The 131,139-nt window shown below is 40.7% G+C and overlaps 1 protein-coding gene and 2 long non-coding RNA genes across 12 annotated transcripts; 2 read left to right on the forward strand and 1 right to left on the reverse strand.

Moving 5' to 3' along the window:
- The first annotated feature begins 2,528 nt into the window (after positions 1-2,528).
- LOC122820399 (nuclear factor 1 B-type-like) lies at positions 2,529-90,732 on the forward strand. Of its 10 annotated transcripts, XM_044097779.1 has the most exons (13): positions 2,571-2,701; positions 2,781-2,891; positions 8,287-8,818; positions 58,096-58,152; positions 60,587-60,655; positions 65,715-65,835; positions 66,953-67,071; positions 71,253-71,387; positions 72,400-72,584; positions 77,371-77,509; positions 78,652-78,734; positions 84,009-84,097; positions 90,074-90,732. In XM_044097779.1, exons 2-13 carry the CDS (start codon positions 2,874-2,876, stop codon positions 90,204-90,206), a joined length of 1,680 nt encoding a protein of 559 aa, XP_043953714.1. In that variant the 5' UTR covers positions 2,571-2,701; positions 2,781-2,873; the 3' UTR covers positions 90,207-90,732. The 10 variants fall into 10 exon arrangements, with proteins under 10 accessions (XP_043953715.1, XP_043953720.1, XP_043953713.1 ...); XM_044097780.1 differs by having other exon boundaries at positions 2,529-2,891; positions 71,256-71,387; XM_044097778.1 differs by having other exon boundaries at positions 2,560-2,891.
- Positions 36,935-46,885, reverse strand: LOC122820401. Its single transcript, XR_006368787.1, has 2 exons — positions 37,914-46,885; positions 36,935-37,811 (listed from the first exon to the last, which is right to left on the reverse strand). It is a non-coding gene; the product is annotated as an uncharacterized LOC122820401 (long non-coding RNA).
- A 15,308-nt stretch (positions 90,733-106,040) lies between the features above and the next one.
- LOC122820404 lies at positions 106,041-125,264 on the forward strand. The gene is made up of 3 exons (XR_006368791.1): positions 106,041-106,178; positions 122,245-122,360; positions 124,658-125,264. It is a non-coding gene; the product is annotated as an uncharacterized LOC122820404 (long non-coding RNA).
- Positions 125,265-131,139: the final 5,875 nt, after the last annotated feature.

Consider the following 131,139-nt stretch of genomic DNA (forward strand, 5'->3'; position numbering starts at 1 on the left):
TGTCTTGTGATCAGTCTTTTATTACTATTACTTACTTTGGATGTCCTTGTATGCTGTAAGTTTTTCTGTGTCCCTTTGTTTGTTATTGTTTTGATTTGTGATCATCAATCTCTACGCTTCGGTCAGGTTCAAACCTCAAATAAATATCCATATAGTAAGATCTGATATTTTGGTGCTTGTGTTAATAATATAAGAAAGAAAGAAAAAAGGAAAATGCAGTAGCTACAGTTATATCTACCTTTTATCACTGTGTATATATTTCTAATATTAATTTATTCAGTAGAAAACAGTAAGCCTGGATAGCTGGTTTGATTTTTGCATGATCTTATCAGTATATTAAAATATTTCCTTTTGTTTTTCAACAAAGATAAAGCATTTTTATTATTACATGTTGTTCTCATATTCCCACTGAATTAAGCCTCTGGACCAAAAACATATATTTTTTAAATAAAGGGTACAATTTGCAAAGCAAAACATTTTTACATGTATATACCAGAGAAGACATCGTTAAACTTAAGGTATAAAATGTTTAGGAAAACAAATAAAACCATTTTCTGTTTAAAACCAGTTGACACAGCATCTTGCTGTTAATACTAAAGGAAAATGTCACCAAAAAAGCCTCACCACACTAATACCAGACCAAGTTATTTAATAGATTTTACTCTCTTTGGAAAATAAAGAAATCCGAAGCAACTTGGAATTTTGTTTACTACCACATGGTGGCGATAAATCCTCGCTAACCAAACTAACCCTTTGAGATCAATATTGAAGCATATATATTCAGCGGAGTGAAATGAAATTAAATCTGCCTTCTTCGCATTAATTAACACAATTATAAATTTATTTAAAGTTAAAACTATTGTAAAAACCTTTTCATGTGAAACAACGAACCACGCTGTAACATTTTAAAGATAAATAGGATCTGATTGGCAAGAATAAAGATCAGATAACGTCAGGGAAAACTAGACTGAGCTCTTATCTGTCAACACCTTAAACAGGTAGACTTACCTGTTTAAGGACATGTTCAGCTACTGTAAACAGTGTGTTGGTGTTATAACAAATGCGCTCTGGCGCCTCCATGTAGGTCATGTGATCCCAGTTTTTCGTCTTCTGTGATGCATAGAATGTCTAACAGGGGCAGCAACAGGAAAGTTGAGTCTGTTTATAACATTACAGGACATCTGCTACAATATTACTCACCACTGCTGCTTGTTGTTTTTCTTATTTCAATGCAACCTTCTACCGAATCATAAAATAAATATATTATAAAGAGTCAAGTCATGCAAAAGTTTGTCTTTATAGCAGTAGGTCATAATAACAATAATAGTGCATGTCATTATTATTATTATTATTATTAGTAGTAGTAGTATAGTAGAAGTATTTTATTTTTTTATCCATTAGTGCGGTGTAATGTCCGCCACCATCCGTCATTGACCTGGCTGTCCAGCAGCGGCTCTGTGAAACAGCACACAACCCGTCAGACGAGCGGAAGTGAGGGGCCCAGGGTACACAGGGTCCCGGGGCCACCGCTGCTGGCCAATGAGCAGCGAGAATGTAAACGCTATTACAAAACGGAGGCTCTGTGAAGCTGCTGAGAAACAGATAGATGACCACCAGGAAATAAAACTTTCAAAATAAGAGCTTGAGACAATCTGTTTCACCCACAGAATTCGATGTTCATATTTTAGGAGTGCAAAATTTGTATATAAGTGCAAAATCAATCATTCTACCTTTATATTACTTGCTTAATCTGAACATATAGAGTAATGTTCATTTTAATATTCCGCATTTCACACAGCTACTTTATATAACAAACATCTCCATGAAACGAGCAGTACATGTGTTTAATATGTGCACCTTGCACACAGGAACGCCTAAATTAATGCTATTGCCAATGAAGACACCACACATAAAATAGATTATTCATTTAATTAGTTCTATTAGAAGGCTGATTGCATGTAAACAAATAAACTGTGAGATTTCTATACTTAGAAACTGTATTGTTAATTTGAAACTGTATAGAGACATAACTGACAAAACTTTTTCTCACCAGCTAGCTCTGTTTTAGAGCTTACTTTTAAAAAAGATACTTAAAAAGTCATGAACAGTGAAATTCAGTTTGGATCATCTTATGCATAAGCAACAATTTTACGTTTTGCCCTTTTATCTTCAGCTGTATTGAGGCAGGATTGCAGTTTTCATCTGCAACCTTTGGCTTACTCTTAATTATTAACCCTCGTTTTATCCCCCAAAACATAAAATGCAAAAAGAAAGAAAATACTGGCTGCCCTTTGGGTAAATTTGGTCCAGAACCACCACTGGATGCATAGAAAATATTTGGGATTCACTACTTTCCCAATAGCTGCCTTCTATAGTCCAAAAAATATTATTAAAACAAACATTCATAAACAATTTACTATAGAGTTTTCTATAAATCAGTTATCTTTTAATGGGGCTTTTATTTAGAAAAGCCGCCTTATACTTCTTCCGGTAGGGCTTCTGTTTAGCCTGATGGCTATTCGCTGAGAGCCGGAGGGGCGGCAGTCAGTCAGTCAGACAGTGAAAGTGAAGGCGGAGACCAGCCCAGTGCCGAAAACTCAGCCTCTTCTGGATCGCGTTCAACTCCCCCCCCTCCCCGAAAAAAAAAACCGATCCAAAAACTGAGACCTGAAGAGAAAGGAAAACAAGAAAAAAAGACGAGGTGCTACTAACTTCTTTTCACCTCTGTCTGCCAAGAATTGTCTTCCGGTGTTGACTTTTTGTTGTTGTTGCACCGCAAGAGAAAAGGGGCTCCAAACAAAGTTGAGCGTGAGAAATGTGAAGCTACCGGCTTGAGTGTTTCCAACCAGGCTCCGGGACTCCCCCATTAATCCATGCAGTACAGTGCAATGGTACGTGAACATGGGTTATATTTCTGCTTTCAAATGTTGTGATAACGCTCTGTGTTATGTATAATTTAAATTTTATTTTCATGTGGTATCTTTATATGTTGTCCTTTCTGACGCTGCGTGGTGGAGAAAGCAGCAGAAAGTTCCCTGAATTTGGCGCAGATAACCTCCTCATTCCCTCTGGTGTGTGTGAACTTTGTGCGGACTGTTGACAGCTCTGTAGGACCCACAGAAACACGTGTGCGGCTGCAAAGCACCAATGTTTAACTTTAGGTGCCTTTTTGTGCAAAATACAACCGTATGCATACAAAAACATGCCCACTATGTGCACGTTTCACTTGATTTTATTAAAAGCAGGGGCGCAAAACAGGGAGGGAGGGTTAAAGGGGGCTGTTTTCATACCCCAAAATTAGTAGAACAGGCTGCCTTAAGTGTGTAAACCATTTAAAATATGAAATTACGTAATAAAAATAAAGGTTTAATTAGTTTTTTTTTCTAGTGGCAGCCTCAGCATAGAGTGTCTATTAGAAATGGATAAAACATAAATTTCTTGTTTTTGATCCAGTCACATTTTCTAATTGGAAACCAATAATAAAGAAGTATTTGATTTTGTTTTAAAATACAAAATAATTAGATTTGTACTAAAACAGCTGAGCAAAAAATTTGAATTTACTTATCTCCAGTTTAAAATAATAAAAACCTGTGACTGTTATATATTTTTGACCAGAGGAGGCGCAATTTCTCTTCTGCACTGTGTTTTCATTTCAACAAAACAAATATCAACAATCAAAAACGTGGGAAATTATTATTTTAAACAAATTTTTCTTGTATTTTTAAGTCGTGCTAAGTCTGATGCCGAATATGGCTCCGCACTGTGGGCAGTGACGTCACGAGGTGACGAGTGTACATTGAGCTGAGGTGGTCCAGGTGTAAGAATATGAGCCATTTTATTTTTTGAAAACCCCCCAAAAAAGAAGAAAAGAATACATTTTTGCTTTGAGAAATGAAAATGTGCTTTTACTAATTTATTTTGTATTTCCATAAGCAGTTTATTTAAAAAAAAAATGCATATTTTGGTTGTTTGTTACCGAATTGTACTTCTTTGCTGTGAAAAATAATATTAGTAAATTATACACCACCCATATAGGGGCTTTATTAAACGTATCCTACTACTTAAGAATAATAATGACAAAAAAACAAACAAACAAACAAACAAAAAACAAAAAAAAGAGAGTTAATGTCAAAAACCCAGACGTGAACATGAGAAGTTTGATTCAACTTGGGAGCGATCTAAGCTGGGAAAGGAGGTTGGAAATGTGCTTTTTTTATCCTCTGTGAGGCCGAAGCTTTGGTCCAAAGTCCCCGAAGCTCATAAAATAATTCAGCCAAAGTGAGGGGAGTAAATGAATTGTGTGCTGAAGGAGAGGAGGGAAGGTGCCGAGGGGGAGGTGGATGTGACTGAAGGAGAAGGAGAGGGAAGAAGAGGAGGAGGAGGAGGAGGAGGAGGGGTGTGACTGTGTAATTACTACAGAGAGAGAGAGAGACAGAGGGAGAGAGAGAGAGAGGACGGGGGTTAGAAAAAAAGAGGGGAGAGGAAAAAAGTTGGATCTGATTTGCTGGAATCGCGCAGGACCGACTGAAGGTGGAAGCGCTCGGTTTCATATCAGCTCTGGCTGGAAGCTTTTAGCAGGGGGCGAACCGTCCCGGCACTCTGCGCCCTGCGAAGCGCTGCGAAGCTCCGCGCAGAGAGAGAGAGAGAGAGAGGGAACACGTCGTAGCGGCGGAGCACGCACAGCTCCAAGTTGCTTCTTCTTCTACTTTTACATGCCAGCTCCTGCGTATTAAAAACACAAATCCTATTTTTTTTCCCCTCCGCGGTGGCGACAATCTTTGGATCGAGACTCTTCATGGATATTCTTGGATAATTTCCCTTCGGATTGCTGCTCCACACGCATACACACACGCACACACACACAACACACACACAACACACACACACACACACACACACACACACACACACGCACACACTCACACACACACGCACACACACCGTCTCTCTTCTTGCATGGTGCGCACCGATCGGTCCAGGACGATGGAGTGATCGGAGGAATTAGTCCACCTACAATCACTTTTTCTTTCTCTGTGTGCTCAGCGCCGTCTCGACATGTATTCTCCGATTTGTCTAACTCAGGTACTCGTGTCTGTTTCTTCAAATTTCTTTAAAAATTTTTGCTTGTTTTGTAAAGTATGTAGTTGGGGCGAGTTTGCCACATGTAGGTTGGATACAACGTCCTGTATGCGCGCTCTGAATCTGCAATGTTGGAAACTCTTTTTATTAATTTCCAAAAATACCTGAACAAGAAGAAATTATTATTGGTAAAATATTAACTCATTACTTTGGGGCTTTTATTGTGATTTATATGTCAAAATCAAGGCCAGCACGTCAAAAACAATAACGGCGTTTGTCTGTAAAAGCAAACACTAATTGATTTACTTACCTTGAATAAAATGCAGGATAAACTGTAATTTATGTCACCTCTCAGTTGTGGCGCATGTTTCTAAAATCCTACCAAGTTTGCTTATTTAGTTCAGCTTTAATTAAACTACACTTGCTTGGAGTTTTTTTCTTCCTTTCATCAGAACGCGTACTTAAATCTGCAGCAGGATCATTAAAACCAATTATCCAGTGCAGAATGCAGCAGCTTTACTGTAAAAGAATCACAAACGGTGGAGTGGCATGCCGTTGCTTCAGCAGTGCAGAACCGTCCTGAGTCCAGTCATTTAACTGTTTAAATGACAAACAAGTGGCTTTACAGTGACTGATTAGGTTGTAGTTGAAATGTGACTAGTGCCTGGTGTTTTAAATCCAGCTGTAAAATGAATGTGCTACAAGGCATGTGTGGCAGCTGAACTGGAAAAATCAAACAGTAATTTCCAGGCTTAAATAAACTGCTTTGAATGATTGCTATAGATTCTGTTGTGGCTCTATTTTGCAACTATTTATTTATTTTTTTTACGTTCTTGTTCAAATTAAATTGTAATATTTTAGTGAGTAGTAGAACAGGGTTGTTTCAGAGTTAGTGTCGTTGTAGTCTACAGCTTTTTCCGAGTGCGTTTAACAGAAGTGTGAATAATTTGCTAGTTTTACTGTAAAAATAAAACTGGAAAAAAAACAAATAGTCTCCACAGTAAAATGCCGAATATTACCACAACAATGAATGAAGCTTTGGCAGTGAATTGATTTTAATACTCAAGCAACAAATAATTTCAATCCTTCTGAAAATGATCACTCTAGTTGTGTATGTTTTTAAAAATCACATCTATTAGTGCTTCAGTTGTCATTTCTGGATTTCTTAAATATATATATATATATATATATATATATATATATATATATATATATATATATATATATATATATATATATATATATATATATATATATATATATATATATAAAATTTTTTTGCCTTATGTGTGAACATGCTCTCACTTACCTCAACCTGCTGCTGTGACGCCTGAATTTCCCCTCTGTGTGACAATGCAGAACATTTCTATTTGATTCCATCCCTATCTGTGTATTAAGTTCGTTTTTGATAAGCTCCCTTACTTCCAATGCGCACGTGTTCTTAATTTCTCTAACTTTTCACCCACTTCCCAGGCTATAACCTGCTCTGCCTTTACGTGAAAGGAAAGTATGTATTTTTATTCCAGTGAAAACCCTCTTCAGTGGCGCTGGGAGAAGATAAAGCTACTTTCTCTTTAGGAAGATCACATGCACCGATAAGGTTGATTCAGCGCTTGGACAGGGGTTGCTGCAGACTGTTTTGGCTGACTCAGTGTGACTGTTTATATTTTACTTGGCATAAGTTAGTGATTGACTGAGATGCGGTTTAGTTTGTGCTTAAGAGGATTGTGCTTTTATGGCTCTAACTGAAGAGCACCGCTCAGGCCCTGGCCAAGTCATTTATCTTCACAGCTTTAGGCTTTGTTAGCCCGCTTAAAGAAAAATAATAATGACTGTTATTGAAATGTCGCTTCATGAACAAAAAGGTATTTTTTTTCTCTCTCTCTTTTTTTTTTTTTTCTTTAGAAAGGTCTTCTTTTGAGTAGAATTTCAAAGTTTACCTTCGTCGTTTTTAATTGGAGGTGACATTAAAAAAATAAAGCTCTGATGATCATTTTTGCAAATGGAAAGCTGCACAGTTTCCCCTCAGCGTGACACCTCGCTTTTAAAAATAATCTGCGGGGTTTGAAAAGCCGCTCTCTGCTTCGGCTGACGAATGATTACATTGTGCGATTTGGACGCTGAAGCAAAGTTTGACTGTGCAGAGACGATATGTGGCTTTCCAGCGGCATGCAGGCACACACACACACACACACACACACGCGCGTACACACACTCGTACACAGAGAGTGGATTTCTGTGGTTTCCCATCGCCCGCTTTGCCTGACTGCCTTCAAAAAGAACAATGTGCGGTTTGACTCCTCAGAAGCCAGCTTAAACAAGAGGAGGAGGGCGGTGGGGGAGCGGTTGCTGCTTACGCTTATTAAATTTGACATTTTAATGACCTGAAAGCTAAGATAATTCCACGTTTCCGTTTCTCACCTGGAGGAGCTGCAGTTTGTGACCGGATTGTTTGCACAATCATGACGACAAAGAGCAGGAGTTAATGAAAACTGTGTGAGGATTACTGAACTCTTAACCTTATTTAAAAATAAATAAATAAAAAATAAAGGTGAAAGGGTTAGTAAATCATGAAATGTGTCCTTTTTGTCTTAAAATAGAATCTAAAGAGGCTCGTCAAATGCAAAAAAATTGCCCAAAAGTTGTTTTTTTTCAAAGTAATACATAGATATATTTTTTTAATCAGAGTTTTCAAAGTATGCCTATCCAGTAGGAAAAGTCACGTTAAAAATTTAGTTTAAAATTTAGTCTTAGAATAACTTATTAGAATAAAATAGCTTTGTAAATATTTAGAAATTGTTGCATAATTTTGTAAAAAAAGAATAATAATAATAATAATTTGAGTTTTTGTGTGAAAATGCATAAAAACAGCTGAAATGTCGTTTCCCATCTATCCATGAAGAAGAACCGTCTTAACATCAGACTCCGCGACGCCATCCTGTCCAGCAGCTTATCCTCTGCTCTTAGTGAGCGTGGGACAAGTTCACTGTGGAAGAGGCAGACTTTGATGAGCGGCCCGCAGCATGACCAGAAAATACCAATTCTGACATAATAGATTTTTTTTTCAGACTTACAGAAAAATAGCTCAACATAAAATAATTTTCTTCATGATCTGATGTCCCTCCTGTTAATTAAAAAAAAATAAAAAATTTTTTTTACTGAGATAATTCAATTTCTTCCCTCTCTTTTCCCCTCCGACTCCTCCAGGATGAATTTCATCCCTTCATCGAGGCGCTTCTCCCTCATGTCCGTGCCATCGCCTACACGTGGTTCAACCTGCAGGCCCGAAAGCGCAAGTACTTCAAGAAGCACGAGAAGCGGATGTCCAAGGACGAGGAGCGCGCCGTGAAGGATGAGCTCCTGGGCGAGAAGCCTGAGGTCAAGCAGAAGTGGGCCTCCAGGCTGCTGGCCAAGCTGCGGAAGGACATTCGGCAGGAGTACCGGGAGGACTTCGTCCTCAGCGTGACGGGCAAGAAGCCGCCGTGCTGCGTTCTGTCCAACCCGGACCAGAAGGGCAAGATCCGCCGGATCGACTGCTTGCGGCAGGCCGACAAAGTCTGGCGCCTGGACCTGGTGATGGTCATCCTCTTCAAGGGCATCCCTCTGGAAAGTACGGACGGCGAGCGGCTCGTCAAGTCTCCACATTGCACCAACCCAGCACTTTGTGTCCAGCCTCACCACATAACAGTATCGGTCAAGGAGCTGGACTTGTTTCTAGCATACTATGTCCAGGACCAAGGTACGTTCAACCTCAGACTGGGTGTGTGTGTGCGTGTGTGTGTGTGTGTGTGTGTGTGTGTGTATAAAGATGTGTTTGTGTGATGGTTTGGTGAGGTCAGGGGTCACATGGGTTAGTTTCTGACTCAGTCTGGGCTGCGGTCATCGCTGTTTGTGCCAGACAAGTAAACACCAGAAATGTGAGCAGCAGAACTGCTGAAACACGTTCAGGATTTTATTTTTTATTTTTTTCATGCGCGACTCATTATTGAGCAAAAAAAAACTAAATGTGTTTCCAATATGAAACATTTCTAACTTTGTCTTAGCTGTGCTGCTGCAGCAGCTCCTGCCCGTGTGAAGCCATTGTTGCAGAGTGTGTGTTTGTCTGCACACGGAGCCACGCTGGCTTGCACAAACCAACACACGCCCTGCAGTTCTGCCTGTTGGGCCGGATAAACACTGACGTTGACAGAGAAGCTGTTGCACAAACGCAGGAACACACAAGTGGACTATTTTCTGATTACAATGGGTCAAAATTACCTTTTTTTTAAATCTTTAAAAACTAGTTGGTTTTAATAGAAAGCAAGAGAACAGCATAAGTTAGGATTCTTTTTTAAATTGATTATTTCTTCATCTATATATTTGCTGTTGAGGAAACGGCATGAATTATTTTTACATTTTCAGCCATAAGAATTGACCAGTTTTCCCCTTAAGATGCTCTGACTGGATTTTGGCAGGTCAAACTAACTCACTTCAGTTAAAATTTTTAAACTAGCCTCAGTTCGTAACAAATATTGCCTTATGCCATTTGTTTTGAATCCAATCACACAGAGATTTAAAATTAGTAACATTAATTCTTATTAGTTCTTATTATCAAAGAATTCAGGCAACTTCTGTGGCAATAAAGAGTCAGATAATTTTAAGGTAAAGCTGGTTGATTCTGATGATTGAAAACACTAAAATAATGCTGAAAAATGTAGATATTTCACTCCATTCATTACATTTCTTAAAATTAAGATTCCACATTATTCTTACTCTCAAAATCATCTACACTGTCATGTGCTTTAATGTTTTGATTAGATTAATGGGAGAGACGTTAACGGGAGTAATCTTGTAATTTCTTCATCTTCTGTCAGATTTAAACTGCAAACCTTCATCAAAGACCCTGCAGAACAAATTTTAGTCGCTGGGAGGAAAAATACAAGTTGATTAATATTGAATTCAGCAGATCTAACCTCCAAAAAAAGACTAGAGATCAGAATCAGACAGGATTTTTAAGATATATATTTTTCCATCTCAATTCTTTCTTAATTTATATCAAATCACGTCCATGTAGGAACGTTCATGCTGACATAGAAACCTTTAACATTTTAAATTACTACAAGCTCTGCTTGTTTTGAACAGAAATAATTAGGAAAATAATGATATTTTTTCAATTTTGATTTAGTTTTAGAGATCTGAAACAGATTATTTGTAATTGATCTGCTCAGGCTGGTAAGAGCAGGTAAAATATATATATATAAAAAAACATGTTTTATTCCTTTTCATTAATTGCATGAAAACTATTTCCCAGTAATTTTAGTCTGTGAATGCGTCAATCAAAAGGTTTATTTTTACGCATTTACATAAAATAATATATGAAATAATAAATGAAATAACATTTTTTTTTGTTGGATTCAAAATTAAAATCCTCCATTGACGAAACTGCAGGACATTTTATTTTAGCTTTCATGACATCAATCTTCAGTATCAGGCAGAAAATGTCTGATCATCTCAGATTTTTTTGTTCTTATTTCTAAACACACCTTCTTTAGATTTGTGCGGAATTGTAAATTTGTCACATTTTGTTAATTTCTTAAAACCTAATTTAAGAGTTGAGTATTTTTGCTGTGCTGGAATAAATTTAAATAAGTTAAACTGAAAAAAAAAATTAATTTAACTTATTAGAAATTACATTTATGGTGAGAGATTTTATTTTTCTCTTCAGTTTTTCACACTTTGTCATATGAAAACTAGCAGCAAAGAAAAAAAAAGCAAACTTTTTTTTGCTAAAATTCTCTGTGATTTTGCAACTTTGCATGTGACGAGCTGTAATTTCAGCAGCCATCTAAACAAATGTGACTCCTTCATTTCCTCATACCTCATCGCTCTGACTCTTCTAAAGTTCCTTTTCTCTGCTGACGGCACAGGAATGCCTCCCCTCCTGGGTTTGCTCCATGATGAAATCCCCTCTCATTGAATCTGTAGCTGCAGCATCGAAACGCTCTGCCACTGAGAGGAGGAACGGTGGTTTAGCTAGCTCATTACCATCAAATCCTGAGCGCCATTTTGTGTTTGATAAGTGCCAGGGAAAGCAGAAGGCACAGCACGGAGACAATAATGGTTGCCACTGGCACCGGGGTTGGCATCAGACCCTCCTTTTGTGTCCTTTGTAGGATGCCACCGCTCCCCTTGTTCTGCATCTGCTGCGTTTTAACCGCTCCGTGCCCACATTTAAAACAACACCGCTTTTTAGTGAGTTTTCTTTTTTTCTCTCTCTCTCTTTTAGCTGTTAATATCAAAGATTTCCCCTAAGAAAGATGTTTGGTTTTTTGCGTGAAGTTTGAAATTTGGATGATCATTTTTAGTGTTTTCACTACAAGAATTGAAAAACATGTACACTTATTTGTTCCACTTGTAAGATTTTTTTTTTCAAAAATAAAGTCTTTTCCCTCTTCCTTTAAGTCGCCAAGCGCTGCCCAAACCCAGACGGCGCAGCCATGTTGTGGACGGCGAAGCGCTGCGCCGCCATTTTGTTCCACATGGTGCCAGGGAGGCAGGGCGGATCGCAGCCCGACGGTTGTTAGAGGTTCGGAGGTTGGCATCAAACCCTCTTTTGTCTGCGTGCAGCGTGCCTTTGATTCGTCGGTTGGCATCCGCAATGCAGTGGGCACACTGGAAAGTTGGGTTTTTTCCCCCCCCCCGATGGTGGCAGAATGGAAGCCGCCGTCGCCTTTTGTTCAGCTGCAACTGCACGAAGCAAACAAATATACAATCAAACACAAAGAAACTGGCAAATCGGGCTCCGGCTGAAAGAGTATCCACTGTGCTTTTAATATATTGTTTTTTTTGTGTCCTGCTCTGCTGAGCTGCGTAATCGAGTAACAGAAAAGATTTCGCCGCCTTTATTTTCTCGTCGGCATTTAAAAAAAAAAAAAAAATATATATATATATATATATATATATAAAAATGTAATAAAATCATGTACGTTTTGAGCGGGTTTGCTGTTAATCCCCGCTGGTTCGTGCCTGAGAAAGGTCGGCAGGTTGGCAGCGAGAGTCCCTGGTGAATTTTGAGAGGGCACTCACAAAAATTCACCCCCTTGTTCTGGGGCACAGACGCGTTTAGCCAGGCTCGGCTGCAGCGCCCATGTGCATGCCCAGATGAATGCCCGCTGGGAAGTAGGCTGAGGGCCTGGAATGAGGGAAGGCGGGGGTCGGGATTCATGGCATCCATTGTGCCAACTGGCTGTTCAAACTGACTCCTAGCTTCTCACACACACACATGTTCTGCACAGTCACTCCGTTGCAGTGTTTTATCTGATTAAACCAGAAGTGCAGTTCTTTTCCCTTCTCTTCTTTCAATCATCTCCTCTCCACACCTGCGCTCGTGTTTTGCATATCCATTTTGACAGCTTGATGGAGTAGTTGCAACAAGGCATGCAAATACTCATCGTGTCAGGACGTGTCACGGGTTCTGTAAGCTTCGCTTTGTGTTTTTCTTCTTTTTTTTTTTGTGTTTTTGTTCAGCAACTGTACGTCTGCAGGACGGGAACAATCTTCTCTTTCGTCTAATCCCGAACCCTTCAGGAGGTACAGGGCCATTCTTTTCTGACATCACAGGCAGCACACAAACAAAACGTACATTTTTGGCTCCGTTACATGTGTGATGAGTAGTCTCTCAGATTAGGGAGCTCCAGTCTGGGCACTTTCAATCTGGTGTGTCTTATTGGCTTGACAAGCTCATAGATTACAACAGAATTTGCATTTCGATGACAGACGAGAATAAACATTTTCAAACGGATCAGTCCAGAGATGCTGGATCGCTAAATTGAAAACAGGGATCCCTAATGGCTTGAGTGAAGCTTAGCAGACTTGGCGTATGTCTTCACTCAGACTGGAGTATAGTAGAAAATTTGCATGAAGGACACAGTCAAACGAATATTTTTACTGGTTGTTTGTGAGAAAGCAGACTCTGTGTCGGTGAAAAAAAAAAAAAACAATTTTCCTCAACCAGACCCTAAAAATAAAGCTCTACAGTTGGGATTTTTGGTTCGTTTTCAGGTGCGAATAAATAGTAATCACTGTAGCTATAAATTTTAACGCTGAGTTGGGAAGCCTATAGAGGTCGGGGTCACGCAGCGTTCCCATTACTCCACTGCTGAAAGTTAACACGGCCATAAAACATCATTACCTTGACTTTGTAACTTCTCTTTTTTTCACACCGTCACGATAGTTTTAGAAAATGGATAGATTACCTCTGAATGCAAGCTGACATGTGAATGGAGACCCCGTTTTACGATCTCCAGACTTAACCTTTGGCCCCCACGACCACCAGCAGACCCGTCACTCCCCCCAGTCTCATGGGGTCAGGACTTCTGCGGAGGGATGTGGCAGCGCGTCCTCTGAAGTTTAATTGAGCAAAACAGATCGGTGAGAACACGAGTTTCAGGGCACGTGGAGGAGGAAGTCTTTTTTTTTGTTTTGTTTTGTTGTCTGGCGATCCCCTCATTGACCTCCTCAATCAGGGTCAAACCGCAGCGGTCGAAGGATCACTCATGGTCTTTTGGCAACTGTTTGTCTCCGCTCCCACCCCTCCCACCGCCCTCTTCTGGTCTGGCTGGTGGTCCCTTGGTTCACTGGCCTAAGTGAGGGGGAGTAATAGGCAGCACTGGCCTCCTCCCACATCCCTCAACCCCTCGGCCAGGTTGCGATCTTTGTGACCGGCCATTGCGCGCTTGCCTCCCCGTGAGAGCTAGCCGTTTGCATGTTGTTTTCCACCCGGCTGCCTCAGAAGCTGTTGGTCAGACGCTTGGTGGTGAGGTCCGACCTTCTGGGTCACAGTGGAGGTCTGTGACTAAGCACAACATCCAACCCTCCCCTTCCTCCACGCTTCCTCTTATCCTCCTCAGCCATCAGAAATCACCCCTGCGGCACGCTGCCCAGCCGAATGACTCTCTCTTTCTCTCTCTCTGCTTCTTTTTCCAAGTTTTTTTTTTCTTTTTTTGCTCTCTGGCTTCCCCTCAAGTCTGAGTCTGCGACCCATGACAGCTGTCCTAGACCCAGGCGCTTGGCCAGAGAAACAGTGGCTGAGATCACGCCAGGAGCGTGTTCTAAAGACACCGGGGCCAACCTCAAGTTAATTTTTAAATTTGTTTGGAGAGGTTAGGTTTCTATTTTACAAGCCGAACAGGCTTTGATACTTAGAGATGAATTTTAATTTAGGGCAAAAAAAAAGAGTTTAAGCTACAATTCCAGGAGAAAGGCGTATGGAAGAGATCTCCGCAGTGAACTGCGCAACCCTTCCCTTTAGCTTTCCTTCGGTCTTCCTTATTAGTATGCAATAGAGCCTGTGGTGTCTCGCTACGTCTCTCAGAGCCATAACCTATCGAACACTTTCTCTCAATCTAATCCACTTAGAACTCCCTCCCAGCTTCACCGCTTGCCTTATTGATTTCCGCTTCCCACTAAATGTCTTCCCGATCCTTTTTCCCGGGAGCTATTTATGTTTTGCAATGCACTCTTTCTTTGCTCGGTTTTCTAATGCCTCCCTACCTTCATCTCCTCTCTGGGATCTTTGGTTGGTTTCTGACTTCCCCCGGCCTCCTCCTCTCCTCTCCCCTCATGCTCCCTCTCCAACACCGACCTGGGTGCAGAGCAGCCAGGTTGCCTGGCTCAGTATGAGGCTTGTGTTATTAGCAGCGGGGCTTTGCTCGAGCAAATACCTCAAGGCTTAAACAGGCCGTGTTACCTCCTTAGCCCTCTTTTGTGTTCCCTGTGTACATAAATTTCCATGGAAACAAGGCAGCCCGGAGCAGAGGCCACGGAGAAATGTGGATGCTTTGCTTCTTTTTTTTTTCTCCTGGCTAAATTTACAACTCCCTCTCCTGCTTCGCTGCGCTGTGTTTAATGTGCTTGGGTCACAGTTTGCCCTGTTGCATCCAAAAATGGGACAAGGACTTTTTTTTTGTTTGTTTTTGGCAATGCAAGCTAAAAGTATTTTGCTAGAGAGTCTTTTTCCATGTAATTCAGGAGGAGTTGGAGTTTTTGCATTTTTCGGACGCTCTTGTTGAAGGACTGCAGTTCGTGTCATTAGTCCACGGTTAAGATCTCAGCCTCCCAACACTTTCCCAGGCTTTTCCCAAGGACCCCAAATGCATTTCAAATCCCCCTGAGGCCACTTGACTGGAGGACCAGCAACTCCCACACCCCCCACACCGGATAAATTTCCCACCCCCACCCCCTGTCTGCCAGTCCTCCCCAAATGAAGACAAATGGGTACATTCACCCCCCTATCCCAGCCACCACACCGTACCTCACTGTCCTTCCTCACAAAGCAGACCCTCTCCCCTCTGCCTGAGCTTCTCCATCCAGAGACTGCCTTCTCTTCTTTTTCAACGGAGAAGCGTAACTGCTTGGAAAAACTTAGTGTTGTCCCATCTGCCTGCAAGACTGATCAAGTAAGACAGCAGGATCTGGGCTGAAAAGAGGGATAAGAAGGTTCAGACGGGAGACACAAAAGTGTCAGAGAACTTGTAAGAGGATGGCTTTTTTTTTTTTGTTTTTTCAAGTTGGTCAGGAGAAAAGGACCCACAAGTATCAGAATGAGACTTTCATGCAAAAGCCAGTTCCTTTTACCCCGGACGGAGGCTGCTGAACGACTAATGAAGGGGAGAAAGAATGGGAAGGGGTGGTAGGTGAGGTGTTAGGGGGGAACTTTGAGCAGGAACAGACAATCACTTTGGTTTCCCAGGAGACACTGACTTCTCACTGCATCGCCCCCCCACATGCACACCCTTCTTTGCGCCGTCAAAGCCTCTTTTCAGTCCAGACAGGGTCGATCCGAGGCTCAGAGTGATGGGTGTCTCTTCTTTTGTCTCTCAGTACAGTACGCCCCATTGCTGCGACGGCTCGATGAGATCTGGGCGAGACAGAAGAAGAAAGGCCCGTCGTTGCACTGCTGTGCGAAGTGTACTTTAGCCCGAGCGTTTTGTTGTTGTTGTTGTTGTTTGGCCCTTAGGTTGGGTGGGGGTTGCCGGGTTGAATCCTCCAGAGGATTTCTTTTCAAAGTCGATGCAGCAGGTCGTTGCGGGGTCCTGGGGTTTAAAGTTTGGGAATGGCCTGCTTGGGACTGATTCATCAGGAACCCCATTGAGTTGTCAGAAGACATGCGCTCCTCCCTCGCATATGCCAGGTTGACGTCTAGAAATAGTGCCAAGTTTGGAAAACAACTGTTATCTTTGGGTTCTTCAAGCTTTGCGTTCATGATAACACCCTTACCTACTCAAACTTGGAGGACTCTGAGCATCTTAAGTTGTTGCCCTAACCTGTGGGTCATCCCTTTTAAGAAAATGATAGCTTAACAACAGAGAGACACATGCAACATGTTCTTGGACTTTGGGAATTGGGAGTATAATGAGAAAACCACCTTATGCAGAGGGAGAATATGCAAACTCCACATTCAAAGACGCAGGCCAAATAACTTTAAAGCATTTCTATGGTCCTAAAGTGACCAAGGTTTTCTGTAACAGAGATGTAGATAGAGTGACATCGAGGTCCCTCACACGCAGCTGTAACATATTACAGTTCCTCCAGGATTTTGCGATTGTTTTTGTGATTTCTTTGCATTCAAAATCACAGAAAATCACAAATTTTGTTGTTACTTTTGAAATGTTTGCAAGGACTTTTGCAATATCTTTTCTTCATTAAACCCCTTCCAAAAGTACTTGTTGCATAGTTTCCTGCCACTCATCAAGAGTAGAGGGATCCTGCTTCACTGTCCTTTGTGCTTATGTATGATGGTAAATGTGTCTTTTTGATCCTCGCCATGAACTATAACTTGACATCAGCTAAAGTGGAGGCAGCAGTGTAGTCAAAGTAAGACATACTGTTAGTCACTTTTGCGGGAAATATAGATATTAAAAAGTCAAGACATCTATTAATGTCTGAATGTGATTAAAAAGTTGTTTGTGTTGACCTAACAGTCAAATCAAGCCCCATTTTTAATGTGGTTGAAGAGAAAATCCTACTTTATTTCATCAATTATTGCAGGAAAGGTTATGTACCTGCAACAAAATCCAATAAACGCTCCGACGTAATTAGGAAACACTGAAACTACAAAGAAACTACATAAAAACCCTTCACTTCAGGAACAGCAAAACAGCAGATGTTACAGATTTTCTACAGAACAAATAATATTCACCCTTTCCTAATGAATCCTTTGTTCTTGCACAAACATAATGGGGGTTTAATATCGGTGTCAGAGATAAAAACATTCACAGCCAACAACGGTAAAACGGTAAAATCTCTATTCCATTCAGACCGACAATCAAAACCTTTAGTCAAAGTTTGGATTGTTTTTTATTGTTTAAAAATGTCAGTTCAGTTCTGAGTTAGCTTTTAGGCAGAGCCCTGTAACCAGGCCCTGATTTTCAATCGAGGAAGAGAAGAGTTTGTTACCAACCCTGTGCAACTTTGCCTCCAATTTATTGAAATCCCCTCCAGTTTTTCCCTTCTCTCACCAACGACTCAGAGCTCCGACTAGTTACAACTCTGAGGAAACCTCTCCTTAATTTAAATGCAAAAATGCACGTTAAGACACGCTATTGCTTATATATGCCTTTAATCTTCTGCGTGCAGAAACAAATCGACTTCAAACATTAGATTATTACACACTAGCAGTTTAAAACGTGGCGTTTAGAGTCTGTTAGCGGCTGCTCTTTAGTGCTCTGACATCTGTGAGGGAAAACACGGAAAGTGAGAGTCTTTTAAAAGCTTGTTCCAGATTTACCATGTGTAGATTGTAATTAGGCCTTCAACATGTGTGCGTACCTACAACCGACAATTATGCTGCGGATTTGTACCAAAAAAACAACTCTACCCTTTTATAATGAGTTATCAGGCTAAAACAGTCTGGTACGTGCAAATAAAACACAGATCCTGGCTAATTTCAGGTTTGCTGTGATGTAACAACAGATTTTCACTGTTAACTAGCTTAGCTGTTCTTGAGAAGTTGTTAGAGAAACCCTTTCTGACCTTCAGATGAAAAATGCACAACCTCATCATTTCCCTCCATGGGATTCCAGCCGGGTTTGCTCGGTGTTTCCTAGGAACATCTTCATCTGCTTAAACACGCCTGTTCTGCAAATGTTTTAGACATTTTTCCTCCTCTCTTCTTATTGCAAAACCTCTGGCTTTAACTTGGGGTTGCCATATGTGTCTTGTTAAAGGCAGTTATGACAAATGGCAGCAGCTGTACAAACTAATCTCTCTGTAGCTTTCACACATGGCGCCCAATTAACAATGGGCCACTGTGGCCCTAATCCATGGTGCAGCTATCCTCTGGTCCGTCTTGCAGAGCCTAACCGCCCCTGGAGACTCTTTCCCTCCGCTCTCCAACCAGCCAGCCTACCCTTTTACTACGCTCGGAGGGGAGCTGGTGGCGGCGGCGGCGGCGGTGGCGGCGAGCTGCCCTGGGCCTTTTGAGATGCAGTAGCCATGTTGTTTGTTTCCGTCCTGGGAATCCTGGTTCCTGACGCTCTAGAGTCTGGGTTTTAAATGTCACTTTGGAGCTCTGGAGGATTAGATTGCCTCCCTGTGAAAACACGCCGCTCTTCTAGACTTTAACTATGACACATTTGGGCGCTTTGACTCCTACATGTGAAGTGATTTGGGGTGTAAGGAGTACAGTGCATGCTGGTAGAGATCGATTTATGAAAGTGTGGGACGTGGAGATTTGCTTAAGCCATGCGAAAGTCTTCATGTCCCTTGAATTTTATTTCTGTTTTTGTCAGATTTGAACCACAAACTTCAGTGTATTTTATTGGGATGGAAAAGGAGGGTTTTTATTTCATTTTTTCACATCTGAAAAAGTAGGAAACATTAAATAAAATTGTGTTTTTAGTTCAGTAATTACCTCACTAGTTCGTTCTAGCATCAATGTAATTACATTTTTCAGCAAAGTCAGATATGGTGATGGCAGCAGCATGCTTTTTCCCCCCAGCCTGTAGAAAGGAGAAGGTCAGAGTATTGTTCACAAACACTCTTTGGCCAATTTCACAGAGATTAATGTACTTTATAAAACCTAATTGCAGAAAAATCTGGTTGTAGTGTGACAAATATTTAAAAATTCAAGGGTTAGGAATACTTAGTCACTGTACTTCATTCTCTTGTCTAATGGAAATAACGCATTGACTTCCTTTACTTATGAAGACTAAGTAATGTTAGCTGATTGCTGCTAACAGGACTTTTTAACTTATTAATTGACCAAGCAACTTTTCATAAATAACTTCATAAATCTGCTTCGCATGAACGCCTTTAATTTTGTGAAATCTTCATCTCTATCTGAGGGCATGCCAGCCGAGCATTACGTGACTCTGCTTAAGTATCTTCTGTTCAGAGTTAGATTACAGTTAATAATTCAAGATATGTTGGGGTTCAACACAAGTGGCAACTGTTGTTTCCGAATTTTCTTCACCCTGCTTCAAAACAAAGCCGCAGAAGTGGGAGTCTGCGGCTCGAAAGGCGGGCGCTGAAAGGTTGACGGCCATCAGGAAAACATTGCTGGACGCTGCCAAAATCCATGACATGAATGAAACAAATGGATGATGGAAAATGAAAATGGTTGGGGTGTGAGCTCTGGCAGGCAGAACAAAACCAGTGCCAATTGTTATGAATGAGAAAACTGCAAAAAAAAACAAACAAAAAAAACTTTTTTCTTTTTTTTTTCAGCCACAATATAGGAATAATTAGGCGAAGGCTGGCCTACAGGGTGGTGGTTAGAAAAACCCACATTGTTGCAAAGGCAGACAGTGACACACAGAAGACAAACAAGGGAAGTTTAATGGCCAAATTATCTGATTGTTATTTATGTTTATGTGTAAAAACACGACACATCAATCCTAAAAGAGCTGAAAGTGGCATTTCTTTACACCTATTTAATTTATTTAATGAATGTACGTTCATTAACCAGCACCGGAGTAAAAAAAAAAAAAAAAGCCTTAAAATAAAATTGGTTGCAGCTGCATATCACACTGAAGAAATTAATGAAAAATCCAACCTTAAGTGAGATAGAGAGAGAGAAAGAGAGAAAGAGAGAGAGAGAGAAATCTTTGTCATTGTTCCAACATAAAATGTGAAGTAGTGCAACAAAATTTGTCTACTGAACCACATAAGGTGCACAGAAAAATGCTTTTCCTACCCAAAACCTACGCACAAAATAAAAAGCACCGTTTAGAGCACAGAAATAGTGCAGCCATAAATAAAATTTATAAAAAATAAAAGTACATGTATGTGAGGTGGAAGCACAATTTGAAAAAAACAAAAAACAAACATTCTTTGCTCCTTCCTCTAAAAGTTTAACAGAAATATAGTTATTATTCAGTCTTATTTTTTAAATTAATTTGGATATTTAGAAACTTTTAAGTTGTTACCCAGAGCATTTTGTTTTCCTGAAGTAAACAGAATACAAATGTTTACTATTCAATATAGGAAGCACAAGTAAACATATCATTGAATTAAGTCAGGGAGTTGCTACAAAGTCTAGCTAATCATTTAAACTTAACGAGATTGAAATCTCACTTGCCAACAGTCATGGTATGGAGGCAAACAAAAGTATCGCAAACTTGAATCTAGAGAGCTGCAGAATATTTGTTCTGTCAGTCTATGCTACAGCAAAAAGTTACTAATTTCAAAATGTCTTATGCATTTTTACCAGGGGTATGCAAATCTGTCTTAACAAGCTTGTCTTATTTCTTATTTTCTATCCTGTTCATGCTAACATTGTTGTTTTGCTAAGCTAACTTGCACGGCTTCGTTTCAACCTTTAATCCGTAGATCCAAATAGTTTCTGAAAAACAAACATGAATTTTTCTAATTTAAAACTCATTCATCTATGAATTAACAGAGGTAAATGTTTGGAGAAGAAGAGATTGAAGCCCTCTTTGGTGTTGTTGCTCTGTGTATTAGCATCTCTATGCTAATACACAGCTGGAAAGAAACTGCGTCATTATTGACTATTAAAATTAAATTCCCACATAGTCAGCTGATCCTTTCCAGGGTTTCCCACAGTGAGTCACCAGGCTTTACTTGTACCCTCACCAGGCTTAGCATTGTTTATTTATTTTAATTTTCTTTTTAATTATGGCCTTTTTAAAAGACTTTATATTTGGTGTTTCAGTATTAATCTTCCTGTCTTCCAAAGACACATAACTATCAAGTGATATTTTCAAATTTCCTGTCAACTTTAAATGTTTTTTTAAATAATAAACAAAAGAGACTGAAACATCGCAGAAAGCAACAAGCCAGGTCATGACGAAGCAGAACTCTGTGAATTGCACACCTTTAATCACAGCACACAAACACTTCTCAGAACAGCACCGACATCAGAGTGCATGAATGTGTAAATAATTGATTATAATGTAAAGCACTTTGGAGTCCTAAGACTTGATAAACTGCCATTCAAATACAGGCCATTTACTCTTCAATATACTGACAGTTTGAACCTGACTGAATTTTTCTAAACCAAAAACAGATTCTTTCACGTCCAGTGATTTATGCAACCTTCACTTTGTGAAGAAACTCCTAGTTTCCCCCAAAGAAAATAGATGAAATCTGGTCCCAGCTCCAGTATGGACTCATAAGCTAATTTATTGCTTTATACGTTCTGCCAGGTCAGGTTATTTAGTAATGGAGCTTTTAGGGCTTGTGTTTTTTTCTTCTTTTCTTATACAGACATAAAGACATATTTTTAAAACTAACAAGAGTTGTGCAGGCAGACCCTTAAAGTAAAACAGACCTGGATTTTCCCAGCTTTCATGTCCTGTTTTGTTTGCTAGCACTAATGTGTGCTCCTAAAAGTAGCAGTTTAGACATATTTAGAAAGAATAAATTTGAGTTCAAGCCGGCCGGGCAGTCCATATCTTCTGTCTCTTTAGATTTTCTTTTTAAAGAAAACAGCTCCACCTAAAAAATAATAATCCGTTTCAGCCGTCCTTCTCCCAAATGTTCTGTTCTGTACGCGTTTCCTCGAGGCCTCCCTGGTGTGGGCTATATGACATGATGGAAAGTACAGAATGGGGCCCAGATGTAGATTTATATATAGGACCAGACAAGAGTACAGCAGGGCATGACACCAGGCAGCAGGGTTACATATCGCCTGCACGTTATCACGTACGCTGCAGCCTATAGCGATAAGGACTACAGTGCATGTACTGTATGCAGAGCAAAGAAAAGAACAGCTGCTAATGGAGCATGATGGGCCAGTCCGTTCCTTCATCATGCTGCAGGGATTAAAGCTGGAGGAAGGTGCAGAGGCTAATTACAGCAGCCAGAAAGTGTGATTAAACAGAAACGAACTGTAAAAAAAAAAGGAAATAAATTTGAGTTTTCAGTTGTAGTTTTTGGGCTTTGTTTTAGTATTCTCTCACCAAAAATGCCTTCAGGGATCAGCTTTTATTTTAATCCCTTTCACTCCAGCAGCAAAGTTCAGAGATATTCTATTTGTTTTACCGTTTAAGCTTGTTTGATTTGGCCTCTTCTGATGCCACAGACTGACAAAGCGCACACTGTTTGGGGGCAAATGTGCGAAACAAAAAGCATTTCCCCCCACTGTCTCTTTTTTATTTATTTTTTTTTGGGTGGGGGGGCAATCAAAGCAATCTTATCAGCGATCAACATATTCACACCAGCAGACAGTGAGGAGAAGAATGCCCCATTGACTGATGCTGCCCGCACTGATCTCCTGAAGAAAAGACCTCTGTGGCTGGCGGACCCCACACTCCTCCCAAATGCCTCCCCTCTCTTTGCCGTCTTCCCTCCATATATGTCTCAATACTCCTTAAGAAAGAGGCGTATGGGGAGGCAGAAGAAAATGCAAGTTGTATTGTCAAGCTGCCGTGGGGTGGGGGGGCTCCATCCCATGCTGGCGGTGTAGCTCGGGTGTGACGGGAGGGGGCTGCCGTCACCTGCCAGACTGCAGGAATGTTAATGCCACGGCTCTGATAATTGGATTTTGTACACACCGTCTGTGAGGAACATCCAGCAACTTTCCGCCCCCCTTCCTCCCCCCCCCAGCTCTTATTGTTTGACGCGGGCCCCGGGCCCTTCAGTAGGGCTCGTCTGTGTTTATACAAGAACTCATGTCTCAATAAAGACTGTTTACAATGTGTGTGTGCCTGTGTGAGCGAGTGCGCTGATGGATTTCAGAATCAAAGTGCAATTGTGCGTGACTGAAAGTGAAAAGACGGGACTGTGATTGTGAGAAGTTTAGGAGATATGTTTGGACTTAAAGTGGTATTTCTGGACATTTATGCTATAGAGCAGGAATGTTTTCTAGGAAGTATGAACTCACCCTGAACTTTCCCACATATTGTCGTTAAGGCTGAACGATATGGCTGAAAAGTGTATCACAACATAAGTGTTTCACATTAGTCAGCATTGATAATTATTGGTTAGTTTTTTGTTTTAAATATTTGAAACACTGCCAAACTGGTGATGTGACTTCCTGGTTTATCCAGTTTCCTCTACTTATTTTCTCCTTTCACTCCACGCAGTAGTTTTTTTTTTATTTTCAAGCGGTTGTGAGGCACAACGGAGAAACATAAAACTGCTGCCGCACAAGCTACTCAGCAGGTTGTTGCTAGGCAACCATAGAGCGAGTGAGTTGCTAGGTAACCGAAGAGTACGTGAGTTAGTTGATTCCACCAACCTTGCTTAGTGATTGAGCGGCCAAAGCCTTTCCTCTGCCTACATCTCCCAGAATGCTGTGCGGTTCTGGATCGGAGTTCCGTGAAATTATTGAAAATTCCATTGGACGTATTATCTATTGATATTGATCACAATTCTATCGCAATTTTTAATGCTATTAATTTATTGCCCAGCTCTAATTGTCGTCATTCTTACAGTTTGGATTTTTATGTGACAGACAAAGTTGACCAGAATTATGAAGGGGAATAAAAATTAGACACATTTCCACAAATAAAACTGCATAATGGATAGCATGCATTTATATTCACTCCCCTTTACTCTCACACCCTAAATGAAATTTATATAGATTTCACCTGTGTGGCATTTATAATTCCAGCTGTTCAGTGAACGCCTCAGAGGTTTGTTAGAGAACATTACATAATATGCAAAATGTGTGCAGGAAAACACTGCGCATGATCCTGAACACACCATGAAGCATGGTGGTGGCAGCATGCTGCTGAGGGATTCCAGTTTTGTATTCTGAACTTTCACATAAAGAGCATTAACCATTGAATCTTATGATAATTTCTGAACTGCTTTAATGTAGTGGTTGACCTGTAATGCTTTGTTTTGTGTCAATGTAAACAAAAATGCAGCATCTGGTGGCGTTCATTTGACCTGAAGTTTTAATTTAGTTCAGTCCAGTTCCGTTTATTCGACAACTCATAAGAAATGTATTGAGGTACTTCACAGAAAGTGATTTCAATTTAAACACACATATTTTCCAGTTAGTCCTAGTTATGAAACAGTGCATTAAGCTCACTTTATGATTCAAAGTAGTTTTAAAAGTTTCCTATCGGAGGAAACCCAGCGTTGTGTTGTTGACTTTACAATTTGAAGGGTCATTAAAAACATTTAGCAGAGTCAAGGTTATTATGTTGAGAAAGATGCTTTATTTGGACTGAACCAAGAAAGTTGTAAATACAAAACTGTTTTGTGTCACCATGTTGTGGGTTTCTCCTGTAGAAGGATAAAATCTGAAGTGAACCTGCAGCAGAGCAATGATCCTGAACATAGAGGCAAAGCTACAAGTTTAGTTTAGATCAAACATATTCAAGTTCTTGAATGGCCTAGTCAAAGTTTTAAGTCTGCTTGAGAACTCCAGGTTGCTGATGAACATATACATACATACCACAAAAAGGGGAAATAATTTTCCTGCTTTTTCACGTTTATGCACCACTTTGTGTTGGTCTGTCACATGAAGCGGTGTAAAATGCACAGATTTTTACAGCTGCAAAACGCGAAAAAGCTCCAGGAGTGTCAATACTTTTACAAGACGCTGCATCTTGTTCAGAAAATGGATGTTTCAACCGCGTTTGAGCCTCACACGGAGTCAGAAAGTGGGCACACCCACACAGAGGTCAAAGATGAAGAGGAAGCGTTCCTTATTGGTGGACCATGTGCGAGGCGTACACTGTACATGATCCCAGATCATTAGGGAAGTTATGGCTCTTGTTTGCGTTGGAGTGGGAGGAGGTGAGAGGGAACGGGTGGGGGTGTGCGTGGGGGATTTCTGGAATCGGGCCGGGTGGCTGTGACGCGCTCGTTTCCCTCTCCCCCGGCCTCCCGTGCTATTTCCACCCGGGCCGATCAGGTTGAACGTCTCGGCTGCTGTGACCTGAATTCCTCGCCGTCACCTCAGAAGACCCTGGCCTTAGCCAGCCGACCGTTCGCCCCGGTCCCCGCTGTCCCTACATGCAACGGGCATATATGCTTTGTTTCTGTTGAAGGCCTCCTTCCTGTGTTTAAGGAAGCCGCGTTTGAAAAAACATGATCCTATTTCCAGCTGTAATCCCTCTGAGAAGAGCTGCGAGGGACAATGACAGAGGGTTTTTCCTTTGGCGGAATGACTCGCTGCGATTGGATAAACAGCCTCTAATTATGTTTAATCTGTGTTAAAATAAGGCAGTTCGAACAATTACTTTGGTATGTGTAACAGACAGCTGCTATGTGGATAATTTTTTCAGGGATATTATGACTTCAGGTGGGGAAATAAAGAAAAGTTCTGCATTAATCTGTATTGAAGCTCCAGAAATAAGAGCCTAAACTTTACACAGATACTAGAGCTAGTGTCTGTATTTACTCATTACTTCTAGGAAACAGGTGCACATTATTAAAATCAAATCATAAATCCTAGTGTTACTGTAATTTTCCAGGATATTTTAAATCTTGTTTTTGGCTTGGGCCCATTTTAAGTTGAAAGAAACTTCATTGTAATGACTTTGACACCAGTAAATGTGTATTTTTCAAGTTTATGACTTGAAGTCAGAAACTTGGAGTTAAGCACTACAGCTGTTGGAAAAATACTTAAGATTTCCTCTAAAAACACTTACAACAGCCTATTTTAAAAGTTCAACATACCTTAATTGTCATTAATACGCAGAGTGGGAACCGTCTTAGCACTTCTGCAGAGGTTAATATTTATAGTTATCTTCACTATAATCTGCATAAAGCAGCATTGTGCTGAGATATTTCATCTTCCTAAGATGTGTTTTTGTTCCAACATTTTAGATATGCTCCACAAAAAAAAAATCTGCAAATAGTCGAATTTACCCACAAATAATGTGGAGTTAGTTTCCACTCATCGAGTCACCGGATTCCTGTTATAATGAAGCTAATTCCCTTTCATTGGTTGCTCATTTAATTTTGATACACGGATGTGAGTTAAAGATATAAAGTTAGTAGTTTTCACAGATCCGATGCCGTCGGCTTTTGGACGTTAGTTTAAAAACAGTGCTACCTTAACAGGAGCGATGCTTTAGGCAGATTTAGTTTCCTCATCATGACTCTCTGTGCTTTTTGTGGCCAGATACATTTCTCTTAAGTTGGAGAGGGAAAAAAGTATTAATGGGTGTGGGAGGGGCAGCAGCAGACTTAGACATGCTGGGGGACTGAACATTTTAAGATGTTTGTACACTTTCATACTGATAATCAGCCCACTCTTAGCATGTAGTGAAATATTTTTGAATAAAACCGACGGTGGGTTACAGAGTGTTCCTTTTCTGTCTGTGAAACCCGGAGCTACTCCGCAGAGATAATCAATAAAATCCCACTTTTATGGGATTATATAAACCACTCTGTACCTGGTTGACCTGTTATTCTTTTAATTGACCAATACGTCAACATATAAAAATGCAAGTCATAACAAGATGTTAACATAATTCGCAACAGAGTCGGACATAATTTTGAAACGAAAGACAAACGTCGACCAATAGAGTGATTTGCTAAAATGGGGAACATTAAAATGTAGGGATTTCACGGCACTTAGTTTACTTTTTTGGAGTTTTAGACTTTTTGTGAAAAGCTGAATAAGTTCGCAGTGTGATAATTTTCTGATTTTTGCCTCTATCAAACATCCTGCAGCACATTTTGTGAGTTCATCTCTACATGCAGAAATGCTAAATTATTAAATTCTCTCGTCTTTAAGTTTTATTACAGCTGCCTGAATTTACTTGTACCAACTTGGCTGCCAAAGTGTTCATGCGTGGGTTTCAAATTGCTAATCAAAAGGGAAAAAAAGAAAAAAGAAAGAAAGTTTCAAACAGCAGCATGTTGGAGCCATTTATCTTCCCCTCTTGTCTTGCTCTTTTCCCTTTTAACCTGGCAGTAGCGTACTGTTGCATAAACAATGGTCTGGACAACCACCTTCAGGCTATTGTGGCCCTCCGCTGGGCTGAACTCTGGCCAAGTGGATGTTGTGGCAGGAGACCGCCTCGCAGGCGAGCGCGCAGGCCAACCAGAGGCGTCCGTTCCTGTAGGCGAGCCCCCAGTGGACGGCGGCGGAGGATATTACACTGTGACGGCCCCTGGATCGTGTGTGTGTGTGTGTGTGTGTGTGTGTGAGGGGAACGTGACTTTGAAATTTAAACAGCCTGGGAGGGGGACGGCTTGGCCCCGACAAGCAAAATAATCCCATCCCTGCAAATGTCAAACTAAAATTGAAACCCAAGCCACCTTTTTCTCCTTTTTTTTTTTTTTGGACTTGTACGTGTGTGTGCAGCTTGTGTGATTTCACATGCTGCTTGTGTTTAGTATTTATAATGAGGTGTTGCAAAATGCACGCTCTCCGCATATCTTTCTCGGCTCTCGTACCACCTGTATAAACAACAGAGCTGTTGCGAAACGGTTCCAAGAAAAGGCTCTTCCCGGGCTTGTTGTCAGAATGAGGTCAGCGAACACACTACTCTTTTCTCCCTCGGTCTCTCCTTTCCCTCCTTCTCTCTGTCCTCTCAGAGCACCGGAGGAAGAAGCTCACTGGAGCGTCCCGGAGACACTTCTGCATCTTTTTATTTGCTCCAATTTGCCGAAATCTACAGACATTTCGCGTCCCAGCAGGCACAGGCCGATTGTGCAATAATGCAAATGCTGTAGCAGTCCGTACAAAAACAATGGGGGAGATTCGACACGGGAACACCTTGTGTGTTTTTTGCAACGAGCCGCAGCGTGAAATCATTTGACACCCCGCCGATCAGCCGAGGCCGTCCCGGGACACAAAAGCGAGCTTCTGAGACGTAAAGGAGTTCCCGTGTATCGTATGTTTTAGAGTCGAGGAAGCGGCCCATCTCCCTCCCAGCAGCGCTGGTGGTGGACCGCGTCGTGTCTGGAACACTGAAACAGGATCTCCAGAGAGGAGCACAAAATGGGGGCTTTGTGTCCAAGATTTGTCCAGACAAAGCCAGATAAGGAAATCTAACAAGGGGTTGAGCAGGGAGCTGTCTCTTTGTGACTCTGTGAGAAAAAAAAAAAAAAATGTAGCCTTTAATGTAAGCTATGCATAACCATCAGTAATTATAATAATGCAGATAGCAGTAATAAAGACAAGATTAATTTGGTTGGACAGTGTTGTTTTTACAGTAGACTCAGATTTTTGGGGGGCCTTCAGAATCACATAATTCTCCGTTGACATCTGCAAATGTTAACCTTTCAGATGGGAACTCTGAGCAGAGTCAGCGATGGCCACTTTTGCATTCTTAAAACTGGGAATGTTTTAGTACAAGCCTGCACTCCTGATGAGACTTGTCCACACAACCTGCAAAACTATCTGGAGAAACAGCTTATCGCGTTTTACAAGTGCCCCCGTTCGCGGCAGGATGGCCTCTGCTCTTCCTCGTTGAAAGAAATCCAAAATGACCAAAAATGATCTCAGTGCCTGAAATGAGCTTCCTCCTTACAGTGGCTGGACTCTACGGCGAGGAACTCCGTCATCTGGGCGGAGTTTGGAGTCGTCTGAGATGTTTTGAGTGTCTCAGTAGGGGGAGACTCAAGGGAGAGATAGGAAGACCTTTAGATCCTGTAGAATGAGCTGGAACGAGAAGGATCTTTGATAATCATGTTTAAAAACGTCTTTTTAAACCTTTAAGTCCTAAATTGAGCACAGGCGATGCAGGCAAATTTGCAGTACCGTAATTCTGCCACACTGCGCTATCTGAAATATTCCAGCCATTTCTGAAAGTGGAGACGTTGCGCTTTCCAAGCAATATCGGGTTATTATGGTAATTTCACCCCCACCGTAGCAGGAAGTGAAGTTAACATGAGGAGCGCTCTTTTAGTAGACGGTAAATTGTGAAAATAACTTGCTAGATATTGAAAGTTCCAGTTATTATGGATAAATGGACAAATATATGTTTAGTCACAGGACATTTAAAGAACTGTGTAGAATTAAAATAAGCAAAAATATCCATTATATCCGTTTGCATTTGGGACATAAAAGGTTAATAAAGCTATTTTTCATCAATGCAATCACAATTTTTACTTTAGTTTTAGGCTTTAGAATAAAGAAAAACATAAAACCTAAAATACAAGTTTGTTTTTTTTCTATTTGAACTATTTTGAAACCACAGGAAAAACTGCTAACCCCAACCGTCACCATGCGTGCCTTCAGATCCCCCGTTTGCAGACGCCAAGTCAAAAATATGTTCCAAAGTTTCTGTTTGCAGATGCTCCTCTAAGCTGAAGATTTTCTGCTGATGATGAGCTCTCACAGCTGTAAATAACCTTCTGTCAGCGAGACTTGTTATATTTCAACATCTTTTACAGTAGCAGCAAGCCGTCCTGGGTGGAAACAGCATCGTGCAGGTCAGCGGAGAACTCCGAGAGCACTGCGAGGACGAGCAACACTCGCCCTCGCTTGTTTGCAGTCAGCATTCCCACAATATCTCCCTTGCTGGTCTGTCGTAAAAAATATTAACAAGACAGGAGGATAAGTGTGGGAAAATCATGGAAAAGTCTCCTCAAAAAGCTCAGTGCAGATGCTTCGGACATTTCTGTTCTCACACGGCGCTGCTCCGGAACATTCCTGAAACATTTTATCACTGCAGCACATGTGTGAAAATCGCTTTAGTCAGTAAAATTTTTCCCCTCTTGCGATAGAGGTTAAGGGTTAAGCAGTAATTATCTAGATTTATGATATCAAAGGATTTTTTTTGCCCTTAAAGGAGAATACCTTGTTTAAATCCGCTTCCTTGTCGAAATTTGGTCACTTCTGCCCCCAAAAAAGACAAAATATGGTGACTTTAATCTGATTTTTGAGGCATTAAAGTGGTCGTTCTGATGCTAAAATCCATGTTTTAGCAACATTTGAAGATCCTGCTATCAGTAGGAACATATCTGGATATTCATGTGGAGATATCTATTTATAAGAAGTAAAAACATATTTCTTTTTTTTGCCATGCAACTGAATGGTGGGTGAAAGCGAAGGTGTTTGGTGCACAGATGGCAGAACAATTTCAACAGCTAAAAGCGTCGAATTTTCACAGAACCTCCTCCACACGTTCTTGCTTTATTTAACACGTGGCTTGCCCATTTGAACCGAGTGGTTAAGTGAACACCCTGATTACAGCCGTGGCCTGACAGAGCCTAATTCTCTTAAGAGTAATAATAACTCCCATATATGTCCGCTCATAACTGTGACGGGCCCCTGAGGCTGCATTTGTCTGCCTAACGGCCTCTGCGGAGTGGGTTCTCTGCACGGGACCACATGTGTCTGCAGACCAGAAAACCCTGAAGCCATTACTTGTGAAATTGAAAGCAGGAACCAGTAACAGCAGCAGAAAGAGACTGAGCTTTTGGAGGAGAGCAGAGCAGAGGAGGGAGTATCGAAGAAAAGCCCCTGTCAGATGGTGGTACTCAAGCTGACTTGTTGACTGCAGCAGGCTGCAGATGATTTAGGTCTACTCGTCATTTCGGCGACCCCTCCCTGTCACGACCTCTCGGTGATGACGCTCGGCGACGACTCACCGTTTGAAACTTGTTATTGCGTCTGCATGTGTGTCTGGTTATGGCCAAGGAGAGCCTTCAATTTCATGGATGCTGTGATCATTCAGAAAATGCTGTGCAGTTATGAAGGATTTAGAGAGTGTAAAATAGAAAAATTGTGGAATTTTTTGTGCATTTTTTCCTACTGTGAGAGTAACAGTGCTGTCAATAACACAAGGTTCTGACATTCTCAAGTCTTTAAAAACCCTTCAAAATTACTAAATTGGATTCAAATGATTTCAAGATCTGAATAAAAGTTTTTAAACACTTTTTCTGTTCTGCTTTCTGCTATTACATCGTCTCAATATATTTCTAAATATGAACAAACAAGATCGTTGTCTCTTTTGACTCCACCAGAATGGTGTAATTTTTTTTATTGGTTGTACCACCACAACAACTGATTTTAGCCAGAGATCCCACCCTGACTAGCAAAAACATCAGAATCTCTTAAAGAGACAGTAACCCTCGACTGAGAGGAACACAATGCACCAGTTTAGAAATAAACCCAATCTGCAGGAACATTGAAAAGTGTGAATTATGCCTTTAATGCATCCTTTAAAATATAGTGCAAGTGGTTTCAACCGGACCATCCATGCATTGATCCATCTTTATGTCCGTTCTTCCAACTTCCCATTCATCCAACCATATTTAAAGCCTGAGAACTGCAGAAATATCAGCCATAAACATGTACTTTACTGTTAAGTTTTACTCTATAAGAAGACAAAATATGGATTTTGATTGTCAACTTTTTAAATCAAGGATGTATTTCAACCTTGATTAATATTGAACTACTTGCGTTAAAGTAAAACAATCATCCTTCCAGCCCAGATTTGCTGCCGGCCTGCTACACTTTTCCGTTTTCCTTCAACTCTCCGCGTTGCTGTTAGCAGGAACCAAATGCATCTATTGCATTAGTTCGTGTTATTTTTTTACTTGCCTCACACATGATGAATTGTGATTGTCAGTAATTTATGTGCCGCACGTGACAACTTATAGAAAATATGCTTCTTTTTTTTTCAGACAGCTGGTTGGTTTTAATAGTGATCAGTTGCCTGTTTTTGTATATATGTACATGTGCGTCCAGGTTTTACTGTATATTTGTCATCTGTTCTGAATTTTCCTCCACAGTGACTCACTTGGAACAAGCTAATGCCTCTGGTTTTAAGTATGATCTCAATGCAGTGCATGTTAAAAGGGGGTCGCTTTCTCATATCGCTGCCTTAAAGGTGGGGCTCAGCACTGTTGTTGGGCGTTTATTTCTTTATTTGGTCGGGCGGCGGGTGTTTCCCCGGATAAGGGCCCGTGGAGAAGACTTATCTTCAAGCGCGCGTCTGTCATCTGCTGCTGCAGACAGAGCGCTCTTTCATTCGCTCTGGTGAAAGAGGGTTCATACAGATTTAAGGGCCAGCATTGTTTGTGCTCTGCGATGTTTAATCACTTTTGCTTGGACACCATATTAAAAACTTGGGCTCTGGATGGGTAGAGAGGCTCTTCGTCGAAAACAATTGGGTGTTCTCTACAAAAACGGGGAGAGAAAAGAAGCACCGCCGCCGTCTCACAGGGTGGGTGGCGAGGACAAAGGCACACCGTCGGGGTGAAGCCAAGAAACAGATCAGATCGGATAAGATCCTGGACGTTAGTTGCTGATATTGAATTTTGTACTTTTAAAATGTTCCTGCTTTAAACCCTCTAAGAGGTCCTGCAGCTTTGTCTCCAGTTTCTCATGTTTTATTTACTTTAAAGAGTAAGATGGTGGCTTATTGCTACTTAACTTTCCCACACTGCCTCCCTTCCCCTTGCACTTTATTTCACTTTAGCCACTGATTACGCATAGTGTTTACATATTCCATAGAGCTCTGCGACAGAGATAAACCTCTCCTGATGCTTATCCCCTGGCCACAATGTGGAAACCACTAAGATCTAATGTAAACCAAACGACGCAGCTGCCCTTTCATGTCTCAAGTGCCAGTTTGACTTGCTGAGCGAGATTTTCTTGAGGACTTGGACCTAAGTGATATTAGTAACCGTAACTCTAAGGCCGTCAAGTTTTCTTCCGTCTTTTAGTAACCTTGGAGAGCCGTATTTATGAGTCTTTTCTCATAAAGTCACTGCTTGTGTGAGATGCATTCTTGGTCGGCTTTGTCATTTGAGAAACGTTAACGTAAAGCAGTGGGAGTGACTATATCTGATATGAAATGTGATTAACGAACCCTGCATCGGCGCTCCCCATAAATTCGGTTGTAGGATTATACTGAGGGCTGCGCTCGGAGGACTCCTTGGCATTAATTGGCCCGACTCTCCCGTGGCTAAGAGTATTGCTCTCACTCTACTCAGCAGACTGCGGTTTGTGTGTGTTATCACTCTTGAGGTCCTTCGCAGTAAATGTGTCACAGGCAAATTGCATCGGTCTAATAATACCCTCGCATCGTCTCACGTTGCAGAGCTTCTTGGGCTCCGGGCTCTCAGGACTCGCTCCTGGAAAAGTCCCTGCAGTCAGCAGTGAAGTTCAACTCCTGAAACTAAAAATGCTTTGAAATGTTTCCACTGCGGTACCCGGTGTGAACAAAAGGTAAAGAAGAGAATCCCTAGTTGCTCATCTCCTTCAGTGCGGTTTGTACCTCAGTCCTTTCGATTTGTGCTTCACAGTGAAGGTCGGGCAAAAAATATTTTATGGTTACCCTTTTAATACTAAACAGTGCGAGCTGCTTTGCAAAAATGCGCATGAATGCAAGTTTTTGCTTTCTTAAACTAGTTACACACGAAAAATGTCTACTTTGAAATATTTTTTTATTTTGGTGAGTTATCTTTCCTTGTCATTGAATAAAAGCAATAATAATAAAAGTCTTAACTAAAAATATGTTGCTGTCATGCCAATCAGTATAGTATTTGGTTTGACATATGACTTTTGGCATTAGTGTTGGTTTTTGTTGAAAGCAAAGGCACCACTAAGTAAGAAGTGACTTGCATTAACCATAAAGCACTAATCATAAACATAGTTTCTGCTAATGCCAATTTCTATTAGCAAACCCTTATGAAAGATGGGAAGTGACGACCCCTTATCAAACCAAAATAACTGTCAGCAACCAACTTTATTACCCCAAAAACATCTGTTATAAAATGACAGAAATGGTGAAGAGTTGAAATTGCCTGAACTACTTATTATTACCTTTTATTTAAACCAACACAATGTGTTTCTGTTGGAGCTCTGTAAAAAAAAAAATTGTCAACATCACATAGTCATCAGCATACAATACAATTTGTTTTTGATTCTAAAGCAACATGAAAATCAGAAGTATTTCATTTGAGTAGAATAGTTGTAATATATGTTTACTAAGAGTTTAATGGATATTTTTTACATTATTTCTTAAGATATCAAAGGTCAGCCGTATGAAACATCCTGAGGCAGTTGGCTCTGTTTGATACTTGAAAGAAGTCAAGAATGACAAAACTGGACAAGTACAAAAAGACACAAGGTTGAAATTACCTGAGAATTACTTCTAAGTAAACAGACGCAGAGTGTTTTTGTCAGAGTTCCAATTTTTATTTATTTTTGTCAACAACAACTAGTCATCAACAAGTTTTTAAGCAGTGTTAAAAGAGTACTTTAGGTACTACTGTAGAATACATAAAACTAGATGCTGTGTTAGCGGGTATTATACTTCTTAAAGTAGGTCAACAATAACAACAAACATTGCATCAAACCAGATGTTATTCTCCTTTACTGACTAGGTTTTGTCTTTTTTGGGCGCTAAAGAAGCCCAACAAACCAGCCAGTCCAGATTTTTTGACTACAAATATTTGTGTAGACACTATCTTAGTTTAGCTAAACATCTATAAACAAAAATAAATAATAAAAATGGTGCAGTTTCTTTAATAGCTGCAGTAGTTTTCAATCCAACAGAAAACCAATTTACTCATCAAACTAGAGGTTTCTAATCTGTCTAATATTCATTTAATTTGAAACAACGTGTATTCAATAAAAGGTATTATATTGATGCATTTACAAACATGAAATAAATGGAAGTTTCTAGCGTTGGCGTATTTAATAAAGAGTATTCATGACTTGACCTGCCACCGGTCAGAACCGGTTAATGGAGTTGTGTATCACTAGTTGAAATCTGACAATAGAATGCTATGGGTAGCATATTAATTATTTTCTTTTTTAAATGCAGCGCCCAAAAATGTCCATTTTTAAAGGAGGTCAGGTCACCAAACATCGTCCCCTATACTAGGCATTCATCTGCAAACGGTAGAAATAGAGCAAAGTGTCTGATGAACGGGATGAAATATCTTTGGTATTTCCAGCTAGACAGAAAGTGAACCACTGCAGAGCGTTTACTGGAAGGAGGCTCATAGTTGGGATGCATAACCAACTAGCAATGCAAACACTTTCCGATTAAGCAAACAAAAAAAAGGGGGTGGGGGGAGTAAAGGGTTCAAACAATCATTACGGGAACTGATATCCTCTTTTAAAAAGATGTGCTCTGTCAGGTTGAGCCGGTTCGTTTTCTGTTTTGACTGTTGTTGTGTATTTTTTTGTTTTTTTTTCAGTAACAGATCCACGCAGCTTTGACAGACTCATGGCCTGTTATTGAGCTCCAAGAAGCTAAAAGTAATCCACCAAGCTGGAGCTCATCCCTCTTAATTTGTTTGCCCGCTTTACATCCACTGAGATGTTCTCCAGCTCAATCTAAGCCATCACGTTGACAACCCCAAGCGGCGTCTAATGCTCCGATTGATTCTGCTCGATAGCTGCTTTGATGCTGCTCTTTTATTATGTCGGACGCGGCGGTATTTTTCCCCGCCGCCTCTTGTCCATAAAAGAGTCTCCAATAGTGTAAAAGCAGAAAGTTGCACTCTGAAGCTTGGCCTCTTGGGCAGCGCTTTTGTAACCGGCGAGGCACTTCGTCTGGTGTTCGTTTGGAAATTAACCAAGATGTTTTAACAATGGCAAACCCGTTTCCTTCAATCCGCTGCGTTAAATCACATCTCGAGGTTATTTGTCTGAAAGCAGGTCTAATTTGTTGTAAAGCAGAGCAGTTGTTCTGTTTTACGAGGCGCTAATGACCTGCCAATTCAAGAGCAAAGGCAGAGTGACCAGTTCATTATGTCTAGTGTTTACTACCTGTTGCCCTTTGACCCCTGTTTGAAGCACAATGCTGATTGTTGTTTTAGCCTTTAGAGTGTTTGATTCTTTTCTGCCATCTTGGCTCTGAAGTGGCGGTTTAGCATGACAGCTGCTGATCTGATGAGATCCACAGAGTGAGGGCAAGATAACAGCCAGGGTTTGGCTTCTGTCCTGTTTGTAGATAAAAAGCACGCGCCTCTTAAAGGTCTGGGCTTTATGACTCAGCGCCTCTGGCACAAACTCAACATTAGGAAGACTCTGTGTGCTTGCAGAGATGCACATTGTCCCGCAGAAGTATGCATGCCGCAAGTGAATTATCACTGCTGTGTTGCATCAACAAACTGCATTGCATTTTATCGGTGTTAGCACTGACACCAAGACATGGCTGTTCAAGGGAGCATCAGAAAAAGAAGCACTGTAGGTACGGGGCAGCTATGGAGGAGCTGCAGCAATCCTCAGCTCAGGTTTGAGAATCTGTTGACAACAAGAAGGAAACCATGGAGGGAACGAGAAAGTTATACTATGTGGTTGAACCCAATCACGGCACGTCATCCTGAACACACCACCATCAGTTCAGACGAAGTGTATTAATGTGTGAGAGTGGTCTAGTCAAAGTCAACACCTTAGTCCAAATGAGTGCTTGTGGTAAAACCTGAAAAGTTAATGTCCGATTCTGACTTTGCTTGGACTAATTAGCAAAAGTTTCAAACTGTAGAAGATTTGAAGGTTAAAGAGTCTGACAAATACATGCCACACGTTTCAGATTTTTATTTACAAAGAAATCTTGTCAATGTTTCATCTGATTAACAACTACAGACAACTTTATGTTGGTCTGTCAAAAAAAAAAAAAAAAATGCTGCTAAAATACATTCAGGTTTCTGGCTGTAACTTTAGAAAATGTAGAAAAAAAAGCGCACGCGGTGTTGCTGGGAGAGTCCTCTGGATGCGTATCATTCAATCAGCTAACAGCCTCACGTCCTCAACTCGTCTGATGTGTTTACTGGGGCCTTGTTGTCTTTATCATTTCCTCTGGTGATACGGGTGTAAATGGCGGCAGATAAACCGAGAGGTGATTTAGTGTTCGGGTCTCAATGCGGCGAGCTCTGGCGGCCGGCTTCCTACCTTTGTGTGGCGGAGGGCTGAGGGAGACGGGGGGTTAGGAGGCGCGGCAGCGGATATGCGGCCCGAGCGCCTCCGAGGAGGGAAGGAAACCGGGAGTCAAAGGTGATCGCATGCTGCTCCTGTTATGTGAGCCCGCTGAAACGGGCTTAATGGATTAGATGTAAAACGTTCTGCTGCGTGTTATTAATTATTGCAGCATCCAGTGGTAACCCTGTTGCACGTGGGCTGCTGCCGCCGCCGCTGCAGCTGCATGCCTTCGTCCTCCCGCTCCTCTCTTCACACAGGCCTCTCCTGTAACCTTGAGAGAAGCCTGCTCCTCAGGCCCCCCTGAGTTCAACGAGTGCATGAGGCATATTTTCGCTGAGCGTGCTCGGACCGCCCTCTCTAAACCCCTCGACCCCCCGCCACTAACTCACTCACTCTCCCCCTCCCTCCCTTCCTCCTCGCCATACATACAGCGTTTTCCCTCCTAAAGACGACTCCCTGTAGGCCTCGCCTTTCACAGCGCCTGCAAAGGAAATACATTATGTGTAAAAAGATTTCCATATGGTGTCATACGATCTGTGTAATTCCCCCTCGATTGATAAAAAAAAAAAAAAGAAAAACTTACCTTGTACGCACAATCATCCCTTTGTTCAGCTCCTGGGCTGTATGCGCTGACCTGAATTGCTAAAAACACTGTAAACTGCATGGCATTGAATGTTCGACAGTGATGTCTTTTTTAATTAAAAAGCGCAAACTGAGCACGAGCGAGCCAAACCAGCTCAACCGGAACGCGCAGATATAAATAAATCGCTTCCTTCTCCCTGGGTAAATACCTGAGAGTCAGTTGCAGCCAGTATTTTTTTAAGGAGGAGTGGCTGACATCAGCTGCTGGAGTTTACAGGAAGGCCTGCATGCATGTATGCCTGTCTTGGCTGATGATTGGTGTGTGTGGGGGTGTTTTGGGGTGAAGAGTCTGCGGCAGTCCTACGGGCAGGCTGTTCCAGGTGAGCCCTGCCAAGTTCAAGTGGCTTGGACCTAACCCTGCGCCACAGAACAGGAAGTGCTTCTGCAGGCGCTGCCAACCTCTGCGAGAGCTGCGACTGTCAGTGTCAGCGAGGAGATAGTGTTTTCTACAAGCACATGCACGTTCAAGCCCAGAGAGAGAGAGAGAGAGAGAGGGAAAAAAAAAAAGTTTGGCAAGGACACATGTATATATGTAGATGCTTGCCAGAAGGGGGATTACTGGAGTTTGCTCCAGTGGTGGCCCTTTGATGTTCCTTCCAGTTCCCATGATGCAACAGTCTGGCGAGGACGAGGAGATTATTTTTATGACCTTTAAACAGATTGCGCATCAAATTCTGTGCAATTACAATTTGAAATCTCAGAGATCCTTTAAGTTCAGGTCTGTTTTTTTTTGTTTTTTTTTCACAGGCCCGTTTGTTTCTAACGAATGAAGGCAAAAGGTTTTCACACTTTTTCACTCTGCAGCCACTAATGTCAGTGTACTTTCATGGGATGATTTTATGTAATAGATAAACACATACTAGTGTAAAGTAGAAAGAGAACAAAACTTGGTTTTCAAAATTTATTACGAATAGCAAGTGTTAAATACCCTTTACTCTAATATTCCCAAATAAAATCCAGTACAGCTTGCCTGCTTTAGTCACCTAATAAATAAACAGTCCCCACGTGTGAAATTTAATCTTATTCAGCTGCTCTGAGAGGTTTTCTAGAGAACATTAGAGAATAAACAGAATCATGTAGACCGAGGCACACATTAGACAGACCGGAGATGAAGGTGTAGAGAAATTTAATGCAGAATTAAGTCGTAAAATAATATCCAAGACTTGGAACCTCTAATAGAGCCACTGTTAATCTACTAGGAAACGGCTGTTCACATAAACTGAAAGAACAGGCAAGAAGAGGATTAATTAAAAGTAGCCCACAGGTCCTTGGTAACTCTGGATGAGCTGCAGAGATCCCCTGCTCAGGTAGAAAGCCGTTGTTGGCAAAACAAAACCTAAAAAGAGGTTTTCCACACGACATGTAGCAAAGAATATGAGTTGCTTAAAGTGATGGAACGTGGAAAACAGTGAAAAACTTGGAAACCGTTGGTGGCAGCATCATGCTGTAGGGATGTTTCTCCTCAGCCGAGTCGATGCGTAGATGGATGGAGTCAAATACGGGACAGTCCTGGTAGAAGCTGTGAAAGCCGCTGGAAAACGACCGGAAATATCGGAAGTTTTTGCACACAAACAAGAAATTTGACGTAAGTTCACTTCTGCTGTCAATGAAGACATTTAAAATGCAAAAATGTATAAAAGGCAAGAAAAACAAAACGAGTTTTTCCTTTGTTGTAAATGTGTACATATGCAGGAGACAACATTGATTTAGTGGAAACATGCATGGTATCAATCTGGTCATTTGTGTCCAGTATGTGTGGGATCTGCAGAGATGAGAGCTGCCTTCTTCTTGACCCTTGACCTTTGTAAGTCCTGGAAACACAGTGCCAGAGCTACAACAGATCAAATTAGATTTGAGTTACAATGGTCCGGTAAAAATCTAGACCAAAATCCAATTAAGAATCAGTAACAAAAAAAACAACAAAAAAACAAAGAAACATTAAAATTTAAAATTTACAGTTGCTTTCTGTCCAGTCTCATTGAGCCAGAGCTCGTTTACAAAGAAGAATGTGCCGAAACTTGAGCATCCTACATGTGCAGAGCTGGCTGAGAGACTTGCCTGAAGACGTTCAGCAGCGTTTGCCGTTTCAGGGGGTTCTAGTATCGACATGCGGTACATTGATGTTTGTGCAGACGGTCAGTGGGATATTTTTATGCAGCTGAACCAGTCTCCCTGGGGGGGAATTCAGACGGGGGAAGCTTTTCCATGAATTTGTTCCTTTAAGCTCAGAGATGATCCTCCCAGAAACATGAAACATAAACAGAGCGTTCCTGTCGGCTCTGCTCGCCTTCCTGAGCTGAACCAAGGCAGAACAGGAACTACCTCAGCTATCCTGCAGCCCGCCCACTCTCCCCCCTAACCCCCATAACCCCTGATCTCCATGGGTGAACTCTTGGCATCTCCGATAAAGTGAAAGCAACTCTCTCTGATTGTTGGAGGATGGCTGCAGGGCGGGTGTGAAATCCCCCACGATGAGTCTCCGAGTGGACAAATCTTAGCGTACTGAGGAAGTGGAGGAAGGCTTATTGGGGTGTGGGGGTTGTTACAAGGAAAAGTGGCAAGAGGGGAATTCCTGTTCCCGAACCGATGGAAAAAGTGACTGCTGGGCTTCGCTCATGCGGCTCTGTGTCAAAACAGCCTAGCGCTGCCGTCATCTGTGCAAATATTTCAAGAGATTATAGTTCGGGAGCCGCGTGGGAAAAAAGCTGCAGCAACAACAGAACAGCGAGATTTAGGACAGAGAACCCTTCTCATCCGAGCATTATCAGGCCAACAACAAAACACAATATGCAAAATGCAGGGTACATGGAAATGAACACAATCCTGCCTGGCAAGGGTTGATCATCATCCTAAAGTCTTTGGCAACCACCCAGAAAAAAAATAAAGTAAAAACAAACACTTTTAAATTGTTGGCTGGAAAGCCACCAGGCATACCTTCATGCCTTCTGCACTCCTTTCATTACAGTTTCACTTTTGAACATTGTGCAATGTCAGACGTTCTCATGAATGGCTACCTTTGTTAACCAAATTTGAATGTATTTTTTTCCTACATACTCTCCCTCGACATAATGCTGTGACACTGTTTTAAACACATTGTGTGGAAACACCTTGACAGCGGCATTCAACTGGCTGCAATAAGCTGCTGATGTAATGTTTTCAAACCCTGCAAGCAAACCATTCAGTGGCCTGCTCTGTGGATGCCATTGTTTATGACTCCCAAACAACAAAATGTGAAATTAATTTAGCGCCTCTCTTCTTCCCGCTGCAAGCTGGAGCTGTGCAGCCAAACCACATGTTGTTACTTCCCCCAGCAAGCCCTGGTAGCAGAGAAAGGATTTGTGGATTTGTTGTCTGAGTCTTTTTTTTTTTTTGCCATGAATGTGGGATATAGTTTCCCCCGTTAAGATATGAACATCTTGAGTCAGGTGCTGCTGATCAAAGTTTGCTGTGGCGCTAACACAATGCCAAGTTGGAAAGACATCAGCTCTGCACCTTATAGGAGTTGTTTCCAAATAGTTGGAAGGTTGACATTTAAGATGGTGTTGAATCTTCTCAGAAGTAGGTGTCAAAAGGTTAGACCAAGCAACAGCCCAAGAGCTCAGTTTCCGTCTATGGAGGCCTTGCTTAGCATGTTAAATCTCAAAGTTCATAACAGTGTACTTAGAAAAGGGCTGGACAAGAATTGCTTGTGTAGGAATGTTGCTCTTTTCTCCAGAAGACAAACCAGGCAGTTTGAATTTGCATAAAGACTGCTAGAACAATGTTCTTTGATCAGATGATGAGATGTTTTGCCTGAACAAAAAAAAAAAACAACAAAAAAACCCCACAGCATACCAGCTCTAACACTTCATATCACCTGTCAGGTACAGTAGTGGAGGAATGATGATTGGGGCTTGTTTTGCAGCAACAGAACATGAATGTCTTGAAGCCATTGAGTCGAACCAGTTGACTGAAGTATTCTAGAGCCAACGTCAAGAATTGTGCAAGCCGTTAAATCACGGGTGTACTTGGGTTTTTTCATCTCTTAGTTTTTTTCATTGTGGATGAAGTAATGGTAGCATGGATTCTGTTGTGTGGGATCAGTTGAGAAAACGTTTAAATCCTGATAAACACCAGATGATTTCTGGTATTTACTAATGTATGAAATGCAGTGGTTTGCACACTCCTGCTAATGTGCTCAGAGTGGAGCTGATTTTTCATTTTAGAGTACTCTAACTTTGAAAACGTTTAGCACACTTAGTTTTCTCTAATTTCTAAAGCACTAATTTACTAGACTACTTTACTAGTTACTAGTTTCGTAAATTTTCAGTCGAATAAATTTCGACATCTGTGTTAAAGTTGTGGCTTAAGTAAACTTAAAACGGTTGACTTTTGTAATGACGCTCCTACTTTGAAGCGTGCAAAGACTGTGTACACATCAGCTCTGCTTCCACACAGCTAGCGTTTAGTGAGCAGTGCCCACCATTGATTAAAACCTTCAAACTAAAAGCAAGTACCCTTTCTTTTTGCAGTGAGGGATGTTTTGTTGAAAGACACTGTCTGTTGACTGTACACCTTTGTTGCTGTTGCCAGGATGTCTCCAGTCAGTCAGAGGATCCACAAGGAAAGAAGGAGCTCTGCTGTCTTTGGAGGACTGCCAGTGGCGTGACCTTGTGACAGGCACAGAGCCACCGGCCCTTCTCGGGTTACATTAGAATCTGCTTGACGGTACCGTTTTATTACCAACTGGCATCAGACTCACCAAATAAGCATCTACCTGGTGCATGGACTCCAGATGTTTTCATGAAATCGCTCTTATAGTTTGCCTTAAAAAAAAAAAAAACTTCATTCAGGGGTCTTGTGCCAGTGGAGACACCACCAGGCTCCACTCTCCCCCCGAATGAACCCTCCTGCCCCAGAGCCTCTCTCCCCTCGAATGCTTTGATTTGGGCTAGCTCCGACCGGGGCCTCTGAAAGCCCTGTCTCCAGGCTCATTAACAGGAAAGGAGGGGTTTTACTAGCCATGCGGCATGCAGCCGGCTTTTAAACCACCAACCAGCTGAACAGCTTACAGCCTCAGGAGTTAGCACAGCTTTCCATCATTACTGGACCCTTCCAGGTAAGGAGTTGGGGGAAAATGTGGACATTATTAGGCACTATAAGACCAGCTTTCTTACCCCGAAGAAAATGAAATTGCGCATTAATCTGAACAATCTGACCGAAAGTTCATATTCCGCTTTCGGTTCTGGGCAGAATAAAGTCAGCAGTAAATGCATTAAGATTTGATACCCAGCTTGATGCATGTTTGCGTTCTAAATGAGAAGAAATGATGATACAGCAGCACAGGAGCATGGATAGTAAAGAAGAAAGCACCATTTGCACCTGCTGCTTCATTCCCTACTGGAGTTGTAATGGCAAAAATAAACTGGCTCGACATCTGTTGGCAACGTCAGTAGTCTGTTTTTATGCTTGTAATGACACATTAAACTCTGTGGTTGATTCCCCCCCCCACACACAAAACCCTCCACCTCCTTCTTCAGTCTATATCCCGTTCCAGAGAAGCAGTGCCAGCAAAATTGTCCGAATGAGTGCACGCTTTGTTTTCTTTGTCTGTTTCGAGCCAAGATTTGGTCTTAGATGTGGTGGCGTTCTACGATCGCATAATTCCTTCCATGTAGCCAAGCTTAAAGGTGTGCGTGGGCGTGTGTGTTTGTGTGCGTTGCGCTGCTGCCGCTCGCTTGGCACGGCTCTGAGAGCGCAAACAGCGGCGATGGGTGGCAGGGAGCCTCGGTGGCCTCAAGCCCAGCTGGAGGAGAGCCATTTTTTTTTTTTGCCCTGAGTGGGAGCGCCCAGTCGTGGCCAGTGGGAAGTCCTCTTGGCTGAGGCTTGACACAATCAGTGACACATCACAGGCGGAGGTTGATCAGATCCAGTGTGACGCAAGCACAAGCTATGAGAGCTTGTCTTTGAACTTGGCCCATAATCTAAAGGGATTTTCATCTGCAGCTATAAGTGAAAGCTACTAACAACCTGTCTTTCCACTGTTCTTAGTTCAGTGTTTATTCAACTCCAGAGTGCAGGCTGCATGCTGGTGGTGTGTTAGGGCTGTTGCCTTTCAGCAAGAAGGTCCTGAGATTGAATCTTCTCTACATGGTGTTTATTCCCCCCAAAAAAGTTGCACTTTTTTAACCCTGTTTTGCATTGACAATCTGTCCAGGGTGTACCCAACCTTTCACTCTTTCAAACTTAGACCAGACTTCAGAGCCCCCCCAGGAAATGAGGAGGTAAAGTGATTAAATGGATTGATTTTCAGTATAATTTCAAATGATCTACAGTTGCATTTCTGCAGACATGCTTGTTGAAAGCTATCGGGGGACTTGTGACTGGTGTGAGATAAAGTTGTAGATAAAGCAGCCTTGGCTAACCATTCCTTCTTATCAGTGCCAACCAAAGCACAATTAAACACTGAACACCTTCTGGGCTGAGTTTGTTCCAACTTAAACACTTACTAATATGTTGTTTTCCGAATTAAAGAGTCATTGCGGTGCAACAATCTTGAGGCATCCCCAAGATTTAGATATTTTGCCGTGAAAGGTCTTGAATCTCTTTTTGTCTTTTAAAGCGGTTTAGATATCAAGGTTTCTAAAGGTCTTCTCTCGACTTTGGCTTCTTTTTCACTGTCTTGTTTTTTGTTGTAAGGAGGCAAAATGCCTCTAAAGTTTGACTTAGCTGTCAATTTATGCTCAAAACGTTTCCTAAACCAAAGGGATGAATCAGTGATGTTTCTACATGTACCAGGCAGCTAAGCAACAGGCTTTTAAACTGGATTTTTAGGCTCTATGTTACTGATTCCACTCACAAATCCACAATTTGCTCCAGTTTATTTGTGGTAATATGTAATAAAAACCAGCTTAATAGACCTAAAATTGTATTTTAGCCAAAATAGGGCAATTCCCAGAGTTTTAAAATACCAGAAAGGGTCCAAGAAAGTCTGTGTACTTGAATACAAAGTCTGTATGGTTTAATACTTTTTCATGGAACTGGGTGTTTGGAAACCATATTTATTTCATGCATTGTGTATCCAAAGAGGCTGCGTAAAGTATTCAGTGAAAGTCCTGTTGTCCTTGTTAGCATCGCCACCGGTTTGCCCCTGATCTATGATCTACGGACCAACTTGTCTCTCCTGGGAGAGCGGGGAAATTCCCAGACCCCAAATATCCCCCCCTCTCTTCTCGCCATCCCTCATTCCTTCTGTCCCCCTCCCTCCGGACCAGTCGAGACGTGCAGGTTTGAACCCTCTCTCTGTGTTTCTGGCCTCCAATGCCCATTGCCACTCAAGCAGCAGGGGTCCGGTGCATTTGTCTCATAATTATCCGACTGGACAGGGGGGTTTCTCTGAAGATGAAAGAGGCGAATCACAGAGCTCCTCTGTCAAAGGTCTGTCTAGCTGACTGGGGGGGGGGGGTACGGGACGGGACAAGGGGGTGGGTTTGGATCTCTCTCCGCCGTCCTCTCTCATTCGTTGCTACCCACACACAAATCTCCTCAGAGCATAATCGCCAGCAGTGAACGCTCGTGCAAAGCCCCCTCCCTGCTTTCAGCCACCCCACTGATTCATTCACAACTACAAAACTGCAGGGATACCCCCCACTCTCACATCCTGAGACTCCAGACCCCCCCCCCATAAACTCCTCCCACCATCATCTACCCACCTACCTCACCCATTTGCCCACTCCCTCATCTGCCTCCTCTTGTCCCCTCCCCTCCTCCACCTTTCTCCTTCTTCTCCTCTTAACTACTGGCTAGGAGTTAATGGACTGTTTTGGCTGGTCTCCAGACGGTGAGTGTCACCTCATTAGCCTATAGCGGCTCGCTCCCAGACTGCTGCCTGTATGTGTGTGTTTGTGTGTAGGAGGAGGACTACAACGACGGAATGTCATTGGTCTGCCCCCCCCTGCACCCCTTCAACCACCCCGCGTTACACCCCTCGCCATCGCTCCATCCCACCGCTACAATGAATGGGAAAACACGCATGCATAATTAAATCCATAGTCTCGTCCTCACTCCGCCCGCCCTTCCCTTCTCCCTTTAAAAAAAAAGAAAAAAAAAGAAATGCTCCTGCTTGGAAGTTTGCCACCAGGGGAGGGAAAAAAAAGCTTGAAAGTAAGAGAGACGTGGCCAACCTCGCACCCTCATACGGACCTTATTCCCTTTCATCCAGGCCCGCCGAATGGCAGGGTGGCAACAGCGGGCGAATGTAAATGCCAGCCGGTCCTGCCAGTCAATTACACTGCAACAAAGCTAATTGTTTGTTTGGTGCATACTGAAAAAAAAGAGAGAGAGGGGGAGAAAAAAAAGATGCAAGTCTGGCTGTTGATGGGGCTTTTGTTTCAACACAGATGCAAAGTTCCTCCTTTTTTCTCACGGGCCAGACAAGACGCCGACTGAACGTGTGAATGGTGAGACCACACTTCAGTCGCTCACTCCTGGAAAACGTAAAGACGGATTAACGCGCGCACGCAGTTATTACATTCAAAACCAGGGAATTACTGGAGGATTTAGATAGATTCTATAAAATTAAATTAAAAGTTAAATTTCTCACAAGCTATGCATCTGTTTAGTCCTTTAGTCCTGAGTACGATGATTTAAAGTTGACAGTGACTGCAAATTAGGTGTACCACAGGGCTCCATTTATGGACCACTGCTTTTCTGTTACTATAAAAAGTTCTTCCTCAAATCCCACCAAAACTGTCAGCAGTTTTTGTTTTGTTTGCAATCAAGTTAGAGATGTTTTTCAAGTTTTCAAGTTAAATTTTAAGCGTCAAATTGTAAAAGAATTTATCGTAATTTCTTTTGTTTGACAAAATCACGTGTGCCTGTAAAAGCTGCTCATTAAATTCGAAAGATCAGATTTTTTCTCACTCATCTCGCTCTAAGCGAGATGAGTGAGAAAAAATATTTCTCACGCAGAAATATTTAAAGCCAACGAAGTGGCATCATCATAAATCTAGAAAATGCAACACTTTAAGCACCTTCTCAGCTTTGGTGAGAATTAAACCAGCATCTTTATGCTATTGTTACTTTAAAAGGTAGCTAAACTTTAAATTCTTCCATTTGAACTAAGTTACTTTTATGTTTCTGTGCAAATTGTGTCATTTTTTTTAGTATAAATGTATTTAAAACCTATAAGGCGACACAGCCAAATTTGCGGTACCATAATTCTGACACACATTGCGCTGAAAAATCCCAACAGTTTCTGAAAAGGGAGATGTTGCTCTTTCCAGCCAATATCAAGTTATTACGGTAATTTCACCCCCGCCGTAGCAGGAAGTGAAATTAATCTGAGCCCCACTCTTTTTATTGACAGTAAATTGCGAAAATAAGTTGGTAGATGTTGAATTTTCCAGTTCTTATTGATAAATGGGCAAATATATATTTACTCACAGGACATTTAAAGGACTGCGTACAATTAAAATAAGCAAAAATATCCAGGCAGAGATTTGAAACTTTGGTCATAAAAGGGTTAATTCTGCATTGTTTGGCCTTAAACCGTCTCTGTGCTGCCATCTGTGGGTCGAACGGTGACCGTTGCAGATGAATTTTCCTATTGGTTAAAACGATACAGCTTGGTTGACGTTTTCGTCACTCAACCCGATGTTTGGGTATAAAATCATCTCACTTTGACACACATTGATCAATAGCATTTCCAAACTTTTCACGTGTGTGATTTATTGGCAGCGTCTGATGCAGGACGTCTGTGTGAGACTGACTGACACCAACTCTCGCTTCTCGCTCAGTCTGGACAGATACTGCAGTTTTATTGTTGCTTTTATCATCAACGTTTCCAGTGACAAAAAAAACAAAAAAGTTGCTTGATTTCCGACTGGTTGCTGTTTTGAAAAAAGTCACTAGAAGCATCTGAAAAGTTGCCAGGCTTAAGTTTAGTGTTATTCCTGCTTTAACATAACCTAAATGAGCTTATATTAGCTTTCTGCTAGAGGGTCTATGTGCTTGGCACAACAGTTGCTTTTATCTAAATGTAAGATTTTTTTTCATGTTGTTTCTGATTAAATACATTTAAAAAATGTGTAAAATTTTTATATACTTAGTTAAGCCAAAAACCTTGACTCACCCATTCAGATATATTCCAAAAAATTTGTAATTTAAAAGTTGCAATCATAAAACTTTATAAACTTACATTCTATTGCTAGAAATACTAGATATGTTTTAAAAAATATGCATAAAATAAAAGTTTAACTCTGCTGTGTGGGTGTAAGTGGTCCTGCTAAATGTTGGTTTTAAAATGTTAAATAAGCCCAATGTTAGGGTTTAAAAAGTCTTATTTGGAGTCATAAGCCGATGGGATTCAAGCACAGTGAGGAAAACAATAATTTAAAGTAGCTTGAACAATAAAGCTTTAGAACTGAAGGCATAATATTAATAAAAGGAGCCTCCCATTTCACCCCCTTTAATACGGTCGTCAGGTTCTTGTGAAACATCGCCCAGTTGGGGCAACAAGCTGAGAGCAAAGTGACAGGAACAGAAAGGGGAAAAAAGAAAGGAGTGTAATAAATAAGCGAAAGGAAAGACCACATTGTGAGAAAAGGGCAAACATAGTGGGAGCGGGAGGAGGTGGAAACATTAGGCGGGGGGCGCGGTGTGCTGACTGGAGACCAGCCTGCTCATTTTTCATTGGACAGATGAGCCACTGTGTCGCGTTGTGTCGCTGCAGTTTGTCTGCAGCCCGCTCGCCGACGGCCCCGCGCCGTGCGCCGCGGCTCTCTGCGGGGCGCCCGGTGCGTGCCTCCGTGTGCGCACACGTGTTCTGTATGTCACTGCGTGTACGTTTAATGCGCAAATGTGGCATGACTACATGAATGGAAGCTGCCTTTGAGCGCCGGCGCAAACGATGCGCGCATCTGCTCAGAGGTGGGTAAACTTTACATCCTGAATTGAAAAAGGTGGGGAAGTTGAATTTGGGTGGATTAACCCTCATCTGCATCCTCGGTTTCCCGGCTTTGTCCTGGCCAGGTTTTCCCCCAGTCCTCAGGGCCGGTGTTGCTAATGATCTGCGGGGCCATTCAGCGTGCCATTCGGGGCCCACTCGCCACAGAATGAGCTCCCTCCCCATCCGTGCTGCTTGGTGACCTCAATGAGGAGCCTGTTGTCCTTCTGGCTCAGTTAAAACGCTCGCCTCTTTTCACTGCCGTGAGAGTTTACGGAGGAGAAGGCACGGAGACTCGGTGGGGGAAAGAAGAAAGAGGGCCCGCTCTTCGCCCGCATTAGTATGCGGCGATTAGAAACAAACACACACACACACACACCCAGACACCGAGCGTGCTCTTGTCGGAGGGACCAACATGGACGGCGAGAGATACAAGTGAGCTGGGTCACGCACAGTCGACCGCGCTCACACACAGCGTTCTGCTCGGGTCCTCATTGTTCCTGTCTGGGCCGGGATCCCACTTGATTCCCCTCGTCTTCAAACCCTGACAGACGTACAGAGTCTGAGTGCGCCTTAAAGAAAAGAGCGCAACATTTAATTGTTTGTGCAGACGTTTCAACTTTGCCCCTTCCCACCTTTTTTCCCTCCGTTTTCTGTCACGTTCATCTGGGTGTTTGTGGTTTTCTCCACCTGCCAGCGGTTGTTTGATAGGGAGGCTTTCAGTAAGGCCAATAAGAAATACCTCCCTTGTTCCAATTATGAGATAATCATTATGGTGTCACAGAGTGTAAAGCGTAGTTGGAGATGACTTAAGATTTCTGCTATTTTTTCCTGCCTGTGCAGAGAGTTTCAACATCAAGATGTTTCTGTCTTTGGCACAAATCGCATCCCTACCTGTACTATTAAAATCAAACGTGAAGAACCAGTGTGTCCACAGGTTCAGAGCTCTCAAGTCATCGTCGTCTCCTCCGGTGAATGCTTCAACCTCCCTCTATTGTGTTTTGAATTTCTGCAGTGGATCGCAGCCGACAAATCAAGCTATCTGTCGCTGGCTCATAAGTAGAGCTCATAAACTCTCTTGTAAACAGCAGTCAGGATTCATAAACACCTTCTGCAACAACAGTGATGTCTAATCACAGGATGTGACAATGATCTTTTTTATCATCAGTTCAGTTTATAAATGCCAATCGTGTTCGTTAATGCTCCCACCGACACTGCGGACAGGATTTAAACACACCCCTTCAAGCAGGAGATATTCAGAGGTACAAATGACGTTTCAAAGTTCGGCTGAGGAAATGTGAATGTAAATGCTGAATACCAGTGATATTTACACAGAAGATGGGGAAATGATCTTTTTAAATATCAGTATATTTGGGCGCTGGGCGGTTCAGTTAGTTGTGCCGTCAACGCAGGTGTCCTGGGTTCGATTCCTGGTCTCACGCCATTTTCTGCACGTCTTTCTCTTTCTTTCCACACCCTACTTCCTGTCAAAGGTCACTAGAGTCAAAAGCTGTTGACACTAATGTAGCATCACATTACAACAAATATCAAGACAAATGGACCGAGTTCCATCCAAATTTAGTTCAGACAAATCCAGTCACTTGTAAAAAAAGTGTTTCCTGATTCCTGAGTTCATATTTTTATGCATGTTTGTCAAACTTCAGCGTTTCAGAACGTCAAACCAATTTAAACGTTAGTCAAAGGCGGCACAAGTTAGCACAAACTGCAGTTTTTAGATGAAGTATTTCATTATTAAGGGAGCAAAAAGTGTAAATGTACATGACCCAGGAGAAAAAAAAGCGATTGCTCCCTAAACCTAGTAACCAATTTTAGCAGCAACAACTGCAATCAAGCGTTTGTGATAACTTGACTTTTGTAAACCCAGAAACGTTTCAATACAGTCGAAACTCAGACTGGAGGATGAACTGGATCTTTGACTCTGCAATAGTCCCTCATACAACACTGATGCAGAAAGAAGCTGCAGCGTTGTTTTCTCTTTTGTGGTCTGTTCGGTTTATTTATTATTTATTTCGCCAGTAGCGACATGTGTAGCCGCATGTCTTCTGGTCTGATTAGAAGAGATGGCATCCTTCCCACTTTGTGGTGACAGAAACCTGGAACTCGGTATCGGGTCCAGCGCAAGCCTGAGCGGTGACTCTCTACCGTAAAGTGGAAACGGCGCGTCTGCGGCGCATTCTGCTCCTCGGTTCTTGATTTATCGCTCGTCGGGAGAGCACCATCTCAAAGATGGCGCCCCTCCGTCGAACAGTTCGTCTTCCCGTCTCCCCCGCTTTCCTTTCGGCCAGGTCAGGTGCCAGCTCGTTGCGGCGATGCCAAAATTTGGCATATTAATGTGTGTGTGTGAGATTTGGGGAGGGGTTGGCGGCGGCGGGGGGCATCGCCAGTTGGCAGGCTGGCACACAAAGGCTGGCACGATAAGATCCTCCCCTCTTCTGCGGGCAGATTTTCTCGCCCATATCTTTTGTTGGGCTTGTTTGGGTTGCAGCTCATCCTGATAAAGGCCACTTTGTTTAGACAACAAAGCGCGAGGGAGGGAGAAAAGACAGAGATAGAGAGACAAAGAGATAGAATGAGAGAGGGACGGGGGGTCGTTTAATAAAGGCGGCAAACGAAGGAGGGAAGAGGGGGGGTCACCAAAACAGATGGAAACCTTAAAGGAAAAAAAACAAAAGCAGATAGGGGATGAAAATTAAGGAGGGAAAAAAAAAGAAGATGTAGCTTGAGCTTTTCGCCAGACAGGATACCCTGAATAGTAGATGTCGGCATGTGAAAAAGATACAATGGAGTCGGGATACAGTTGCAGGCGCGGGGACAGCGATAGGCAGATAGCGAGGAGAAGAAAGCGGGATCTGGGAGAAGGGAGCAGGTTCTGCTGGCTGCCTGGAAGCCGGCCTGAGCGCTGTGAGATCATCCTCCAAGCTGTGAATGATAGAAACCAGGAGCACAAGAGGACATGAGACAAACACACACACACACACACACACACAGTACATTTCATTACATTACATACCAGCACATGTACAGTCAGGGAGCGGCGCGGCCCTGCTGCACGCCTGCCGGTTTCCAAGGAAGGACAAACTTTCCGGAAGAGGAGAAAGTCTGTTTGGCCACCTCAAATATTTACTCAGGAGCAGATGTATTGTCGAAACATTACGCATCAGAGCCGCTCCGTAATTAGGTGGATATTTTTCTCCCTGCTTCTCCGGGAGTCGTCTACCCCGCTCTCTCCCTCCACCCCGCCTCCCGCCTCCCCGGGGCTGCTGAAATGCATCTTGGCTCGGGACCCGCGCCTCTGGCAGCCAGAGCGCTATACATGTGCACAGAACCCTGCTCGGCATATAAAATGGCTGCCAGACAGCCTTCTCCTCCTGAAATGTCGACAGTGGTATGCATCTGCAGGGCGTGCGTGGGGCCCGAGCGCGTGCGTGCTTCGCTGTTTCTGAACGTGTCTGCAAAGTGTTTGCGGGCTGCAAAATCTCGCACCGCCGCCATCAGAGAAGAAGGAGCGGGAAAAAAATAATAACAAGAAGAAGGAGAGAAAGTTTCCCAAACTATGTGGCTGATTTAACCCACAGTCTCTTCATACGCGTTTGTGCGTGTGTGTGTGTGTGTGTGCATATGTGTTCCACGACTTAGTGGGAACAGAATGGGTACGGTGCCAGAAATTGAGGAGGAGGGTGGTTTGGAGCCAGAGTGTGTGAGTGTTTTAGTGATTATAAAATCCAGGCGAGTAACACACTTGGGTGTGGAGAAAACCTCATAAGCACTCAGAAACTTTCTTGCCGAGCCAGATTTCTGTTGCCATTACCGCTAATTGCCCTAATCGTTACAGTGGTATGATAAGTATCCCACCGGACAAGAAGGTGTAAGAACTTGTGGACACATCCAAAAATACCCACAAGCCCCTTCTGCTGCTGCTTTTTTTTCCCACCCCTTCTCTCTCTCTTTTTTTCTCTCTCTCTCTCTATTTTTTTTTCTTTTTCTTTTTTTTATTGCTGAGTAACAGCAGATAATCTGATTCAAACGCTGTGCTGTTTCTCCCCTTCCTTCGTGAACCGGTTTGTTTATTTAAACAAGTGGCGGGGGAAGGAGGGTGCCAAGAAATGTTGTTTTTGGAAAAGAGCAAATGTGTGTGTGTGTCTGTGTGTGTGTGTGTGTGTGTGTGTGCGTGCGTGCGTGTGTGTGTGTGTGTGTGTGTGTGTGTGTGTGGCGTCTGGCCTTGCCAAGCTCCCAGGGCAAAGCTGAGGCTCCTCGACCACAACTGTTTATTTACAGGTTACACTACTGTTTATTTGAAGACTATCAGATGGGCTGGACCTCTGCACAGGACACCTTTTTAGATGCAGATAGCCGGGCCCCGGGCCCCGGGCCCCATAATAACCCAGTTCTCCACTGTACTATATATGAGCAACCTTATATAAATTTTTATAAATTCAACATTTTGTGTTCTATATTTAAGACAAACATCTAAATAAATCATAAAAGTTCATTTAGATCGGTATTCTAAAAGATTGTTTCAGATTTTTATGTCAAAGATAACCTGAGTAAATACAAACAAAAGCTATTTCTGGAATCATGTTTTTTTTGTTTTTCTTACTTACTTTTTTTTACTTACCCAAACCCACCAGAATCTACAGTTTGCCAAAACAGAACCAGTTTGGCCCAAAAGGTACCTTTGATGTAAAGAAACAGATAAAATCTTTTACATCTTTTAGGGTTACAGAGTCATTTCTGAGCCACAGTTGGAGCCAAATGGAGAAAACATGAAGCAGTGGTTGGAAATAAACCCAAATTGCAGCAAGATTACGTCGGTTTATTCAGGAGATCACAACAGAACAACCTCTGAAGAGCCGAATGCCTTACATGGCTCGGTTAAGGTCAGAGTTCACGATTCAACAACGGGAAAGATAGAAAAAAAAGGCATATTTGTTGGAGCGCCAAGGCCAAAAAGTAATACGGGTGAAAAAGAACGCAAAGTTCGTCTCATGTTTCCCAAACAAGAAGGAAAAAGTGGGACATTTTTTAAGGTTTCTGTCCCGACAGCAGTTCAAATCGATGCTCTCATACCTGTAGCTAAACAGGGTGGTTGCAGAGTGATATGGGAGTATATTACTGCCATTATTGATGGAGCATCGAATTATGTTCAATTTGTAAAGAGTTAACTTTTTGATCTCAAGCTTAGGTGGTCTTGGGTTGAAAGAGTCAAAGGAAACAGCATGAAGGGTTTACAGTGGTCTAGTCAAAGTGTGGACTGAAGTTTGATGGAGATGCATGACTTTAACCGGGCTGCTCAAGCTCAGATTCATTAACGGCGAATGAAAACACTTGATGTGAGTCGTTTCTGCAAAGGCTCACACCAGTTCTTAGATGCAGGATGTAATTAAGTTTTCACAGGTTGGTTTGGTTGACTGTTTTACTTTAATATATGATTTATTTATAAACAGTTTCCTTGTCTTTTGTGTTTTATGCTTTTCTTGGGCATTATCTGCAACCTCTCAGTTTGACCAAACAGCAAAAACCTGGAGAAAATATGTAAGGGAGCCGATACTTTTATCCGGAAGAGAGTATTTTGCAAATTTCTCCTTTCACTTTTTCAACCTAATCATGACAGAAATCAACCTTTTGATTCTAATTCGTTGACCTGGACATGTAACTGTAGCTCCAGAGATGATAAAACCAGACACTGGAAGCTGATTTTTAGCCAAAAATGAGTGTCACCATCACCAAGGGGGTAAAAAGAAACCCAGAGAGCACGACGCAGCCCTTCTTGGGTCAAAGGTAAAATGTAATGCAATAGGGGAGGTGTTGCCGGCTCCGGCGCAGGCCTGGCAGATGTGCCATATGCTCGCATCCCACCTTGAGTCATCCAGGTGGTCTCTCCTGGTGCTACAGCGGGGCCTCATGCTGGAAGATGCCGCCTGCGATCTCTAATTGCTGCGACCATCTGCTCTTTTTGTCATGCCTGCCTGTTCGGCTCACAGAGAAGCAGGAGAAGATGAGAAAAGCACAAACAAAAAGCAGAAAACTCTGATCTGATCGAACCGAGCCGGAGCTTCCCCCCCCCTCACCCCCCGTCTCCCACCTTCTGCTCCACCTCTCTTTACCTCACCGCTGCGCTTTTCTCTCCGCCCGCCTGCGTCGCTCCCTCTGCGCGGCTCCAGGGGAGGAGGCATGGAGTTGGCAGTCGTAACTAGACTGATGGATGACTCTGAAAGTGGAATAGAGACGGGGGCGGCGGAGGGGAGGCGAGGGGCGGGCGCACCAAGTTCCCTGCAATCACTTTATGGACATGTGCTACAGTAAATCCACACAAACCTCCACTTGCCCACCAAAGCTCCTTCACACGCCACGTCTGCATGCAGCAACTCCCGATTTATTGATGCAAAACATTGGATATTATTCGGCTGACAACCGCTCTGAGCGCAAAGTGAACAATTTGCAGATTTTAGTGTCAACGACGCCTAATCTTTTGGTAAATTTGATGATTTAGTTCTCTTTACTTTTACCGGATTTTCCCGTAATTTTCTGGACGCAGCTTCTCAGCTCATTCACATTGCTGCTTTTATTTATTTACTTTAATATTTTGTATGAAAAAAACGAAAAATATGACAATTTAAATAATTTACTGCTAGAATTAACTTAAAAATCATGTATAATAATTAATTGCAGGAGCGAAACGTCACACTGACAAAAGTGAAAATCTCTAAAACAATTGATTAATTCCTATAAAATAAGCTCTATGAAAGCATTTTTTACTTCACTGTTTGTGTTTTTAAGGAAGGAACATCAAGGAACATTGAATTAGTAATAAGTTTCTGGGATTCGAAAGTTGTTTGGTTACGCTCAACATAATTAATTTTAAATGGATTATCTATTGACTGAAACATTTGAAATGTCGAGGTATAAAAACAAGGGTCAAAAGTCACGTTTTACAGTGTAAAACCTCCCGATTTTAATGTGTTTTGAATGAAAAATGCCCAACTCAAATGCCTTCTTTAATTTTTTTGAAGCCTCATATGTTTTAAGGCTCCAATTTATAGATTAGTCATTTGTTTTTAAGGCTAAGTATACTGAAAACGGAGGATTTTTTTTTCTTCTTAATGTATGGTCCTCCTCCCCTCCCCACTTTGTCATTGTTGAGCTCCAGCCAAGAACATTCTGTTTTTGCAGTGCTGTTTAATAGTCAAATTTAGGAGCAGGGGAACAAGACAGAGCGGGAAAGCGACACGAAGAGAGAACAAGAAAGGAATAAATCTTTTTGGACTCCCCCTCTTCCCACCAACCCGCTCTCCTTTCCCCTCCATCCTTTCTCTCTCTCTTTTTTTTTTTTTAATTTTTCCTCCCTGTAACACAGCTCATAGGAGCCGCGACAGGAAAACGGCTGTTTTTGCAAAGGCGAGGGTATCTGAGTTCACCGTCTCTCCCTCGCTCATGTTAGATCCGTCACATGTTGAAGGTGTAGATGATAATCTCCCTTCTGGTTCTCATTCTGTCTCGGGGGCCATGTGTGGGCCCCGGCCAGTTCGAATCATTGCTCAGACGCTGCTGCCATTAACCGCCTGACACGGCTGCGTCCGAGTTCAAGGCCTCTCTTGGGCTGAGTCACCGTCGCCGTACACGCCGATTTATCTCACCGATTCTGCACTTTTACAACTTTTGTGCCGCGTCACGTAGAAAGCAGAAAGATCCCGGTACTGGTCCAAACCTGACCGGGAACTACAGAGGAATTGTATAATTTCCCTGCTTCCCATTAAGGGACGTCAGACGCAGCAAATCCTGTAGCCGGTGGAAAGAATTCAACTCATGTTTCCTTGTGTTTCCCCTCCCTGTCCTCTCTCGCCTTTTTTTTTTTTTTTTTTTTTCCTTCTCATGTTCTCTGCTTGTACCTTGCGCAGCGGGGCCGAACACATTGTGAATCCCCGCTGCCCTGAAGCCCCACAGACACTCCTCCAGCCGCTGTGAAAAATGACGCGCAGAACAAGAAGCGTCCAGGCCCATCCTGCATCAGGCGCCGAGCTCCTGCCTCGGTTTGCTCTCCCATTAATGATAATCCTGTTCAAACAAAGCTGACTTGTTTGACTCTGCTGCGGTGCAGTAGATAAGGAAAAAACCTTCGCTTCTCACCTTGAGTTCATTCAAAGTGAGAAGATCGGTGAAGGTTTCATGACAGCCGCAGATTTTTATCTGAAAAAGTGGAACAAAAATCGCACGTGCTTACAGATCTTAAAAGTGTGGTGTGTATTTGTATTTAGCATCTTTTACTCTGACACCTTTTGTTTCAGAAGTAACCTAGTTAGTATATTAGAATATCATTTTATCGCCACCAATTATTATTTCGCCTGATCAGAGCCACCCGTAGTTTTGTGTGAAGAAAACATTCGATTTTCGTGACCACCTACATGAGTCACAGAAAAATCTTCTTGTGACTTTTTTTGTTGCAACAATAAGTATTTTTGTCTCGTTCCCATTACAAAAATATCTTAGTACAGTTGAAATGAGACAAAACTAACGTACAGGTAACATAGAAGCTTGTCTACATCATAAACATACTCCATAAAAGTCCTTGCTTCACTGGCAGATTATTTCACTTATACCAGCATATTTTTTTCCATGTTATTAGTGAAATAATCTTCCAGTAGCACTTTTTCATCAATATTAAGGAATTGTTCACTTGAAACAAGCTTTTATATCTTGCTGAACAGTTACTCTTAACTTAGTTTTGTCTCATTTCAAGTGTACTAAGAAATGAGACCAAAAACACTTTTCAGTGTTGACGATGGGATTTGAACCTTGACCTTCTTTCTGCAAGGCAACAGTGCTGCCAGATTCTCACACCTGAGCTGTTTATCTCTGCAGCTCCTCCGGAGTCGCCATGGTTCTCTGATTTTTGTCATGTTAGCTAGAATGCTACTTCTCCCTGCGGTAGCTGAAAACCTCGGCGCTCACGACGCTTTTTGTTCACTAGTGTTCTCAATCAGGCCTTCACCAAACAGCTGGATTAATGCTGAGATTAAATTAAACACTTTGTTTTCTTTACATGTCAAACTTATGCTTCCAACGTGACAAAATGCAATTAACGAGGGGTTTTTTTCAGGATACGAACCTCTAGATTACATCGAAGGTTTTTTTGCAATTCTCACCGCTCACTCCCCGCCCTTCTCTCTCTGTGTGTCCGCAGACTCGCAGCAGTCAGGAAGTCCGAGCAACAATGAGCCAGGCAAAACCCCTCTTCCAGGTATGTAGAGCGCCTCTCGTCCTCCCGCCCTTCTGTCATCGCTGCATTGTTCCTCTGCGGGGCGCAGCCGCTTTCTGAATCCTGCTTGGGAACGCCGTGACTGGCAGGCGGGAACGGCGGAGCGCCTCTCCTACGTGCAGAGGCATGAGCCGCTGTCAGGTCTGCAGGAACACATCGATGTGCAGCCGAGGGTTTTTGTGTCAACACGCTCGTTGTTACACTCGGCAAATTGACGTGTTAAATGTAAATCGCGACAATCCTGAATCGAAACTCAAACCCCGCTGTCATCGCCGAACTGAAAGCGTCAGACACGGTTTTCGGAAAATAGACGGCGACATTTGAAAGTGCTACAAAAGGCTGTTGACGTTGCGTATTCTGCTTCTTTTCCCCTGGCCTGACCTGTGCCGTGTCGTCACGGCGATGGAATGCAAATACTTTCAGAAGTACAATTAGTTTTCTACCTCAAGAGCAGGTTCTGCCGATGCCGGTGCCGGTGCCAAGGAAAACAGGCAAGCCGAGCCAGTGACTGAGGCCCGGGAGGCCCTCGGCGGGTGGCACAGTTCCTTGCGAAAGAAAAAAAAAAAAGTTGGCTCATGACAGGCGTTAAGCTTCATAGGTGCCAGTGGAGATATTCCCCCCGTCTTTCTGGCACGGTCTGAGCGCCGTCGGCCCGCGAATCAAACCTAAGATCGCCTCGGTCGTCAGGGGCCAAATTCCCCGTTTTCCCTTGACCAACGATTCCCTGGTTTCTGTCGCTACGTCCCAAACAGGTGCATCCATGTATATATTTAACCGGAGCTAACATTGGTTGAGTCTAAAAGAAGTTTTCTAAAAACAGGAGTGGAAAAAACTGAGGATTTGCCACAGCAAGCTTGATTTACAGCAGGCAGGTTGCATCAGGTAAAATAAAACGAGTTCAAGTGATCGTCTCTGTTAAAACGGATGTTTCCTGGTATGACTTGGATATCCGCACGGTTGACAGATTTTCTACTTTATGTTTGTGTTTCATTAAGTATTGAGCTTTCCTCAGCTGTTTTTACTGGGAGTTGATACTGGTCTGTGCTCAAATAGAGGCAGTTTCAGCTTTTCCGTCGATTTCTAAACAAAAGTTAACAAACTGGAGGAGGTTTTGTTTCCAGAAAAACAATTGGTGAAAGATGCAAATACTTAAAATTTCTGTAACTGTTCAAATCGTTTTTTGCTAAACGAACTTACATACAGGACCTCGTAAAGGCATTCTTATTCTTGAATCAGATTTTGTCAAATTGACGATACAAGATGATAGAAACTTGTAAACGTTAAGTTGGTGGAAACTGCAAAATTTAAAATATTTTCCTCAATGTTGCAAAAAAGCTCTGTACACTCGAGAGCTAATGTGGGGAAGGGAAGACGAAAACATATTTACCAAATTAGTCTGAACCTCCAGCTCAGAACGGAGGACTTTCTCCATTTATCTGAGATGTGTGATGCTGGTTTGAAATCTACTTTCTACTTTCTTCACAGCCATGCATGGTGCCAGCATCTGACAAAAAGATTTTTTGTTTCTCCCAGTTCATTCGCCCTGAAACAGCAGATGGAAACACGTCTGATTCGCTCACAACTCACATGACAATTGGATGGATTGTAGCTAATGCAGGTCATTGGGACTTTGATAGACCAACACAAAGTAGAGCACAAATGTCAAGTGGAAGAAAAAAATGTTTTCAAAGGTGTTTTACAAATTAAATTATACATATATATATAAAAAATGTGGCCTGCATTTGTATTCCGCTCTTTTTGCTGCGATTAAAGTCTTTTGTGGTACGTCTGTAGCAACTTTGCATATCTTGACACTAAAAATGTTGCTCTTCGTCTTAGAAATAAAGCTCAGATTAGATGAAGGGCATCTGTGAACATTTTGCCTCAAAACTGTCACTGTAATATAGGGTTTGAGCTTTGACTAGGCCATTTCGAGGCACGAATACAGTTCAAACTAAAATAGTGTGTTCAGTGTGATCTCCAGTGCTGAAGTTGTTTGGTGTTTGTTATGTAATAGAACCTCAGATGACATTTTTCAACAATGATTCATGTTCTCTAGTAGCCCCCGAAACCCTGACAACAACAACACCTGCAATTATACAGGGATTAAATTAAACACAGGTGAACTCTGCTTACTAATTATGCAGCTTCTGACGGCGTTGTAGTGCAAACGCATCTGGCACTCTTCAGGCTTCTAGTTGTAAAAAAATGTAAACCCATTTAGGCACTACTATGTGTTGCTTTGTCATGAAACCTCCACAAAATTACACTCAGTTTTGAGCTTGTGACAAAATGTGCGAAGGTTGAAGAGGTGTAAATACATTTCAGAAAAAAGATCCACATGCACGTGCGTTTTATTTTTATTCCTAAGCAGTTTAACTAATGCTGGGTGTACTTCTCACGCTTGTTTCTGCAGTGTATTTGGAAGACAGCTTCATCAAATCAGGAGTTTTCAGTGTCACGGAGCTGGTGCGAGTGTCCAGAAGTAAGTACACGCTTCCTTATTTGTTTTTGCTTGTTTGCTGTCGCTTCAGCACCCTGCCTACCTGCTGCCCGTCTGAGCCGCTCTTTTGTGTTCTGTGGAATCTCACTGACATAGTTGGACCGCCTGAACGCCTGCAGACGGCGTAACAGGTGCATCGGAGTTGATGTCAGAATCAGGAAGCTGTCAGCTTGCATATACTCTCGCAGTCATTAATCAAGTGTAATCAGGAAGATAAACACACCTGCGTGTTTGTGCAGAAACTTGTGGGTTTGGCAGTTTTTTTCCCCCCCGTAAAAACAGTGAGAGCTGACCCAGAAAAGTCCTCGCCTTCGACCCCGACACACAGAAAAAAAAAAAAAAAAAAAAAAAAGCAACCCGGTTTTCCTTTGTAATCTCTGAGCTGAAATCCCAAGACACAGCTGTGCTGGGGAGAATCCAGTTTACCCAGTCTCCTTTGCTTTAGGATAACTCTTGAGTGCGCAGCTGTCTTCAGAGCTTCATCTGCATGGACATGTCTCCCCTCCTCCTCCTCCTCTTCCTCCTCTGCAGAGCCGTTGACGGTTGTTCTCCAAAGACTGCCCTGACAGCCAGGGGCACGTCAAGGCACAGTTTACCTGTGCACACTCTGAGCTGAGGCAGCAACTGTAGCGAACTTGCCTGCGGAGCACAAAGACTCCAGTCACCCCTCCTTTTCCTCTTCCTCTTCCTCCTCCTCCTCTCTAACCTGTGTTTAAGAGAAGCAGGCCGATGCTGTGTGGCCTGTGTGTTGCAGCTTGCAGTCGGGAACGTCAGCAGCTTTCTCGGGACAATCAGGGGCTACAGCCAGGGTCAGATTTTATGACTGGGTTACGAAATCACTTCCACTATAAAGATAAAGTCACAGATGCTCCATTCTGTTTTGGTAGAGTAAATGTAACAGAAGCAGTTTTGTATTTTAAGCTTTGCGGGTTTTAATTAAAGCTGCCGTGTGTAACTCTTATAAAAAAATGTTTGTTTAAACTGTCATTAAATCGTGACGGTAAAAGATAATCTGTGAAAAATTCTAAGTCCTACTTAGAAACCAGAATCAGAGGCAGAAAGAGGGTCTCAGCGCTGTCAATCACCTCTTGTGTGGTGCTGCTCACCCCCTCTTGCTCTCTACTAGCTGCAGCTTAGAAATGAATGCTCAGACTAGTTAGCATAGCCACTGATGACAGCAAATAAACAGTTTTCCTGTAACGGTAAGTTGTTTCTCCAGCATTAGCACATTTAGCAGTGAGTACAAAAGGTTGATTGGCAGCGCTAAGTCCCTCCTCCTGGCTCTGATTGGTTGTTTTTGGTTGGGAGCGTTGCATTTCTCCAGACAGCAGTAAAAGTTCAGGGAGGAGGTGGAGAAGATCAATCTTTTAACAAAGATGTATATATTTTTTTATTTAAAAATGATTTAATCGGAGTGATGAGAACAATTTATTCCTAATTCCTGATTTACTCTTTCTATGGGTTACGAACACGACGTGACCCAGAGGTCGACTCGTTCTTGCTGCCGTTCAAAATGGGATTAAAGAGAACATTAAGTTGGTGCTGCGTTTCTGCTGTGAAACGTTCTGTTGTTTTCTAGCCGTTGTTTGTGTTTTGTATGTGAGTGTTTCCACTGTGGTGTCCAAAACGGTCTGATTTGAGTTCGCTTTGAGTTTTCTTCTCACTCTAAAACCTTTCATATTGCTGCTAGCTTGAGGTTGCTGCATACAGTAATCCTGAAATTATTCACACCACGGGAAGATTTGTGTTTAAAATTATTGTCATTCAAGCAAGAAGATTGCTCCTGATTAGAAATAAAACATTTTTAAATTTATTCTACGCCTTATAAACTTGTATTTTTCGTGCTGATGTTTTATGTAGCCACTCGGACAGTCACAGGACAGCAGATGATCACTATGGACTCAAATGGTGTTGCTCAAAATGCTAAAGGTTACAGAATTATGTAAGAACCAACAGGATAGAGAGGAGAGCAGTAACATCATGCAGTCATAGACTCAAGCACCGACGTGTCAATGTTACTGTCAGCAGTCCAAAACTGTTTAAAAACATAAAATATCTGCCAGAATTATGAATAATCCAATCATCAGGTCGACCTTTCTCTTATAACTATAATCAATTCCAAAAATGAACTATTTCCTCCAGTGTATTATAAGCCTGGCAGGCCACCAGGCTTTACTTCTGCCCCTACCAAGCTTAGCATTGCTTATTTATTATTTTTTTTGTGTGTGTGTTTTTGCATTTTTTAAGACTTTATAGTTGGTGTTCAGATATTAATCTTCCAATAACAGATAATTATCAAGTGATACTTTCAAATTTCCTGTCAGCTTGAAAGATTTTTTAACTCAAAAACACGGCGGGCCGCTGGATGAACGACTGCACCCAACCACCGGGCTTTCTGGGGGAAACCTTGTTCTGGCAAACAAATCTCAGGCTCTTGTCAGTTTGATAGCAGTTCTCAGTTTTAGTCACCAAAAATAGTAATTTCATTTACAGAAACATCCATATTAGACTTCATCGAATTCTAGAAAGTCTATGCGTTCAATCTGCTGGATATCCAAATATATTCTTTACATTTGCATGCAGAAGAGTTGGGCTAACGTTACAGAAGAGGAAACGTCTGACCTTTTTTTCCCCATCTCTTAAACCATAAATACTTCTAAAGCTTGAGCCACATTGTCTCGTTTTGGGCTCCAAAAGGCACCAACTACTCCTTCCAGTGCTCAGACACAGAATATGTGCCGTGTTTTTGTGTAGTGTTTAATTTGCCCTCTGACCAGATGGCCTCTGAGCCGCCACATTTGCTCTCATGTGACAGAGGCCGGCTTCAGCAAAGCCGAGCTGGAATTTTAAAAAGGTCGCCGGACACACAGGAATTGTCACTCACTCAGCCGGTCGCTCCCTGGGAAGATATCTAAGCAGCCGCTCGTCCGTCATCGCGCTCCTCTCCCGACTCTCTGAGCTGTCGAGACATCCTTTGAAGTCCATCAAAGGGAGCTCCGGAGTTCAAGGCTGAATCGCAACCCGGCGTTTCGACTCATTAATGCAACACGAGCCTCGAGTTCAAGTGTAAAAAATGCATTTTTTTAAATAAAAAAACAAAGCCTGCACATGCTCAGGCAAAGGAAGCCGGTTGATCTAGAGCACAGAAAATAATTGTGTGTTTTTTTTATTTCTTTTTACTGAATTAAAGCCAACATTATTGAATAATTGATCGACCGGGTGGCAGACTGGCACTGCAAAAACGGCACCACACCAAGAGGGGCGGCCAGGGGGAGCGAGGGGCTGTCTTAACCAGCGAATCGAGAAACAAAACAACAAAAACAATGATCTGGTATTCAGTGTCCTCGGGCCGGATGCATTCCTCCACAAACAGCCCGGCGTGGGTAGCAGCGGGTCGGGGCCGCTGCCAACGCTGCAGTGGGCTGCCAGGGCGGAGGCTGGCGGATCGGATCGTGCCAGTGGTGAACCTCAGACCACAACAGACGGCGCCACACACTCTATCTTCTCATCCACTCCAAACCGACCGAGCACTCGAGCGGCAGGCGGCCTCGCGGGCCACACACTGGTGCGAGGATGGGTGGCGAACCCCTTTTGTTCTGTAAACACAGGCACGGCCTCCCTTGAAACAATATCCTTCACCTCAACCGCAGCGGGGAAAATATCACCTTTTCCTCCGTAAATCATTATCAGAGGAAACGGCGGAGAGTTTTACTGCTGGGGTCTTTTGCTGCACAGTTTTTTTTGGGGGGAGTTTCTAATTCACTCAGCATATAAAGATTTAACCATATACAGTTTTACGATAATCCGTCTAAGTTCCTTATGCCTTAAATCCAAGGAACCAGACCTGCTGGCAATTTTTCAAATCGATCTTGATCTGCAAAAGCACAAGATCATACCAAATAGTTCTGGTCAAATATCTTCGCACACTTGAAATAAAACTTTACTGACTTACAAATACGTTTTCAGCAAGATATAAGAGCTTATTGTAAATACGTAAATCCTTAATATTGATGAAGAAGTACTGGCTCCACTCAAATATTATTTCTCTTATTATATATTCATTCCCATGTTATAAAGTAAATAATCCGCAAGGGAAACTAGTATTTTTTAATCAATATTAGGGATTTACTAACTTAAAACAAGGTCCTGTATCGAGCAGAAACATTATTTGTACGTTTTTTTTAGTCTTATTTCAACTGTACCAAGATATTTGCTCCACAAACTAGATTAAAAAGTCTTAGTATCATTTTTAGTTTTTGACTTCTTGGCTTTTGTTTTTCCTGTCAGATGTTTATCTCATTCATATTGTGAAAGAAATGTTCTATTGTATATAAAAGAAGAAGAAAGCATAGACTGTACTTCAGTTGATCCTCTCCTGAAACATCTTGTTGGTGATAAGATACTATTTTTGACTTTAAAACAGTTATGTTTTGTATTTTTCATAGATTCAGTTAAATAAATGGGAATAAATCTTATTTTTGTGACAGGATGTTGGTAGCAAGTCTATAAAAATTAAATCTGCTGTATTTGCCAAAGTTTGTTATTTGTAGACACAACATTGGTCAATAGACTTAAGTTTATGAGGCCTTTTATGACTCAATAATTTATAGGTCAGAATTAAGCAGCTTAAACTATTAAATAAAAAACATCATTGCGGATAATAGACAGAAAATTAACGAAAAAGAATTTAGAGAAATGCTTAAAAATACACAGAAAACCTGCAGAACTCTTCAGGAACAAGAAAACCTTAAGAATTTCTGGGGGAAAAAATTAACAAATGAGGAATTACTGAAACCATTTGCAGTGTTAAATAAGACATAAGAAGTTCTTAAAGTTTCCTGAGGAAGTTCTCCGCATGCAGTGACTTCAGAAACACTCAGACACTCAATAAATACGAAACACCTTGGACTAAAAAGACAGACACTCCACCAATCATGGTCTGTGTAATAAATCACCTGCTTCTAGATGCAAAGATGGAGATGCATCTCTCCACCAGATAGCAGGGTAACCTTGAGCTATTTTTTTTGTGTGTCCTCTTCAGTGCCGATCACCCACGGCGCAGCGGTACCCTTCTCCATGGCGGACATGCCCAGCCAGCCCTACTATCATGACCTGAACTCCAGCGTGGCACTACAACGCTCCCTGTCCTCCCCGCCTGGCAGGTCAGTGGGACGCCAGCGAAGCACAATTATCACACAAAGTTTCTTTTACAATTATCCTCTCTTCTTGCGCCAGATAGTTGACTTTGTTTGCTGTATTCTCCATCCTAAAAAATTAAAAAATTTCCTTGGAGACTTGAATTATTATTATTGAATTAGCTTATTTTACCTTAACTTATTTAGCCTGGTTTGGCTTAGCTCAATTTATTTTAGGTTTTTTTTTGTTGTCCTATATTATCCTAGTTTAGCATCTTTGCTAAGTTTAATTTTAGTTTAAACTTTAGCTTGTATTAATTTAGCTTATATTAATTCGCCCACATTTTTTAAAAGTTATATTCAATAAATTTGAATATTACTCAAAAGTTTGTGTTTCAGTACCTAAATTCTCTTAATGAAACACATTATATAGATCACTGAATTTACATACTTACTGTTTTTATGTCTTCATTTCCAGTTTGTGATGATTTTCTGCTTGCAAGTAAGAATAGAAAATTACATCAGACTAATAAAAAAACAAAATGTGGGCTTAATGAATGTATGTATATTACCTGTGTAGCTTTAAACTGATAAATAAACTTTTTATTTAATGTAAATCATTTCAGCTTAGTTTAGCATTCAGTAGTTTAGCTATGCTTATTTGAGCTACATTTTTCCAATCTTATGTTTATCTAAATTTAATTTATTTTCTCATAAATCAGTATATCTGAGCATAGATTAACTGATTTGCAATTAGTTAATTTGTTGTAAATTAGCTTAGCTTGGCACACCTTTTTATTTTTTTTATTTTAGATTAGCATAGCTCCTTTTAGCATCGTTAAGCTGAAAGGAGCTAAACTTTCAGCTCCTAAAATAATAGCTTAAAATAATTAAGCTATTATTTTAGCTTAATATATTGAGCTAAAATAACTTAAGTCTGATTTTATCTAATTACTGAGATTAAATTATTTCAGTTTACTATGGATTATATTATTTTAAATTAGCACATTTTACTATAGCTAACATAACTTGTTCTCCTATGTTAGCTTAAATAAATAAATATTAGCACCTGTTTTAATTGATATGATTTGTGATGCATTAAACGAATGATGGCATCAAGTAATAAACCTGACTTTGCGTTCAGCAAAAGGCCCAAAACCAACATGGAGGAGAACATGGATACCAGCCCGACGGGACCCGACTTCTACTCGTCGCCCAGCTCACCAGCCAGCAGCCGGGCGAACTGGCACGACAGAGACGGAGGTGATTTTCACTTTTTATTTACTTCATCTGGTAGTCAAATGTCAGACTGCGACTTCACCATTTCCCAGTTGCTGTTGATAGCGTGCATTATGATCGTTTTGTAGCTCAACCTATCCTTAGCCGTCCAGCCGTCGGCCATTTTAGCTACACTTTCTGCCTCCTTCACCGTCTGAACAACTTGCAGTGCTTGCATGTTGTCTGAGTCTTGTCTGCCAATCTGTGGCCTTTTGTTATTCCTTCTGGAAACCCAAAAATTGTGCCAAACAAATGATTTAAGACTAGAATTACCAGAGAAGGGTCATTTGACATTTCTACCTTTGGAGCCCAGAGGAGGTCGAAATCCCTGGTAATGCTAGTGTTAAGAATAATTGGGTCGTCTTATATTACGACTTCATCCGGCAAAGCCTCGCTGACTCACCAGATGTGTGTTTCAAGATCACCCAAACGATTCACAAGTTTGTTGATATTGCTAACAGAACCTATAAACATTTTCTATTTTCATTACATGCAAAAAGATAAAAAGTGACTCAGTGTGTGTTTTCCTTGGTGAATAAAGTCAGACAACCATGTTGCAAGCTGCTGTGCATTAGTCTTTCCACTGATTGTAACAAATAATCTTCAAGAACGTACTTAGTAGATGGTTCTAAATTTAAAAGCAATCACAGCAAAAAGTGAACAAATACTTTGTCATAGAAAATCCATCAACAGCTGTACAAAAGTTTAAAATAATCTGAGTACTTTGAATATGATCTGTATTGAGGAGAACCTGAACCCTCATGAATTGCAGAATAAAGGCAGGATGGATTCCTGTTTCTATTTCATTTTTGCTAAAACTTTCTCTTCACCATCTAACTGTTGCAGTTAAGAAAACAAAAAACCGGGATCTGTTATTGTCCAGTTTTATTGATCCCGGGTGAATTGTGACATCAGTTGCTTTCGCCCATCTATTGAAATGCTTAATGTTTGTGTTGTGGATGTAAGCAGTAATTATTTGTCCTCCTGCTCTGGAACACAGAGGACCCTTGCTGATTCGCAGTACGCCATTTGCGGATTTTCTGAGGAAAGTGACTCCAAATTACTCGCAAAAAATTAGCTTATCATCAGATTTTTCCATATAATATCCTAAATATTGAAATATTTCAGCTTGGGAAGCTGAAGTAGTTGAAAAACAATCCAGGATTGTTGTTTTCCTTGCTGTTGATTGACTGAACCGCCAGGAGAGGAGATAAGGAAATGTCTGGATGTTTGCTTCTGTGGAAGTGCTAATATGTATTAGTACTGCAAGTATCAATGCATTTTATTGTATAATTAGTGATTTAACTATTGAAACAGGCAATTGAGCATTTCTAGAACGGATCTCCAGTATTTGAAGATTTTTAAGTTCAGTAAGTCGTCTTTGAAATGCATTGAGTTGCTGCCATGTGATTGTTTGAAGTGGACGGAGAATGTACTGGACTCCTCTGGTATTAGTTCAATGAGAGCAGAGAAAATATACAGACCTGTACTTGTTTTACGTTCTGCTGCAAAGAAAAAACTAAATTCTGTTTCTGAAACTTTAGCTTGTATTAATTTAACTCATATTAACCTGCCCACATTTTTTTAAAGTTATATTCAATAAATTTGAACATTACACAAAAGTTGGTGTTTCAGTACCTTTATTGTCTAAGTGAAACACATTATATAAATTACTGTAATGAAGATCTGCTAGTCATTCCCGCCCTTTGCTCACTCCTGTCTGCGTCTTTTAGTCGTATTTTACCCATAAGAGCAGGTAAGACGCATTTTGGTCTAACTGTGACACACATAAAATCATTGGAAATAAAGCCCATCTTTTTTTTCTCCCTCTCCCTGCACAGTGGTTTTTAGCTCTGGTTTGAACCCAGACCACCTCCTTTTTTTAATTTAATATAATCAGTGGGGAGGCTGCGAGAGGAAAACACCAGATGACACACAGGAGACGCAGCAGTGGTGGGATTCAGCCGCAGCCGCAATGTGGGTACACGAAATTCTAGCGTGTCCCTCTGCACAAGGCCCGAGAGCATTGCACTGCGTAAACTTAGACACTTGGGGTGAGCAGGAAGGGAATGAAGTGGGTAGGAAACTCTCCAAAGACAGCCATTACTCTGTCAAGAGAGAATAAATGAGAAGTGGGCCGATATTAAACCCATATGAGTCCTCCGAAGTGCCAAGGATTTCATTTCTTTCACGTGGTTGTCGTTCAGGCTCTCTGGTAGTGCTCTGGTCTGGGAAAGCACTGAGATGTTGGAGTTTATTACACACACCACACATTTACTCAGCCAGTACAAAACAAATCAGTCCTTTAAACATGACTAATAAAGTTTCAAGGCAACGACGCTTCTTTAACTATTAATTAATTGCTGTAATTTACTGCAACGCCTTTTTCTCATCCTTGAAAGTCTCCTCTAAGGTATTTCTCTTCTTTGACTGCAACATGAAACGTATCTCCTTTCCAAAATCAGGCTGGGAAATCCCCTTAAATTCCCACCACCTCTCCTCCTCGGAGATAACAAAGTTTTCCTGTTGCTTGTCCGGATCTCTCCACGCCTCTAGTCAATTCAGGGAAGGAAGTTTAACGGATTTAAATGCAAAATAACATAAATCCCCCCATGAAAACCCCCCATCTTTTTCTGCAAGAAAAGAGGCAGATGATGTGAAAGTTATACGAGTGTTCATCGTGGAAAAGGCAGAAGAAGACATAGGCCACCGCCTCTCGCATATATTTGTTATCACATTCCCTTCAGACTCCACGTCTCAGCATGGAAAATTGAAAACCGCGCAGCCGTGACAGCGGAGCGTCGCTCATAAAACTGGGGAGCCGCAATAATGAGCAGCTCACGTGTTTTTTTTTGTTTGTTTTTTTTGTTCTTGTTTTTGTTTTTTTCTGGTTCACTCTGTGCTCACACGTTCTGTCGTTAGCAACAAACGAACTTCCTCAATAATTTCCACATCTTCAGCGGGAGCTTTCCGGATTAATACAGCTTGTAAGGCAGAGAGTGTCGCTCTCTGCTTAAGATTAAGTGAAACTCTTAAAAGTTTTAGATCCTATTTGGGTCACTTTAATCACCTGCTCTGACATGATAAAAGACTTGTTTTTTAAGTTATTGAGGAGTTCCGGTGATTTATTATGATTCCAGAAATTGTATGGGATTTCCCCTCAGGGAGATTATTTTCCAAATGCATTTTTCATTGTGTTCTGCGTTTCCTTTTTATTACATGAAGCCCTCCGGATCAAATTCAACCCCGTTTTAAATTTTTTTTTTTTCATTAAATGAGGCATTAGGATAAACCTTTCAGGAATTACCTGATTAATTTACGGCAATAATCTGAGATCTTGTGCATCATTTTGTGGTAATCATGTCCCTTTGTCTTTGTTCGTGCATTTGAAAGCAAAATGCCACGACTAGATTTGCATTGATCAGGGTTTTTCTGGCCGATGCCAATTATCGGGTCTCGAATGTCTCAAAATAAAAGCACTTAACAAAACAATAAAAACTGACCTCAGTACTTCATGATTTAGCCAAAAAAGCAAGATCTGATCAGCCACTTTTAATCTCAACCTATGTTGATTTTTGTGCTATTAATTAGAATGTCCTGTAGGCTTCATGATAAAGTCAGTAGGTTTGAATTAAAGGAAAATAGTGAAAGTTCTTTGTTATGCTGCATTTACTGAGAATGGGGGGGGAAAAAACAGATTGTTCAGCATCTGCCCTGCCAATCATCAATCAGGGCGGATCAGGAAAAAATTGGTCGACTGATTCCTGCTTTTCTTAAAAGACGCGACTCGCAATACTGAAAATGGCATTTATTTAATCAAAGTGAGGCTTTAGGGATTAAAAAATGTGGAAAATACACAACAGATATGTGTAGATTGACATGCTAAATATAGAAATGTGAAAAGAAATATTCCTGAGTCTTCTTTTTTTTCCCCAGAGACTCAAACAATTAAAAATATCCTGCTGTTTCTTACATATCTAACAGAAAATGAACCCCCCCCCGTTTTCCATCACAGCATATCCTCCCAAACTTTATCTCATTTTTATTACTCTCAGAAAAACGTACAAGCTGTACAACCTCTGCTGCTCCTTTTGCTTTGGACTTTTAAGACGAGTTGGACACGGTTTCAGTGACATGCATGGTTTCGTTTTGCTTTTCTCTGCCAGCAGAGATGTCCTCTCCCACAATGAAGAAGCCAGAAAAGCCGCTGTTCAGCCCCACCTCCCCGCAGGACTCCTCACCACGACTCAGCACTTTCTCTCAGCCTCACCACCCGGGCCTATCAGGTGTGGGACACAGTGGTGAGTCAAAGCACACTTTTTCTTCATGAGGTAAACATAAATAAATAAATCGGCTCAAATCTAAGCTTGCGGTCACGATAGAAAGGATTCTCTCCTAGTTCTTGGATCTTAACCAGGTTATAACGTCACTTAAAGCTCAAGCGTATAAACAGTTTTTTAGTGCTGTCGTTATTTAAATAACCAGGCTGGGATTAAAAAAACTGCGAGTGGGAGAAAAAGTACATCTGGATTTAAGAGCGCTGCTAATCGAACCGCTTCGTTATTGATCTTCTGTAAGTCCATCAAATTAGGAGTTTTTGGTTCCAGAGCAGAAAAGAGCGCGTCAAAGACGACTGCAGTTACTTCGGAGAAGCAAATTCACATCTCTTGTCAGTGAAGGGTTGGACAGATACTTCCAAACAATTTGAGATCCGCCCTTGTAGAGAGGAAAAAAATTTTTTTCAGAAGTGGAAAACATTTAGGACGGCCGTCAGTCTTTACCAGAAAGGACATTCATCCAAATTTGGAGAAATTGGAAACAGCCCAAAAGCTACATTTTACACTATTACCCTCCGTTAGCAGGTTAAATGTCAAAGTTCATCCCCAAAAAAAATTGAAATAAAACCCCACAGATGCAACTTGTTTGGAAATGTTGGCAGGAGAAAGTTTTCTAGAGAAGAGAAAATGATGGCAGGACAAAGGCTGCACTTAAATAACCAACAACCCGTCTGGAAGTCTCAAATTATACCAAAGTAGAGATGCAGAAACTCTGTATGACTGTGCACCAATGTCTACAACAGAATGGCTCAGAAACAAAACGATGACGGTCCAGTCAAAGTCCAGATGACTGGAGACATCAACGAACTGAAAGACTTAAGAGTAGATCTGACTTCAGCTTCAACGTATTGCTCCTAAATGTGGCTCCAAAAGCTGTTAACCCACTGAGTGAACACTAGACTTTAAAGAGAGCCTCATTTTACCTGAACCCTCTCCTCTCTCTCCGTCTTTCCTGTCTGTGTGTTTTTCCCCACAGTTATATCATCGAGGAGCCCCCCTTCACACTCGCCCCTGCAGTTCTCAGCCTCGGCCATCCTGCCTCCGGCGCCGTCGTCCTACTTCTCGCACCCCACCATACGCTACCCGCCTCACCTCAACCCCGCCGATCCCCTCAAGAGCTACGTGCCGTCGTACGACCCGTCCAGCCCACAGAGCAGCCAGGTCGGTCTTTTTCTGTGTGTCTGCAGGTTTAAAGTATTAGTTTGGGCTTACTCACAGAGCCTCCAGCCTTTGTTCTTTATCTTGTTGGGCTCTGACCTCGAGAGATTAAAGATAAGATAAATTACGGCACGCAGTATTTCACTAATGCCTTCAAGGTGCGCTTGGAAGTTGGGAATATGTTCTTGTTTTGCTTAAACTTCCTAAATTAAAACACATTCCTGTTAGTTACTGCAAAAGTATTTGCATCCCTTGAAAGTTTTCAGGTTTTGTCCCTTTATCACACGCGTTTTTATCTGTTTACTGCCAAATTACGTCAATCAGTCCCTCCACTTTCTTCCGAATTATCATGGAAATTCACGCAAAATCAATGAATCCCTGCACATTTTTTTGTGCTTAATTGTGAGTTTATTGCAGATTTCTGGCAAAAATGGTGAAAAGTGTTGGATTTAAGTGACTGTTTACTCCAGCTCACAGGTGGACGTGTTTTTTACTTCTACTAAACATCTGCCTGAGCCTTACTTGATTTATAATCCATAACAATACGGCGAATAATAAAAAAGTTGCACTTGCCATCATACATGAGTGCAAATATTTCTGAATTAGAACCACAAACACTTTTTAGTGCAAAACAAATCCAAATTGTGAAATCCTGGACGAACTGAAAAGTCGTTCAATCTTACTTAAGTTTAAGTATGTATGTATATTTTAACAGTTAGTTTACAGGTTTCTGCAAGACGTTCTGGCACAACCGGCCCTTTAAGAGCTTTCATGATCTTGATTTGGCCCAAAATGAAACTGAGTTTGACACCCCTGCTTTACGACGTCAAGCTTTATTTTGCTAGGATTTTATGCGATTTAAAAATACAAACGTTTTCATTTGACTGCAATAATTGCAAAGTGAATGGAAACAGAAATCTGAAATGTGTGGCATGCACATGTGTTTTGCTCCTTGGAGGTAGCATAATGCTTTTGTAAGATGGATGCAGTAAATTGTTGTTACTGTTTTATCTGATGAAGATGTACGATAACATAAAACCCTGTCAGGTTTGGAGAATTCGGTTAAAAGTAACTCAAAGGTTAATAAAATAATTCTCAATGCCGTTATTACTTCACTCTCCATGCTATGCAGTATGACGACAAGAGTTGGCAGGAGTTTGAGTTAAGCCAATCGAGTCTAAGATGCCACTAAAGGCCACATCTAGGCAATGTCTCATGACTCTTCATGACGTTTGTTTTAAATTGTTGCCGTATAAATAAACTGAATTGAATTGAATTAAACACAGAATGTTAAATATTCAGTGGGATTGTTTGGATTAAAGCGTATTCCTGCGGTAGAATGGACCAGTCAAAGTCCAGAGCTGCCCCCAATTAAGAATCTGTGGCACAACTTGAAAACTGATGTTGAGAGATGATCTCCATCCAATCTGCCTGAACTTCACGAGCAAAACTTTATTTTCTGGATGTGAAGATCATCCAGAACCTTAAAGCCGCAGTGGCAACAAAAGGTGGTACCTCAAAGTATGGACCCGAGGCTGAACATCAGCACATTTTCAGAAACAAAAAGTCTAAAATGACGTATGATCTTCCTTACACTTCACAACGATGCTCTTTGTGTTTGTCTGTCACATAAAAATCCAAATAAAACTCGACAAAGTTCTTGAAACGCAACAGAAAGTGAATGAGATCAAGGGTTTTAAATGCTGCTGAAAGTCACTGTCACTGGATATAATTGGTTAAAGACACTCATAAATCCTCAATCCAAAGACTATTAATCTGCTGTAATTTACACCGAGTTATGATAATAACTAAGACGATTATAAACCCTTGAATGTTTCTGTCCATATATTTTCAACATGACATAACTCTCGGGGCAAAAGGTTATAATACACTTGGAGCCTTATGTTTGCAGTTAATTTAAAGGGAAAAAACAACCGCATGACTCCATAAAAAAAAAATCAAAAAAATCAGCCAAACTCTTGCGACTGCAGTCACATGTATGACACGCAAATCCCTATCAGGACTCGGCTGTAAATCAGACGGCTTTCTGCGCTTTTGTGCGTTTCGGCGAACACAGAGCGGGCCAGTGTGCGCCGCGAGCGAGCCCGGCGTCTCTATAGATGAGAAAAGCCGTGTGATATTTATGTGAGTTTTATTTCCCCGCTGTTCTCACTGTAAACAAAAGCCTGGTAGACGGCTCCATCTCCAGAACGGCGGGGGCGGAGGTGGGGGGTGTTGCTCTAGAGAGGGGGAGAGGGGGGGGGACAACAAAAAAAACACGGGGAATGATAAAGGTTGTAAATATTTGCCGTTGCCGGGGCCGTGCTCTTGTGCAGAACTAACTGGCCCTCTGCTGGGGTTCTGGAGAAAGCAGAGCTGGAAGACCAGTGGGGGGATGGAGGTGGCGGCGGTGGAGGGGGTTCTGCAAATAACACAGCGCTTATAATCCCATGGACGAGTGCCAGAATGTTTTATGCTTGCTTTAACGCAGATTATATTACACTCTAATTAAACATTCTATTCACAACGAAGGAAACCCTGCGGATTCGATTCTTCTCCGAAAAGGCCTGGTTGAGTTTTGAACTCGGGGCGGCCCCAGAGTGAACGGCCCAGACAGTCTCCAGCCGTCTCAAAGAGCAGCTCCCACTTGCTTCCTTTTATACGGCATTCCCCCCACCCCTCATATATAGTCCCTCCATAGCGGCGCATTCACACCATTGTAGCGGGTCGCGCCGCAGTCCTCTCTGGCTTTTCACGCCCCTCGTCCTCCTAAAGTCCATTTAATCATTGTGAGGAATGATGTAGGAAATCCATTGTCGCTTACACCCCCCCCCCCCCCATCCCTTCAGCTCTTTCTGGGTATTAGTAATAACTGTGACAAGACAGCAGATGAAAGGGCTAAAATCTTTAATCGAGAGTGTTTCAGCGGCTTTTAGTCGGGCATTTTAATTCTGTCAGGTCACTTAAATACGGGGGCCTTAATCAGGGCAAGCCGTTTTGTTAAAATGCAGTGGCATGCTCGTCTTATTTTATTGAGATCGGGCCAAGAGCGCGTTTACAAGCAGAGCCTGGGCTTGTAACCATAAGTCACTGTGCAGAGGATGTCCTCTTGTAATGTTATGGGTTTTGCTAGGAGACAAAACGAGTGTAGTGCTGCCATGTTTATGGTTATGGTACAGCTTCTTGATTCTGAGGTCTTACCTCGCTCCACCGCGCATCATCAGCTAAACGAAGGCAGAACAAGTTATGGAGCTGTGAAGACGTTGTTTGGTTTCGCTTTTGTTTTTTTTTTTTATCACACTTAAATGTTTTATAGCATCAGACTAATTTTCATATTAGGCACATCAGACCTGAGGAAATACAAACTGCATTTTGTAACCGGTTGTGCCACTCTTGCCATTAAGTGTTTACAATAACTGGTGGTGAGTTTTTCACATTCCTGTGGAGGAATGTTGGCCCGATCTTCTTTCCAGAATTGCTTTAACTCACTTGGGCGTACCGCAAGATTTTCACCCTTGAACAGCATGTTTAAGGACGCAAAGCAGCATCTCAATCAGATTTAGGTTTTCTAAAGAGAAGATTTAAGGTTTCGATCGAAAGCTAGGTGAAGCAGCAAAGCATTCCTCGACAATCACACCACCACCACCGTGTTTTCCTGGTCGTTTGATTGTCTTTTTTTTTTTTTAAGATGTTTTATAACAGATTTAACAAATTACACATTTTCCAAAAAAGTTCCACACTTCTCCCATCAGTTGACAGAATATTTTTCACAGACGTCTTGGGGATCACTAAAATATTAATATGGAAGACTTTATGCTTTTTGATATCTTTATGCCTACTTCATAAAGAGCTCTGTCTAAGTGTTTTAGATAATATTCCAGTGATGATTTTTTATGTGGCTGGTAAAATTTAACTGAGCGGTCCAAAGAAATGCTGTGATGGGTCTGGGAGATCAATTAATCAAAGCTTTGGCTTGTGAAGATTACATTTTTTGGGAATACTGGATGTTTTTCCACCAATCAACTCCTTGGGTTTCCATGTCCATCTTGTTTGCAACATCAATTTATTTGGACTTTGACAGAGAACTAATATTGTTAAATTACCAGAATAAAGTGGTAGTTTTATGAGAACGTTGCCAAAACATTTAAAAGAATTTAAATGAGGAACGTTGAGCACCTTGTAAAGTTATAGTCGATTTACAGATAAGGAAATACTTAATCTTTTAACACATCAGCATCAAATTTTGAAACAGGCTGAGTCTGTTTTAAAGAAAGAACTTTTTTCTCAATAAAACAACTTTTTCCCTCATAATTTTAAGACATTTTTCTGGTATAATTGCAACTTTACTTTGCTAATATAATGACTATATTCTTGTAATTAAGCAAAAACATCTCACAGCCTAGCGCTTATCCTGTCATGCAACTCCCAGAAGGGATGATTGAAATATTTTCTGTAATTTGTCATAACATTTTTGGAAAAGAAAGCAAGACAAAAACATCCATTATAATGGGAAATCGAATCTGGTTTGAAAAAATCAGATACTTTACTTTTACGCCACGTTACCCACCTCTGTTTTAATGCCCAATGTGACAAGAGGGCGATTACTTTTTCACACCGGTCCAGGTTGGTTTGGGTCGCTGTTTCCTCTTCTAAGATTATCATTTAAAAATCCAGTGATTGCCTAAGAATGCTTGTTTAAAGATCTGAAACTTTTAAGTGTGACAAAAAATGGCTTAGAGGGCTAAACCTTCTTTATCTCTTCCTCCGTCTGTCTCCGCCTGACATGCAGCCTAACAGCAGTGGTCAGGGGGTTGGGAAGGTCCCAGGCCACTTCACCCCGGTTTTGGCTCCATCCCCGCACCACGGCCCGGTGCGACCCGTCACTCTCTCCATGCCCGACACCAAGCCCATCACCACATCAACAGAAGGTAGGCTGACGCCGCGTACAGGCATCTACCGCATGCTGCAGCTCCAGTTTATGATTTATGAATATACTGAAAAGATTTTTCATGAAACTCAGGGCAAAAAAAAATCTACTGTAACTTTCATATATTTATGGGTCAAAAGTTCTGAGAAGTCCTGATTTAATTTCTGACTAAAATTTAAAAAAATCACATTAATGAAGACTAAAAGCTTGTATTGACAACATCAGTACTATTTAACATACGTAGCTGGCATTAAATTGTTTTTACTTGTTTTTAATGTGACACTTTCAGATGGTAAGAGCATTATATTTTATTTTTAAATATTTTTAGATGTAATATTTTTTGTTCTTTTTACATATTTTTTTATTTTTAATCATTTATATATTATTATAAATATTAATATTAAAATTTTATTTTAATACTTTATATTTACTATTTCATTTTCCTTTTTTTGTTCAGAAAAAAAACTTTATTCCTCATTCCTAAATGCAACAATTGTTCACATGGCTCCAATGATAACATTTAAAGAACATGTTATATGTTTTAATACACAAAATAAATGAAAAGCATTAATTTACTTTTATAGGGAAAATATTACATCTATAATAGAAATATCCATCCATCCATCCATCTATTTTCTAACACCTTTGTCCCTAGTGGGTCGGGTCGGGTTCTGGTACCTATCTCCAGCTAACGTTCTGAAGGGTACACTTTTAACAGAAACATAAGATTGGTATTTTTCCCAGTTTATGTAATGTTTGTTGGAATTACTGAACAATCAGAGTGGGCCAATGAATGAGCCTTGTTGGTCTCCTCTTGTTTTTTTTGTGATGGTAATTTGTTTTATTGATATTTCTCACACTAACAGTTGCTATTCTCTCTTAGCTTATTGTAACTATATCATCTCTAAAGACTTTATTCACAACCTTTTAAAATGTAATTTTTTTTATATAGTTGTGTTATTTTCTTGAAAATAAGTAAGTGGTCCGACAACTGAGCCCTGTGGGACGCCCCCAGCTCTTTTTCTATGTAGTGTTTATGGTGGCAGATATTTAATGACGTCAAATTCACTTTTATTCAAAGCTACCTGGACCAAAATTGTCTCTTCTGTTTTTTTTTTTTTCTTGTGATGACTCGTCACTCAGGCTACTCAACTCCTGGCACCCCAACGTCTAATCGTTTTGTAGGCCTGAGTCCCAGAGATCCCGCCTTTCTGCACCAGCAACAGGTGAGCTGTTATTCTCTGTTTCAGCATTAAGCTCTTCCTCTTAGTCTGATTATTTTCATCCCCCACTTCTGAAAGATATATATATGTATTTATATATATATAAAAAAGAGCAGATCTGAACAAACTGGCAGAACAGCTTCTTTCACAGTTGATGTGTAATGAAGCTAAAAACAAACAAGCTCATTCCCTATCAAGCTATTTTTTTCTTCCTTTTTTATGTCATTTTAGCACAGGTGTTAAAATTTATATTTAAAAACACTTTGTCAGCGAGAGAGTGTGGCTGCGATTTAACAGGATAGTTTAGAGAAAAGAAAATCAAATCTTTTGCTCCATTTAGAGAGAGAGACACACAAAGGTGGAGGGTCACTGTCTTCCTTGTCTCCTCTCTTTCCTTTGCACATTTCTTTAGACACTTCCTTGTACAACACACTCCTTTATTTACAAGCTGATAATAAAAAAAGTGCCGTTGTGTTACTGTAGGATGTCCTCGGACAGAAGTGGCAGCCCTTTGTGTGTGTTTGTGTGTTAGATGCGTTGCAGTTTTGGGGCGTTTTCGGTCGAGAAAGAGAGGCTGCTCCCCTCCACCGTGTCTTATTGAAAGAGTTGGTCCGAGGCCAAGGCTTTTCCAACCACAACTAATTGAATGCATCTGCACACGGCTACATAATGATCGCCGGGTTTCTCCCCGGCTCGGATCTTTATGTTTCGTAAAAATCACAAACCTGGCCTCTGTTTTCTCACTATCTGTCTCTCTCCATCTTTTATTTATTTATCATGGGATTTTGAAAAATTTGGATTTAAAATAGAGGGGAAACAAAGGGGGAGATGTTAGTTTTTTAGTCTGGCTTGGGACACTTTTATTCCACTCAGGAAAAGAGAGAGGAGAAGGAGGAGAGGGAGGAATCACTTGGCTGATGTCGTACAGTTTGTCTTCCACATTTTCTGGTAGCCGTGTTTTTTGTGGGGCATGAAGCGAGCTCAGAACACAGCAGCGATCCGAGTGCAGCTGCTGAATGTCGTCCAGCGATTTGCTCTCAGACTCGCTCCAGATTTTAAAACACGAATCAGCCAAGATGTATAAATGTCCCCCAAAGAAATCCAGCAGCAGTATTATTGACCACAGTTTGGAAAATACCTAAAAATGAGACGATTACAACCTTCCTCAGGATTATTAGCTCGTGTTCCCGAAGGTTTTTTCCTTCCCAGCGACTCATCTTGTGTCTTCTTGTGTCTGTTTCTGTTTTGGTCGTATTTGAAGACCTGGACTTCGGCCCCTCGGGGCAACAAAAAAAGGAGACTCGATCAGAGCCAAGTCTCTCAAGACTAAACAGTTTCTCAAAATACTCCGTCATTGTCCTCATCTGGCAATGGTGTGTTTATTGTGTCAAGCCCATGAGGTTTTTGCGCTTCGAGATGATAAACTGTGAGCGTTTTGTTGCAACGCTGAGCAGCACTGGGCCTCTTCTCCTCTTTATTTGTGCTCATATTTAAAGGATTTGCACAAGACCTTCTTTAGATTTCAAACTAAAATAATCGGGATGAAATAATATTTCTTGCAAAAAGCATTCATACTCCTCAGACTTTGCCATATTTTGTCATGTTTCGACCACAAACTTTAAAGTTGTGCCTGTTTTGTTTAGCTACTCCAAGCTTGGGATATTTTTACCACACCTTAAACTTCTCTGTAGCTTCACCTCTGAGTTGTCTGCTGATCTCCTTGGTCTTCATGATGCCATTTGTTTACCGATGTTCTCCAAAATAATCTCTGAGGCCTTCACAAAACAGCTGGATTAATGCTGAGATTAAATTACAAGACAATTGGTTGCTCTGGTATTTTATTTAGCAGATTTTCATTTGTCATTTGTCAAATTATCTTATCCTTTTACGTTTTAAAATTACATATTAACAATATTCTTCCAATTCACAAGCATGTGTTACTTTAAGATCCCTTGACATTTGCGAGAGTAATGAGACAAAATTGGAGAGCCGCTGCATGTAAATATCTTCTGATATTTGTTCAAACTATATTTATTTGAGCTGAAATTGCTAAATTATTCTAAAACTAACAGATTGGAAGAGTTTTACAATTAAAGGGGGCCTTTAAAATTTACGATAATGATAAATTACACACACGACACATTTGGCTTAAAGACAGAAAGAAAGAAAAAACCCACAACAAAAACAAAACAACAACATCACACCTGCTGTAGGAGTCGCAGGCAGTGAGCGTGTGAAAACCCCTCCATTCATCTCCTGCCTTGGTTAACCCCTCGAGGGAATGCCACCGTGGAGCATTCCACAGGGAGAGATCTGTGATCAGATGTCATTTGGTATTATCTAAGGAAGGATCCTAATCCACAATCTGCCCGCATCTGTTTGCTAACGTTCCCCGGCTCCGTCCCCCCCCTTTCTTTTTTTATTTTTTTTCCTCCTCCTTCTTTTTCTTCTTCTTCTTCTTCTTCTTCTCCCCTGCTGCCCCGCGCCGCCGCTCTGATGTGTTGGTGCCAGCGGACAGATGGCGAGCCCCTCGAGGAGCGGTGGGCACGGAGCGTCTGGCTCAGCCCGCATGTCCTCTCCAAGCTATTGTCAAGCCTCCGGAGTGCGGGAACGACGGTGGGGGATGGAGAGGGGCGCGGGTTCACTTTCCCAACCTTCGATAAACAAAAACACTCTGAATGGAGCAACTTCTCATTGTGTCCTGATTTAGTTTCTCCTCAGCAGCTGTTGATTAAAGGCACAAATTTTAAGTTTTCACTGCTGCTGTCTCACGTTTAGCTCAGTAACAGGCTGAGGACGTAGAGAAACGTCTCCCTGAATAAAAGAATTAAACCGTCCAGGTGCTAAGAGAGAGAGAGAAAAAAGAAAAAAAAAACAAGAGCACATATCTTGACCGCTGCAAATGGCTCTGAATATTCAGCGTCTTTCTGATTAAATCTCTCTTAAGAGCCTCTGCAGAGCGTCCGCCGCTGCACAAAGAGTGCTAACGGTGCACTTTTTATCCCGATGCATTACTAAATGAATGCGTTGACCACAGGGCAAGGTTAGGTTGGTGTTTGGCAGGGATAGCTCTCAGCTGGATTGCAGACACGTGCGGCCGCATAATGCATGCAGGGGAGACGACGAGGTCTGTGTGTGTGGCTTTTATGTTGCAGTAATTTGTAATCTGTATGTAAGGTTGGCGTGTTTTGAAATGCAAGATGAAGAAAGAGTGGGGAAAGGGAGGGTTAGCAGTACGTGTGAGCGCGGGTGCGTATGCGTGTGTTTGTGTGTGTGGTTTAACTTCATTGCACTGTGACCCCAAATCAATAAAAACAGTTAGCTAATGAAAAAATAAAGTCTGCATGCTGGGGGGCATGCGCACTCCGTCCCAGACCGGGGAGAGCGCTCTGCAGTGAGGCGGTGGTTATCGACGGGGTGCATGAGTCGAACGTGTTGCACGGCTTCGCCGGCTTCAGCAGGTGGAGCCCGTAGTGACTGCTCCCAGATGAAACGCAGTGCTTTGCAAAACCGCTCATGCAGCTGGAGCTTTTCCACATTTGGTCACATTGTGACAACCGCAAGATAAAATGTTTTTTTATTTTTGTTTGGGGGGAGTTGGAGGGGGAGGGAGAGAGTTTCATGTGATGAACCAACACAAAGTAGTGCATAATTGTGGCATAGAAGGGAAAATTGTGGTGAGCGTTTTTGTGTTTGGCCCCTTTCACTTTGACACTCTTAAATAAAATCTCCTGCAACCAAATTAATTCCAGTGTGAATCCAGCTGTTCTGTGAAAGCCTCAAAACTTTAGTGAGCAAACATGGAGACCAAGGCACACTGCAGACGACACATCAGGGAAAACGTTGTGGAGCAGCTTAAAGAAAGAGTAAGAGCATAAAACAATAAACCAAAGTTTGGACTTCCCATTTTTATCTCCATGCATCGTCTGAAACTGGGAGGTGTACGGTGCAGCTGCAAAGCTACCAGGACATGAATTTAAATCAAAGGCTGGCCAGTAATCAGAAAAGCAGCCAAGAGCCCCCTGACAACTCTGGAGGAGTTGCACAGATCTGCAACTCCAAATGGAGAATCTCTTATCCTGAGGACTATTACACTGCAAAAACACACAATTTCACCAAGTATTTTTGTCTAGTTTCCAATGCAAATATCCTGGTACACTTGAAATAAGAAAAAATAAAAAAACATACTAAAAAGTAGCTTTTCAGCAAGATATAGGAGGTTATTTTAAGTCAGTGGTACTAGTTTCACGTATAAATGAAATAATCCCTCAATGGAACAAATACTTTTTTAGCAACATTAAGGAATTATTCGCTTAAAAGAAGCTCCTGTATCTTACTGAAAACTTACCTCTAGGTCAGTTTTCCCTTTTTTTTAAATTTATTTAGATACTTGCACTGGAAACTAGACCAAAAATACTTGGTAAGGTTTTGTGTTTTTGCAGTGTAGTGGCGCATTTTCTGATTATCGTGAAAAAGATATGAGCAGAAAGCCTCTGGTGAGAGAGGATCATAAGAAGTGGAAAAATGTGACAAGGTCATCTGAACAGTGGAAAACTAACACCTGAACGCAACACCTCCATTTTGAAACACAGCGGCGGAAGCATCATGCTGTGTCGATTAGTCAAGGCTTAAAAATGGACGTTGACAAAAGCTCTCCATCAAATCTGACTGAGGTTTTATAAAAGACTGGAGACCGTTTCAACCTCTTAATGTGCAAAACCCCGAATTTAAGCTGGAACAGGTTGAAATTCTGACATTTAGACTCGATATAAACTCATCTCATTCTTTAGACTTTTATTTGTTTCAAACAAAATGAAAGCAAAGCATAAGTTCCCTTCTATTTCACCATTGCTCACTACTTTGTGCTGTAAAATTCCAAAAACAAAGTTTGTGTTTATGACATGACAAAATGTGGAATAATTCAGAAAGCATGAATACTTTTGTAAGGTACTATTTATATATGCCACTCACATTCTCTAACCAACTAACTCCATTAAATTTTCCTTAACTTCCAGGTTAGCTGCTGCCACTAACTCTAACTGCATGCCCCCCCCTTCATGTCTGCTCTTAATTGACTGTAATCCCTACTTCACCAAATTACATATATATAGAAAGAAAACTACAGTTTATCAAGTACATATGTTTTGAATTTTGGGCCCGTTCTGAGGTCCTGCCCTTGTCCTGCATGCATGTGTGTATACAGTGTTGAGTTGTAGTGTAATCTGAAGTGGAAGTTGTCTTGGCCCAGTGATCTGACCGCTAGGTTTCAATTGACAGCTGAGGAAGTGTGACTGGAGCGTGACTCAAAACGGCAGGCATTATGGCCCCAGTGCCACTGACGACACTTTGGGGATTGCTTGGCAAAGGTAACCTTTTCGTTCTTTTCATCTGCCGTCTCCCTTCTGTCTCACACATCACATGTATTTACACTTTTACCCTTTTAAAATTTAATGTCTGCTCTTTATTTTTTGACATCCTCACATAAAACAACATTTAAGACAGCGATGTTCTCGCACTTGAGTTGTGGCTCCTATTAATGCTGCAATTGCTCCATGCATTTCTTTGATGAAAAAATTTTTGAAAGTTATTGGCTTTTTTAAAGTGTTTCACTCCCTCCTTTTTGTTCTTTTCTCCCCTTTATTCTGACTTAAGCACTTCCCTTGCAATTATTAAGCGTTTTCTGCTTTGCTAAGTCATGTTTAGAAATGCATTGCTCAGGCTTTTACCGGCGATAAACATTTCCAGTTTTCTTTGAGGTCTGGGCTGATCATTTCCACTGCAACACATGCAAACTCACCTGTGTAGACTTTACTTTAGTTATAAAAGCAATTGCAGCAATCATTGACCATAAAAGACAAAAAGTACTCCATGTTCCTTGGTTGGAGACTACCTCAATCAAGCCAAATGGGAGTACCTTTGGTTCGAATCCAACAGAAATTAGTGGGACTCCCGCTAAAGATGTGTAAAAAAAAACCCTTTAAATATAGTAATCATTTTATTACCGTAGCTTAATCTCTCTCTCTTTTTTCTTTTTTTTTTGAAATACGACATTTAACTTGACTGCATTTACCAAATGGGAATAAAATCCTGAAGTAAGAAACATCCTAACCGAGTTTTTATCTAACTCAGCCATTCAACGTTTATCTGAGTCCATGAAATGTAAGTGAAGCCTTTTAAAATTTAGAATCACATTTTTGTAAGTTGATCAGATGCCTGAGCTTCTCATTCTGTGTGACTTAAACAAAATCTCCAAAAACAAAAATGTGCAAGAGAACTGCAGCAAAGGAAAAAAGCACCTTAGCGTCACCAGCTCTGCTGTTTAAAGGTGTCTGCTAACTTTTTGTCCTGTCATTACAAAGATAAACAGCAGGGGCCACAGAGGCTCCAAGTTTAATGTAAAGCAAGAATGAGGCTGTAGAAAAGCACCACATTGCCACTCTCAATGCATGGTGGAGTATGAGTGATGCTGTGGGCCCATTCCTCTTCCTAAATCCATGGAACTAGAGTAAAACTTAAAATAAACTCTTTGAAACATCAAACATTTTGACAAGAATGCTGTGTCTGTTTTCCAGTGGTTTAAAGCCTGACCATCATGGAGCGTTTCAACCAAAGCTTAAGGCCAAATCAAGACAGGAATCGGTTCATCAGACACAAAATCAGTATTTTTTAATAGTCATTTCAGCCATCAGATCTTAATCCTACAGAAAACCTGCAAAGTGAAATGATTCTATCTTACCTTATTTTCCCCTCCTCTTTATTTTAAGCGTGAAATGACGCTTTAGTTTTAGCAGGTTGATTTATTGTAAGGGTTTTCATTCATGTTCATCAGGTGGCACTGAATGTCCCTAACCCTTATTTGATTCGTGGTGAACTTATAATGGTTGGTGTTTTTACCGACCGCTAATGGGGAGAGTTTTGAGATTACTCCATTTAATGAACTGGGGGTGGGGGGAAGTCCAGTGTTTTAGTATTTGTTTGGTGCAGAATCCCTTTAAGAACATTCTCAATTTACACAGAGAATAATTAAAATTCAGTATTAGTGTTTCTGTAATGAAACAGCAAGAAAAAAATCATGCAATGTAATAATTTTGCAAGATTTTTTTTTTTAAATAATCAAAAAGCCTCGTTTGAGGTACGTCACGGCAGCCAGGGAGGAATTATCTGGTCTTTGCTTCATCTTGACCCGATGCTCTGTTGTGTTTAACCTAAAGATACAGATTACATCCTCCATCTTGTTTCCACATTGTGTTTCTCTCTCCTCTCTTGGGGGGGAGAGAAAGAAATCCTGAATCGTTTTCAGCATGGCAGAGCAGGCGAGCTGAGCTAAGCCTTTTCCTGTTTGCCTGTACCTCCTTTTCCCCTGGATGTGCAGACCTGTGTGTGCGTGTGTGTGTGTGTGTGTCTGTGTGTACAGGTCAGTTTGCATTTGGTGGAGTTATAAACACAAATGCACGCAGCACAGACCCCCTTAACAGGCCTCTTAATAGGCGGGTAGAGGTAGCAGAGAGAAATGCCTGCTCTTTTTTTTTCTTTTTTTTCCACTCACACTCCATGTGACTGTACAGTACAGTAATGAGGAGAAATAAGTCGCCTGAATTTAACTCATTTTATTTATTTCATCCCTCCCTCTGTTTAGCTGTCCAGCCCAGGGAGCTGGACTCCATCGGATCTCTTTTATCCGTGTCGCCCTTTAAACTGAAGCGCGTCTCTCCAGCACCGTAGCGTCCAAATTGAAAAAGCTGCCAGACTCGCATGTTGCCATTGTGCAGGAAATGGGTCAGCAATCCATTAAGATGCCATTAGATAATCTAATTTAGCGAGCTAATCCTTAAACGAAGCACGCTGTACAGCCGGGCTGTGCTTTGCGAGGTTTGGGAACGCCGAGTTAGTTAGGCTGTCTTAAAGGTTACCTGAGGAAACGCAAACATGGAGGTCGGGTTGCTTGAGTGCAAGAATAGCTTACATATCGCATAATATCGTGAACTGCAAAAAACTGGGAACAACTTAGCAAACCCGTCATTTTCTGTGTCCTTTTTTTCCCCCTCCTAGTTATTCAGCATTTATTTTAAGCCCATTCAAGCTGAGTCACCTCTTGAACTTTTCAACATGTTATCATGTTGCAGCCACAAACCTCAGTGTATACTCTGTGGCAAACCACCACAAAGATGTGACTGTAAATAGTACAAAACGATACAAGCAAATCTGAAAAGTGTGGTGTGCATTTGTACGAGCCCACTCCACTTCCACTCCAGCGAAAATCCTGTGTTGCCTTTTGAACATAATTAGTGAATTGTGATTTTTTTTTTTTCTTGGTTATTTAATCATCTTTAAAGGTTTCAGAGGTTTGTTGGAGAACATTGGAGACATTTGGCAAGAGTAAAACCCCAAAGGTTACGACATTACAAGTTCCCAGAAGCCATGTGGGGGAAGAAGGTGCTCTGGGTAAAAACATGCAAAATGCTGTAAATTGAATTAAAATAACACTGCACATCAGCTTGAACACACCATCTGCATCATAGGGAAACATGGTGGTGGCAGTATCATGCTGGAGTTAATACACCTGCAAAAATACACCTGAGACATGGGACAGCAGGATGAGCCTAAATGTACAGCCACAGCTGTTAGAATGACCTAGTCAAAGTCCAGCTATTTTCCAAAGGAGAGTTATATTAAAAATACATAGATAGTTAGGAAAAGACACGCTCCAAGAGATTTGCAGCTGTAATAGCAGCTACAAGTGGTTCTGCAAACTTTTACATTAACCCCAAACTTTTGGAGATTATTTCACGTGTGGAGTATTTTGAAACTCCATGGCCGGCACACGCCAGATCCTGAAGTTTTGTGGTTTTAACTTGACGGAATCTGTCAAAGTTTAGGCGGTATGAACACTTTTGCAAAGTGCTGCGCAAGCCTCAGAGCAGAAGCGGCGCAGCTTTTGCTTTATAGGACGCAGATACGGCCTGACAGCCATCGATTTTAATGAGATTAAGAACGATTTGCACACAAAGACCCGCAAGTGCCCTTTTGTAGCTGTGTGGTCTCCCCCACCCCCGTTTTAATGTAAGCCATTACATTAAAGAAGTTTCATAAGGAAAGAGAAACAGAGAGAAAGAGAGAGAGAGAGAGCTGCAGCCCCCTGGCCCGCTCTGTGCGCTCTTTGTTTGGCAAGGTAGGAAAAATTTAATCCCTCGTTTCCTGTCCGATGATTTTTGGCAGGACTGGAGGAGAGAGGGAAGGAGGGAGGGAAGAAAGTAGGAGTAGAAGGACTGGTCGGACAGGAAAAAAGAAAAACTGTTAGAGGATTAGCCTTCAAGTCTTTTTTTATTTAACTCTTTGCGAGCTGGAATGTAACAGAGCTCTTGTGATTTTTGCTTTTGTTGTGAACACATCTCCGCTGCTTTCTCGTTCCCGTCTTTTCACTTCATCGTTCAGGCAGCTGGTGTTTTCACGCCCCGAGCTGAATTAAATTTGCACTTTCTTTGTTTTAAGCGCAACAACTGCGGCTAGTGGTTGGTGTGAAACTCAGACAGACTGAAGAGTTGCTTTTCATGAGACTCTCTCTCTCTCTCTCTCCATACTCCTTAAACATTTCACTCTTTTTACTTGAAATCTGCATCGCAGGTATTCTCATCCGAGGCGAGGGTGGCGCGTTGGTGCACACCGAGGAAGAAAAGGAGAGTAAAGAGGATGAGGAGGAGAAAAGGGGGGGCTAATTATCTGACATCTACGCAGCGCAGCACCCCTCGGGAACAACATGCCGCTTGTTCCCGCTCGCGTTTTCAGTTAGCACCGTTGCTCCCCAGGAACAATCACCGTGTTGTTTTGCCATTAGCGTGAGATGAATAGGGATGGGGCAGCTTTGTGCACAGACCCCCACTCTCCTTTTTTTAACCCCCTCTTCTTCTGTGCAGAGGAGCGGGCACTGCGTCACGACCCTCTCACATGATCCGGGATCACCTCCGCTTAGTTCAAACCAGTCGTGTCACATGTCTTAGTATGCGATTCTCACGGTATTAGTAAAAATACTGCGTATATAAGTCTGTTTCTTTTAACATTTTCACAATTTGAGTAAATATTTTTTGAAACTGATACATATATTTTGTATTGGAGGTGGTTAAATGTTTCCAGATTCATAAAGAAACTTAAAAAATCGTTTGAAATAGCACGCTAAGTAGCAAAATCTAAATTTAGCATTGTTAGCGGCTACTGGTTAGCCTTCTGCCTACAAATTCAGATACAGCACCTTGTGTCTGTGCATTTTTTTAATGTTCTGACAATTTGAGTGAATGTTGTTAGAAACTAATCCATATATTTTGTAGTGGAGGTCATTAAATGCGTTCCAAATTCATAAAAAAAACTGAAAATAATTGTTTAAAACAGCAGCTAAGTAACAAAATCGAATCTTAGAATCATTAGCGGCTAATTGTTAGCATGCCACAGTATATTTGTAGAGTATCTACAAATTCAGACACTGCACCTTAAATATACCATACCCACTGTGAAACCTGGAGGTAGCAGCATCATACTGAGGGGATGGTTGTTTTCAGCAGGGACAGGGAAGCAACAACCATTACCACCTTTATGTTCTGGTTAGTTATTCGGATAAAGCCTGCAGTTAGCTACTTAACAGACGAATATGCTAGTTGATTGTCAGATTTGTGGCTCTCCTTTAGTTTCCATCTCTTTGTTGTTTTTTTTTTTTTTTTTTTACAATTTACTTCAGCTACTTCTCCTTCAGTTAACATCAATCATTGTGAAAAAAATACGCACTTTTCCCCCTATGTCGATTCGAGCTACATTTTTGTAGTAGCCACTAAGACAACATTTGTGTTGTGATGACTCTTTACATCATAATTTTCGAGTTGTTAGGAATACAGTACCTGTTGGCTACGACATTTAAGCTATAAGGGGTTCATATTTTTCACGCCAGTGTGACTTTCAGCCTGTTAGATGTCATCTTCTTGCAGTAGATGCCCACAACAATAAGTGAAAGAAAAATAGTGAGCATACTATGGAGCAAAAGTTTTATTATTAATGTGGTTGCTGCATGATTTTCTAATAACATGCAGCCCTGTTAGCAAAGTTATTTTTTTCTTGAAAAGAAGAAGCGAGTGACAAACATAGCTTTCTTCTTTCAGCCAGCTGACCGGCATTGCTCTGTGTTACTCAATGCTCCACTGAGCTGGAGAAAACTTGAGTCACTTCACTTTTCCCTGGAAAATAATTAAAAGGATTTGTTATTTCTTGTTTATAATAACTACATTAATCTGCAAAAAGGAGAAAGCTCTCAGCATGTCGCTAACCATTATTTCTGTGTCTTTTTGTGTGTTTTCTTTTTCCAGTCCTGGTACCTGGGCGAGCTTAGTTCCATTCCAAGTGTCGAACGGGACTCCGATTCTGCCAACAAATGTCCACCAGAACTACAGCATAAACATCATTGGTGAACCGCTGGTCCCCGCCGAGTCCGGGAACTGAGCTCATCGAGGCTTGACCCACCTCTGCCCTCCCCCCACCCAGGGTGGGAGGGTGGGGCAGAGCTAGCACTACAGGTGTCTGCAGCCATGGATGAAACCAGCAAAGCAGCAGGTGCTGCATAAACCCCCTCCTCATCAATCTCCTCACCTTCGACCTCCCGACCCCCCCCAGTCTCACCTCTTCCACCTCCCCGCTCCCACTCCTCTTCCTCATCCTGATGATGATGATGGACAATGGCCCTGAAGTAAAGATGATGAGTGCACGGCTCAGAGGAAGGAAGAAAAGCTTCAGGTCTGATGTCTCCTCGCACACATCCACCCACCCACCCACCCACCCACCAGTCAGTTGTTGCGTTTGCAGAACTTTTTTCAATCCATCTGAATACTGTGATGTATAGATGCCTTAATGTTTAATTGCATGACACTCTAGACTCTTGGCAGTAATTCCTACTTATTGTTCAACGTCAGAGGAAGGTGAAAACCATTTTGAACGCCTCGCAACACACACACACACACACACACACACAGTCAACCGAGGGGGGGTCTGCAGATACATCCCTGCCTGGTGGATGGCTAAGAGACTCTGAACGAACGAACGATTCACTGTGTACACCGTAGGAACAAAAAAAAAAAAAAAAAAAAATTGTGAATTCAGAGTGTTTTTTTTTTTTCCTTCCGTTTGATTTCAGTTTACTGTGATACGATTCTTTGTTTTTAAGGAAAAAAAAAATGTGTTGACTTTGTTTCTTTACTGCTACTTATTTCAAGAACTAATGTAAACACTTATGGGGAGAGTTGAGAACTCTCGATGCAGTTTTTAAAAAAAAAAACACTAAATGCTAACAGCTTGACATTGGACCCCTCCTAAAAAAAAAAGAAGAAAAACGACTCGCAAGTCCTTTTCAAAAGGAATGTAATAATAAAAGAGGAAGAAAAAAAGAAAAAATTTGCGACAGAGGCAAGTGCAATTTAAATTTTTTTTGAAGGGAAGCTATCAGTCTGACTGCCCTAAGACTCTAAAGGAAGGGGGATAGTTATTAAATGTTTAAGAATATGATTTCAGCCACATATCCATCTCTTCGCATGAGTAAAAAGTGTGAAAGGCAGTTTGAAGACGAGCATAAAGCTACCTGTGCAACAGAAAAAAAAAACAGCACTTAATCTGATCTGAGCACTTCCCATCACGATGGGCAATTTCTTTTTTCTTAAACAATCTAAAATAAGTCGAGACATTACACACACAAAGTGTGCGTGAAAGAGACATTTTGTTTCAATTAAAAAGCATTTGGCCGTCAGCTTATAAAGCTTATGTGTACAGTTATTATCCATGCCAATGTACTGTAATCTTCATGGGTAAAGCTACAGCTTGTGCAAGGCGAACTCTAAAGTGGAAGAGGGTGAAAACTGAAATTATGAATCCAGGTGGTGGCATATCCCCGAAATCAAGATCTCTGCATGGCAATCCCGCAGCTGTTGCCCCTCCAGTCCAGACAACACACACACACACATGCATATATATATATATATATATATATATATATATATATATATATATATATATATATATATATATATATATATATATATATATACACACACACACACGCCCACACACACGAGAAAAAAAAATCTCTCCGATACTCCTAATTTTGCACGACGACATATAGTCCACATTACGTGCCTTGCCTTTGAATATAGAGACATCACTACAGTTGTTTTTGCTGCATTTATCATTATAGAGAGAGAAAAAAAAATTAACATTTTTATGATAAGAATTGTTTTGTACTTTGAATGAAATTGTTGATTTTTAACTTCATGTACTACTCTATCTCACAGTTACATTGCATATCAAGGCTGTGTATAGTTGCTGTTTTAAAGTTTGTAATCTACCAGCATTTGGTTTTTTTTCAGTATTTTGGTGGTTTTTCTGATAACCTTTCATCTTTTTGTTTTCTCTCTTATCTTCAATGCTCATTTTCTTCATCTTCCCGTTACTATTGTGGAGGGTGGAATTCAGAAATATGAAAATTATGCAATACCAAGTTTTGCCTATGTAGGTAGTGCTTATAGATGTGTCAATTATTAGAGGCTAGTTTGGAGATAGAAAATATGGTAATGCATTTATTTTGTTGATGTTGTTGTCCGTCGCTGTTGTTGTTGATGATGTTGTTGTTGTTGTTGTTGTGGGTGTTTCCTTTTTTTTTCTTTTTTTTTTTTATTGACCAAAGTGGGGACTGCTTTCTATGCAGTGTAAGGCAAGGTCTGATTTTTATTTTTTATTTTTTTTTCTTGATTCCTCCAGCGTCTACCGAATGACAGTCAGACATGTTTCAGTGTAATATATTTTTTGGGAAAAGGGTGAAGTTTTTTTAGAAGTATGTATAAAAAACATTAGAATTCACCCTATGTAGGTCTTACTACGGCTGCAAAGTCACTAATTAGTCTGCTGTGACTAGGCATGGGTCGGTTAGCCATATCAAGCTACTTGAAGCTTTTAAAGATTTTCACTCACCGCTTTTGAAAGTTTATTTACTAAGAAATAAAATCTCTTTTTCTCCATCTGTAAGAAGCCGCACTGTCGCTATCCCTTCACAGCTGGTTAGCTAGAAAATAAAATCTAAAATACCTTTACTGTACCTACAAAAAAATAATTAGGCTGTTTGAAAATATTTCCAGTTGTCCAAAAACTCAGGAAATGGTAACTAAAGGACTATTACCTGTCACTTCAATCCGACACGTGCAGGATGTAGCCCGATGAATTAACTTGCTAATAATAACCTACAACGCTCCGAAAGTGGTTTCAAACATTGGTGGGAATGTTTAATAGTCTGTGCATTAAACACTAAAACTACTGGTAAAATTAGAGTGTGTTTTTATATATATATCATTGCCTATGTCTGCGCATAAAAATAATGCTTAATTACTAGCTAGCTGAATAAAAGATGCTACATTTACAGAGAAAGAAAATTTCAGCTGTTTAGAAACAATTTTAAAACATGAGACAGTAAAACATAAAAGTGTTCCCCAATTACCTTTAAAGTAAGTCAATTATAAAACTACAATTGAAAAACTATACGCTGATGATCTGACTAATTTACTAGCTAATGTTAGCTAGCTGTACTCCTAGCCTAATTTACTAGCTAATGTTAGCTAGCTGTACTCCTTGCCTTAGGTGTAACATTTGCTGCAATACAGTCGTCTACTTGTAAACTATTAAGTTTAATGCAGGATTTTTCTCAGCTTTTGGTCAAGTCCACATGTCAAAATCAAAATAATACATGCATTTTTATTGACAACTTCATAGCTGCAATAATCTATGTGTTAAATTGTTTTGGCGGCAAAAAGAATAATTGTTTCTATTGTTTTCTATAAAAGCAGTCAGGTTGCGTTAGTTATAAATGTTTCTGTAAATGCCGTAGCCACCGTGGTGTTTTCACTCAAACCCACACCGGCCCATGCCTAACCGTGACACTTTCTTTCAACTTTCCACCTGGGGTGCTAGCATGTAACCTTTCGAAAGGAGCTCATATATTTTACAGGAGAGACGGCTTGACTTGAGCACGACAATCATTGTAGGAGATCATTTTTTTTCTCGTAGAATCCCGGTCGGTCTCAGATCCCGGAGGGCTTCAGCCTCGCCCTCTTGTTCTCTTTTTTCTCGGGAGACGTCAGCCGAATGCAATTCCCGAATAGATGCCTTAACGAACACATCAGCTAAGTGGCCTGTGACCTGCGCAACAATCACACACCAACTAATGCTAGTGAGACCTGTCCAAATCAGTGCCAGACAGGCTCAGGCAAGCCTTTAGAGAGTATTTTATACCTAGTAGATTTGTATAAATGTATATAAACACACATACTCCCCCTTGCAGAATCAATAAAAGTGTGTTAAAGTAATTATTGGACTAGAGAAGAATGTTGTTTTAATGGCCGACTAGAAGCTTAAATAGAATCCACTAGATAAGGACAAATATATAGCACTTAAATAGAGCACATAGGCAATCATCTTCTCCCCCGTGCAGTGTTCAGAAGTCTCAATTTAAACCTCTCAGGCATATTACAGGGCATTATGTATATCAATCATACCGTTGTTAATGTAGAAATCAGAGTTTTCTCTCAGAGAAAAAGCAGCTCTTTTGCACTCTTTCCCTACAATCGTGAAAGAAATATTTCCTTTTCTGAGGGGCGAAATTTTCCCGAGCGCTCTCTGGTGTGAGCAGTAACAAAATGATCCTCAAGTCAAGCTCAAGCTCTTCGTCTTCACCCGGATTTATTATGCAGATTAAAAAAATATATATATATTAATTTTTTTTTAAAAGTCACCCCGTTCTATGTGCACTGTTCTGTCTTTTTAGTTTTATTTTTTTTAAAAAGAGAAAAAAGTGCTTTGCAGCCTTCGGCCATCAGAGACCCACTGAAGTGCATTGTCCCCAAGTGTGTCTGTTCGTGTGTGTGTGTGTGTGTGTAAGGGTCACTGTGCTGTCAGTGTTTGGTAAAATTGGGAGATTGTACATAAAGGTAAAAATCCTGATCGTGTTGCTGGCTGCAGTCTGGTGGGGGTTAAACTCTGCCTCTGCAGCTGAAGTGTGCATGCAAGGCGAAGAGCGGCTGCTGTTTGTGAGCTGGACGTTGTGCGATCGAGTGCCTCTGACGGTACACGAAATGAGAAGATGAGGGTCTTTTTGTTCAAGTAAATAAAACATTTTTTTTGTTTTTCTTTTTAAAATCCTGCCGTAGGACAGGAGTTTGTACACTGTAAACTTTTCTGGGGCGCTCTTCTCTTGAAGATTGCATTTGTAAATCTTCATTTCTGGGGGGTTGGGAGGGGGAAAGCAAGTCAATTCCATTTTAGGTAAAGAAATTTAATTAGCGTTTAGTTTATTTTTTTATTTTAGATGCTGGATTTGAGTTAGAACTCTCCAGGTTGCCCCGAATAGTGTTGTCATCAAGTTTGTATTTCTGTATGTAAAAAAAAAAATAGAAAACGTGGCAGGTTGGAGAGATGTGAAATCAGTAAGAATAAAGAACAACAACAATGAAGGTTTTTTTTATTATTACTATTATTAATGTTATTATTTCTCATTATTCCTAGTGCTTAGATATTACTATTTTTGGGGTGGAAAAACTCCATGAATATTTGAATTGTACTTTGATTAGAGTGGCCATAGTAAGTGTGATGTGACGTTTCTCAAAAACTGTAATTTCTTTTCTCTTCCTTTCTTTCTTTTTTTTAATTTGATAACGTTGTTTGCTTTTTCCTCTCTCAAAATGGGTGTAAATTCTTGTTGAACAAGCTAGTGGTGCGAATGTGTTTGTTGTAGCAGCTGGGAGGGTGATGTCACTTAAACCAGTAAAAAGCAAACAACAAAAAAAAAGAAAATGTATAAAACAACAAAAAAAGAAAATATGTAAAACAACAACAACAAAAAAGAAAATTAAAGGCCACAAATTGCATCTGGCATTAAACGAATGACGAGCAGGGTGAAATCTCCAGTGACAAACGTCCTAAAAAGAATGAAATATTTAGTTTCCTAATGGAAATGTGTCAATCGGTGCTTGCTGCTGGTCATTTTGTCCCTTCCCTAATTTGTACTTTTGCAGTTTTGGTTGTGCCATGCCTGAGTCTTCCGTCACGGGACACTTCGTTTAGTTTCGTTCTGCCTAACAGACAGTTTTACACCCACACTGAGTACATCAAAATGCTCTCACCTGCCTCATGATTTAACTTGCTATTTAAAATAAAAACACATCCTTACGATTTTGTGGCACTAGTGGCTTTTATTAATCAGTAGCCCAATTTAATATTTTCAAATTGAAAAATGTTTAATTGTTCCTTGTTTGCGCGTCGATAATCATATCCTGTTTATGTTTTAGTTTTTTTTCCGTCAGAACAAGTGCACTAACCATTTTCAAGAATATTCATCTCCACAATGGACCAATGGGCAAAACTTAACAGAACATGAGTAATATATGACAAATTAAACAATAGGCAGGAACACATGTAAAATGGTTTTGTTTACAGGTGTTAAATGGTATAAAAGAAGCAACAAAATGAGGGATCATGTTCGAACTCGGTGTATAAAGACAACAACTGACCCAACATGGCGGTTCCCCATTTTGTACGTTTTGCCATTTAATCCCATCCAACTTCAATTGAATGCCTGTAAGCAAACCGCTTTGTTCTTCAAACATTGCAAATTCCTTTAGTTTTACTTTCATTACAAAAAGCATTTTGATGGATATCATTTGTTGAAGTATAAGTACATCCAATTGATTCTGAGTCAAAACGAAGTGTCCCGTGGTCGTTAAACCAAAACTGCTAAAGCATAAAATGACAAGGGAGCGAAACAGACAGCACTCTTATCTAATTTTACTGACCAATTTGTGGTTGATAATGGTCAATAATTAATTGTCTTCTCAAGAATGTCCTATAAGATCAGTATCTACACATCAGTCATTTTGCACTTTTCACATGCTTGATGTACTATATAGAAATCCCCTCCTTTGTATAAATTAAAGGTGCTTCACTTTAGGGTACTTTACTTTTCCAGCTGAGGTTTTTCTTTTTTGTTTGTTTGTTTTTGTTTTTCAGTTTGAATGTCGAAAACGTCCTGAAACTTTATTAAAAAAAAAAAATTTAAACAGTGTTCAATCTGTCTGCAGCATCATGTCAAATCATTATTTTAATTTTTGTCTAAAGTATTACTACTCTAATCATGACAGAGGAACAGGGCAACCATATGCAAGGAGGACCTGTGGCACTCATGCAATACGTGTGGTTTTATTTTTGTTTTACTTGGAGCGTTCTGATGGGACTGAGAGGCGTGCAGGCGTAAAGGAAACTTCGTTTTCATCCCACTCGAGCAATACACATCCTCCATACTTTTGGCTAGCTGCTAGTCACTCAACGTCAGGTTATAAAGCGAACATTCAAACCAGCATTTTTACAGGTTGTAACTCTCACCAAACGGAGATGAGAAGCTAGCAGTGCCTGTTCAAGCTGTCCAAGTGTCTGTTGTAAATAACAGGAGAATGTGATAAACATACCTTGCGTCACTCAGAGGAGAATGTGGCGAAGTCATCTGGAAAATGTGCTTTTCATTACACACTTATTGATTTGTTTTGTAATGTTTTCATATTATAAATATGTCAACACACATGTCCACATCAAACTTGTTCAAAATCTAAAACAATTTTCCTTTTCCGGGGAGTCGGAGCAAAAAGGGTCAGTGCTACATTACGCGCAGTGAAAGGATGAAGTAATGTATTTTCTTTTCTCTGCAGAGCTTATTTGTTGTTTTTGGATTTTTTTTTGTTTGTTTGTTTGTTTTGTGTTTTTTAAACGGGAGGTGGGTAGTGGGGGTTTTGTGGCACTTTCTCTTCCCTCTGCACACACATTTCACTCTGAGGAACTACGGCGGATTTGTACATAACGAACAACAACAACACCAACAACAAAACAGTATGTAAGCAGTCTCCAGTAGTGATCGTAGTTACACTGCAAGTGTGTTCAAGGTCTATGTATGTATCTGAATGTATGTTTTAGAGGAATTTTGGAAACCTGTATTTTTATTTTTATTTTTATTTTATCTTTTTAATTTACAGTCTAGGAGCCACAGGTGTCCATTGTGAACTGTATAGCGAAGGCCTTGATATCCCTTCTTTTTATTGATTTTTAGTAATGCGAAGCATTTAGGCAATGCCTTCAAGCTGGTTACATTTGATGCAGGGGCTAAAATTGCCACAAGATTAAAAATCAGTGTAAATAGAGGCTCAACCTTTTGTGATTGTTACTGTTATATCCAGCCTATACTGCTAGCAGCTGTTTTTACTGCAGTCAATTACTGGAAGTGGATATATTTCCTATGCAAAACTGTTTAAACAATAAAATGAGCTATGCTACAAAAACGACTTCACAACTGTGACTCTTTCTTGTGTTTACCTTTAACATTTGATTAATGAAATAACATCTTATTTCAGTTTTTTGTTGTTGTTTGTTTGTTCTTACTGTACAGATTGTGAAGGAATGTCACTAAAGGTGCTCCTCAGGGATCAGTGTGGGGCCCACTTCAATTATTTTAACTTTTGAGTGATAATGTAGTGAAAAGTATAAAACAGAAAAAGAAAACAGACTATGATAAACGTTTTCTTTGTCCAACTGTCTAAGTGTTCATTCAGTCATCTGTCTGTTTATCAATGCAGTTGATAAAGAAAAGAAAAAAAACAACCTAAAATAATAACTCCATTATTATTATACATATTTCCAGGACTGGTAGTAACAAATGTGCATTTTCAAAAACATTTTCCAGGTTTTTCTCAACAAAAACCCTGTTTCTGTTTATGTGGGGTCAGTAGGCTTTTCCAAAATATTAGTTTCGGTACAGATCGGGTATTAACGTCAAAGTCCCTGTAGCGAAACATTGGCTTTCTCAACAACATGGCAGCTGAGAATCTCTCTTGCTAAAGAGAATAAAAAACTATAAGAGAAGACTCAATTGCATATCATTATACTTAGAAGTAGGATTAGGGTTCTTTCTACAGTGCAGTAAAGAAAAGTCTTCCAAAACTTGAGGTCAATCTGATTACACACACTGTTACTCTCCTTTATGTTTATTCCCAGAAATGTGGAGCACTGAATGTTTTGCGAGGTGAAAAAAGGTTTAAAAAGAACCTTAAAGCGGATTTGTGGTAGGAAGGAAATAAGGACAGTATGAGATCAGAGAGGGGAAAAAAGTATCTTAGTACAGTAATTGGATTTCCTTTGATTCTCCGAAGTATCTGTCACAGTAAGGCCTGAACGCAAACATCAATTTATGTCCAGCAGCGATCCTGTAACTCCCCACACCCATTTTCCATTGTGGCATTGCTCTCGCTAATCTGCCGTAACACCCCAAATCCCTGGAGAAAGGGGACACGGTGTTTGGACCTCAGATTTAGTCCATCAAAACACCCGAGTGCCACACCAGGTAACATCCATATGGGTCAGTGGGTCAAGTTTGAGAAGCTCTGATTGAGTAAGTCCTTCTAATGGGATTGAGGTCATTAGAAGGGGCAAACGTCAGGTTAAAGCGCCAATTAAATCTCATTATGGAGCTGTGTGACGGGCTTTTCTGGACATTTGACGACAACAACAGGAACCGTCGGCGGTGCCCTGCAGGCCAGGTGGCTCATCTGCTGCATGGGTGCCCTCCTAACGGTGATTAAGGCACTACATGCAGCACGCCAACGCCAGAAAAGCCCACCTGGCCTCGGGCACAAATCAGACTTTATTTGGCTTCCATTTAAAAGGGACCAACAATGTGGCATGCGGATATAAAATTACTCAATCTATAATGGTAATCATTATGCCATTTATCAAAATTGGCCAGTTGAATCAACATCTGGCTTCAATAGGAAGCTCTTGTCGGTGAGGGTCTTGGCAGCGTCTTGTACCCTACATATTTTCCATTCTCTTTTATCAAGGCCTGCTGTCAGTGATTTGACGAAGCTAAATAGATGATGATTTGGTCTTATTATGTTTCACAGAGCTCCAGCGAAGGGAGATTTGTTGATTGCCTTTGTGTTTGTCCATTTTTCCTCCTCTTCCGCATACGACTCCGGGGGAAAATAACGGCGCCTCACGGCTGTCCGATGTGCGGCTCCACTGTGTACCGAAGAGGGGAAAAAAGCACAGCGAGTTCTCTCACACAAGGCTGGACTGCACCGTTGGACCCGAGCCAATGCCAGCACAAAGAGCTCTGTCACGTCTTAAGGTTGAAACGGAGAAATGTAAAATTTGTCTTGCGTGCTGCTTGAATTAAGCCGGAGAATTAATCCATTTCCTCTTTTGGCACACAATTGTGACTTTAACGCACTTTATCTAGCAGGAAGCAAACACAGCAGAGTTTGTTCAGATTCATTTTTGGTAGTGTTTACTTATGCAGATCTTAAATTTCTAGTATGGTTACGTAGCATTGCAACAGACACATTTATGCTGGGATTATGGGAGAAATATATTAATACTTCTTGGCGTCGAAGAATAAGTTAATTTACCAGGAAGCGGCCGAGGCAAAGTTTCAGTTTAGTGATCTCGACCATATGTTTTTCATAAAGATTAAAAACTTGCATGAAGATATTTTTGTGATTACAAAACAAGACAAATCATTGAAGATCTTGGGTCCATGGTTTTTCCACGTATGTTCAAAGACTCTCTGTAAAGTTAATCACATTATTTAACGGGTTGCGCTTTTTTTCAGAGTTTCAGGTTGGTTTCAATAGATAGAATTGTGATTTGAAAACTATTTCTTTATTTTATTCCCTGATCATTTTCAGACTAAGACATTTTTCCACATTTTCCCCAGCCTTTGGTCACTGCCGTCACTTCTATCCTACTAATATGACCTTTCTAACCTGTCTGCAAATTTGGCTTCAGCTACAGATTAAGTGATTAGTGAATGTCAGGAAAATCCTGCTAACGCCGACAAACTTCTTACAGGTTTAGTGTAAGCTAAAGAAAACTAAATGCTGTAGCTGAAAATAAAGAAAGTGCTTCAATACAGTTTTACTTTAAGGATTTGCCCCTTTATTGCCTCTTTTTACTTTCTAAATATATTTTCCTATAGTAAATATTATTTATACTGAGATTGTAAAGGTTACGTGTGAAGACAATTTTGAAATGATTTATTATGGTCTCATGTCTTTTTACTTTAAAAAAACTTGAGAGATAATACTGGATATCAGTTATCTTTATCTACATGCTGGGTGGTTAATTCATTTAACCGGAGTAAAACCTTTGAATTTGTTTTTTTTTAGACTTGATGTGATACTGGGGGTGTTTAGCATTGTAGTGGAATCCATGAACATTTGACATCCTGTACAGCCTATTTATAGTACAATACCTAAATATGCATTAATACACACAGTGAAAACCAATTTAGTGATTTTTTTTATTTACTCTCGTGGATTTACGGCCAATATAAAACAAATGCTACTCCTGGATTGGCTGCTTTGTAAACACCAACCAATGGCATGTCACGTAGCATTGCACCCAGACATGTCAGCCTCTCAAACATTTTCCTTCCTTCGAATATATTCCATTTGTTCTATGAAAAAAATCAGCTGATACTCAAATTTTACTCAAATACTTCATAGTCAAGTTCCACAGAAAAATGCACTGAACTGCGAATAAGTTCAGTTTTTGTGTTTAAAAGTGATTGATAAATACCTATATCGGGTTTTTACCATAACTTTGAACAGTTCGTGTCAAATTAATTACCTAAACACAATAACGACAGATTTTTCCCTCTGGGATTTCTGATGAGCACCAAAAGTTTTAACTCAAGAGCTTTAATGAAGAGACAACCAAAATCTTATCCCGCATTTGTTCACAAAAAGAGAGCTTGGGGGATGAAGGAGGGATGTCCAAAATGTAAAAAAAAAATCTCAGATCCTAAACGGCACTCTTAGCTCCAGTATTCCCACACAAATTAGCATAAATTTCATAGTCATGAACCGTGGCTGGAGCGTGTTATTAGTCTATCTTTAGGTGGAAGTAGAGGCCGATCACGCTGCGGCTCGTTGTTATCTCATTGAAAGCGCCCTGGTATTACACCCCGCGGATTGACAGTGGGTCTTAAGATCGTGGGATTTGTTCACATATTAATTCATGTCTGTTTAGATGCGCAGAAAAGAAACAGGTGTTCGGTGTTTATGTGCGTCAGAGTGGGAAAGGAGTTGTGTGTCATTGTGTTTTTGCTGTGATGTTTGTTTGAAGGCGCACACGGGACGCTTGTGAGCGAGAGAGCGTGCGTGCGCGTCGACGTGTTTGTTTGTGTGTGTATGAATTGACAGAAGGGTGGGGGTGCTTTATTGAAAAGTACTCCTCTCCTCCCCTGTTCAACATGCTGGATTAGCACCAGCAGTTTCCCATGGAGCTGTCCTTCCCAGCCCCCCACCCATTTGCATAAGGCGCAGACAGGCGGAGATGTGACAAACAAACCTGGCACACACAGCGCCGGCTGCCTTCTTTACATGAACTCTTTCACTCACTCCCACCGTGACAAGAAAGACGAACAAGACAGCGACCACAGAAACCCACCTGTGCAACTTCTGCAGGGTAAAACGAAAAACAAGAAAAGTTTAACGCCCAAGCTGTGCCAGACTGGGGTTGCAGCCAGATTCAGTGTCATGACGAAGTATCTGCTTCCTGCACGGATTCTTTTGTTTACTTAAATGTTAAAGATAATTAAATTAATTTTAACATCGGTTTATAAACAGACACCCAGACATTCTCCTTCAGGATTAACTACCACCATGTTTGACTGGAGGTATGATGGTAGTTTTTTTTTTTAATGCTGGGTTACGTCTGTTGTCAAAGAAGTTCTGCATTTGTCCTGCCAGTTCACAGGCTGTTTTCCCAAAGGTCTTACAGATCATTAAGATGATGAGATTTAGTTCTTTGGTTCTTTTTGGTCAGCAGTGGTTTTGGTCATTCTAATGCAGGGATGTCAAACTCGGTTTCATTTTGGGCCAAATCAAGATCATGAATGCTCTTAAAGGGCCGGACGTGCCAGAAAGAGTTACTGAAACCTACAAACTAACTGTTAAAATATACACACATTCTCAAAATTAAGTCATATTGAACATCTTTTCAGTCTCTCCAGGATTTTACAATTGGTTTTAGGATTTTTTAAAATAAAAATCAAAGTGTTTGTGGTTCTAATTCAGAAATATTTGCTCTTATGTATGATGGCAAATGCGACTTTTTTATTTTTCGCTGTATTGTTATGAATTATAAATCAAGTATGTCTCAGGCAGATGTTTAGTAGAAGTAAAAAACACGTCCACCTGTGAGCTGGAGTAAACAGTCACTTAAATCCAATACTTTTCTCAATTTTTTCCAAAAATCTGCAATAAACTCACAATTTTTTGACTCTACATATCATGTAGTGAAAGAATTTAATATTTTGCATATTTTGCAAAACCCTTTTTATGTCCACATACTGAATGTACATCTTTGGAAAGCTAAAATCTTGAGATTTCAACCATGAGTGCCAGTAAAAGATAGAGTCATACTTGTAGACACAGTAAATGCTTTCGTCAAACAACTCAGAAATACTAAATGTATTATTTAGTCACCATCAGAAGCCTCTTATTGACAGAACAGTGGTCTCAAACCAAAAAAGTCCAATTAATGCACTTTAAAAAAAAAAGATATCCACAATCCAACCACTGAAAAAAAGATTTCATGCTAACTTTCATTTTCTTTCATTTGAAAGTGTTTTGGGTGAAATTTAAGAGCTTGTAACAATGTGACATTTTGTTGGTTTTCTTTTTACTCAGGTCCAGATTAGTTTCCTTTATAAATGAAATGATCATTTAAGAACTGCTTTCTTTATTTATATTTGTTAGGGGGAAAAAAAACTTTAATTTGATGATCTGAAACATTGAGGCGTGACAAAAAGAAAAAAGAAACAGCCTAAACCAGTAACTGACGCTGTATAAATAGCCTATAGCCATCACAGCAATCATAGTGATTCACAAGTAGAGGAATGCAAAAGGCCAAAGGAGGTGAGACAGGCTTTCATAGCTCTGTCATCTACTCAAAAACTCCCCTCAAATCAAAGTATCCTCCCTCTGGCTTTTTTCTCCTCCACCAAGATGGTAATGTTCACCTTAAAACATCTTTACTGTACCGTGGCTACATAACGCTGCTCTCTGCGCCGCTGTATGGCCGCCAAGTTCCCATCAAGCGCCTGATTTATGGTGCCTGATGCATTCCTTGGCCCTGCCGAGGAGGCAGTTTAGCTGAAATATGAGAGCAGATGCAGAGAACACACTCAAAGTGAATTTGACTTTGGGCCCCGGCCTGTAAAACTGCAAAGCCGGTGCAGAACTTGAAGGTTTCGTTGGTGCAGAAACACACCGCAGAAAGTATTTCGGCTATGTGACATGTGTGTGGTGATAGCAAAAAGAGTCTTTTTTTTACTAGATGTGGAGTTCAGCTTTCGCCCTGTAAAATTACACCAGCATTAAAAAGTACACCTCCTTCCTTTTTCCTGTCATTTACATGCACTAAATTGCATACAGGTGGGTATAGGATAAGAGCCCGACACCTTTTCCGTCAGATTTTCAGCAAATAGCTCTCTTGCTTGCACTGCGAAGGCCTGTAATCAATCATTACAACTTCACAAAGCACTTTGTCTTCATTTGGGCCTTAAAGCAAAATTACTGATAAACTAAAAGCAGATAAACAGAACCAGGCATTAGTGTGCGAGGGAAAAGTCGCCTTATGAAGCGGTTTTCTGCGAGCCTGCGCTGCTTTGTCTGCTCCCGAGTTACAACAGCGTGATTACATGCTTTATTAAGTGCTGAAGTGCTCACTCTGAGTAAAAGCAGATGTCACCACAAGGTCTGTCACTGAGTCTGGATCTGGGTGCCTGTGGTCAGTGTCTCGGCCCGCTTGCGACTCGCTGCGGTTTCCCTGCAGCTTCAGCACACAGAATCGTCACCAAGCGAAGTGGGTGAAAAAAGTTCAGACCGGCAAAAGTTGCTGTATGTTCCAATTTCCTGAGACAGAGGCTGTGCAAGTGTACAGAATGAAATACGTTTAACAGAGCGAACAACGAAGTCCTTTAAGGTCTAGTAAAAAAATGTAAAAAAACCCAGAGAAAACTTCATGATGGCTTTTATTGCAATGATCACCACAAGGCTGCTGGTCATTATCAACGTCCTTTTGCTGCCACAAACATTCAGACTGCTAAAAGCATCATGGACCCACCTTTGCACTATTTTACACAATTATCACAAACGTCATTGAGTTTAAATGAGATTTTAATTAGATTTTTAGAATCAGAAGTCCAGATCTAAACTCATTTGGAAATTTTTGGCAAGATTCACAAACTGATGATCAGAGATGTTCTCCATCCATTTTGAGGTATGTTGTAATGAAGAATGGGCAAAAACCTTGGTCTCTTGATTCTTTTACTCTTGTTCAAACATACGAAAAGGTGATTTGACGAAGTTTGATTCAGGGAACACAACATATAATTTCCCCTCATATCAGTATTTCTTCTATATTTCTTCTTCTTAAGGTCAGTGTACATTTTTTGGAAAACAAATCTTAATGACGTTCATTTCTTTTTCATAGTTATCCACTACTTTACATTACGGTATTTGCCAACCCTGGTCCACAAAGCACACCCTGAATGTTCTTCTTCTAGTGGTTGGCAAACAACTAAATGGTGCATTACTGACACCCACTGGTGAGGAGTGTTTATACTGTTGTACAGAGACAATATTTAACACTTAATGAACCTTTTAGGATACGCATGGGTGCAGGGTAGAACAAAACATCCTTGACAGATCAGGAATTTTGTTGTTGTTTACAAAGACAAACAAAAGAAATTTAAATATTATTAAGTCACTTGTTGGTTTCAGCATCAATGAATTAAATATTTATTCTGTAAAACTTTAAAAAAATAATCTTAATAGTTTGATTGTTGTGTTGCCATGGTTACAATCTGGTGCCATGACTTTAACCTTTACTTTGTGTTTGAGCATGAGTCTCAGCAAATATTAACCAATTATCTCTGATGACATTAGGCTCCGCCCCCTCTGTCAGACGGGGCGGAGCCTAATGCTGTTCTCGTCAGTAAGTGTATCTTTTATTTTCTTCTTCTTCCCATGGGTTCTGCCAATGCAAACTTGATCGTTTGCTCCTTTAGCAAACCTGATTGAGATGATTAGGAACAACCTGTTAATCAGTCATTGATTGAAATCATGTGTGCAGAAGCAGGCGGACGTCTAAGAACACAAAGGGCAGTGTGCCCTGAGAAACGAGGTTGAAAAACTGCTCTAAATCCAATTAGCCATCGTACTCTGCAACTAATTTGTGTAATGTGACAAAATCTGAGAAGTTCTAAGCTGCAGATGGAAATCAAACGTGTCTACTGCCACGTTTAGCTGAAGGAAACATGTAAATAATTTGTTTAAGGTAAGTCACTGAAGCTTGTGCTGTCTTCTCTAAAAAAAAATACATTTTCATTCTATTTAGGTAAAACACAAATTTCTGAACTAAACTGAAAGAAAAGAAATTTGAATGAATACAAGTGAGGGAAGATAACAACTGACATGCTGCAGGTGTGATGGCTAGAAACCAGGTGAGTGAGAGTGAAGGGGAAACGGAAACAAAGCAGAGTTAAAATGATTCACTCGTTCACTGAACAGTTCACCACAGTAACACCTGCCTCGTTCATGAATAGGATAGAACAACAAGGAAGATAGAAAATGGAAATGTATAGCTTTTCACCCAATTTAAGAATCTCTTGATTTTGGGGGGAAATTATTATTTGAAAAGTTCCTAAATAAACAAATATATAATTTTATTGTAAAAAGTAATCACTGTGAGGTTTAAGTCACACAATGCTCAACAACATGACAAAAATTACTTTCTGGCTAAGTTAATTTAGTGTTGGACATTTGAGTAAAATGAAAATTCCCCAAAGTGAAATTATACAGATGCTGTAGAAAAAAGTATTTGTTCCCTTAAAGTTTTTTTTCTTTCTTGTCAAACTTAAATATTTCTGATCATCAAGCGGTTTTCAGTAATGAAAACCAATCTGGTCCCATCTCAAAACAGTAATCACAGTGTTTGATTTTGATATCACTATTTTCTACAGATCTGTTGCTGCCAAAACTGTAGACTCAACAAATCATTTAAATTGAACCTGTCTGACTGCATGAAGTAGGTTAAAAGACTGGAAATGGTAATAAAAAAAATAATTAAACAAACAAATCTCAATATTTCAATTATCTATGATTAAACATTTTTTATGCTAAAGAATATTTACTGTGGGGAATAAAAAATCTATTCATTGGGGAAAAGTATAGTTGTTTTTTTTATTATATTTTATTTTAAGAAAAAGATCAAATTTAACAGGATCCTCAGTTGAGGCAGATCAGATTTCAGGGTAACTTTCACCTCAGTTGCTATAAAGAGACTGTAAATGAAAGCTACTTAATTCGATTGATTAAAAAGTTAGAAAGCTGCTAAAATTTCTGGAAACATTTGAGCGCTAATGTTTTTCTGTCCAAAATTTGAGTATCTTAAGTCTATAACAGATAATTGTAGACATAAAGATCATTTATGGAGGGCTTGACACCAACTAGTCTTGGAAATGCCTCCATCTCTGTCTTGGTCTTTGAAGGTCCAGTCTTGACTCCATGACCCCAATATGACAAATCTTTGACTCACTCACTGTTGTTTCTTATATTTATCATGCAACTATTGTGAATCGAAAGCTGCTGAATCCAGTTTAGAGATTGCGTACCAATATGAAGCTGCATTTAATAACGTGAACTGTTCAGGTTTGTGCTAAAATAAAGTTGTAAACTGATCAGGTTTCTGTAACCTTTAAGCTTTGATAACCACACACACTAAAGCACAGTAGCTAGGGGGGACAAAAATGGTTTCAAAGGAAGGAATCAACATTTATAAAACGTCCCCCTCTCTGCCATATGTGCTGTTTGTGGGACAAAACAATGTATTGCATTTACGTCTCATTATATCAATTAATCGCTGCACATCTGTAAGCTTGTATCCTCATTTCGGGGCCTGTTATGTATGTTTGTGTTACAATGGTGCGTTGGTTCTTTGGCACCTGCGCCGCATTACAAAGCTAAAGGCTTGGATAATATGCTGCAGGTGCAGTCCTGGCAAACGGGGAGATGGCAGAGTGAGTGTGTTTGTTTGGAGGGAGGAGGAGGAGGAGGAGGTCACCTGCTGTTGATGGTTGGCACTCAACATTAGCGCAAACGGATGACGTCAACCTAGACCCTCTACCTCCTGTGGACTGCGTGTTCGGAGGACCTTTCATCTCCGGAAACAACACCTCTTCCACAAAGCTGGCCTCACAGAGCCCGACTCGGGAACCGAGGGCTCTTTCTGTCCATCCTGCCTCCCCATCTGCAGCGCTGTCAATAATTATTGAAGGCAATTACGACGCCGATTAGGAGCGTTCTTTTATGGCTGCGTTGGCAGATCTGCAAAGTAAAGATGGGCTGATGGAGGCAATCACGGGAGAAGCATCTCAGAATGACATCCAATAAGCAGTCGTTCTGGTTTGCAGAAATCTAATTATGGGATGGCTGATCTATAGTCACTGGCACGGCGCTGTTATTCCGCCCTGGCACACCGTGTACAGTTACAGTCGAACTCGGTGATATGGTCATAAATCGCTTGTAGATATTTGCACAGATCGACTTTTTCTTTTAGGGATTGGCATCATCGTGGCTAAGAATGACCTAAAATCACCAGCTACAGAAGACACTTTTAACCTACCTAACGCTAATGCCCCTAGATAAAATCCACTGCAAACTTTTTCCTTCAGAAGTAGGCTAATTAATAAATTGTCATCATTGCAGAAATGCAGATGCTGTGAAAACATCTGCATTTTCTGCAATTCAGTGGAAAAGATGCGACAGAGTGTAAAGTTTTATTCTTTTGCTTTTAAACTATCTAGACCTGTCCTTAAGGGACGGTATTTTTATATTTCTATGCATGTTGAAACATCTTTGTGCAAAGTGGTGCCCTCTTTGGGTTGAACAGTGGCTACTGCAGTCAAATTTTCCTATTGGTTACAACAACATAGCTTGGTTGATGTTTACGTCGCATCCTGGTATAAAACCATCTCACTCAGACACATGACGAGTCAGGAGTTGGAATACTGAGCATTGATCGGTAGCTTTGCACATGTGTGACTCATTTGCAATGTGGACATGGAGTGGACTGGATCTCTGCTCTGACTGCAGTGCTTAGGCAGCAGGAGGGGCTCACAGCAGCTGCAGGCTCGCTCACTCAGGAGAGTTACTGCAGAGAGATTGCTGCTTACCTTGTTGCCTGAAAAGTCTCCAACAACACAGGAAAAAGTTACTTTTTTCAAAAAGTCAGTAAAGGGGCTGAAAAGTTGTTGAATATAGCAACAGTCATAAAGTTGGCAACAGTATGTTTCGTCTTCCTGGCCACGCCCCTCGGCGGTTTTGGCCCCGCCCACTTCTGAATTTTAAAAAAATTGTCAGTTGTGCTAAGGGAGTTAGCTACATTTTAAAGCAGAATTAGGTTATGAAGCAATATTCTAGGGTTTGAACATCCCAGAGGGCAGTTCAGTCAATCGTCTGGCAATAAGATTATTATTATTATTATTCCAAGATATGAAAGTCTACCTAAACTTGTAGATTAGGTAAGGAGGTTGCTTTGACAAAATGCCTTGTTGAGGTCAGAGTAAAATGGGCACACTGGTTTGAGATGACAGCTGAAGACTACAGTTGTTGCCACTCCTGTCGGCTAAGAAGAGGTTTGAATGAATGCCAAGTGGATCTGAGACTGCTTCAAAAGCAGGAAGCTGAGTGTGTCGCAGGGAATTCTGGGTAAATGCAACCAAAAAAAAAACTTAAGTCTACCGCTAGCAGAAGTAATGGCTTGATGTCTTTTGCTGAAGACAAAAGAAAAATCCTACAGCCACAAAAATCTCAGGTTTCATGACGTTTCCTTCACTTGTTCTTTGTTACATATTTGTTTGTATTGGATGTACTAAGCAAAGAACTAATAAAAACTTCTTGAAAATTGAAAATTGTTCTTTGTGCAGCGCCTCCACAGGCAAGAGGGTGGACAGGTTTTTCAAACGTTGCAATTTTGGTCCCCAATCGAACCGAGCCCATCAGTTGTATCTGGAACAAACTTCCAGAAAACTGTAAAACAGCTGAAACACTGACTTCCTTTGAATCTCGACTAAAAGGCCACCTGTTTAGTTGTATTTGAGACGTAATCAATTACGAATTTAATGATGATACTTGACTGAATGTAATGTTTTGATTGTTGCATGACTTTATTTATGATGTAAAGCACTTTGAAATGCCTTGCTGCTGAAATGTGTTAAACAGATAAAATTTGATTGATTTGTAAAAACATCCTTGGGCAGTTCTGTTGGGGAAAGGAGATCCAACACGGTTCTATCAGGGCGTCTGTGATACAGCAGGACAGTGCGGCCTTACGTCATCATGAGTAGCAGTGTCAGGGGACCTTAAACTGTTGAATTGCATACTCAGCAAAGATGAACACTTAGAACACTTACTGTACCCTTCAACATCAGAGCTGCTGAATTATAAAGGAGGTGTAATTGAACATGCATCTCTCCTCAGTGGGTCATAGCCTGGTGTAGATTTGCATAAATGCTGTAAAGGCAATGAAGCCGATCGGTAAAGTGAATAACCGTGATTACTCTAGGAAAGCATCTTGACTTTGACGGATTTGTAGAAACGTTTTCCTCCTTTTCCCTGCTAATGACTGAATAGCAATTAAATTGCAAGTCTTGAGCGTCTCACCTGCTTAATGTTTTCTCCACTTTCTGTTCTGCTACAGTTTCTGTTAACGACTTCCAGATTACAGCTCGGCGCTCTGGAGGAGAGAGAGAGTCTGAAACTGTGACTTAGTCAGATGTGTTGGTACTGTACGTTTGAGGTGAACCTGATGACCGTTTGGTTTTTCTTTCAAACTTCATACTCTAGCTCTAAAGTGCACTCGCTCTGCAGCCGTCTGCGTTGTACCATCAGCCCACCTCAAACATGTTGTCTGGTAATGAAATGCAACAAAGTGACAAATTTGAAATCCTTGATTTAGAGGAAAGATAGCGTAGGAAGCGCTCAGCATATGGCGCTGCGTCTTCAAACTTGGCAAGAGGCTTAATAATGAAGATTTGCTCTAAATTAAACAAAATCCCTAAAGAAAACAAAGGAGAGCCGTTGGAAGTACCAAAAGGGGTAACCTTCACTTTTAGGTGCGCAAGGGAGCTAGCAAAACAAGAAAAGGAGACCTTTTTATGTTTTTTCTGAGGTTTGTTGCTGCATTTAGAGAACAACCAAACGTACATTGAGCTCTTGGATTGAACACCTTTCCATATGGCATATGGATCTGGGAACAGATCGAAGGATGAAATGAGGGGGAAAAAAGGAGTCCCATGTGTCTTTTTCTCTTCATTAGATCCCAGAAAAACAAGAAGCGCCGCAGCAGCTTGATTGAAATTAGAGTTGTTAAAGATGTCAAAACGGGTGCGGCTCATTTGGAGGAGCCCCTGACAACATGAACGCAGATCGTTACAGGGCGGTGACGACGCTCTGAAAAACCTGCTTAATTATGCATAGACTTAAATATTAAGATGTATACATAGAGCTTGAATTAGATATATTTTGCATCCAACTATAAAAGACTTTCTCGTAATCTTTGAAAAAGCCAAACTTTCTGCTGTCTTTGTCTTCCTTAATTTTCAGTCTAATATCTGACCTTATTAGATGAACTTTTTCTTGCTTATGAATCCACTTGATTTGAAGGGATAAACCAGAATCTTGTTTAGCAAAAACAGTGGATAGCTAAAACTTGAACACAGATGTCAAATTTCAATGTCAATTAAAATGCCGCTTTAGAATTTATCTGGAAAAATTAAATTGGGGGAAGAAAAGGGCACAAAACATTTTCAAAGTTGGCTAAAGCACTGAACAAAAAATTAGCTGATTAGCAAATTAGTGAAAATGTGTCCGCTGATCACTGCTAGCCTTTAACTAATGCTAGAAATATTTATATTTACCTGTTTGAAAAGGGTCTTTTACTATTGAAGGACACTGCAGAGGTGTGATGCTTTTCTGGTCAGCCATTTGGGGTTCAAGAAGCTAATATCTACCATCTTCCTTTCATTAGCCAATCACTGCTAAAGAAAATAAATGGTGGTTTTTGGATTGGATGCTTTGTCAAGTAGCATTGTAACTAAATTTTTCAGCTTCCCAAGCTGCAATTTCTTTTATAATTTTTCAGATTAAAAAAAATCTGTAACTAGGCAAATTTTCTGCAAATAATTTGCATATTCACCGATTTTTATTTTTTTGTTCCACACACACCAAATCTGCAAAGACTGAACCGTGAACATGAGGTGGTCCACTGTACCATTAACACACAAATGTACACCCCAACATACATGCTATTACTAGTGAGAACTCTGTGGAAGGGAGTCCTCATTTACCTCTAAACACGTATATGTGCACACATCCCCAAACAGTTAGTTTAAAGACTGCTGAGGCACTGTGCTGTAAATCTGTACAAATCATAAAAACCAGAGGAGATGTAGAGAAGCATTTGGGAGCCAATTTAGTTGATTCATCTTTCTCAGCTGAACTGTCATGTCACAGTAACGCATACAGTTCAGTATAATCTACCAAAGTGTCGTCTCTAAACTGATCACGTTAGCAAACACAGTTGCCTCTTTATGCGTATAACAGACACGGAGCAGCTTTAGCATTCGTGACGTTTGCAGAAACAGTTTAGGGTTGAAACATTCCTCTGCGGTCTGCATGGCTGAAGCCTCAAAACGTCACGATTCAGTGTACTTCTAAACCAACCACTTAGGTTCAATCCATTAATGCCACAGCTCTATTCCAACCAGAGAGCCCCCTCTCTCCTCCTGTTGGTCTAAACAAAGTATCTTTTGTACTCATGTCCTCATTCTTCCCCACTACTTGCCTTCAAGACTTCCTGCAACTTAAACTCATTTCTTGAAGTAATCCTATAAACATTTTTCTTTTTTTTTAATTGATCAGACATCATGACCTGCTGACTTGACTCCACTTACCTGAGTCATAAACTTTTGCGTGACCTCATTATCCAGATGGACCTTTTCCTCCATAGATATCTGAAGTTGCAGTTATTTTAAGCATAAGACTTGGTGTTAGTACGTGAAAAGAATCCAATTTTTAAAGTATATAGAGTTATCCACAGCCCTTCTGACTCCACTAGGGGACAAGGGTGTTAGAAAATGGATGGATGGACAGAGTTATCTGCTTAAATTTTGATGCACTTTGTGGGAATTTCCCAAGTAGTAAATGTATGAAGTAAAGGAAAACGATATCATGGCATTTAATATTTTGCACAAATAAGCAGTGATGGGCACACTTCTAATAATGTGCTAGTGGAAAAACTAATTTCTCATTTAAGGCTCTAGCATCTTTACTCATTGATAACATTTAGCGCACTTAGCTTAGCCTAAATAAAAAATTTAAGTGCTATCTTACTTGACTGTTTTTGTAAGCTTTCAATTGAATGAAGTTTAAAATCTGAAGTTTTAGTTGGATTGTTAATAAATCACGTAGAAGTAATTGTAAAACCTTTGTTTCTTTGTCCAGGCAAAATGCTGTTGCCTTGGAAACGAAAGGCCAAAACACAAGGAAAACATTCGCATTTTGCTCTGGCGTTGTCGTATAAATGGGGCTTAAATCTGTTGGAAAGGTTGTACCACTTGACGAAGTTCTCCTGGGTTTGATTCTTGGTCTCTGGCCTTTTGCTGCGTTTCTTCTCCCCCTTTACTTCCTGTCCACTTACTGTACAATAAAGGCTAACGGAGCCTAAATATATATATATATATATATATATATATATGTATATGTATATATGTATATGTATATGTATATGTATATATGTATATGTATATATATATATATATTTTTTTTTTTTAACCGCTAGTTGTGCCGATCTTGCCTGCTTCTGCTGTAATCAGTACATAACCCCAGAGGGGATGAAGAAAACAACAAAAAATGCAGCCAAACCTTGTAGAGACACAACCCGAATGGAGCTAAATAGAAAAGTATGCCACACTTCTAAGATTTTTGTTAAATCACAATTTTACATTACATTGAGTTGATTTGTTGCACTGAATTCCAACAAAATATACATAAGTTTGTGGCTGTATTGAGAAAAAATAAGTCAAAACTTTGGGGATCTGGATAATTATGCAAGGCGTGATGCGCTGGGTGTTTCTGTCATCACATGGGCATCTTTATCCACAAGTCTCTCTCTGATTTAGGCCGATATGACAGCTCTCGGGGCCCCAACAGGAAATTCCAGCATCCTAACCCCATCCAGGTCTGACAGCTAAACCCCCCCTGCCTCCTTTTTTTTTTTGTTCTCTCTCCACTGAAAAGCACATTAGCGATATTTCTTATCATACCGACAGCATCAATTTGCGCACAGCCTCCCCTTTGACACATTTGCCTTTGCCCCCATGAGAGGAGTGGGCATAAATTCACCGCGAGTGTCGACACCAGTGAAATACACTGTTGCCTCAATTAGCCGCTCAGATCTTGTGTCAGAGCCACGGAGGACAAGAGAAAGAGAGGGGTGTTAGGGGGGAAATGATACGCTGCAGCTGAGCTAAAGTCATTTACCTGTGGGGCCTGGTACTGTCTCGCCATATCAAGGGCCTTTACACAAACACGCCTCTGGCTCTTTTAGCAAAAACCCAACCAAAATGCAGGCCTGGGGCCGGGGAATGAACCTCTCTTACTGGGGTCAAAGCCGACATGGAGCAAAGGAGGGGGAAAGTTACAGCTGATGCGGCGTTAGATATTCTCCAAAAAAGCTCGGCGGGAGGAAGAGAAGAGGTTAAGGAGCATTCTGGTGCTGTATCTGCGCTCAGGGGCATCCTGCGGCCCGGAGGAAGCGGCGTGGGCAGAAAGGGGGCAAGCGTTTCTCCCTGCTACCCCCTAGCCAGCCTCCTCCAACTGCCATCTGATGTGAGGTAACATGTGAGGGCGAGCTTCCATCTGTCCGCAGTGTACGGCAGCAGAAGGTGCAGCTAATGAGGCTTGATTTGCTGCTGCACCTGCCTCCAATCTGGGGCGGGGGGATTGGTGGTGGTAGCTGAGAGAACGAGATTCTGTGTTTTAGTGTGTGTGTGGGCGTGTGTGTGCGTGTGTGAGCACATCCCCCCCCCCAGCCCCCCCCCCCATCTCCCCTTCAAGGTGTAATCATTGGTTAGCATGTATGGGAGCGCCTGCAGGTTGATGGATCCTGGGAATTCATTAGGAAGAAGGTGAGGCCTTTGGGCTGGAAGGACCTTTTGACCCGTCTGCAAACGCTTTAGAAAGCCGAGGACGACTCAAAGGGAGAGGCTCGTCTCTGTTTTAGACGCCTTTTGTTAAAACCCAACATTTCTGTGGTTGTATTGTAGGTTTAGTTGACTCTTCATGAGCCAAAAGTGATGCTTTTGACCAGAAATATATATATGTTGGTAGTATTTTCATGCTTTTTATTCCCCGTCCCAGATGTTGTCAGGAAGAAGTGGTGCTCACACGTTAAATCAGGCATATTTACCCCCCTTCACTGTTCCCTGTCACAGATACCATTTGACACAAGAGCCCTTCAGAGGCCAGTTATTCCAGGCCATTGAATCCAAACCAAAAGCTTTTTCTATGTGGTTTTTTTATTATTATTTTTTTTCCTTCTCTTTTTCAGTCACTTCCTTGCCTTTTTCTGAATCTACAGGAGGAAAAATCTCAGACTAGATCTCCAATAAAACCTTCATGTTTTTGGGTTGTAATCAGGCAATCAACCAGAGGAAAAACCCTTACAAGCATGATGCTGCCAAGAAAAAACAGAATTATTCCACTATTGTATCATGCAAATGTCAAGTTAGCCAAGTTGCTAATTGTCCTCAACAATTTCTGACAGAGTGGTTGTAGAAAACAACTTTAAAACATTAATTGGTAGTAAATATGATTGCAAACACTGAAAAAATGGCGTTATTTGGCGTGCATATGACAAATTGACTGGCAGTGTCTTATGTTCCTCAGAGCTGTTGCTGTAATAACAAAATATAAACTGCAATAAAATAAAAAGCTTGCTGCTCAAAGTCACTTTTCCTATGTGGGAACCTTTTATTCTCTGACTGCCTGTTATGGAAAGATTTGTTGTTTTTAATTAGAATTATTCATTGGAGGGTCAGCGCTGTATAAATATACAGAAATTAATTGAAATTGAATTTAGGGGCCAGATCATGCAAAAATGTGATCCTTTTTGTAAACTACCAAAGTATTTAATTCTGTTTCTATAAGATAATTATACTCCATTAAGGCTCTAATAGAATAAATGACTGTCAAAAACTGGTGATGGTTTAATAAAATCAAATGTATTGGATGTTTTCAGATGTATGCCTCTTTTTTTTTATTTTTATTTTTTTTATAGTGAGCAAGTAAAATGTATAAACCTCAACAGGTTTCTGAGAAAAGTTAGTACCTTTGACCTATTATTATTCTTTCTTGAACAGATTAAAATAGGTTTATGGGCTACATAAAAGATGTTACTTTTTTTTGCACAAAATTATTCTTGGATGATGAGATTTTAGTCTGGCCAGTTCTGCAAGCAGATGTACATATAAGTGGAAAAGCAGAAGTGGAATCTCCTGCACAACCAACAAACTGGGGATTTTTTTTTTTTCCCTGTCAGTGCACTCCTTGGATTTCCATAGTTGAGATTGATGTCAGCATTCTCAAATGTCGTCATTTTGTTTGCTGGACTTTGAAGGTCAATACAGACATAATATAAAGGTCTAAGATTTTTTTTCCTTTTTTTTTTCTTCTTTTTTTTTCCCATTACAAGAGTAATGTGACTGTATTGGAAGAATATAGTCTTAATATAAGAATAAAGTCTTATTACCAGAATGAAATAGTTATATTAGGAGGATGAATTAGTAATTTTGAGCAATAAGAAAATAAAATTAATTATCCAAACCTTTTTATTCAAATGAATTTTTTTATAGTAAAATTACATCTATATTATGTCTGTTCTTGCAATTAAACAAAATCTTGTAGCCAGTTTGCTTTCATCAAACCCATTTAACTGTAACTTGCTGAAGAAATGCCTCCCCACAGCATAATACAGCCACCACCATGTTTCACCATAGGACTGCTGTGTTCATGATTTGCATGATTTAATGCTCTCCTTGTGGCAGCATCATGCTGTGTGAAGGACAGAAAAAGTTACCAGACTTGGTGTTTTTATACAACGCATGACAAAATTCACATTTCTTTTATTGGTTCTCAAGGATTTTTTAAAAAAAATATTGTTAATGTGTATTTTGCTGCTAAGCAACATCTTGTGTTTATGTAGCACAACAGTCTGCAAGCTGTGGCTCCGGTTCTACAAGTTGCATTTTGGACTTTCTAAAATGTCTCTCAGTAACTTTTGCTAAGGATAATAAAGACTCAACCCATGGTTTTCCAGAATGACACTAAAAGTAACAGTAATATCTGTTTAGATATATTTTTCTCGGACATTATACTGCAAACATTAATATTCCGAAGAAAAAAGAAATTATCCATGAGGTGTTCGGAAAGTTTTTTTTTTATTATTATTTTAAAACCTACAATTAGAAATAAAACGGTGATTCTTTAAAAGTAACACATTTCCTCTAGTAGATATTTATCAAAAGTTGTAAATTCTGTTTTGTTTTTTTTTGTTTTTTCAAAAAGTGAGGTGACATTTCTAAATGTGTTTTTATTTAGCAGAGCAAAAAAAAAAGGCACTTGGTGTCAAATATAAAATCCAGGTAAAGTGAAGTTTGTGGCTTTAATGCGACAAAAAGAAGAAAAAAAGTTTTGTAGCTCAAGTCACAGATGAGGAAAATGTTTTCAATAGGCTATTTTGTCCACATTTCCATTAATGCATGCAAAGTATATGACCTGGCAGGGACAATATAAAACAAATAAGCTTTATTAATTGCCATCTAATGTCACCCAGTCTCCTCTTCAGAAGCTTAAAAATGCTGCGATGAATCAGAGCTTAGTCACCAAAAGGAATCAGAAGCTGACAGAGAGGAGCATAAATCTGAGCCCGGTGCTGAAATTACGAGCCAGCTCCATGGGAAAAGAGTTTATGCTGCAAATCTGAGAGCGCTGATCATCCCATCGGGCTCATTTGTTTACTTTCAAATTCCCTCTTTTGTGGGTTTGGAATTAGAGCTGTGTTTGTGCTTGCTTTGGCCCGAGGATGGAGGGGTGGAGGGCGAGGGGGAATCACTCGAGATGTGATTAAGGAAATTTATACTGCCCTCTTCTGGCAGGAGCGATGATCACCTCTCCGTGTAAATGTAAAACTATTACTGCATTCATCAATGGAGTGCAGTCGAGAATCACTAATGTGCAGCTAAACATGACATAAATCTCCATTTGAGCTTTTTCACGGCATGGAGAGAATAGTTTCTTCCCTGCTCACTACGATCTCGTGTACAAGGGATCGATTTCATACGAGAGAAAAAAAAAAGGGAAATAAACAAACTCTAAATCCAGAATTAAAACCAAACAATTGCTTGGTTTTAAAGAGGAGTTTCCTGCTCCAAGCAGGTAATTGTCCGGAGCTTTAATGACCGATGCAGATCGTTCATTAAAGCCCCGCATAAATCCCATATGTCTTCCCTCTTGTATGTGTGATGGTGCTCCAGTCTTTGCGGCTGACGTGAGTCGGATCTTCAGGCAGGTGGCTGGGAAACGGAGGCAGATGGGTCGAGTGTACGCCACCGCCGAAATCTGTGAAGTTCTCTCTTCAGTTTCAAGCTGCACCGATGGGCCCTTGAATTATTACCGGGGCCCCCCTATTCATAATTAGCCCGGGCCTGGTGGGGACCAAAGCCCCACTAATGATGCCTTTGTTGCCGCTGATCTGTGCTGCACAATCAACAAGAGGGAGGGGGGATGTATGACTGAGAGGAGCGGTCCCACATTGAGCGATAACGTGCCTTTAGGGCAGCCTCTCTAAAACAATCACGCATGGTTTCAGCTCTCCCCTCGTTAAAGATGAGTGTTCACATGGGGCGTGAGACTTGGTGTGTGTGCGCGCGCGTGTGTGTGAGAAAGAAAAGCTTGTAAGTCTGCAGATATGCCAGTTCCCACAGGCATTATTGGATATTTGGTTTCACAGGCCTGTGGTTTCTGTTTATTAAAGAGGCCTTTAAAAAAAAAAAAAAAATTAAAAAGTATTTTCATTGACTTAATCAAACTTTCGGTTTTCCATCAGAAAGTCTTTAAATCTCTCCTAAATTTGCATTCGTCTTGTTTTTCAAAACCCAAACGAATCCTGAGTTTTGCTGTTGATTTACTGACCTTAAAGTGAAAGTAGAGCTGGTGTCGGGTTGTGCTCATATTTCTCCACAGTACACAATGTCTCAGCTGGTGACAACATGTGCTTGAGTGAAAAGGAACTGTTTTAACTTGAAACCAGAGCTCAGGTATGCGTCTGTGACGGCTGTAACCTGAGCGGACGGACAGAACAAGAGAGTCGTCCTATTCAGTAACGGTTAAATGTATTTGAGTGAGCTGTGTTTAAAAGTGTAAATTAATAAAGTGGAGAAAATGGATTTTATGTGAATGTCAAAGGCTGAATTGTAATATGGCGCACCTTCCAGGGTGGCAAGAATGCTGGGGCGCCATAAGTATTAATAAGAAGGAAAAATAAAACAGTGGATGTTGCTACAAAGTTTCTGCACATAACTTTGACTTTTTACTCTATAATTGCTCATGGTGGCAGCAGGATGATGTCGCGCTGCTACATTAGTTCTGATTTGTTCTCTTTGTAGACGTTTTGTCTTTGGTTGAGTCATGGATGGATTTTTAGGATGTGTAACTGTGGCAACAAGCTATTGTTTTTGTACAACTGGGAGTTCATGAGTAGCATCTCAAAAGCTCAGATGACACCTGAACTGCGACCCAAATTCCCAGAGGAGAAGAAAAGCAGAACCAAAGAGCAGAGAGAGGAGGAGGACGCAGATCATATCTCCAACTCCAGCTTTCTAACTATACAGCCAGACAGAGATTTAAAGAGGAGTGGCAAAAGCAAGTGAGGTGGATCAGCAGTGCATTCCAATCATCCAGGACATGATGCTGCAAAATGTCATCTCTGGGTGATCTGGGTGATCTCATAACAATGAGACCATCATTCAGAAACAGCCTTCGGTCAGAGGCTTCCTCAGATTTGCTGCGAGACTGACTGCTACCAGAGCTCCTTTTTGCCCACAGCATCAGCGATTCTTTGAAGATACTTGGATGACATGAGTTGAAACATTTATTTATCTCGCGGGATAATTCCCTGTGCATTTATATTTGACTGTTCATCCAAAAACGTGGATGCTTCCAGGCAATCTTGCTATGTTTGGGGTTCTGTGAATCGACTATTAGAAAATCGTATTTTTGTGACTGGCAGAACACGAGAAGCTGATCATGAGGACGGAAACTGTGGCTGTAAAACAATGAGTAATGTACCGAGTGGCATCCCATTGACATGAAGACACTATAAGATTCAAACAGTATCATAACCCAGATTTTAAAAATATCACAGGTCCACTTTATGACAGTCCTTAGGCAAAAAATAAAAACCTCACCTGACAATTGTTAAAATGATAAATAATTTCTCATTTAATTTTTATGTACAGTCGACAGAAATCTAAAATGAACATGGCTTAACTTAGTTGTAGTTTTCAAGTACTGATTGTGCAAAGCAAGCAAATACTAGATTTCATCTGGTTGGGCAGAGCCTGCGTTTGTCTCTGTAACAAAAGCTGCAGCTTTAAAATGGTGCTGTATTCATGAGAACGTCGTTTGAGAGCGTTGCTTTTTCGCATTGTGAAATCTTTCCAAAAGCATCTTTCTTTTTTGAAAAGAGGCAGAAGTTCAGTGGTTTTCTTTCAGTCTGCTGACCTGCAGTGTGCAGCAGCAGGCTGCACTGCTTTACTCTTGTCTCATTCGGCTCCAGCTTTTTTTTTTTTTTTTTTTTTTGTATCTTATTAAAAAATATACTTTAAAGGGGAAGAAAACTTTTTACTTTTGAAATTACTACTTTGTTGTGAGAACGTAATGAGTGAAAGGCAGTACTAGTATTACTAATATAAAAACTAATATTGCTCATTAATACCCATTATGTTAAAGGTTCACCAATAATGATAAACCCATCAAATCAAAAAGAAAGCCTTGAATTTCTGGGTTTTTATTTGTTCCCAGAGTCTTAAAGAAGTTTATTTATCTCGTCATATTTCTAACTTGGCTTCAGGCCTATAACACCCTCATGCTAGTAGTGATGATTATGGCTAAGAATAACCCTTCACCTTATGTTCACTAAATTTATCGGGTTTCCATTTGCTGTGGGTGACAGTTCTTCACTGTCTTAAACGAGCAAATTACTTCTGAAAGTTATTTCTCAATAAATCAGCTAATGAGCTTTTATTATCAAGCCATCAGAGAAAATTGCATTTGCGTTCAATACTACCGTATGTTACAAAACAATCGAATTAATTAAATAGCAACAGCTTTATCTAAAGAATGTAATTGCCTGCGCACGACTTTTGATTATTGCTGCACTCCGCTGGTTTTGGAGCAACAAGTTCACTTTCAAATGAGCTAATCAATGGATTTTGAATGGAAATATTAAATAGTCAGACATTTGCGCTATCACTTAAAGTGGTTTCGCAACAAATTATCTTAAAACAAAAGTTAAAAATTAGACTTAAAAAAATGGTTGTCGGTTTATGTTTGTAAACTCAAATGGAACAAATATTTAGTGAAGCTTAAAAGGTAAACAGTGCTCCCTCCAGCTGACAAGCAGCATTACATCTCCGAGCGTCGTGTTCACAAACTTCTTAGATGAAATGAGAATTATAACTATTTGGATAAAGGTTGTCAAAGGGGTTTGTTTCAGTCGGTGCTTTTGGACAGTTCTGCTTGTAAAGATACATCAGTGATAGAAGATTTGAAACATATTGGCCCTTTTTGTTCTCTTTGTTCCAAAATGTATTATTTTTATTTATTTTGACAGCAATGGTTTCAGACTCATCTTTTAGCTCTCTGCGCTGCTTTTTAAAAATTATTTTACTGTCAATAAAACTGCTCACATTTTTGTCAGATTTCAGATGCATCCTCCCCCTCAATGTGGCAGCCTTTCTTTATTTAAAACACACAAAAAGCAACCCACTCTCACAAAAAGTGCTGCAGCGAGGAAAGGTCATGCTTAGGTTTGTAAATACCTCTTTGTACCTCCAGGCCATGATCGGTTTTTCTGCTATCTAAAGAGAAGTTGGTGAAGGCTATTTAAGGTCTTCATTTTGTTTCAGAAAATGTTCTTTTTATGCCATTTCGCATTCTGTGTTTTCTTGAGATTGTGCACTTGAAAAAATAGCTACTGAGAAGAGTACTTTTTTTTTTGGCAGCTCCATCATGTTGGCAGCACAGTGGCATCGGCATCTGTCTCTGGGTTCACGGTGGTGAAGAGGAGCTGGAGGAGGGGATGGATTTACTCTTTTCTGCAGGATCAGCCGAACGAAATGTCAGTGAAATGTTCAATCTCCAATAGATCCCAACGTCTCGCTGCGATGATGGCGAGGCTAAGTGCCCCTTTGTTTGCTTCTGAGGAAACAGATCAAGGATAAGGTGTTTGGTTAGTTGGAGGAGTGCGTGGGAGAGCAAAACGCAGCCGAGGACGGGGACTGTTCAAGAGGGGGGTGCATCCGAGAGTCCAGAAACTTGGCCTGTTTTCAAATGAAAGTGTATTTATGCATTTATTAGTCCGCATTGGCAGCCTGTGTTGAGCAATTGCTCTCCTCCTCCTGGTTAAGTCAGGCTTTGAAGTCGCACATAGATTTTCGCTCGATGGATGAATGAAAATGTAATTTATTTTCACAGACGAAAGGGATGTTTCAGTGGCTTTTAAAAGAGCAAAGGCAATAAGAAACTGGCTACTTACGTACAGATGAGAGCAGGATCGGCTTCTGAGGTTCAGCAAGAGATCAACCAGAACGCCTTCTTCTGTACTTCATTGAAAGTGTACAAACTATTTTTATATGTATACATTTAAATTATGTTAGTAGTCCACAATTATATTCTATAAAATAGAGAGGCAGAGCCCACTGCTTAGCATGCATTTCATTAACATTAGCACGTTTTGTGTTTTTATAAAATACAAAGCCCCCTCACCGAAAAAGCTGATTTCTAATAAACCTAAATACTGAAAGAAATTGTTTTGGCATCTAAATTTATGTAGGAATGTAATTTATAGCACTATGTAGCTGTTTAACCCCATTTTTAATCTTTATTTGAAGCTAGGTGAGAAAGGATTTTTGTTATTTAGCTGCTAATGTGGATATAAATAAAACATATGCCAGATTTTTGCTGACTATGATCTATGGTATAAGTTGTAATTTGATAAAGAGATTAAGTCATTTTACATCTAAAATTAGTAAATTTGCTTATGCCTAAAATCTCTATGGTTCACTAATTGGCATGCTTATCATTAAGTTAGCCTTAGCTTCCATTGTGTGTCTTTTTCAATAAATCCCATCATCAAAAAGACATATTTTTAAAAAATGACTTGGGTGTAATATTTTGCAAAATTCTCTGTAAAACTGACACAATGTTTGCTTAGCATTCATTGTTGCTAAAAACAAAAACACTCTTAATGTTTGCTATTTTAGTTTAGACCCCACTAGTTAGCATTTTGGCATTTAGATATTTTTTTTATATAGTTTAATTAGTATGAGTATTGCCCAAAGTTGATTCATGCCTAATCTACAAAACCCTGAACAGCTCTCTAATTGTAGGTTTCTTCTAGTTAGCAAGCAATGCTAGCACAGTTGCTAGCATTTAGTCAGCACTAGCTAACTACAGAGAAGGGGGTCTATTTTGCTTAGAAATATGCTTGTAAAAGCTCTGTTAGTGTCTCTGGTTGGCTGTTTCTAATTAAAATTGTCCCATATTTTAGGTATTTAATCCTGTGAATGAATACTGGGGATTAGTTTTATTTAGCTTTCAATGCTCTCCACATTATATATTGGAGACTAATTAACTTGTAGCAGTTAGTTAGAAGAACCAGTGAATTTTGTGAGCATTAAATAATGCCTTTATGTAAGGTAACTGATTATGTTTAGGGTTTAACATAAGCAACTCTTAACTTTCTGCAAGTCCAGAATTTCTACCGTCTCTAAAATAATCACTGGAACATTTAAATGATCTAAAACCATTGTTGTTGTTTTTATTTTTAGACTTTATTTGGGTCTTGTTACCGCTGCCCTGTCACGTCGTCCGGGTCATGTGGTCTACTATTTCAGTCTTTTGGAAAGCATCTCGTTTGAAGCCGATTGTTAAGATGTTGTGACAGTTGTGTGAACCCTGTGAAATTAACAATGTCTTAGAGGCACAGCTCACTGATTGCATTGAGACTAAGATGTAGGAAGTCAGCTGTGGAGAAGCCCTTCATGTTTTATTTTTCTTGTGTGGGGGGCTTGTTGGAGAGGCTGTTTGCTGGGAATTGTTTGAAACCCTGTTGTCTCATAGATCAGATCAAAGAGCACTCAGTGATGCAATAAACTGGTGAAAAGAGGGCATTGCTTGGATTTGCAAGATTGGTTTTGCTCTTTTTTTTTTAATCACAAAATTCTCTCAGGTTTTATTTAAGGTCCAGCTTCTCAGGTTTTTATGCTGCCAGTAAAGCACACGCATTGAAATCTGAAAATTCATAATGTGAAATATTGTCCTTTGTGTTTCTATACACACACCTTCTGCTTACCCAGCCTCTGCTGCAGCTAGCAGTTGAGACTCCTCCACTTCTTCCCGTTTCATCCCATCCAGGTGCACAGCGGGAACGCTGCCATGTACGTCCCTTGGTGCACGACAGTACAGCACAGCTGTGGAAGCCACCTAAAATTTGATTCCTCTCGCCGTAGCCTGGCAACGGCGGGTATTAGCGCTCGCAAGCTGGATGGGTGCAGTTCTGGTGCCAGAGGATGGGCAGGATGGGCGCCTGGTTGCAGCTCATTGGCAGATGACATTGAGTGAAAGCTGGCATTCTGAGATTAGGGGATCAGATGCTCCCAGTGCTCCACGCAGGAAGTAGTATAAAATGTAAAAATCAATGCCAGGAGGGCTTGACGGGTCCTTGTGTCATACATTACACAGCACATAAACCCACATCGCATTCATTTTTTTTATTATTTGTTTAATTTATCGAAGGCTGTAATTTCATTTTTGGAAGATTCCCATATTTGGGATGATAAGTAAATATTTGCTCAGCTGAACAAGCCAAAACGTCTCACTCTGTAGCTTGTAAAAGCACTTAAAGATTTGAGCACTGGCATCCTTTTAAAGGTCACAGATTTCACTTTTTTGGTTATTCTCTAATAAAATACTGTTCGAAACATGCCAAAGATTTGGAATCTAGTACGACTGGTTTAAGTAGGCAAACACCACTAACAACAGCAATTAAACAATACAAAAGTGGTCACACAGATGTAACCAGTTTTTTTTTTTCCCGCTTATCTCTGGTGTTTTTAACTACTTGTAACATCTTTAGCAAAATATACTATCAAGCTTATATTCAATCTGAATTATCAAACTCCTTGTAACATCGTTTGTTTTGACTGAATTTCCAGTCATTGTGAGGTTTTCAATAATGGTAAAGTACTGAAATTATATTTATTATATAAAAGAGACAACTCTGCCATAAGCATCTGACTGGTTAGCTTTTAGCTTATACTGTTGTATAAGTCTATGGGTAGTAGTATTTATAGATACCACTAATTTAGCAGCATAGGGAATAACTGCAATGTTTCTATTTCAAATAAAGGCAAACTGATTGTTTTATTATGGTTATATAGTCATACTTTCAGATCATAATAATATGATACTTGCCCATACTGTGTTGCCACATGGCTAAAAAAATAAAACGGCTCAATAATCGTATCCCAATGAATTGCACATCTCTCAGGAAGTGATCTGAATTTTCACTTGCTGCTTTTCTGATCTCCTGTAGCAACGAGCTGTGCTTTAGTTCAAACACTAACTAGCACATAAACAGGAACAACAAATATAAATTTTCAGCTGCATTTTTACATATATTCCTTTATATCATTCCTTGTCATCATGTTGGAACAGTATGAGACGAATATGATTGAGCTCCTCCACTTCTTACCTGAGCTACTGTTGTCATTTGAAGAAATGCACCACTCCTGGCCAAAAATACCCAATCGGAGCCAGAGCCCAATCTTAGCGCTCTCATCCTCATGTATGCGCTGCTCAACAAACGACTTACCATTCCAAAAAAACTGTTGATCCACAGTCAATGGTGGCCATGCTAACTAGCCTTAGCTTTCATGGCAGGCTCCATTTGGGTGAACCAGCTGTATCATAGCAGAGAGCAAGGAAGAGCCTGAATGTTGTACATGAGGATGATTGACAGCACAAAGTCGTCGTCCCCATCCTCCCGCCCTCCTGGCTCTGATTGGTTGTTTCTGACTGAGCAGCATATTTGTTCAGAGGACAGCAAGTCCTTAGAGGTGAAGCAGAGGAGCTTTATTTTTTTTTTCTTTCCCACACACGACCTCTCTCATATCAAATTAAAAAATATTAAAACATTTTTTAAAAACATTTATGATAGTCACATACCGCTGCTTTAATACTGTAATTTGTTGAAGCTCTGGTAATTTTATTCAAGATTGCCAGACCTTAACTGGCAGTCTTATAATTAAAAAGTAGAAGCAAATCTTATAAACAAGTAAAATATAAATTGTTATGCTAACAAACCACGGTGGCGACCAATCCCCGATGTAGGGTAATTACCTGAAAACGCTTCTGATCAGAATCTATTACCACAAATTTTGTCTCATCGCCTATGTTTTCAGTTTCACCCACAAAAAGCTTTAACCCACCCTCCTCCGACTCCTCCATTTCAAGATAATAAAAAACAAAACAACCAACAAAAAAAAAAAAAAACACCATGTGGATTTAAAACACCACCAAGAAGCGTCTCTCCACTCGCTTGAGGCCACTGAATGGGGGAAGGCGGCTCTTCCCCTGAAAACGTATTGGCACACCACGCTAGCTTCTGCTTGCTAGAATACCAGATGCCTCACGCCACATGCTTCGACCACTTTGATTTTGTCTCTGTGCAGTTGTTGATCAGATCCGTCTCTGCTTGACACAACCTGCCTCCCGTCCTCCTCGTAACTTTCATCTTTTCCACGCCGGGCAGGCAGGCGGCTGCGGCTGTCTTGAGATGTCACACGGTGACGTGCAGTGTCCATCTGGTGCGCGTTGTAATGGGGCTGCACGAATGAATGGCCAACCACTCCACTGCTCCCTTTATGAGTCTCAGCAGTGGTGCTGTCCAACTTTGATTCCCCACTTATTAGGGAATTGAATTTCCCACTGCGGCGACGCCCAGAGGAGAGGAAGAGAAAGAGACGCACAAAAGGAGTGTGAAATCTGTGGCAGTGCTACAGAACATGCTGCACAGCCCACCACTGCTCTCTTCCTGGAGCCTCTTCTTCCTTTGTGAGTGTGTCTGTCAACACTTTTTCACTGCAACCAACGCTCTGAAAGGAGGTCAGCCTTTGAGAATTGTTCCAAAAAAAAAGACAAAAAAAAACCCCCCAAAAAAAAACAACCCAATGAGTGCTATAACAATGTTAAGCTGTCATATCAAACCATCAACCACTGTAAATGACTTTAATGTGCATAACTCAACCAGTCCCACTGGAAATAAAGTTTTTGTAGCGCCCTATAATCTAATCTAACAATGTCAAAACAAACAGAAAAATGGGAAAGAAAAGGAAATACATGCATAAATATGTACAGTTAACAAATCTGATGTCAGTTTGAAAGGCTAAGGAAATGCAGTTAATGTCACGAAAACATAAACATTTAAAGAAGCACAATTTCAAAAATCCCGATGAGTGTTAAAACTAGACTGACAAATGGGGTAAAAAAAACCTCCAAAACAAATAAAATGAAATTCAAAGCTCAATGTTTAATAATTTTAATACAAATATTAAGGCAAAAGTATCATGAATACAATCAAAAGTGTAATAAAATAGGAATAAATCATCTTGATTACTGAATGTCAGTTAGAAATCAAACTCCTAAGTTTGCCTTTGAAAACGTCAATCACGCTTCGGTACTCGGGTCAACAGGAAGGCAATGATATAATAAATTGATGCCTCACTGTGGGGGTTTGTTCTAGCTTCAGGTATCATCAAAATACTTTTTTTTTCAGCTGGACAAAAGAAAGTTGAGCCAGTTACTTGGAAGGATGCTGCGTTTTTCTTTCTGATGTTCGGATCAAACACAGAAAACAAAATTTCACATAAAATGGAGCTGCGATGGGAGCCTGCCAATCAATTTTTACGTCATGTATGGTTTATAAGATGCCATGAGGTGAAAGGAGCCTAAAGCTAACCAATCAGTTTCCAACTCCACAAGAAATTTAGCTTTTTAAATAGTATTTTAAAAACACACTTTTGGTGCCTTTTTACTTGAGCTGCTATTAAAACGAACAAAGTAGTTGGATTTTTGTAGAAAAGAGAAGACTAAATCATTACAGATACAAAACATAAAGAAGGCCCACAGTTTATAAATTTTGGGGGTTGATTGTTTCTTCTGATAAGTAATATTTGCTCTTGGGGGGAATTAAGTGAATATTTGTGGTTCTAGTTACTCCAAAATTAAGATGAATGAAAAACTTTAATAAATGTACCTAATGTTTTCTTTATCTGTAAAATGCGTTGAAAACGTTCCCACCTGCATCAACAACCTCAGGTTGCAGGACAGATTTGCTTCATTTAGGCCACCCAAAATCTGTCAAAGAGCCGCAAATGGGACCGGAGCCGCACTTTGGGCACCCAAGGTTTAATATATCAGGAAGAATGATTATTTGGAGAATAGATTAATGCTGTACTTTGGCTAAAGTATTGGTTTATTTTGGTTACAGGAGAAAATTAAGCAGCTAATTGGAAGTGGGCAGCAGAGTAAAAAGTCTTTTCAAAGTTCAAGACTTGGTTCATGCTACATTGTGATGCTAAATCTTGACTTTTTAAGGAAAATGAGAACTGAATGCTGTTTAATGAGCAGCAGTTAAGCCAAAATCAACTTTAGGGCCTTGGTGGATAACTCTCTGGGGATTTTCCTTCATCTTTAAAAGTATTGACCGTTTCCCTCCGAATTTAAAGGGCTCCTCCTGGATCCCATCACGAGAGGATTATAGAGGAAAAGGGCAACTGGGATTGCTTGGAGAGCCGACCCCTTCCACTTGAGCCAGCACTCAAGCAGGGATGAAGTGGAGGTGCAGAGACGACCCAGAGGGAGAGAGCACAGAGGGAAGGGAAAGGCAGGGAGGTGGCATACTTTGGATTCCCAATATGTGTCCGGGGAATCCGATGTGAGGCCAGATGGCACGGGCCTGCCGGTCTTTGGGAATCGCAGCATACGGCTGTGGGATGCGAGGCAGAAGGTAGCGAGGAAACGGTGCCGGGGTCAGCTCTTGATGTTGGACGCTCCCCGGAGCTGTTCCTTTCCCATCCCTTTGAACAAGAGAGCATCTCCACACAACTGTGCCGCTTCTCTCTGCTTAATGCGACGGTTTGACTTCAAACACAGCGCTATTCCCCCCTGCCCAGAGCCTCCTGAGTTCCAAACATATGTTATCAGACCTGATGAAAACACCGTGCCAATAACATGCCACTGAGCTCCACGCTCGGGCATATGTGTGCCGTTTTCATCTCGCACAATTCCACGTGATAACGCCAAAACAAACCAATGCAACGCTTGCCGACCCAACCTGCTTTTCCGTTCAGACGACCAGGATAGGATGGAAGTCAATTATGCCTGTCGACTCTCTCAGACAGATGTCCAGCGTAACCTGGTTAGTGCTAATAGGCAGGTTTTTAAACAAGAGCAATTATTCTTCCTCGCAGACCAGCAAAAGAGACGGATGTTAATATCTGATGCTGAATGTGTGTGACAGGTGTTGCCTCCAATTTCTCCAAGTCTCTCGTGGCAGCCCACTCTGTGAAAACATCCGAAAACAGGCTTTCAGCCAACATTGCGGAGATCACACACATTTTTAGCACATACTCTTTGACTTTGGGAAAGAAGGAAAAAAAAAAAACATGTGCATGTGTGCAATGATCATCTCTTACTATTTTTGTCTAAATAAATAACAGTTTTTGGAAGCCAAGTGTGGTGTTATGCTTGTTGTTGCATCTCCATATCCGTGTATAGACTAAGATCCTCGTGCTATTCTCATTAATGGTCCATCTGGCATGTTGGCAGAAACACACTGGTATGAAGCTAGCAATGATTAACATTTAATCTATATGATTTTCTAATAAAAGCAAAGGTACCACATTTGGTAATGATTAATTTCTTTTACTTTTTTTAAAATAAATAAACAAGTTGTTGGTTGCAATTGTCCATAACATGAATTTCCTTTGGTGCTTGTTTGCTTGAGTCACCTTTGTGCAGATAAGGTAAATTAAAGCCTAATTAAAATATGTATAACTAAACTCTAGATGTTTGCAAGCTCTATAATAATAAACCAAAAATTCTAGTAAAAAAGAGGATTTATTAAGATTGTTTTTGCTACTAAATGCAAGTGTGGTTCTGTTGGAACAGTTTATATCATTAAGATGACAGAAAATGTCTAAATTAATCAAGTAATAATATTTAATTACAATAAATCGGAGGAGAAAGAATAAAAGGAATTGGGGAAAAGAATTGTATAATGGAAAGAAAAATATAGACTGTAACTGAAAATCTTGTTGCTACAATCATTCTAGAGAATATAATAAATAAATTAAAACAAGAAATTGTTGCAGTTCCACCGTCTTTTGTTTCATCATATCAAGCAGGGAAATTTATTTTTTCTTTAAATAATTGTAAAAAAAAAAAAAGAAAATAAATTATTCATCAAACTTACAGAGAGAATAATTGAAAATTAATTTTCTATTTTAGTTATATTATATTGTATTCACTCTATATTTTCACTTAAAACAAAACTAAAATTTGTCCAGTTTAAGATGAATGCCTTACAGAACAAACTCCACGAACCTTCCTGCACATTTCTATCGTCTTTTACTCGCTTCTGTGATTCCTGCCGGAAAAGGTCTTTACAAAACAAATGGCAAAAAACAAAATGCCTCTACTTGCTTCAGATTATAGATGCTTTAAGGCACCAGCTCCATGTTTACTAGGTTTAAAAGAACCTAGTAACCTTCCATAGACTCTCTCAGACATCTGCTGTGCATGGCAACAAGAACAGAGAAATTGGCTTGGGTTCA

This window comes from Gambusia affinis, linkage group LG18 (assembly GCF_019740435.1).
Source record: "Gambusia affinis linkage group LG18, SWU_Gaff_1.0, whole genome shotgun sequence".
Classification (NCBI taxonomy): domain Eukaryota; kingdom Metazoa; phylum Chordata; class Actinopteri; order Cyprinodontiformes; family Poeciliidae; genus Gambusia; species Gambusia affinis.

Bases quoted from the DNA above. Each gene is read 5' to 3' on its own strand.
- LOC122820399 (XM_044097776.1), top strand. From the start codon at position 5,056: ATGTATTCTCCGATTTGTCTAACTCAG. The intron at 65,836-66,952 runs GTCAGTGGGACG...CTTTGCGTTCAG, and splicing joins CTGTCCTCCCCGCCTGGCAG to CAAAAGGCCCAAAACCAACA. The intron at 77,510-78,651 runs GTAGGCTGACGC...CTCGTCACTCAG, and splicing joins CATCACCACATCAACAGAAG to GCTACTCAACTCCTGGCACC.